Raw genomic sequence first — 144,179 nt, forward strand, 5'->3', positions numbered from 1 at the left:
AAGTACATCGCCTGGCTGTATTCACACGCACGCGCCATCACTTTGACTCATGCGGGTGTAAGGGAGGCTGACATGTGATTTGTTGGGATCACTGTATTATCTCTCAGGCTGTGCAGGGAGGCCTGTAGGCTAGATGTTGAGGGTCTTCCAAAACTAAGCCTCAAATCAAACACAGTAAATTAAGCTACGGCATATGCAACACATCATTTCAGTATTTATGTTTGCAGCCTCCAGCTCCGGTATCAAAAAGCCTCGGAGATGAGTGCAATAAATAGCCAGTTCGCAGAGGAGTTGGCAAGAGTTATTATGTTTATGATTCTGCACAAATAGTGTTGACAGATTCCTTTTGGTACAGAGATAGCTTCTGCACTCAAATCACAAGGAGAGCTAGACTTGGGAGGACTTGTCCCCAGCTGAAGTCTGTGTCATTAGGTGCCTGTAATTCCTTGCATGCTGTGTTTTAAACGCTGCATATAAAGGGGCTTTATACAGACAGTGATTTTGTGCTGCCCTCCTGAGATGGCAATCCTAGTGTTACCTCTTTGGCTGGTGTTGGATCATTACAATTAACTGATAATCGTTATTGGCTATTCAGCAGAATCCTAAATGTGTGTGATGTGCTGCGGTAACTGAAACATGCGGGGAGCATCCCATTAAATTTACAGTCTGAGGCTTTGGTACAAGTGCCATGGAATTGATGGGAAGTTTTTCCTTGATTTCAGTAGGAGCTGGATCTTGCCCAAACAGTGCAAAGCAGCCTCCCACGCTCCAGAACAAATACAGAGAGGCATATGGTTACTGTCAGGGGAACAGGTGGATATTCATATGGTTTGTAAAGGAGCTGGAGACAGCTTGTTGCATTTTGATAAGAAGGTTATTCCAGGCAGCTGGAATAGTGTGAAAACAGGGAGAAGTACAGCACGGGCAGCAGAGGCAGCAGAAACAGGCATGGGTGAGACTGGGCTGTGAAGGGGACAAACTTATGCAGAGCTTTGGAAATGAGGAGGAAATTATGTGAAAGAAGTGGAGGGGAAACTCTGCATGTTTGAGAGCAAAGGGCTTTGTGGTGGTTTTTGCCAGGGCTGGAGGTGTCTGTGGGGGATGGAGGGAATGGGATGGTCCATGGGTGGTTGCAGTGGGGACAGGGCAGTGTCCTCAGTGCAGGAGGCTGCACCATGGCTGCTGCTGAGATTTGCTCCCTTCCTCTCCCCTGCCAGGCATGTGGTTCCAGGGAAAAGCAGCCAGGATGGCCCCCCTCACCCAGGGCACGGTGCTGAGCGGTGGCAGGGGTAGCTGGGGTTGTCACACCCAAAGAAGCAGCCTAATGTGGCCCTGGGTTCACATTACTCGCACCTCTGGAGAGCAATAAATTAGTGGACCAGGGAAACTGCCTTGCTCACGCTGGGTTTGAAAACAGGAACCCCTTTCAGCCCCTGCCATTCAGCACAGCAGGGAACCAAAAGCTTCTGATAGCAGAGATGAGATGTGGCTTCAGTGGGGCAGAACTGGGCGCAGGGACTCGTTCCTGTGCACTTGTCCCCACCATGAAGTTGGTGTCTGCGGTCCTGCAGGCACAGAGCATGGTCAGGACGGCTCCCACTGAGCATATCCAGCTCTTTCTTCTGCCCTAGGCTTGGAATAATCTTTGTGTGTGCTGGGACTGGGTGGAGTGGGTTTGGATCAACTCAGGCTGGGAAACTGAGATAATCTTGAGAAATGAGCAAGTGCAGACATTTTTGTGCAGCAAACCTGAATATGGATTAGCCCATTGTGTTGTGGTGAGATACTGCAAATGCTCAAAACAAAGATTTATAAAGTGTTGTCATGCAGTAGATCAGAGATCTGCTAGAGATCTCATAAAGACTATTGCAAACTGTTCCATGTAGTAAACTACAGTGCATAACTTTATAATGGGAGCCATTGTATTTTTGCCATTTGCAAAATGAAGGCAATAAAATTTAATTAAAAAAAATGAAGAAGAATCTTGTGTCTATGAGAGAATTTTGTAACTGGAACTCCTTGTTTATACTTGCTCAGCAATTAAGCTTCTCTGATGCTAAAATAGGAATGTTAATAATTTGGAAATGCTAAATCAGCACTGTAGCAGTTATTCTTCTAAAGGATGTGTTTGGAAAGGTATTGAGAGAGATAACTGATCCTTGTTGCTGTTATTTTATTAATTTGGGAGTAGCTTGTAAGAGCCCTCTGGAGTATTTATCTGATATATTGGCCAACCCCAAGGAACTATTTCTGCGTGAACAAGGCCATGTTTCTCCCAGAGAAAGTGCTAACCAGTCACTCTTGTTAAAATAAGTGAAGAGAAAACCTAGCAAAGAATCCTTTCACAATCGTACCGAGGTGGCATCGAGGCATGTTAGTACGAAGATACTCTTCTGTGCTGAAAGAAAGGTTTGAATTGCTTATCTTTGAAACTAAATTTTCATTTTATTCTGAAACTTGAAGCTAAGAGCAAAGTGTAGAAGTGGATCAGCCAGTGGACTTTCAGCTGGTAGGAAATCCTTGCCTCTCTCTGTGAGGAAGACAGCAGTAGCAAAGCGAGCTGGCGAGCCCTGTGGCCAGCAGCCCGTGTTGCACTGCCAGCACATGCGTGGGGTCCCTGTCACCGGGCACTGCTTGTCACGAGTTCCTATGGGCACGGGAGAAGGGGCCTCAGCCTAGACGAGGCCAGCCACTCTTCCCAAAATCATAATAATTAACAACACGGGGCTTGAGCCAGCCTGGTATGTACCTGGGTTAGGCTGATCTGTGTTTGCTTGCCGTATTTACTCAGGCTTTTGGAGTTTCTGCGAGCCGGGCAGTGCTACACAATAGCTTGCATTACTTTTATTGCAAAAACACGCAAAACGCCGGGAAGCGAGCACCCGCCGCGGGAGGGACGCGGGCGCTGAGCGTGCAGCGTGAGCTCCCCCTGCCCGCGGCCGCCGGGAAGCCGCCCGCCCCCGCCTGCCCTCGCCCCTCGCCTGTCGCACGCCGCACGGCCTGCGGAGAGGTGCGCGTCGGTTCCGTGAGCCCCTTGAAGGTCCAGGAAACCCAGATCGCTCAAAGGAGACGGCAAGGGGCTGAGCACTGTCCTGGCAAAGTGCTCCCGCCCTCTCCCTTACCAGCAACAATACAGCCAGAAGGTAAAACTGGCATCTTGCACAATAAGCGGAGCGAAATATTTACCTAGGCACTGCATTTCAACGAGGTGAAAGGTTTGTGGGTTCCCATTTGAAGGTGAATGATGCCAGAGGCCAAAGCCACAGATCAGGAGGGGCTCCGTGATCCTCTCAGCTGGGAGGAGAGAAGAGGGCTGACAGAATATTCTCAACAGAAAAATCATATACCTATAGGGATAAAACCATAAGGTAGCTGGAGTGACAAGCAGCCTAATGGAGAGGACCAGATTGATGCCCTGAATGATGTGAGATAGTGTGTGTTAGATGCAAAGGTTAGGAAAAGGAATACTGCATCCGTATAAAATGTGATTAGTGAAATATGTTCTTTTTTTAAATTAAAGCAAGACCATTTATGGCATGGCTAGCTAAGTTATTGGTTCCGTAATTGGTTCTGACTGCCCTCTGTAAATGCAGGAGACCTGCTATATGCCAAATTCAGTGTAGGATTTCTGTGTGATATAATTGGCACACGCAGCTCCCATCCAGTTTCAAAGCACAGTAATAGTTTCCACTCCAGTGTTGTGTGTGGTATAGAAATGTCAGTGGAGTAGCTGGAAAATGTTCTTATAAGGAAAGTAACAAACACACTTGGCTAAAAACTGCCAGCTTGGTAGTGCTTATACAGGTCCTTCCCCAGTGGTTTGGGTACCTTCTGAGAGAAATCGTTGCTTTGGCCTTGTGCATCAAAGCAGAGAGCAGGTACCCCACACTCAGGCCGGAAGCCGAGGGGGTGTGAAGGCCATGGTCAGTGTGTGCACCTTCCACGTTCATGGGGTTTCGCTTCCTCAGAGCAGGGCTGACCCTGGACAGCTTGTTCATGCTCAGCTGCACAGCGCGGCGATGGGCACCCACCTGTCCCCCGTCCCCTCCGAGGGGTCTTGCACCACACTGGCAGCACGGTTTGGGGCAGCTTTATACTTGTACAACTTACAGAACCTGCTAGTGCACACAGACCCAGCTCAGATGACAGTTAAGGAGCTCAGTGAGCACTTTTTAAAGCAATTCCGACATGTTTGGTTTTTAAAAAGCGTTGCTGAGGCGCGGTGGGCAGTGCGGTGAAGCAGGAGAGGCCGGTATGGCTGGGGACCGGAGAGGTGCCTGGGGTGTTGGAGCTCTGCCGCTCCTTTTCTCGCTGGTAACACCTCATTCTGCCGTCTCTCGTTTTCTCTGCTTTTCCTCGAGAGCTCCTGGCTCTCGCAAAGCCCCAGCGCGCAGCCCACGCAAACCTCTCTCGGTCCCGGTCTCCTCCTGCGCCCCCTCCCGCCCGCTGTCCCCCCGTTGTGACCCGCGTGTTCCCTGCCGGCCGTTCCCCTCTCCGCCGGCAGGGGGCAGCGCGGCGCCGGGGCCGGGCCGCCGCGGGGATCGCCAGGTGCCCGGTGCTTTGCGGGGGAAAAAAAAAGGAATTCCAAGTAAATCCGAGGAGGAAAACTGGTATTGAGGGCAAAGCTCCCCAGGTTTTGTGCTCGCTGAGGGAAGGAGGAGGGCGCTGGGATTTTCCCGCGGGGGCTGGGAGCGCTCCTGGCTCTGGCAGGGGAGCTAATCACCCCTCTGTCTTCTCGCGGGTGCCTGGAGACCCCGGTGACAAGTGACACAACGCCGGACAGAGGGGCTGTGTGAGGAGCGGCGCTGGGACAGGCAGGTACCATGCTCCAGAACAAGGCTCACTGGATTCGAAGAGCCTTAAGGGAGCGTTTCTGTTGCAGCTATGCTTTTGACGGCAGCGAGTGCAAATAACCCGAACTGTCACAACCTCACTTTGTGAACAGGGTGAAATTATTCTGCTTCAGTAATGTCTCCGGGAGACGTGTTACCCGTGAGTTGCAGAAGTTACAGCTTTTTGCTTCTTTCACCCACGGTGGTTCCTTAGTGAATAGTGAGATGTTCATTCTGATGCCCCAGAAATGCTGTCTCTAATATTTAGGTCTAGCTCTGGCAATCCGAAGTAGCAGTTTTGCTTTTGAAAAGTTCGAGGGAACTAAAGACTTACACCATGGGGAAGATATTCAGATCACAACAACAGGAGATGTAAACATTTATTCCTGCTTGACTTTCTGAAACAAAAGCGAACATAAGGAGGAACAGGAGTGGGAGCTGTGTGAGGCGGTGTGATCCTCCCCTTCTTACTCAGCCCTCTGGGGCACTGCTTACCAGTTATTCTGTTGGTAATAACAAATAACAGCATCACTTGATTCTTCTCCAAGAATTTTGAAGTGATTGCAGTGGGATTACACATTGTCCCCGGGTTACAAACATCCCCACAGAAAAACAGGATTATGTGGTCGTCTCAGTTTAAGCCATTGGGAAGGACAGGCCTATAAGATGAAAGATACTTTTATTCCTGGAAATCAGGATTTCCTGAGCCAGGACTTAGCAGATTCTTCCACTGACGCTGGTGTAATCTGTCCCCACCCTGCAGTCCTGGCATGTGGGCTCGCTGGGCAGCGCGTGGGCTCTGCTGGGCCACCGCCACGTGCATGGGGCCACCAGTGCACCCCACGGCTGGTGCTCCCCATTCCCACTTGCAGTGGATGTCCACGTGAGTTGTTCCTTGGTATGCAGCACTGGGGCTTTGCACCGGCCTGCTCAGGGGAATAAAGCTGTAGAAAAACCAGGGCTAACCAATGCATTTTGCTTCTCCTGCCTCTGGTGTTGCTGGGGCCTCCAGCCGGAGGTTTGCAGCACTGTTGTGGGCATTTCTGCAGTGCTTTCCCAGCTGCCCCCAGCACCTCCATGCCCCGGTGTTAGTGCAGACAGGGGTTGGGAGAGGAAGGGCTGCTCTTCCCACAGGGCACACACTCAGACTGGACCCCTGTGTGTACCAGGTGTCCTGGTCTCAGCAAGTTCCTTTCCTGCTTTGTTTCTAAACCCCAGGAAAACCTTCCTCAGCACAATTTTTCCACCAGAGACACTTCTCTTTTCTTCTTTCACGAAAAAGCATCTGACACCAGCTACTTATTCGAGAAGGAGGGAATTCCCCAGAGATACCCACAATTATTGCTAAGCCCTGCTGTCCCCAGTCTCCCTGATTTTGTTCCCATCATACACATGGGCTGCCAGCAGCCAGAGGGGACCCTAATTCCCATCAAGGTGCTTCCACATTTGCTGCTTGGGTCTCTCCCATTTCTCAGCTTCCTTCCCTACTCTGCATCAACTCACAGCAGCCACAGTCTCCACATCTGAGGGTGGGGCTTTATTAGGGTTTAATTAGCTGTGATCTGGTCTTCATCAGAGACAGCCTGTGCTCTGAGCTTCTCAGAGCCACGAAAAGCCATCCCATGGTGTTAGAGATCATCTGTGGTCCTCACCTGGACAAGGATGTGTATGAGGTGCATAAAACTCATGTCTATGTTGGCACTTTTACGGAGGTAAGGTTGGTCCCTTCAGAGAATTTAAAACCACACTTAAAGTTTAATGATTTTTCCTCTTCTCAAGTCACGTGTGCTGCTGCTGTGTCTCTCCCGGCCCTGGGGCAGCAGGCACTGTTGCCCATCTCCAGGTAAAGTCACACTGACGAAACACAGTGTGATGGCTCAATCACAAAAGCAGCATTTAGCATCTTTTCCTGTTTTCTCTATGTCGTATAACATTGACCAAATGTTTTAATTGATACAGACTCTCGGGAGATCTAAATGAGCACAGCTCAGCTGATTCCTGGGTATTTGTTTCCTGGGAATCTGGAACTGTCTTAACTTCTTGTCTTCAGCACAGGGCTGCTAATTTTTTTTGTTGTTGTTGTTGAAGAATGTTGAAATATGCTATTGTTACTATTGATTTAATGTTATACATTTTGCAGGTTCTGCCTCAGAGGTTTTAATCTCAGGTTTGCCTGTTACTTTGACACATTTAGATAAATATTGTAACAGAGCCCTCATTTACTTTCTCATCACTGGGTCAATTGTATAATGACTGTAGAGAGCTCTACGTTGTGTATTAATATTTTTAATTCTTCTATACTAGAAAAGTTTATTATAACTAAAAGCAGGGAGTGTATTTTTCATTTGTAATTTGGATTTGTTTCATAGGCACAGCATACCAAAAATAGCACAGACAAAAACAGTTTGGCTACTTAAAAAATGCCATGAGAGATTAGCAAAGTACACATAGACACAAACCATATGCAGACAAGAAAGAAACAGGACAAGTTAAAACAGTTTTAGCAGGTAAGCACCCACACAGCAGCATGTGTCATATATCAAAGAGTCACAGACTGTAAAACAGCGTCCTGCAGTTTGCAGCAAGTAGAAAGACTCCCAATAAAAGCTGAAATCGTCCCTCTTCTTTGGTTTCACAAGCCATCCTGGATAACGATGGCAAAATTGAGTTGTAAGCATCAAAAGGAGAGTGGAGTCATCCTAAACCACATCTACAAGCTTCTCTGGGATCCAGGAGGCTGAGAGTATTGAGTGCTTGGCAAATGCGGGATTCCTGATCTGTCTTTGCGTCATGTATACAACTCATACAGATGCTATGAGGTAAAACCAGATAGCACGAGGGCAATTCTGCTTTCCTCTCAGTATCCATAATATAGGTAACACTCCGAATTCCTACTAAAAATACTAAATAATACTAAAAAAATAAGTCAATTGTTATTAATTGAAGCCAATTGATTAAAATCTGAGGAGAAAACTATAAACCCCCATTTTTTTGTATATACACACACTGTAGTAATATAATAGGAGAGGAGTGCTATTTGTATTTATGTATTTATATTGCTTCCAACTGTTTTGACTTGGTTTTGGGGTCTCTCACATTTTAATTTCCTGGAGTAGGTGGGCAGTAATGCTGGCAGGCAATTCCATACAGCTAGGAGGAATATGCAGTGCACTCTTTTATGGAGATATTTTGTGGAGATGTTCCTTGTCTGATGGGTTTCCCAAACTGAAATGAAGGTCACTGACTTCATGGGTGCAGGATGGTCTCCTCTTAGGGAGCGCATGGCTTTTGTTACCGTGTGAAATGCAAGGCACATCAAAACCTTGCACCTCCCCGGGTGCAACAAGAACTCTTTAAATGCAATTAGGACTTGGGTTACAGGCTGGTTTTGCCGTGTAATTATTGGTCTTACTGCAGCATTATCAAACCCAGATTTCCCCGCTGCTCTGGAGGATAATCCTTACCTGCGCCGAACGCAAGCCTGCTGCTCCGCCCTGAGCTCGGCCCTCTGCCTCCCACACCTGCGCCCTCAGCAGGGAAAGCGCAGGACTTTCCACCCCGGCTGGTGTTTGCAATATCTGTTGTTCACCGAATTATCTGCTTTGGTGAATACGTGGTGCGAGAATGGGCCGGGGCAAAGGAGGAGCCTTTCAGTTCAGCCGTTAACGAGGGATGAAGAATACTAGCAAAAATTAGCCAAAAATATTTGTGTTTCCTGCCAATCCCTCTCAGTGATTTCTTTCTTTTTCTTTCTTTTTTTCCCTCCAAGTTTCACACAAAGCTCCGTCCTTAGGATTAGCTGTCTACAGGCAGCTCTTTGTGTTCAGCTGAATTTAAGATTATGGCTGAGCCATAAAAGGGGAGAAAGGTGACACTGGAGAGTTTCTGTAGCAGTATATCTTGAAATATTCAGGGCCATGACATTTTTGTAGCTGGCAAATGCTGAGCGAGGCATATCTGGTCAACAGTGAGGCCCAAACCTGGTTAGATTTCACAGAAGAACCTGCTGTGGGTCTCAGGTTTGGGTGGCATCATACACACTTAAAGAGATCTTGCCGGTCAGATACTGAAATCTGTTTTCATTTGCTGCCGTTTGCAGTGAAAATGCTGTTTGATGAAAATGCTCTTGTTGTTAGACCTCGCAGGCTGGAGAGCAGGCAAACGGTGGAGGAAATGGGGGAAGGACCTCATGCCGATGAGGGCCAGATGGACAAACATTGCGCTGCTGTGGCATCAGGCTTGTCGTACATTCGTAGGCTTTTAAAATTCACTGTGAGGGAGTGGGAAGAGGATGTTCCCACTTGTTCTCCACTCTGGGACAGAGGAAGGTAAAGGATAGCCCTCTCTTCCTCCTGCTGAGGATGGGGAAATATTTGCCTGAGCCATCTGATGCTCTGCAGTGGATCCATGGCTCAGTACAAGGAGTCTGCGCTGCACAGGAATAAACTGATGCACCTTCTGCTCTGGTCTTGCCCTCTGAGGAGGGGAGAGGTATAAATGCAGCATTCCTCTGGTGCAGAACCCAGTCTCAAGTGTCCGGATGTAACTGTCAGCATACACGTCCAAAGAAATGTTTAATTTAGGTTAACAACACGCTCTTTTATGATGCACTGACCACTACTACTGTTTAGAGAAGGAATGGAAATGTTAAGCTACATAGGGTGCAGTGTGTAGTGGCTATCAAACTGCTATGGTTGTATGGAAGTTCATGGTTTTCCTAGAGCTGTACAGCTGAAGTTGGCACAGGTAAAGGTCCTTTTACGGAGAAGGCCTGTTACCCAAAAAGCAGGGCTGGAGTGAAGGGTGCTTCTTCCTGCAGGTTCCTGAACATTTACCTCTAGGCCTTCAACGTCAAGGCCTTTCTGTGGAGTGGAGGCTCCTACCCAGAGACTGCTTGGAGGGTTAAACAACGTGTAGGAGAACAAACCACTAAGGGGTTTTACACTGGTCTCCAAACAGACCTGAGCTGGTGATAGCTATGGAGTACTGGGATGTGCTTCGACTGAGGTGTAAGCACACATGCGTATGCGTGGAGGTGTAGGTACCTCAGTTAACTGTGTCTGAAAACGTTAATGGCTTGAGGCTGTGCAAACCCAAACAGCCTTATTCACGTTCCAGTTCATCACTGGAACAGTGTTAAGTCAACCACTAGCTACAGACACATGTCTAAGTCACTGATTTTGCATTCACAGACCTTGAGACAAGATTTTGGGGATTATTAACCTGACATGCTTACCACAGGCTTCCCCACTGGAATTCTTGTGTTAGAAATCATACTTATGCAAATGAGGCTTATATAGGCAATTAATTTTAATTCCAAATTTCAGATCTTTAGTGTTCAGATACAGGAAGGCAGCTTGAGATGTGGTTTCTCCCCATATTTAATGAGTGTTATTACGAGGAAATCTTCTACTTTGCCAGATACATGCAGTGATTCTTTAAAGGGCTTTGGATGTATTTAACAGGGTACTAGACCTCACCACAAATAGGAAGAGGAAAAAATTTATGAAGTCTAAGGCTTTGTCACCACGGTGACATCTATTTGAGTTTGGAAGCTGCATTACTTTGAGCTCACAAGTTTTTCTTTTCCTGTCATTAAAGTCACACTTCTTATCCTCTCAGTTACCTCCTCGTTCTCTTCCTACGCCATGAAGACTGCACTTAAAACCTAGATTTCCTTTCAGGGAACAAATACACAGGATAAATTACCTCCATCCGTATGGCCTCCAGCAAGCTGCCACTGGTTCAGTCCGTATCTAAGTGGACCTTACGTACGCATGCAAAGAGAAAAAATAGCCTCTCTTCTCCTGTGCCAAATAGTTTAACAGCTATGATCAGATATGTCCAAATGTGAGAGTTCTTTATCCATCCTTTAATAATCACAGAGCTGACCACATTCACCCCTCCAGTGACTCCACTGGATTTGGTGGAGTTTCACAGCAGAGACAAATTTGACCTAGTAAGTACATCAGTGGTCTTTTGGGTTTGCTTTACATAGCACGCAAAGAAGCTCTTCAAAGGTTTGTGGTACAACATAACCTTGACTTCAACTCTAGTTTTAATGGCTACTTGGAAGATGACAAAGACCACACTCTTTGGGAGACTGCCGTAGGGTGAGAAGCCTCAAAACCACATGGCCAAACCTAAGCACAAGTGAAGTCTATGCAGCCCACACAACTGCAGTGGCAGCTGTCAGAAGCATGCCGGAGAAAGCCATGTTCCTGGCTGACAACTGGAGGGTAGAGAGTCTGAAGCACAACTTAAAGCAAAAATGTTTCTTTGATGGATATCCAAAATTGATGACTGCTTCCTTTCAGGATGAGCATGCTGTGCCTAAGGAGATGCTGATCATCTCTTGAAACAACACTGCAATCAGCATGGATTGATGGTTTGACAGGAACTATGATCCATAAGCAACCGCACTTACAGCACCTGGTTTTGATGAATTTGGGTGTTTGTTTAACTTGTCAGAGGGAGAAGCTGAGCTGTGGTTGATGGGTAGAGCCAGGACCAGATTTAGCCATTCGCTAATGGTTTTCTGGCCACTGAGAAGCTTGCTTTTAACCAGCAGAAGTTCTGTCCTAGCACCTGATTGTAGAAGGAATTTTCTTCCTTGCACTGACCAGCATCACACCTCATCCCTCCCTGCCCCAGTCTGTGCTCACAATCAAGTTCACTCTCAGTAGCAAGTATTTTATTAAATTTGGCTGTGAGAATGTCACCAATTATGAAGGGAAAAGCAAGAGTGAAGGTTAGGGGGGAAAGGTGAAGGTTAAATTCAGACATTCATGGGTTTATGGGGCAGTTTGTCCTCAAATCAAAGCCAGGCATTCATGTTGAGCTGCGTAAACAGGAATAAACGCTCATGTGAAACTTGCTTAAGAAGCAAAAACCCATAAGAATGTTTGCCACAAAATATGTGCTTTCTTCTCCCTTCCCCTCCTTTTGGCCCCAAGAAAGGAGATTGCTCAGAGCATGCTGCTATCCTGGACAATGTGATACCTTTAAAGATAAAGATAAAAACATCCCTGCCAATAGACACACATTCATGCTGAGAAGGCTGCTGTGTGCTGCAGCCGCTGCCGTGAGCACAGCCTGCAAACTGGCTGGTGCAGGATCCCAGAGCAGAGGTGTGTGCCCAGTTCTGGAGCTAGGAGGACACATCCCCGTTCTTCTTGAGGCATCCAGTGATGTTTTTCCTCAGTATCACCCTCCGTAAAAGTTTTAAATCAAGGTAAAGTTTTAGGAAGGAATAAAAAAACTAGTGAGAACTTTTTTTTTAAGAAGCAAATTAACCTCAGATCCTCAGCTACCTTTTATTTACCAAACAGAAGAAGTTTCCCTGTGTGATACATTTCTTAAATTATAGGTTTCCCATTTCCTGGCATCCTAATAAAGTCTAGATGAATGATGAGAGAGTCTGCTGGGAGAATGAGTAAACATCTCCTACTGTCTGGAATGTAAGAGGACTACTGTCTTATCCTTTGTTACAGGTTGTTAAGATAAAATTACCCTATATATCAACAGCCCTGTCAATGAAATTAGAAAGGGCATTCTACCTCTAAGCTGCCTGGAGGGCTTGAGGAGGGAAGGCAGTTGCTTCTCTGTTTATTTTGGTTTTCCATTTGCTGTGAAAGAAAGAAAAAGGTTTTGGTTTGGGGTTTTTTGGCTTTGTTTTGTTTTTTAATGCAAATGAAAAAAAAAGGAGAAAAGCCAAGGAGGATGTGCAAGGCAAGTTCTGGATATCTCACTGGCTGTGCAAGCAGGAAAGAAATTGTGGCTTGGTGGAAATCCAGGATAGTTCATGCCCAAACTGCACTGGCAGCAAAGTTTGGGTGCTGAGAGACCCTGCAGCTGGAGATGTGGCCCCCCTGTGTAGGGCAGAGGCTGTGCATCCCTGAGCTAAGAGCACTTCATCTCTCCTGGGCTTTTTGTCCTCCAGCAAGCATGAGCTTTGAGCAACGCCTGCCTGGCAAGCGGTGTCCTTAGGGGCACTCGCCCACAGAGGATGCTGGTGGCACCCCCTGTGTGTTCCACCAACAGCACCCCTCTCATTCGGCTCTTGAAAATCCCGACGATCGAATGTGGTTAAACATAACCAGGGGGTTGAAAAGTTAAGAGGCCTTAGGAAGACAGAGGCGTATGTGCGTGACATATTCCCTGGAGCCTCATTCACATAGGAAGCGAAGCTGACAAGGAACAGTTTCCAGACAAGTGTCTTCTTTTCAATTATTTTCAATTCTCTTTAAATAGCAGAGGCTCCTGGGGTAATGTGTGCAGGCTCTGCTTGCTCTAATGAGTATTAGCTTGTGCAGGAGGTCCTGCCGGTGGTGAGCCAAGGGCACACAGCGCTGTCCTTCCCATTGTCTGTGTGACTGGGGAAGGAAAGGCAAATCCTGGCAGCCCCATTCACTCAGCAGCTGTCCCTGCTCCAGCCGTGGCCCCTCTGGTCCCAGGGAGGCTGGCTAGAGAGTAGGGAAGGGTGCAGACCAGCATCGAGCTGAAATGATGGGAGGTGAGGGTTGGCATCCTGGGAAAACCATGTACAATTTTGGGAAGATACAATCCAATCTGATTTCTAATTCAGCTCTGGGAAGTGACTACAGATTTGGTGTTTTCTCTAGATTTCCTCAAGACACCTCTCAACCTCAAGTTTTCCCCTGTTGTTTGCCCCATTTCTGTTTAAACCACTCTTTATCTGCTGCTGCAAATTTGTCAGCTACAGTCTTGGGAGCATCCTTTTGTATATCCCTGTAATCCACTGATGTGTCTCTGGAGTCTGTTTTTGTCAAATCTTAATGCTGCTGCAGGTTCACTGGTCTTTAGAGAGAAACCACTGGAGAAGATCTGCTTCTCCCAGGAAGTATTTTCTGGAAATGTGAGTGTAATGAGTGTACACTTGATTGCCAAAATACTAGAAAACAGTCTATATTATCTGCCTGTACTCAGGAGAAATCCAATGCTGACTTGTTTTCCTTGTAATTAGTCTGTATTGCCAAAGTAATAACCTGGTTTAGACTTGTTATAATAATTATATCTTCAGCTGCCACTACTCTTGAATCCTCTAGCCATGAGGGTGGGATCCAAAACTTAGCTTGCATTGCCTCTATTCCACACAAAATTAATTATTGCTCCGAACATCTCCCCCAGATGATCCCTGTGCTCCAGTAGATGATGGGCTGTGGTGGAGCTCAAGAGTTTCTCGTGGAGGGATGAGACTTTTACGCAAGTCAAAGATAGCCTCATCATTTCATGTCCTCTCTTGCATCCATGTCAGCTTCTGTTACAATCTCACTCCTTTGCCTTTTCTTTCTCTGTACCAAATACTTTGTTTTGCTTCTTTTTTTTTAAGTTGCTTTTTCCATTTTTGAAACTCAGACGTTTCACACTTAGAATATTTTTGTTTTGAAATCAGAAAAAAATGCAACTGAAAACAATACCAGAGAAAAGCTGGAAATAAAAAGCTGAACTTCGGTGAGAAATGCGCTTGGATTTGCAAAGCAATCCTCATTTTCCGCCATCATATCTTGTAGTGTGTCAGAAATTTTACATGTCACTCTCATGCACTTGTGTGTGTGTGTACATACATATACATGTGAGAATTTTCCCTGACAAGCTGTAGGGCTTTGCTACAGATTTTCCATCCCTAACCATGTCAAGAAGAAAATATCTTAATGCTCTATTCACAAAATGCTTTTGGTCTGTTTCCACTTGAATGTTATGCTTGTTTGCATGGGCAATTCACAGGGGAGTTCATAAAACCTCTTTTTGCCTGAATTTGTGAATGCCTGCATGGGCTTAAAATTACATTGGAAAAGGGACTGGTTTGGGATGCATACATTTTGCACATGTCCTTTAAATAACTCAGATATGTTTTAAAAAACATAGGGTGTTTTTCCTATGGACTGAAGGATGTGTTTGTACCACCTGCTAATTTCTTCAGCTCCAAAACAGCACGAAGTAAATAGTTGAGGTTTTTGCCAACTCAGTATTTCCAGCACTTGTATCTTCCCCTCAGAGACATCCCTCGTTAAAGGACAACCTCTTACTTTAATTCTTGCTGTTTAGTTCCAGCAGGAAACCCTTCTCCTGCCTCCATTCTCAGCCTAATGCTGTGATAATGGGGACAAAACTGCTTCTTGCAGTCCCGCTGCCCAGCCCCGTACCGCAGTGCCAACAGCAGCCGGCACAAAACGGATGTTTGTCTTTATGAAGCGTACACACACAATCTGCAACCTGAACTGTGTGCAGAAATGAATGGAAAAAGTACAACCTGACCGCAAAAGTATTATTTTATAAATAAGGTTCTTTAGTGGTAGTTAATTGGATGCACATTTTGCTAGATTCATGGAACATTGAAAACTATCATATCTGAATTGACGGACTGAGTTCATGTTACATCTCCAAATTACCAGTGACCATTTTGCCTTGCAACATCAGACCTTGGGTTCAGAAATCTAGCTCGAGGGCCTTTTTTAAGTACATGGCGCTTTTTTTTTTTTTTTTCTAATAGAGATTGATTTAGTGTATGTTTAATGGCCCCATAAATCACTCAACATGCCCAACTCGCATACAAATTCTGCCAAAAAAAAAAAGTTTTCAAGGAAGCAGATGCCTTGTTCTTGGAACCAATTTGCCTTGCTCTCTGCGTGTGCGTGAACCCACCGTTTCAAGATCCTCCTTATAAAAATGTTCTGCTCTCCCAGGTCTGAACATTGGTCATTTTCTCTGGGACTGCTTTCTTAACGATGCCAAGTTAAACTTGGGCGATTCCCCTGCTGTGCCCGTTCTGTTCGAATGCCTTTTAGATCAGCAATAAATAAATTCATTGTGCGTTTCAACAAGAAGAAAAAGGAAAAGCTGGAGTCGCATTGTGCTTGCTCTTGTGAAGATCTATTGTGTGCAAAGTAGTGTGCTATCAAATGGCGTAGGTCATTTTTCATTACCCCACTGAGGATGCAGCTCAAAGCAGAGGATTATAGAAACTCATTTCCTTTGGTTAAGGAAAAAAAAAAGAGTTAACATTCAATAAACTCAAGGGCTATGACGCAATGTGGCCCTCAGAACCTTCCGAGCGGAGCTGTTAATAGCTTCCTTTCCCAGGACGCGGGTTTGCCCCGTTCACTTATCGACTTTGATGCATTAGTAAAAGAAAATATCAACCCCTCATAACTCTCAGAAATGATACAATACATCACTTGAAAGTAAGCTAGGATCAACACATTGTTAACTGTTTGATCTCTCGAGTCAAAATTAATGATAGGTGTTTTGCACACAAAAAAAAAATGAATGTTAAAAGCCTATTTAAGCTAACTAAAGACATCCATACAACATCAGGGTTGAATTGGAGGTGATTTCCTGCAATGCAGCTGTTATAAGTTTATCAGTCTGCGGGTGGCAGTAACCAGTAATCATAACCAGATTGCAGAAGGGTGGGATGGAACTTATCTTTAAATAGAAGATCTAACTAACTAACTAACTAACTAAAGAAAGCTGGTTGAGAACTAAGTTCATGGTGTTATTCACTAGAACACCCAAGGGTCTGGGAGAAGCCAGTTTTCTGTATATTTTAAAGAAATGAAATTATTCTGAAGGTTTAACTGCTAGGCAGGGAGAAGCCAAGGTTCGTAATGATTAACAGCAGACCTCCTGCACTCTTGTACTCACAACATTTACACAATAATGATAGCTAATAAGAAATGGCATTAAGAAATGACTTCAGCTTTCTCTGCTGAGATGTTGCCATAGGCTGTTGATGAACTTTTAGCTCATTCTCTTGTGACACGGAAAGGAAAGATCTGAAATGTAGCATATATTTCAAGCATAAGAACGATTGAAAAAATTCCAAGAAATCTCTCTGAAGAGCCAAAGAGAAGTGTTGCGCTGCGAGACAATGTCTCTGGACAATTGCAGCCTGTTAGTTTTAATGCATCTCAAATTGCTTCCGTCTGCAGCTAATCTGACCACTGGAAACAGTCACTTTTGCAATGCCCTTTAATTTTTCTGATTTGCGTGTGGGCGGTATCTGTTGGTATTAATATGAATGTTTTCCGGATTGAATTAGAGAAAACAAGACAAGGTTTCAAAGTACAGTCAACTTTCTTTGAGAAACATGAGCTCAGGAGCATGTACGAGGCAGCGGCAAACCATGCGGATGATTTCGGTCCGTCCCAGATCGCTGTTGTGCAAACACGAGGAGGAGCGACAGGGAAGTCCTCCTGGATCCTCAGATCTCCCCAGCACCACTCGGCAGTCTCTTCAGCCCTCTTGTTCCTAATTTTTCCGAATACTCAGCCATTTCTGGGCACTGCTTCAGGCACTCCAGCTCAACCGGTTAGAGCTGTGCTTGTGACCCCAGTTCCGAACTCGCTGTCCCGTGCGGACCTGCTATTTTCTATGAATGAATGAATCTCCTAAACAGTTAAGGAGTGAACCAAAATCTTCTTCCATCCCCAAAGTCAGCTGAATACATGCTTCATTTTTAAACTGATACAAGTTTAAAATCGCTGCTGTCAGCCTCTTCCCATCAACAGATCCAGCTCCTGCCGTTTCTCTGCTCTCCCTGCTGCCAGCAACCACCGTGCCCTTGGCTTGGAGGAACTGTCTTATGCCTGCGCGTAACCCTGGTTTCTGGAAACCACGGGTCCGGAGAAGTTCAGATTTGCTTTTTTTTTATGGAGATCAGACTGAAAAATGGCAACTACATTTTAACAAAAAAATTCTGCAAGAAATGAGTATGTTTTTAAAAATTCATCACACAACTTACTTTCAAATTTTGACAAAAGTTTAAACCTAAAATAATTCTTCCCCACGTCTGACATCTGTAATTTATTTATACAACCCCCATTTTCATACAATTGTTTTCATCTCAGAGGTGTTTTTCAGTGGAGAAAAGGAAAATTATTGATAAAACTGAAAATGTGAAATATGTTTCAATGAAGACATTCAGCCATTTCCAGTTTTTTATTTTCTGAATCTTACTCAACAAAGCTCTTAATTATTTCTCCATAGCCATGGGATCAGATCACCCCTGTCTTCTCCCTAATGGGACTATAAAATCCTCAGCTGGCAGATCTGCCTGTAGGCCAGGCTGTGAGATGTGACACATCACAAATAGCTGGAGCGGGTAAATTTTCCATTCAATAAAACAGCAGAGAGAAAGCAATTTCATTGCCTATGTGAGGACAGGTGGATGGTGGCCAATCACTGTCCAGTTTTTGACTGGTTCTGTGTTTTCCCAGTAGTTATTGCTTTGGAAGTGACCCATCCCGGGCAGTCTGGTTACTGGACTGCAACAGCTGGACTGGGCAGGACCTATGGCCGCTCGATGCTTGCCCTCATGCCTCTCTGCTCACTGGGTGTGATTGCTCCTCGCCAGCCTCCTCAGCATAAACTTTGCCCTCCTGCTCACAGTGCCAGGGCTTTGCATCCTTCACAGTCCACCTGGCCATATCAGACCACATCCTTTAAAAATTCTGCCACATCTGCAAAATAAAAATTTTACAGGCAGGGAAACTGAGGCACTGATGAGTGATGCCTCATGCCCAGAGTTTTGCAGTGGATGGTGAGAAACGGGGATCAAGACTCCAGGTCAACTCCTTCCATATCACACTGAGTTACGTCTTGTTTAAGATACAGAAGGGAGTGTAGCAATTATCAAAGTTCAATATAGGAACTTTTTCTGTAGTAGGCTCTGAAATACTCTCGTGTTAATCATTTAAGATATAGTAAGGGCTGTGTTAAGACATTGGGTGGTTTAACGCAATCCTTAGTCTCACAAACTCGCTGTTAAAACACAGCCTTGCGAGAGCGTGGGAAGCACTGCCCATCGATTTCGACTGGCGGAAAATCTATACGCAGAAAACAGGGGAACTGGTAAACAACCAGTTAAGCACTTCAGCCTGCTGTCACCCTATCCCCATTGCATCACAAAGTGCTGGATGCTTAAATGTGGAACCCAGATGCAGAAACAACAAAGACCACATTAAAGTGATGCTAATCGTACGAGCTGTGGCTCTAGAGGAAGATGCGGAAGTGCTTGGGAGGCTGATACAGGACTGGGGGGAAGATAGCACAGCCTACGATTGCTTTTTCAAATAACGTGTGAGGGGAAACAGGTTTCTGTGCCTCTACCAAACCTCCTTATGTGCAGCCTTGGGCATCTGAGGCTGTGCGCGTACGCCCACGCACAAGGGCAGGGCTCCCAAGCCCTCTGCAGATGTGGGGCCCCCCGACCTTCTAGACAAGCTTGGGAGAGGACTATCCTGGGAGCAATCCTTATTATAAACCAGCCGTGGGATGTGGAAAATCTACCTTTTCTACACCTGGCTTTCCAGGGAACCAATGATTTCACAAGATACACCCCAGCTGCTCAGCTGGCCATGTGAAAGCAGCCCAGGCTCCCGCTCAGAGGGATGCCTGGCCCTCCTGCCTCTCATTGCCGGTGATGGGACAAGGCCTGGCTGCGAGAGCCCTGGGGAGAGGGAGGCAGGACAGAGACAGGTTCTTCCCGGTCCCCACAGCGATGTAGGGCAGAAAGTCCTTCCACCATGGGGCCAAGCATGCAGGTGGCTGCTTGTGGCCAGCAAAGGAGCCTGTGAAAGGCTGTGTAAGGACACAATGCAGTTAGGTGAAGGTGAACACCAGCATGCACCTAGTATATGGATGATTGCTTCATTAGTGAGCTCCTTGGGGTTGGAGCCTGTGAGAAGGGCAGATATAGGCTCCTCTGTACTTAAGCTATACCACCTGGGGGAGAGGACATGGTGCCTTGTGACTGAGAAAACCTGATGGGTAAATTATCACCAAATGAGGTGAAAATCACAAGCTCCCAGAAAGGACTGAGTTACAGGGCTTTGAACCAGTCCCTGAGAAGTTGAGTGGAGAGCTTGGTGCTGGAGGCCAGGTTAGAGAGTGGTGTTTGTCCTGAGGAGGTGAAAAGTTTTATGGTCTCTGGTGCTTCAGTGACTTCAAGAAGGTGTGAAGTCTCCTTTCCCTGGAAGGACAAAGTGCTGGTGCTACCTTGATGCTGCAGCCTGCTTCTCTTGAGAAGGCTCTGTGTGGGGGAAATGAAAAAGGTCACATCTGGTACTGGAGAGGTAAGCTTTATGTTTTGTAGTCCTGAATAAGATGATATCGTAGTTTGGAATGACTGAGGACTATGGCGTTGTGGTTGATGTGGGGGCATAGCTAGAAGCAGCGTCTGAAGGGGCCCAGTCTTGGGCGGAGCTGCCACCATGTGTGGGACACAGCAGGTGAACAGCCTGTTCCATCTTTACCTGTTGGTCTTCAGCTAGTCTGGTTACGAGTCTGGAAGCAGAGGTGTTGGGGTTGATCTGTGAAGCTTAAAATACTGTGTGAATCCTGTGAGAGGAGTTTCTATGCTGTGTTTTTAGAGTAATTTTATTTTAATTACTATTCAAGTGCTTGACTTACTCTAGCTTCACCTTTTTCTTGGTTGTGACCAGGGTTGGGGCTGGTTACGTACAGAGACAAGTCAGGCAGTTGCCTGGCTTGCTGTGGTTAGCAAAACCTCTCCGCTGGTATGTGTTTTGTGCCTTGTTGTGCTGCTGCCCTCTCTGCTCTATTCGCTGCCAGGGTTGAGTACAACATGTAGTAGAGAATGTTCCTGCAAGTTCTTCCCACCCTGCAGACAAAATAATCCTGAATTTTTGAATATTGCTGCTGTAGCACGAGCTTGTCCTTCAAGGAAGAGTGGGTGTTGCTTTATCCATGTAGGTGACCAAAAGCATCACTTGGAACAGGGGGTGCAGAAATAAGAGTAGGAAGCGATGCTGTGCCTTTGAAAGCTGCTTTGCAGCAGAGCTCAGCCCGCAGTTCTGGCTGGAGTGATACTGCTGGTCTGCACCCCAGCCCTGGGCGGGACGTGGTGAGCTTTATCCCGGAGCAAGCTGATTCCAGCTTTCTGAGTAATGCTGGCTCATTGGAATAGGCTCTCCTTTGATCTTGTAGACAGAAGTCCGCAACAGCTGCTCTGCAGTAGATAAGGACAGCCACTCTCCAGGCTGATGGCGTTTGGAGATTAGTTCTCAGGATGTTGTGCAATGAGGGAGCGCAGCCCACAAAGGCAGGATGGTCCTGTTGGTGTGCGCACCTGCACCTGGAACCGTGGGGCTGGGGGAGGAAGCTGTCTGCTTGTGTACTGGGGCTGTAGCACGCTAGGTGTCATGTAAATGGATGAGCTTCTGCATTGTCTCTCCCTTACGGAGACTGGGGAGAAATGCTTGCCTTGCCTGGGGCATGTACGCTGAATGTGGAAGTTGCTGTAAAGATTTTTTTTTTTTTTCCCCTTTTTAATGGAACTGACTTGATTACAAACAAGTTCTTAAAACTTGTTATTCCGAATAGCCTCACTAAAATGCCTCTGTGCATTACTTGACTTAAATGTTGCTTTGATCTTGCAAGAGAGAATGACAGCATTCACTCGAGATGAGTGGTTTTGGCAATGTTGATTTTTGGACTTCCTGTAGGGATCACAAAAACCCATCAGATATATGTATTTATGTATTTTCAGAAGGGAAATGGCTCTCCATTCCCCTCAAAGCTTTGGAGGGAATGAAAAATATATTCTCTATGGATGACCTCTGAGTGTGGTTACCATGAGTCCAAGCGTTGGTCCTTTCCAGGAATCCACTATATCTCTGGGCAAGCTGTCTAACAGAGTGAAGGGCACCTACTTAATGCCTGGAGCAGGGCTGGTGTGGTTTGTGTTGCCGTTTGGCCTTTGCATGTCACACCTTTCTTGGCACTCAGAGATGTTGTGAGCCGAGATTCCCCTAACAGAGATGCCAGCTCTCTAAATCCCAAGCAGGGCATGGATTTGGAGGCTGCCAGAAGTGTGGGTGAGACTGTGGAAATAACCTTTGCCTGTAGTCAAAGGTAGTCAGGAGCGGTGGTGGACATGACTTCACCGTGCCCACTGCTCAGCATGAGTAACCAGTTCCATGCATTTCCATGCCAACCATTAATTTCCAGATGCAATGACTAGCACGGTATTTTCCATTTCCAGGTCTTGTTTGTACTGGCATGATTTAAAATACTTTGTAATTACAGTGGTTCCTATAGTCAAACTGCTAAAGTGATGCATGGTGCTTGGAAGTTTCTTTAGCTAGCAATTTCGGTAATGACAGTAATTCAGATAATCTATCTTCATGGCCTTGTGGCTTTCAGAAGTATAGGGCTCTTCTTTCTCTTCTTCTTTTTTCTTTTTTTTTTTTTTTTTTTCCCCCCTATAATGCAGCTGTATCTATATATAACTCGGTGGATATCTAGTATTCTAATGTGTTGAAATAAACTCGACTGAGAAACTCCAGTCCCATTACCACAAAGTTTCTGGTGTTGCTCTTCACATTAATGTGATTGTGTAAATGGGGGAAGAAAATGGATGGGGCAGAGAGGGGAGCTTGGCAGGCTGCTGCGGGCACTGGCTGGCTGCATCACCAGGTGGCTTTGGGGGTTTCGGTGTTCTCCAGCAGTGTCCCTTCCTTAAGTTGTTGAGTGATTGTGAATATGCTGGACTTTCCCCTGAGCTAAGCGGACTGGATAGTGGTGAAAGAGGCCAGGGCACAGTGAGAAACCCATGGCGCTGGCACTGAGATGTGCATGGTGGGCTGTCCCCAGAGGAACGTGCTGGTGATGCCTGACCAAGCCCTGTGTTTCTCGTGTCTGCCCTCGAAGATGAGGGGACCTTAATGAGTACAACTTCAGCCAGCAGTTGAGCTTCATTTTGGCCAACAACCCACAGCACAATGAACAGTTTTGGCAGCCTAATGTGGCAACATCCTATTGAACAGGGAAAATCCTTTGGTTTTGGGAAGATGGCCGAATCCTAAAGCTGCTCTCGTTTGCTGGTTAAGCTTACTACCAACAGGGACACTCCTAAATTACTGTTGGGAGAAACTGGTCAGACAAATCAGAGGCAGACATCTCCCTCAGTGTGCAATTATATGTGGTGCTTGCTTTGAGAAGAGGCCAAAGCAAACGGGAAGCAGCAATTAAGGTAGGCCTCGTCAGTGAAGACCTGAAGTATAGGGCATAATGTTTATCAGTCGTCACTGCACAAAAAAGGTCTCTCCTTAATTTGACTGAAGAGGAAAGAACTGTAGCTCAGTATTTTTGTGCACTGATCAAGTAGCTGTCATTTTTTTTTTTCCAGAAGATTTTCATATGTAGAGGAGGGTGGGAGGGGCAGATGATGATTAAATACTTTATACTGTGTATACTATAATGCGAAAGCCTGCTCAGTCCTTGACCCAGAAAACTCTCCTGCAAGTGTGTGTGTGAGACCTTTGGCAAGCTGCTCATTCTTACCTTCCCTTCAGAGGCAGGGAATGGAGGTGGAAAGGTTCGCCATGCCTCTGTCCAATGAACTCATACATTTTCAAGTAGAGGCTGATAAAACTGGGGGATCCTGAGCCTGGAATGAGATCTTGAGGTTGCTACTGTCATACAGATTATAATAAACCAAAATCACCTTTTGGAAGTGTTAAGCAGTGGGAGCAGTAGGTGCAGTCTCTCTGGTGATTCTGTGACCACATAGCACAGTGAAGCTCACAGGAAAGAGCTGTTGAACACACAGCACGTCATGTCTGGGATGTGTTTGTGTCCGTAGTGTGTTTGGGAAGTCGTGTTTCCTGTAAAGCAATAAAACCTCATTAAAATCTAGCTGCATTCAGAATCTGTATGTAAACAGAGATTTGGATGTCAACAGTTTTCTCTGTGGTAACCTATGTATGGGGTTGTTTCTGCCACTTTCCAGAGATCTGAAAGCTAAAGCTAAATCAAATGAGGTATTGTTGTCACCTGGCTCCAGAACCAGGGAGCCTTTACAGGTGCATCAAAGCCCAGGTGGCAGCAGGACCAGTGAGGGACAAATTGTTTCTGTTTGTGATGCCTGTACATGTATGCAAGGAAGTGCTCTGGAAGGTGTTTTGGAGACATAACAAAAGAGATGTTGGGTATGTTCTGTCATTTTCTGTAAGTGTGTAACTTAAGGTTAGCACCATCAGCAGAAATACTCAATTTGATTCACAGAAATCTGTTGTCTGGCAAAAGGACAGTGTGCTTATTCATTTTGTGGTGATTTTTTTCCTCTCCTCTTTCCTTCTGCTACTTTATAGGCTTTGCTTGAAGCTACTGTAGGTTTTGAAGCCCTTTTCCAAACCTGGAGGAGGGTTTGACTCCCCACTTCTTAAGGCAGTAGTCAAGTTACTTTGGTTTTCTTAATTGTATATACACACATGTATGTAGTAGAAACATGTAAGCACACATACGTGTGTGGGTGCAAGGGTATCCAAAGCACAGCACTTGCCAAAGCAGGCTAAGAACTGGAAAAAAAAAATCAAGCAGTTCAGGAAGATGGCTTGAAATTAGTGGTGGAAAATAAACATCAGAAGGGTTGGAACTAGCTCATTTGCAAGTGCTAAAAGAACCATCTGTGCCTTCCCAGTGTTTGGTCCTCTTCTCTGCAGCCATCCAGTACAATCAATGGCTCCCCATCAGCCCGTCTTGGATGTCTCTCTCCTTGCTTGTGTCCAGTGGACCTCCATGCATCTGAAATACCTTCTCTTCTAAACAGCATCGCAAGTCTCATTCTCTAATAGCACAATGCTTGGTGCCATCAGTTTTATTAAGGGCCTTAGATGCTTGGTAGTCTGTAGTCAAGTTTACTGCTCTCCCCACCAATGGGAGAACTATATTGTGCTGCCATAAAGAAGCAGTGGGAACAGCAAAGCTCATTAATGCTTACTTTGTTAACAAGAAATAGGAAGTATTGCCCTCAGCCTTAGAGCCCTACTGGAAAAACAGTTCCCCTCATAATAAAGGAGGGATGCTCTGCAACCAGATGCAGGGTGCCTATGCTCATGTCTTTGTCTAGCAAGTGTTCCTGCTGTAGGGATATCAGTATCCCAAGTCTTTCTTGAAAGCATATAGCTTACACAGTTCTTTGGTCATTTACACTGAAGGATTTTAACTTGTCTCAGTGTATCTGCAGAAGAGGGATGTTGTGTCTTGGTTGCCATGTGGTAGGGAGCCACAGAATACCTGCACCATGTTCTTACAAACTGCTTATCAATCCTATGTTTGTTTGATGTGCCAAGGACTGACCTGGATAGTGACAATTCTGATGAGCTGTTTCAGCTCTCCATCTGCTGAGGATCTTTCAAGAGGAGGTAGGTGAATCATGGCCATGACACTCCCCTGGTCTTCTACTTCTTCTCATAAAGGGAAGGAGGACACATCTGAGAAGATACCAGAGTATGTCTGGCACGTGGTCTGGAAATGAAGCAAAAGCCACTCCAGTATCCTGCAGTGTCAGTGGAGATGTTTTTCTTTTCATTTTCTGAGAGGTGCTGCAGCAGAAAACCAGATCTGCTTCCTCAAAGACTCCCATCTGGAGAACATAATATTTGACTTGTGGGCTTAATTTGCTGTCAGTCTCCCACATCTCCCAGGAAGGAGTCTCCATCTCTTTTAACTTGAGGCTGTTACCTCTTGCCCAAACAATAGGTTTTCCAAGGCTTGTTCTTGAGCCAGATGAGAAACAGAAATAAATGAATGCAAAATACAATTTTCCTTTTTAACTAATACCAATAAAAAGGCTTTGAAGAGAGGATGCTTTGTAAGTGCTAATTAATAGGCTTGTCATTGCGACTCCACACTACCACTGCAGAGGAATCGGGCTGCAAAGTGCGGTGTGTTGCTGAAGACACACATCTCTCTGGTTGTGATGTTTTTTATTGGGCATCTTGTTGTCAGCTGCTACTAGAAGCAGGAAATCTCATAAAGCTAGGAAGACCAGATCCAGTCTGCCTTGAATTGGTTATGTTTTTCCCCCTACTCCTGTGGAGCTGGAGCTATTGATTTTGAGTAGAAGTCCCTCCAGCAGCTCTCGAAGGGAGCTGGCTGCCATTCCTGCCTAAAGACTGAAATGGTTGGAAGATTATGGCTGATGTGGTGGAGGCTGTGGTGGGGGTACCTCAATCTAGAGCCTAGACTTCATCCCCAAGCACACCAACCTCGTGGAAGTCCTTCACTACCTTGTTTCATCCTCCTCTGTGGAGGAAGTGGAAGAAACTGCAGGACTTTAGGGCCACGCTGTACTGTCTCTATCAAGTGTGGTCTAAGCACATCTCCACTGGTATGGACTATGAAGCGCTTTGTTTTTTCCTGCAAACCAAAAATACTAACTTTTTTTTTAGAATATCTGGAAATTAACAGTTACATGATCCACTGAAATTCATAACAAAGGACAAATTGAATCCTTCATGCTGTGTAACAGCCATAAATAAAGGCTTTATGGCTGAGAAGTTGTAGGCAATGTTCCAGCAAAATCGGATTTATTCCCTCCCCACCCCTGCAATATAAATCTCTGGAAATGGGGGTTCTGAGGGCTGTTCTGACACAACTTTAACTGCAGCTTCTTAAACCAGACTCCCTGCCAGTATTTATAGTTCATGTTCTGTGCGTGGTATGTGAGTGTGTAACTGCACCAGCTTTTACAGTTGATTTCTCAGTAGTCATGTGAAACCAAAACAACTGATGGGCTGAACTTGGAATCACTTGTGTGTTTCTCTAATTTAAAAAAAGAGAGGAGGAAAAAAAAAAAGTCTGCCTTCCTGTTAGGAAAAAAAGATCTCTTGATTAAAGTTGCTCTGAGTCAATGGTGGCCCAACCTCTGAGCGCAATGTTCCTTCTCACCAAAACCACTGGCTGGGTTTCCAGGGGAGCCCTGCAAGACAGATTTCAAAGTGAGTAGCTGCACTCTTGCTTCTCACAAATGCCTGACCCCACCTCTACTTGCTGTCCACTCTGAGATTTAGCCGTGAGGCTTCACGAAATAATGTCCTTGTAGTAATTAACCAAGTCCTAAAACTGCAGTCCATCCAGGTCATTCCCTGTTAAGGAAGAACAACTCAATTCAGTGGATTTAAGTGCTAGATTCTAGCTTCATGAACCAAATATTAGTTAGTAGAGGCAGTAGATAGATCACTGTGAGAAATTAATAAATTGGAAGTAAAACTTCTAATATGTCAGCTTTGGATCAGCCGAGTATGTTGGTTTGTGCTCCTTTCTTGTATGCTTAGTATTTAGTCAAAGATAGATGCTAAAATGAGAAATTTGTTCTCATTAAGCCATTGCCCAAATATTTATTTATTTATTTATTTATTTATTTAAAGTGGCTGGCTAGTCCTTCTGTCCAAGCCAGATAGATGTAGAGCCATCAACCTCTCCTCTCTTGTCTACAGCTTGTTATAAACACTGAGCAAACCAGCTTAAATTGTTGGGACCTGAGAAATGATATCTTTGAGCTCTGACCCTTCATAACCGAATCCAGACACTGAATGTCTCTGCTTCCACAAATTTTATACGAAGCACCTGACACAGCAGCGACAAATGGTGCGGGAATAAATCCAGCAGCCTGGAGCAGTTTGCCTTCATTAGCCGAGCCAAAGGTCACCTTGCTGGTGTCACCATGAGTGTCTGGCCACTACCACTACTCCTTCCTGCAATGGAAGGGAAGAAGGGGAGCCAGGTTGAAAGGCTCCCAGTGTCTCTGCGGGGCTTTTTATACCCCATAGCCACAGCGACATCCCAAATCTGAAAATTTAGCATAAACCTGAAGTCCTGGGTTTGAGCTACAGGTGCTGACGTGCACAACAGATCTGCTGAGGTCCTGGCATCCCCTCCTTTTCCTTAAGAGCTGCTTAAAATAAGGCCATTAGCCCGGAGTTATCAGCAGCACAGAGCTGCGAACTCTGGAATCACTTCAGCTTCCCATTCAGAAAGGGTAAGTGCATGTTTTTAATTACGGGCAAGGCCATGGACGTTGCAGTGAGTACCACCACTCGCCCCTCCCAATTCCAGACACAAACGCTCCATTCCCCAAATTACTGCTGACTGGCCTGGGATTGGGTTTTATTGCAGACAAGCAAGCCAGTTCTCTGGGGGTGAGGTTAATTCAAGCAGCCCCATGTAGAGCCTGATCCTGCCAACGGTGACGTGCTTAACCATGCCTGCGAACGTTAGTCAAGTGCAAAGCTGCCTTTGTAAGGGTTTGTGGGACCAAGGCTGCAGCCCCTTCTTCTCCCCTAGTTTCCCTGGTACTTTTCCCTGATGGGGAAAAAAAAAAAGTGAAGCCGATTAATCTAACCACGTCTTGTTCTGTTTTCCTTTTAAATATAAAACCAAACTCTAGCTGTTTAAAGATTGTACTGTCTTCATTTATGGAAAGAATTAAAACACCAGGATTTTATTAATTGGGGAAAACGGCAGATTTGTCTAAAGCGGCAAACCTCACAATATCAAAATAACTCTCAATACATTAAAATTTAAAAGTCTGCTCCTACTGCCTGGTCAGCAAACAGACCCTAGGAAAACCAGCGTGCACACTAGGAAACAAATCAGTGTGTTATCCAAAACTTCTGATCTTTCTTAGCTGCTGGTTCAGGAATACAAATTCTACTGCATTAAGCAGAAAAAGGGAATAGATATTTTTATTTAAAACAGAGTAACTCAAAGTGGCCCTAATAACCCATTTGTGTTGCTTTTTTACTTTGGTAATAAATGACTGCGGTATAAAGTGCTCCTAGTTTTTGCCTCAAGGTCTTGTCAATCATTACCTGATAAATAAAAACTTCAAACAGGCTCCTTTTAGCTTAATTGGGCAGGATTTCTCTCCAAAAGAATGACTGAATGCAGAGAATAATGTGTTTGTGGCAGCAATGGAAGTCGGCAAGCAGGGTGTTTGGATGGAAACATAGAGGATGCAAATTCTGAACTCAAAGGATGAGTCTTTTTGGTTTTACTTCTCCAGAAAGCGTTTGTTCCCCTCGCAGGCTGAGCTGAAAGGACTGAACAGAGCAGCAGAGGAAATCCTGCGGAGCTGTGCTTCTGCGAGCTCTGCTCTCCCTCTCTGGTTTTAGGCTTTACAGCTGACACTTCCATAAAAATCAGAAATCTTAAAATAAAGCTTACTTAAATAATTATCTTTTATTATATGAACACTGGCAGCAATGGAGGCAGTTTCCTGAGTCGGGACAGAAGGATCCAACTGTCAGTACTGGCACAGATCTAAAACAGCTCAATTAGGCAAACAGAACATCCTCAAAGCCTGGCCTGAAAGGAAGTTAAAATAACTGATCTATAAAATGTTTTAAATGTGCTTTAAAATGTCATTACACAGATAAATCTAGCCGTTTTCAAGCTGGTTCACTAGTTTTACAGCCCTGCCAGTTTATGGCAGCATACGGATTCGTGTCGAGGACTCCTCTTCCAGAACAGTAGACGAGGACACAAAGCCGCAGTAGCGCTGTGGACGGAGGGGAGGCTGCAGCCGGCTCGGGAACGGAGTTTTGGCTCCCGGGCTGGGAAAGCTGCTACGAGGCACATCCAGCAAGTTGTGTGTGTTTGTGGCAGAGCTGGAAACCAACCGGTATTTCATGATATAAGGCTGGACGTGTTGAAGTTAGTGGTAAAGCTTCTGTTGGCTGCAAGACTGGCACTGTAAAGCAGGATGATTTTTTCTGGTTTTGGCTTTTTTTTAAAAAAAAAAATTGTCCTCTTGCTGGAACTACCTCTGACTTACACTGGGTCTAAATCCAGGGAATTCGGACCATACGGAGAAATACCAGAGGATCTTCCTTCTCAAATTAGTCTAAGCATACAAAACCTGAGTTTAGGTCAATAAAGGTCTTTCCACTGATGCTTTGCTGGACTTTAGATCAGTGCACAAAGCAAATTTACTTATGAATTTGTAATCACTTGTAAGAGATGGTAGTTAACTCCAAAATGCTGATGATTTAATACTCTGGATCAGCAAATACATCTACATAAACTGGCACAACTCCGTTCACGGTTCAAAGTAAACAAGAACCCCAACATTGCTGTTATGCCCTGAAGATATAATGTTTAGTTAATACAGGGATTTAGACCATTATTTTTTTCAGCTGCCTCCATAGCAATGCGGTGTGGTATCCACAGTAGGAAACCTCATGCCAGCAGCATCTCTGAAATATGCTAAAACAATCTAAATTAGAAAATGTCAGCTTCTTGGCTGATGTTTCCTTGGAGTTTCTTTTTTCCTTTCTTGTGCCTCTATAATTTTATTGGGATGACTAAATCTCTGAACTATGTTAGCAGTAAACAGAACTAATTTACCCCCTGCTTCTTTGAAACAGCTGCTGACAGCTGCACTATAATTCAATCATGGATCTTTGCAGCGCAGTCTGCAAAACATATTCATATTTTTTTGTATTCTTCCCTCTCTGTTGTATTTGGACTGAACGAGTCACACCAAATAGCAACATGTGCTGATTTTGCCCATACATAGAGATTGATCTACATGAAAACAGAGGCTCGAGATGAAATATTGCCCAGTCAGAAACGTTTTTTGGATATAGGGAGAATAACCACACGGATACACAATGTCGTTGGGGTATCTTTTGTAAAGCTGCAATGTTTTATTTTACTAGTTTGTACAAAAGGCTTCTGACAACTGCTCTATGAAAAGAACCAGAAACGTGTATGCATTTTTGCCAACTGTTAATAAATATCTTCTTAAATAAGGAAACAAATGTGTTTAGGAACCGAGAATAGCTTTTCCTGGATGTGATTGAAAAGGAATTCAGAGATGGAAATAAATAATTCTTCTTCCGCTTGTGACAACTATTTACACAAAAATGTACAAACAGTGAAGCTGATGTTGAGCCTAGCAACAGAAATCCTGTTATTATGTTTAAAAAAAAAAACAAAAACAAAACAAAAAACCCAAACAAAACAGAAACAATCCCCACAAAATATTTAATATATGAATCCTATACAGCAAGATACTGTGGTCCAAGTTAAAAATGCAATACACCAATGCAGTGACCACCAACACTGAAACACCCGCAAGAAAAACTAATCCATGACTACTAAATAGTGGAAGTTCAGGCTTGATTAGCTTTTAACTTTCTAGGCAGCACCTTAACTTCCTTTAGGAGGTTGACAGAAGCACTGGTGTACATACGTATACGATGTCAGAAGACGCTTCCGATCTGTGATTTCAGTACCTCACTCCGAGATGCACCGAGGGCAGTTCTGACTGCAGGCTCCAGGGAGAAGATGGTCTTCAGCCGCTGTCCTGGAGTTTGGCTGGCTGTACCTACTCGGCCAAAGCCTCACCTTGGGGCAGTTCGGAAGCTTGCTGGAGTCACACCTGCAGAGTGTGTGTGCCACGGTGAGGCCGGTCCTGCAGATGTTTGAGTCACCTGGGTTGGAAGCTGGCACATCTGGCAATGTAGCAACTGCTCACCGAGGCCTCGGTCCAAAACCTGCCCCTGTCATGGAGACACTTCTACTTTCCCATAAGCCTACTCCTACACCAATTGACTTAAATAAGATTAGAATTAGACCATCAGAAAGAAGTTTCCAATTTATTTCATAGACAGTAATTTTTTTCTTCTTTTGCTTATTCTTTTTAAAGCGAGGCATCTGGTCTGGATTTGATCTGTGACTTAAAGGAAGAAGAGCAATGACTGATTTCCAGAATCAGGCAGTTGTGGTCATTTATCTTCTTTCTGTAATTCTCCTCTCAGGCAAGACATGGAGCCAAGTTCCCACTGTGGCTCCATCACCCTGTCCACTCGCCGCACACAGAGAACCATCTCCAGGGATTTATTATGTTCTGGACCCATCTGTTGGAGGTTTAGGTTTTTGAAGTTCGGAGATTTAGAGCTGCCTGTGCTGTGGACCTGGTGTTTTATTGGACAGAATTTTCTTTTTCATCTCTCTGGTGAAATGTATGCCAATTCTACTTTTGTAATCACAACGTATGCCAAAGTTTTGAATGTGTTTGTGATTGGTTACTGCTACTTTGTATTCTTATTCACAACAACTTTAATTGAGTTTTAATTACATAAGTGCAATGTTTGTGTAACCCGCAACTTTTAAAGAAGGAAAAAGAAAAGCCTTGAGGGGATATTTTCTTGCTCATGGTTCCAGCTTGTTGGTGTGGCTCTTGAAAGTGATTTATTTTTTAATTAATTAATTAATTTTTTTTTAAAGATTAAGCCAATAATAGAGCAGGGGTTTATCATAAACACTGACCCTGGGCGGCAGGGTTTCCTAGCTCGTTTCTAGCTGAGTCTGTGTGGTGGTGGGTGTACATCCCAGCTTACGGCACCTTCTGCGCCTGAGCCTCCATGTTTTCACAAAAGCATTGGAACTCGTTCTGTCAGTGAAGTCAATGGACACTTTCTAAACAGGAGCAGGGTCTTTAGCTGGCTTTCACAACTCCGTAACTGCGTAGCATACTCCAGCTAAACGTTTAGGTTTAATCCCCATTTCTTAACTTTTTCCTGCTTTCCTATTTCAAGTTCATAGCAAATTCAAATTCTTTCTGGTTGCTAGAGGAAATTTCCTTCCCTCTTGGATGAAAAAAGCATACCCAAAAAGTCTTGCTTTTTGGAATTATTTTCTTCAGTTCTTTTGCTTGCCAATTAGATTTTTTTTTTTTTTTTTTCTTTCTTAGACTGATCTGTCCTTTGAACTTGCATTAATCCAGATACAGCTTTTGCTACTGTAGTTTAAAACTGGAAGTTGCATGTAATTAATCTTCGCTTTTGCTTATGAAATTGAAGCAAACAGAGGGATGGAGGTGGTAATTCTCTAACAAAATACCTGTTCACTCCAGGTATATTTTGTTCACTTACTTTATTGCAAACTGAGTTACAGGAACTACACATGCTTATTAGTCACAGCACATTTTCACCTTGGATAGATTATTATTTTTTAACTCACAATCAACACTGGTGAGTTTGCAATCTTCAGAAAGACCCATTTGCAAAAGTATGTATTGTAGGAGCCAATTTTGTAGGCAGATTTGGTTTTAAATGGTTTCTCTTGCTTGTTTCAGTTTACAAGCTCATTGTCTGTAATAAACTCAAACAAAATGTGTTCAAATGCCACTTAAATCCAGAAACTGTTCCATTGTCTGAACTTTCAGAAGCCCAGTCCTAAAAACTGTTCGGGATTTTTTTTAAACCCATTGCTGGAGTGCTAATCTCTTCTCCTCCCCCACATCGCTGTAGAAAACCACTCTTTACAAATAACTTTTTTTTTTTTTTTTTTTTCTTTCTTACAAATCTAATGACAGCCACATGCTCGTACCACCATGTTCCTGTATTTTTTTAAGATAACATTGGAGCTGTCATCAAAGTAGAGCACTGAGATGGCATTGAGTTGTGTAGGAGCACAGCAGGGTTTCGGCACAGTCTCTGGGTTTATAAAGTGAACCTGGGGAATGAAAGTAGAGGCACGTTAAGATTTATTTTTCCCCTCTCCTCCCCACGTATTCTTCTTTCCCAGGCAACTTTGTGTCTGTCCCATACACTCGCTCAGACATATTTGGAACACCTGGCTTTGTGTACAAACATCTTGAGATGTCCCCTCCGTGTACGGGGGCTGAGGCACCCACCGAAGTCAGACCTAGTTGGAAATCTTTCAGTGAAGCAGGTTTTCATTAGAAAATTCCCATTTGTCAGAGCAGTCAGAATTCTGCAGAAGTGTACCAGTTACGATAAACTCTGTGGGACGTGCGGGCGAGGTTTTGTGAGAAATCCCATCAACCCTGGGCGGGGGCCCTGTCCCTGCAGCTAGCAGCACCGAGACCCAGCTGGCGCCAAGGGCTCTGGTCCCCTGTGCTCCCAGCTGTTGGAGGGGGAAGAAGCAAATAAAAAGCAATCTACCATGACAAAAACAGCCAGATATTTATTCCCTTGGAAACATAGATGCTTCTAGTTTCCCTAGTACTTTTTGCAACATCGTCCCTTAGATATGCAGAGGACACGGGATGTAGATGAAAAGGTGGAGCGAGCTCCTCGTGCCCTGCAGATGTGTGCAGGGGCCCTGGGTCGATAAACTGGAACGAGCTGGGTAGGCGAGGGTGCCCAGGGAGGTCAGCTGGGGGTGCTCCACAGCCAGGGTACTCAGGACCAGCGTGTCTCCTGGCCCATGCCGAGAGCACTGGTGCATTGGCTCTGGTGATGCAGCTGGGGCTGAGTGGCCCCCAGCCAACTGTCCCCGGGAGCATACACACTGTGTTGTGAGGACACGCCAGCTCGGGGCTCCCATCTGGACATCTTCACGCAATTTCATAAAACAAATATACCCACAGAGCAGCTGGGTGGTGTAATTTTGGGATTCACTGACCCCTTCCTCAGTTTGCTCCCAAATCTGCTTTTGGCAGCAGCATACAGTGGACCCTCGCAGAGTCTTTCCAAGAGACGCTGATGGTTGGTCTCACTTCCAGCTCTTTCTGTCCCGTGCAGTGGGACAGTACCACCATTAAGATGTGTATCATAGGGCTCTCTTAAACTGGAGAGAGCATGTCAACGCTTGCAGCAAGGCAGGGTAGTTCCTAGCCAACTATTAATTCAGGCCACTTGGCTAGACATGTTGAGCCAGACGCTGCAGGCATCTGGACGAGCTAATGCAGACCTTCCTTCCCTTGTTAGCTTAGAGATTTTTTTTTTTTTTTTTTTTTTGTGTATAAACTTACTTCTGAGTAGCACCTATCAGAAATCACTCTGTACAAGGAGCTACAGTGCACCTACCAGTGTCTGTACAATGGCATGATTTGTAGCATTCATGTATGAATTCAACGGGAAAGCACATTCTCCTTCACAGTAATACGCAGCATAGCCCTCTGGAGCGATGATCCAGTCCTTGGTTAAATTGGAGACGTTAGATTGTGGAGACAGACAAACGTACAGTGAAACAAAGTAGAACAGCATGTATATCTAACAATTCATACATCTACATACAATTTCAGTAGCCTGCCAAATAAAAATGTGGTACGCTGGCCTTTCTAATGCTTACACACCTCTAAATCAGCTGCTTTTCCTGGAGGGACGTATCCCACTTTGGAAACATGCTCGTAAGAGTCCTGAACTGCAGGGTTTAGTTTTTTTAACCCAGCTGTCCACAAGGACCACTTCAACCATCGCTGAAATGCAGGTACAAGCTTTCAGGAATAAAAATGCCTTTACCAGCATCTAAAAGAACTGACAGATGAAACTGGAGAGCCGTAAGCGCGTTCAGCACTGCCAGAGGAAATTCAGGGCCACAGTTTCTCAAAAAGACCTGAGTGTGTTGAGTTTCTAGCCAATATCACACTAAATATTTGTATACCCTAGCTTTGCTGAAGCACTTCTTAACCATACTAAAGGTAATATACTTTTTTTTTTTCCCCCTCAGGGATAAAAAAAAAAAAAAATCCAGTTATTGCCTTGATCTCGCTATTGCAGCTCAGTAAGTGATGTGCAAAGGCACGGCAGCTCACAGCCCGGTCGCTCGCAGCCCTTACCTGCCACCCCAGGTCCCTGAAGCTGACGTAGAGCTCGTGCTTCTTGCAGGCTTGGCGCTGGTCACTGCTGCTGTTCTCTGCAGAGGGGAAGGGGCCAGTGAGGCTGGGCTGCCCCAGCACCTACGGCCCTCAGCCATGCCGCGACAGGGACCGAGGTGTCAGTGCTCATCTGTTGCGCTTGTCGCTTTCTTTTGTTGTTTTGGGTTTTTTTTAACACAGTTGTAGTCATAAAATAATGGCTGGGTTCAATACATAAGAAATGCCCCTCTGGCTTTTTGTGCAAAGCCAAAGAATGCCTGGGAAAATAACTTTTTTTTTTTTTATTATTATTTTTCCCCTGGGCTTCCTGTGACCTCATATGGGCAAAAACCAGATCTCTCTGGTTACTGCCTCTTATATAAAAAGAGAACCTGTGAAAAGAGTGACAGGGAAAAGCACCCTTTACCTATTTTCTATATTCTTTAGTGTCTCCTTGTTACTGCTGATAGACCTTCAGGCCTACAAATGCAACATATGACACCAAGGCAATGTGAAATCTGTTCTGTCCAGTGCAGCTGGATCCAGATTACAGACTTCTTGCAATGGGTGACAATGCCAAAGAATAAAGCATGGGTCTGAATTGTGGATCTGAACAACCGTGACTATCAGTGCAGTTTTAAAGTTGTGTCTGTCCTGGATGTAGAGCCTGAGCTGGAGACCCGAGTAGAAGTACCACAAAATATTTTTTCAGCTCTTGGAAACTAACTCAACATGGGGTCCCCAGGCTGGAAGCAGGACACTGGTTACAGGGACTTTTCTAACCTATTTGCAGAAGTAAGAAATTCTTCTGTCCACTACTCATCCTTTAAAAATTGAATTGATATAGCAAACAGATGACGGAAATGCACGTTTAAATGCAGACTATCTATGCTTGGGGGACTGCAGAACGCAGAGCTCGGAAACATAAGCCATGGAAAACCATTTTAAGAGACTGTAGGATTTCAAGTGAGAGGCACAGAAATACGTACATCTGTGCAGGTCAGATAAGCCACACCTATCACCAGGGCTGCAGAAAAACATCATTAGTCCTACCACAGGAATGACCTGACTAAATGTAGGGAAGCTGCAACGAAACCGATGGCAGAGAGTTCTCCCACAGCCTTGCAGGGAGCCCCAAGCAACCCAAGGTGGAAGGCAGGTGCATAAGGTGATACTGTGCCCTACGCTGTCCTCTTCCTTCCACCTCTTCCAAGCTCTCCTTCCATGAGGAAGCTTGCAGAAATAGAGCTGGAATTTGCCACTGTCCCTGCACTGTGGTTCCTGCTGGGAAGGTCACCAAGGGCCCGTTATTCTGAGGTATCTTGTAATTAAGCCACGTCTTTATTTTAAATGCCTGACGGAGTTTTCTTCCATATTAGGAAGCACAGCTCCCCCCAGAATAGCTGCAGTTATCCTGAGCAACAAATGGGTTTTCCTCTTCTGTGCAAAACTTCTAGGACTATGAAACTTTTTGGGGGCTAAACTTAAAATCACAGACTCTGAAATCTACAGCATTTTGATTCAGATCCACTGAAATATGTTACTGTTTTGATCACTTACTCATTGGTTTAATGCAATTATCTTACATTTCAAAATGAGAATTTATTTCATGTGGGAGAAAAGGAGATTTTTCTGGTTAGGTGCCTTTTTAAAAAAAAAAATAGATGAAGAAATCCCTCAGTTTAACATTCTTTCAAAGAAACATTATTTTTCTAACTTTTCTGGAATAATTGCTAATCTGAAGTAGTTTCAAACCAGCAAGAGAATGCTAGTGGTAGATCAAAGAGACAACAAGCAGATTGAATATGGGAGAAACTACTCCCATGTGGTGTCAAGTTCATCGGAGCACTATCCCACACCCAGAAACACTGACCCCGCACTGTACCTGCGATGTTTGAGACCCGGAAGGCTTCCTGGTTCTTTGGCGTTTTTGATCGATTCTGGCTCCTTTGCTTCCCTCCTGTGGAGCGAATACTGCGGAGATGGACCTCGGTGGCTTTGAAGAAGGCTACCGTGAACGGCTGCTTGTTCTGCGGGCCGTGCCTTCCAATAAGACCCGCCAGTTTGGGATTGATGCTTTGCCCTTAATAGCAGAATGGACTGATAAGAGGGCTTGAAGTAACTTTTCATTTTCAGCAGACATAGTAAGGACAACAAGGAGCTATCTGGTTGGTAAGGGAGATTCCTAGGCATGTCTGCATGTGCTGATCCACCAAGAGCCTGGACTTAATCGGCAAAGCTGCTTCTAACACGAGCAGCTCAGCACAGCTAACTTCATTTTATATCTGCATGTAAAAGTTACATAAAATAGTCCTACATATAATTATTTTACCCTAAATCCGCTTAGCATTAACTTTTCTTGCATTCTTTAGAGGGGTTTCTTTAAGTTCACCAACCTATAATTTGAAGTGATCCTATAAAAGGAATCATAAAACTCAACCCATAGGAACACTAAATTCCCACTGGAAGGTTATTAACTTAAAATAAAAATGCCTTGTATGAAATGTTGACAGTGTTCCAGATACACTGTAGCTGCAAGAAACAAATAGTGCAGATGTTCAGAGACGTTTTGCTTATTGCTCTATCTCAGCACTACTGTACCCGATAACTCTGTTGGAAAACTGTTCATTACTGTTCGTGCTTCCTTCATCCTGGGCTTTTAAAATAATTTTATTTTTGATAACAGTAGTTTCTATGTAAAATTAAATCAATTCTTTACAAAAGCCACAAAGCAATTTAACGTTTCTCCCTGTTGCCTCCCAAGGGTGCCTGGGTGCCGTTGTGAAATGCAGGGGCGATAATTAGAATTATTCTGTTCCAAGCTACTGGGTACTGCTGCTAAGTCAAAGCTATGTTAGTCGCTTTTGTGATCCTTTTGCTAAGGACAGAGCTTGGGTCTTGTCAGCCACGGAGCAAATATGCCAGAGGACAGCTGATGCTTTCCTAGAGGAGCCCTGAAAGGCAGCCGTTCACTGACAAAAATTCCCTTACCATATCAGTTTCTGACTACTGTGTGGAAAGAAGCTGGTAACCTGAAGTAGTTCTAGATAATTCTGTAACTGCTGTTTTTAGGATGAGTAAAGTAAATGCCAAGGCTTATAAATTATTTGCCTTAGGGATTGTTTCCATCTTAGCTCTTGCGTGTGGCCAAGATTGATAAATGTGACAGACCAAGAAAAAAGGGGCTGTGGTCAAAGCTTGAGGCCAAGAAATGGACCAGCCTTGGTTGGAGTCCACTCTCTGTTTTTCTGTGCAGCCCAGCGAGTCCCAAGCTGCAGTCCATGGGATTTGCAGAGAGGACTGGTTTAAGAGGTGTTTTAATGGGAGCTTGGCAGCAGGAAGATTTCCCAGCGTGGCCAGGCCTTGCAAACTAGATAAATGAAAACTAATCTCAGGCAGGGCACCAGGAAAGCTTGGGCAAAAATAGCAAACGCAAAAACCCATGTACGTAGATTTATATGTGGACACACATCAACAACTTCTCCACCTTCTACTTAAGCTCCTTTCCGGAAACTTGTCCAAACAGTTTTCATTTTAGACATTTGAGGCTGAGCCCACAAAGTGCTTAAGCAAGTAGCTAATGCTAAATATATAAGTAGTTCCACTTGTGCTCAGGCTTTGCCAGATCCAAGCCTTATTTCCTGAAAACAAGCTCAGCTGCAGGAGTTGGAGCTCACTGAGTATTGCTCCTACGGCTTCTCCTGCCCCTTCAAAGAAGCCTTTCTGCTTCCCAAAGCTGCTTAAACTAGCAACTTCATCTACAGCTGTGGCTTGTCCAGTGTAAATGATTTTACCTTTACTGTCTCTAGAGAGCAGGTCAATGGTATGCAGGGAGGGGACCCAGCTTCACACTGAGGTGTTAATTCCTCATGTAACACCAACATGTCATGTTCAAGAGCACTATGATGGCAATGTTTCCTTAGGGGGGAAAAAGGCATGTAATGCTCTGTATGTGCAGTATTTCTTTTTAATAAAGATGGGGGGAAAATCCACTTTCTAACTTTCCTATACATCCAGAAAGCAAGGTTAAACCAAGGACAGACGTGCAGTCCCCGTTAGACAATGATAAACTTCTCCCAAAAGAACTAAAGCTCTGCTCTTGAACCAGAGGGCACGGCTTGATCTGCTTTTATGGACCTGCTTTCTTAATACTGTCAAAAATGGGATCTTGAGTAATAAACTAAGTAAACCGAAGTGGGCAGCTGCTGTTTCCACGTGCTGCTGCCGAGCACGGCACATCGGGTGCTGGGCTGAGAGCCCGCTGAAGGCTACTGAGTCACTGGAACATTGCTTTTGCTTGCTGCTTGAGCTGATCCCAGTTTTCTAAGAGTAAACAAATACCCTTTGATTCCACCCTAGTTATACACGTTGATAGACTTATTTGGCAAGACTATAAAGAAATACAAAGATCAGTTTAATTAATTTCTTTTGTATAATTTCATCTGGACAGTGCTTGTGATGTCAGAAGTTTTTCTTTTACACAGACTGTATTGGCTTCATGGTTAGAGTTCTCTATATGTAATGACAGATACAGAGTTGTTTTGTTTTTCTAATTCACTGAAAGCTTTGAGGGTTGTCCAAGCATATAGTGTTGCACCAAAATCCTGCTGTGTTTGCAGCAGATGATTTTCATATGAAGTTCAGGTGTAAAAGCAGCTTGCTTGTTAGCACACACAGTTGGTCTAAATCCAAAATGACACTTGGGGAGCAAGGAAGGACATGTCCTTGCCATTCAAAAGAGAAAGAAAAATTCACGTGTATGGTGGAGAAATGTGAGTGCAAAGGTGTGCTGCCAGCAGACTTGGTTATAGAAGACAAGCAGACAATCAGCTCCTGTATGTCTATATTTACTTTTTAAACAGTGAAGTTGGCTTTTCTAACTTTAATGACAGGCTGAGTAAAGTATTGTGTTAATCTATTTTAAGAAAGCAGCAAGTCACTTTGTGTATTATTTCAACCCTTTACAAACTCAGCTAGATTTTTCAGGAGTGTAAAAAGAAAACAGATTCCTAATTTTCATTGAGTTGAATAACCGATGAGAATGCACTTATCACTGAACCTGGGAATTTCTGTCTTTGAAAGCTCTCTCTGTGACAGATCCGGCTGAACGCTTTTACGGGTCCACTCCTGATTGCTGCAATAGAGCAGACAGTTACTGTAAGCTTGTGCAAAGCTGCAGCATTTCCTGGGATGCAGGATCCTGAAAAGTCTCCACTGAAATCTGTAACGCGTTCCTAAATCAGCTGCCTTCCTCCTCAATGCTGGAAAAAGGGATTGACTTGCTGTAAAATGACTAGGTGAGGATGGGGGAGGACCGAGCTACAAGACGACTTTATCAGTAGAAGAGTGAGTGTGATACTGTAGTACCCATAGTGTTTACAGATATTAAGCCCACTGTCAGCTCTCCCTTTCTGTGGATTCTGGGCTGGGTCTTGATGGTTTTCCTATACGTGAACCACAACTGCATGAATGTGCCATGACTGTGGACATAACTTCTGTATTTCTGAGTATTTCCTTTAGGAGGGAAACTGGAAACTAAAAACAAGGACAAGTGTTTGAAAATGAGTTAAGCTTGTCTTGGCTGTTAATTTGCCTTACTGTTTTAGCTTTAAGAGTTAAGATTAACTTGTAAATCAGGTTGAATTTGAATCTTTATAAAAGATGGCAAAAACCATCTGTCATTGGGGTGTGGAGTAGTAACTTCCATGGTGAAGCTCCTGCTTTGTATCTGTGTTTGGGTTTCTGCATTCACTGATCACTCAGAAAGGGCAGGTTAAAACAAACCCTGTGCTGTGCACCAATCTGCGCAGCTCTCCTGAGTAAAATCAGACTCTCCATAGGTTGCCTGTTTCAGAACTGCTTTGCACAGTCATTATGCAAAATAGTACTTACTGGAAACATTTAGAATCTTGCATAAAAACCAATAGCAAGTGATATCACAGATGTAAATCTGGAGAATGAAAGTATGTCCTTGGGTAACTACGTTCACGGTATTTATAATAGTCTTGAGCTAGGTTTTGCTTAACCTCTCCTGTGAGGTAGCCAGGCAGTGCCAGATGGTCGCAGGTCCTGGGAACCCCCTAGAAGATCCAGGGTACTTTGCTCTTCTTGCACAAGTCTCCAAGTGAACATTAGGAATCTTAACTTTAAGACAAAACAGCAGGACATTTTAGCTGAGACCTAGTTAGGAAAATTCCCTACCTGATTCTAAACACATCCTTTCTGGAGACGTTTCAGAGCCAGGTCTTCCCACCTATTCCCAAACCTCATGGGTTTGTACCATAAGCACGCTGCAGACCTTGGAGTCCAGACCAGACATGACTTGACTAGTCATTTCTACCGCCACAAAGGAAATTAAAATGGTTCCTAGCTGTTTTTTGAATTTGGAAGCCTTTTGTGCCAATTCACATCAGCCTTCTACATCACTCAGTTGTCTTTTTGCACAGAGCAAAATTTCTTCCTCTCTCCTTGACTGGATTGCACTACCTGCAAATCAGCCAGCAGCATTTACATACCTGGAAGGGGATGTGTACGTAGCTAACACTGAAATGACTCCAGACAGGTTACCAATCTGCTTAAGCACTTGAGTACATCCTCAACCTGAAATACGCCTCTGGTTTATCTTTTTTATTATTATTTGCATTTTAGGCAAATTCAGGAAAAATATGCTTAAGAAATCCTATTCAAAGGAAAGAGCGGTGAATACTTAAGGCTTCCCCTGGCTGGGAATCGTGTTGTTGACACAGAGACTCACTGATTGATGTTGGTGTCTGACACTCACCATCGATGCCTTCCACAGACAGCTGCAGGCCAAGATTGTGTTGGGGATTCACCACCCAGTGATTACTGGTTGCAGTAATGTCAAACACCAGCCACCCTTCTTCTGCGGCCCAGATTGTCCGAGAGTCGAGCAGGAACAAGTCTGAATCCCTGAAAAAAAAAGCAGCGTAATTCCCAGTTACCCAGGCTTTCCACTGGAGTCCATAGGCATTCACATACGTGGTTCGCCTTCCAGCAATAGGCAGGTGATTCCGGAGCTGTGCTGGCGTGCTTTCCCATCTAATCACCTTCAGATGAAGTGCTTTTCTTCCCTTTAAAAAAGGGAGGATGGGTTGAAGCAGAGTTGAGGTGGTTTTGGGTTACTTTACTGTTACAGTTAACCTTAGAGCTGCTGATGCAACTTCAGGAAAAAAAGGCTTGCCAGGCACAGATTTGCAAAATTATTGTTTGCATATGCAAACTTGGTAATTGGGCAGACAATGCTGCTCATTATCCTTTCCACACACAATTTCCTGACTTCTATGCATAATTGTAGCATTGGTGCAAGCCAGCTGGAACACTGGTGTGCATATATTAACATATGTAATGTTTTTTAAAATTTGTTCATCTGAGGTTACAGATGATGGATTGAGGCAGTAACCCTCTGCACAGTCACAGGTCTCCACTACTTTGGGTGGCAATTTTATTTCAATTCATTGCTTGAATTTTTTTAAAGGCCACTGCTGGGTTATTCCAGTTGAAGAACTAATACCAAAAAATGAGAAAGATCAGAAATAGAGAGGATTTCTTGCATTCGAAAAGGGTGAAATCATTCTGGATTTACAAAACATTTCCTGGCAAATTTCTGTAATTAAAACTTGAGAAAACACAGGTTCTGTACAGGAAGGAATCTTCTCTTATCAGAAATTAAGAAAGAGATAAAACTTGGGATGAAAAAAATGGACACTGGTGCGGTTCCTTTGTAAAAAACGACTTTACAAGAAGAACAAAGACAGACGGTGGAAGTGTCTAGACAAGTCCCGCAAGAGCTGCTTTTGTACTTACAGTGCACAAACACGATAACTTGTTTAAGTGTAATTATATCCTTTTGAATGAAGAAATGTCCTTGGAAAATCCTTTAATTATGTCCTCAAAGCTTAAAGAAGGCCTTACTAATTTTGTCACTATTGATTTGTCAATGCAAATAAATACACATAACTTAGTTTACACAGTGCCTCTTGTTTGCACGAAATATCAAGTGATCAAAAATAAATCTGAGAAGTGCTGTTGGCATAGAGGCTTTTGTCTCCTAGCTTTCAGCGATTCTTTCCCTGTGAGATACCAGGAAATTAGAGGCTTTTGTCCCACGCAGCTGACTCAAAACAGAAACGGAGTTTTATTGCAATGTTTTTACTATCTAGCTTTCCTTTCAACCTTTGTGGGCCGGGGCGTATAAGAGATGATGGCTTTCCTCCGTAAGCTAATGGATGTCACCGCCTCTGGCTCTGGGCTGGCTTATGTGAAATGAAACTTCTGAAATTAGCTCCTGCAGCGCACGTGAGCACATCGCCCAGCATGCGTGAAAGGAGGATTCTGTCGTTTCCTCACCGAGGCATGATGCTGTTAAGCTTTGGATACGACACGGCTGGATATGCAGATACAGCCAACGCTGCTGAGGGTGCAATTAGTGCTGCGTGCGGCAGCCCGAGGGAAAGCAGTGGCTTTCTGTGTCAGCTCAATTCAGAAAGAGGAGACAAGGTCTGATGCTTGCAAGAGATGTTTTGCAGGCGTGGGATTGTAACAACTGCAATTCCTCCCTTCACCCAGCACATCCCTGCCATGGAGGAAGGCACAGAAGGGGGAGTTTTGCTTGCTTTTAAGCAAAGCTTTGGTTTGTGGAAGAAGCCCCACATCAGAATTGAACTTGCTGCAGCACTTTGTTGCTAACACACGGGGGATCCTATGGGGGAGTATTTTGGTGATGTCTGGGCAGCCAAAGCGAGTGGCTCAGGAAGGGGCTGAGTGCAGCGACAGAGAGCCTCAACCCGGGCGTTGGGAGCTGCTCTCAGTCAGCTTTGCTGAGTGCACCTAGGACTGAAGATAAACACTACGGATAACCCCCTCCCTCCACATACACATTAGTTACAGGAATGCAAGATGCTTGAACTCTAACTGGGGGACAAATTTCCTGGGGTTTTATCCCCACCCAGAAGCGATGGCCCTGTTCCCACTGCATGACGCAGCCGCATGGACACCTCCCGCCCTTCTGTTTACAACACGCTGAACAAAACGCATCCCAGAGGAGCCGGGGACGAGGGAGTAGTACAGGCTGGCCTGTTCCGATGGCTGAGTCCAAGTTTCCAGGAGTAAAGGGTTTTTATATTCACATACTGCATCATTTAAGCATGGCCCCTGACTGGAACTCATGATTCACACAAGGTTTAGTTAATAGGGACTTGGCTTGCTTGGTTTTTCTCCCTTGTACTTTGCAGGTTGAAGATAATAGCAATAATGATAACTTTTTTTTTTGTTTTTAGCTACTGCTCAACTGCAGTGTTACTCAGAAAAACCAGCCTTTAAGCTTCCCATGCTGACATGATGCAATCAGGGTAACCAGACAACATGAGGCATCAAGTACCAGGGTGAGTCAGTCTGGGAAATTGTATAATGCGTTTGTTTTCCTGTAGTTACAGCAATGTGCAAACAATAGGCCTGGAGGGGAAGCCTGAAGTAAGGGAGATCAAAGGGACCCACTAAAGTGAAATGTCCTTCCCACACACACTTGGAACATATGGACCCAAAAAGGCCTTCTGTCAGATGCCCTCTGGAGAAGTTAAAGCACTCCTGGATTAGCAGTTTCCACTCTGGCCCACCAGCGGTGGCCGGGGATGGGATGCAAAACCTGACCAGTGTTGCAAGCAGAGGCTCCTGAGATCGTGGCGCCTGTTTCGATGAATAGAAACCTCTTGTTCTTTTAAAAAGAACAACCTCTCTTTAACTGAAATGCCCTGCTCTCCAAAGACTTATGGCAAACAGCATTAAATCACCAGCTAATAGACAACAAGCCCTTTAGACATCATTGTTGGACAAGACACAATAAACACGGCAAAGAGATGTTATTCTGCTTAGACTTAAACAAAATTTGCTCTGAGGGCTCCTGTCTAATGAGTTGTCATATGAGACAGTGCTAGTTAAGTATAACATGACTGGTTTAGGTTTGAGATAAAGATCTAAGCACAAAGGGAGAAGGTTTCTAGTGCACATCTCACCCTCTAGTACCTTCCCTACCAACTGCATGCATATGTAGAGCATTGCTGGAGCAGTGTGAATAATGGCTCTGCAACCAGGAGGCAGAAAAGCACTTTGCTTCCTTGGCCTTGCATTCAATCCCTTCATTTGAGAACTTCAGAGCATGTAAGAAACTGTACTGAACCTCCTACAAGACCAAGAGATAGGAGGAGGCATGTGATCCTCATTTTACAGAAAATTAAGCTGGGACATGGAAATGTTAATGTCTAGATTAGAGTTACATAAATGATGAAGTCTGGATCCAGACCACAAGTCTGTTTTGTTGAGACCACATCAAAATGGCTCAGTGTTCAAAGTACTTACATCGGTAGGAGTGTCAAAGCTTTGAGCAATGATAAAACTCAGGGCTTTCAGCTCAATTTTCTTAAGCATTGGACTGTCAATGGAGCCTAAGATGAGGACAGGAGGTTGGCACTTGTCTACTGATCGCTTTGGTAGTGTCTGGTGCTCGATGCCAGAAAAGAGAGGCACCTCCCATTAGCGCTCCCAAAAATTTGTCTACAGGTCATACAACTGCTGTGTGGTCTATGAAATTTCCTTAGTGAACTTGGTGTTTTCTGGACTCAAGGGGGAATAACAAGTATTGCAAAGCGAGGGTGGCTGAGGAGGACCCGTGTGAGGTCGTGTCTGGAAAGCTGCTGGCGTTATGCAGGTGGAAGGGCTGAGGCTGCCAAAGGGCTGTGTGTGACCGGGGATGTGGAGGGTGGGTGGCATGAGTGGGGTAAGAAAGGGAATCACAGGCGATTAGTGAAAGAGAAAAGGACTGGAAGAAGTGAGGCTTGTGGGAGCGAGTGGAGATGTAAGGGGAGACAAAATACAGCAAAGGCAAGTAAGAATATCCTGAAAGGAAACAGTGAGGAAGAGAGTTGCCACCTTGCAATGCAGTAATTCTAAGAAAAAGGATTAACAACCAAGAAGCTTCATGAAAATAGTATGTATGGACTCTTTGCCTTTTGCTGTGGTATTTTTTCAGCCTCTACGATGCACTTCTGTTTGTAGCCATAAACACTAGAAATGTATTTAAAAATCAGAAGTGCAGCATCACTCCTTATTACCTGCCTTGATGAGCTGGGGCATGAGAAAGAACATGGACTAACAAGAGAAACTCAGTGAAAATATGAGAGTTGGCAATTCTGCAATAGTAAGGGAGAATAGGAGGTGAAACTCTGCATTTACAAGCTGTAATGCTACAAGGTCTATACTGCTCTAGGGTAGCTCTCTTACCAAGCAGCACCTGCTTTTGTGTCTGTTTTCTTCGCTCCTTTCCCCATCCTCCTCATCAGCTCTGCTATTTCAAGCTGCTGGTTGACAAGTGGTAGTAAACACTAATGAGCACTTCCAAATGGGAGAAAAATAAACGGGAAGAAGGACAGGCAGCGGGAGAGATGATGACTCTTGGCAACTTCCATTACACCGCAAGGCAAGCTGATTTCTGTGATGTGCTGGCGCTCCGGGTTGTGAGCAGACCTGGAGCCCTGGCTCCCTGGCCGTGCCCTGGGAGCAGCTAGTCCAGGGCCGCTGCCAGCGGGCCCTACCGTGCCCAGCCCGCGTCCAGGTAACCCGCCAGCCCGAAGGGCTCACCGAGGCCGCCCAGCAGCTGCACCGCGCTCATCCCCACCTGCTAGTTTGAGGAATTACAGATCTAGCAGTGTTTTAAACAATAACCATACTATGACGCCTCGCAACAGGCTTTGAATTGCTTTACAAATACGGGTCAACCTTCCCGCTTCCACTTTAAAATGGGAAACACTTGAGGCACAGATACGTTAAATGTCTTGTTGGCTTGGCACGTAAACCACAGCCACCGCTATTCTAACCCTAAAGCGGCCGTTTGGGTCACGAGCACAGTGCAAGACAGCAAGTTTGCTGACAGGCAGCCCAAGGACGGAGCTGGCGTGGGGGGACAGGGGCAGTTTGCATCCAGGTTTGAGCAGGTGGAGGGAGGAGAAGGCAGAAAGGGCATCCTGGAAGGGTGAGAGGAGATCTGGGGTTGGAAGACATCTGTTTGGATTAAAAACCTGCAGTATCCAGATTCCAGTTTGCTTGGTGTCATTGCTTAAAGTTAGCTGCAGCTGTCCAAAGACAAGCTTAGGAAAATATTTTTCAGACTTTCCTACTCTGAGAGGGCCCCAGGATCTCCCTGGGCCTCTCCCTGGCACATCTGCAACACCCTCTGTACACAGACCTGGTGCAGCCCTCCTCCCACACCTTCCCATCCTCGCATGCCCGGAATCCCCTGCTATCCTTCCCTCTCCCTTCCCGCTGATAAAAACCCTCCCTGTGCCCCCGGGGAGGAGCCGCCGGCCAAACAGCGCCGGGGGTCTTCTCCAGGGGAAGGGATGGCCACAGCAGGAATAGTTTGCTGGAGGTGGTTTCCAAGGACTGGTCTGGAAACTGGGCTGTGCTGGTAGTGAAACAGATCTGCGTAAATTTTGTTGCATCTTGGGAGAAATTAAATTAATTTTAAAATTTCAGCAGATTCTTAATTCTGTTCCGTATGTTTCCAGCAGTTGTGTTCCCTTTCCTATATAATGTTTGAGAAGGGCAAGATCTGCGTTTCAAAGACTGATCAAAAGTGGCAATGGGAGTTTATTACAGAGATGCAACATGTTTCCTAAATATGAAGCCTCTTGTAAAAGCAGTGCTGAGAGAAATGAGGTTATATACATATCTCTGACACTCTATATGCAGCTGTTTCTATTCAGTGTTGAATCGCTGTTCGTTAGTGCATCACCTAGCTGAGCAAGAGCCCACTGGGGTATGCAAAATGCCTCCTGCAGCTACTCAAGTGCCTGTGAAGAGTTGTGCCTTGCTAAGTTAGTTCAAGATCTGTCAGAGGTTTTGCAGGCTGCAGTGGCTTTTAGGAACGGTCTGAAAGAGAGAACTAGATGCAGCTCTGTTCTTGGAGAGCTACAGGGTTTCCATGCTGAAGTTCCCTTGCTGCTTGCTAAGAGAGGAGTACAGTTATCAACTGACTTGCACATAAGTCACCAAAAAAAGCTATTGTCAGTACCTTTCTAGATGCTGTTAGCACTTTCAGATGCTGTCATGGCGCTGAGGCACATACCCTTCTTTGCTGCACCATCCCTAGAACACACTGGTACTTAAAAAAAGCTCCAGAAAGGCGGCACATCTGCTTTGCGGGCTGGGTGGGCCTAAGCCTTTCTTAGTTACTAGAATTACATGTTTCAACCCACAACATGGAAACAGGCTCCAGTGAATGGGAGAAAAGGGTCTGGAGAGGGGCTCAGGTTTGATCTGGGTGCAGCAGTGATGTAGTCTGAAGCACAAACTAAAGCGTTCCAGCTGCAAGTCAAACCCAGGAATGCATCGTGCAAGATCTTATTTTTCTGCAGGGCTGGTAATATGAGCATTCAAATCATTCACTGCCTTTGAAGCCTGTGAAATCCATAATGGCCGCAAAGTGAACATGTAGCAACTACATTTCAATTACCAAAGGCTGGTCAAGTACCTGGCTTTATTCTCTCCAGTAACAGAACTCCCATCGACTTCAAAGGGGTTGGAATTTACTCCACAGAGCAAGTGCCTGGGTCCAATGAAACTGGAGATGTAACTCTGGGATGAGGTATTTTAGCTTCTGAGGGTGCAGACAGATGCGCAGGATCAAGCTCTGATGTTGAGGGGAGCTATACAGTCTGCATTTTTTCTGCAGATTCAGGTTAACAAATTGAGGATGAGCCCCTGACTAGTAATCTGCCCCAAAACTGCATGGGTACTTCTTAGAAAATACACAAGTTTCTATCAGTTGCAATAGGAGTTAGGTATCCAACCTGCTTCACTGCTCTTAGAAATCACACTACATATCTGTGTGTCTCTTCAACACTTAAGTCCCTTTGAAATTCTTACTTTTGGCCATTGCTTACAACAACAGTGGAGAGTCTGAGGGTAATGGATATTTCTTTTGCAAAGTAGTTCACAAACTATTTCATTATTCCACTGTAGAAGTATCCAAGTTCATTTTCTCAGGCTCATATCCATAAGCTTTATTTTGATGTGTTCCCTGCGTAGGTGCCTGAGACAAATGACCTTCAACACCTTATAGTGAACCTTGTGCCCTGTGATGTGCACTTCTAGCCCTGGAATCTGCTTTGCTTTCCCGCAGCGCCCAGGAGGGAGGGGACGGAGGCTTGAGCAGCACTCAGCTCCCTGATGGCAGCCTTTAGCTCCCACAAGCAGGGTTTGTGACCACAAACAAGGACTTGATGTCCTGCTGCTCAGCACCCTTCTCAAGCCAGATGCTGGCTTTATAAAACGCTTTCCCAGGCTTTTGGGTGAGTGAACCATGAAGACGAAACAGAAGTTGGACATGAGTCACTGGACTTTAAGTTATGCAGACAAAAGCTTTGAGACATGTTATATTAGTCAAAACATCAACTGTTTTCACAGTGTTTATGATATTAGGAACATTTTTGTTCATGAATGTACTTGTTTGCTTAAAGTGAATAACTGATGCTTTGTGCCTAAAGAATGCTGCACATGCCTTTTTATAAGGGAGATGTTGCCAGCTTGAAAAACTTGCCTTGCAATGAATTTATAGATTTGAAAAGGTCAGAAAGAATGTTTGATCATTTAGTCTGGTTTCCTATAAACACCTGTAATAATATCTTCAGTTTGACAGAGATATAATTGCTATTAGTCAAAGTCCATAGTGCATAGTGGCATCCCGTCTGCTCCAAAGGATGGGGCTGGGCTCTAATTTTTACTTCCAGGGTTGTTGGGTGTCAATCTGCCCACGACTGAGCAAGGTGGATGGAGGAGATCTTCCACCCCGTGTTCAAATGTTGGTACTATCGAGGGCAGGATTTCAGAAATAGTCTGCTGTGAGTGCAGCTGTTTGTCTGGAAAGACCTATGCCTGTATTTTTTACTGACAATAAATTGCAGACAAGAGAGATGTTGCTGGTTAGATACTTGCCAACTTGTCTGAACTCGTAAAGCAAGTCACTAGTTGTTGAACTGTTTGTACTTATGGTTTATTTGAACTGAGGGCACACCATCACACCCTCGAAACTTGAGGCTCATCTGAGATTTAACTAAAAATCAGACCTTCAGCATATCTTCACCCTCAAAAAATCTCCAGCTGGCCTCAGCTTGGGCTTTCCAGCTGCGTCCCGTGCTCATTTTGTGGTCCTAGAAGCTGTCCTGATCTCTGCTGTGTTGCTGTGTTATGAAGGAGAGACAATGCTGTCACTGCCTCTGGGGAGCCTGGCACTGAGCTTCCATGCCTTGGTGCACCTCAACAGATGTACGTAGTGAGGAGGGGGCACAGGCCTGGAGAACACCTAGTGCTTCAGGTCCCGAAAGGCAATTCCAGTAATCTCCTGGGAGATCCCACTGCTCTTGTATCATCATAAGAGGACAGGGAGAGGGGAAAACCATTTGGGTTTTTGTTGGCCATTGTACCTGCCGTGCTCTACGGAGAGGAATCTACAAAATCAAACCCGAGCAAAGGTTTTCTTGCCTGTTGGGGGGGAGGGTTTGGCTTTGTTTTGCTCTTGTTGCTAACAACGTCTGATGGGTCTGACTTTCCAGCCTGCTCAGGATGAGACAAACAGCCAAGGAAGCATCAAAGTGAATGGGTGTTTTTTGATCAGCATTGGAGAGAGTTTGTTTTCTTTCTCCACTTGCCCAATGACACACTGACTTGGATGACTGGTCTGTGACAGAGCTGTTAGGAAAATGTCAGTGGAAAAATGCAGAAAAAGAGCAAATATTTTTACAAATGTTAGTGACAATATTTTTACCTTTGGTCAATCCAAACCAAGAGGAATATTTTTTTCAGGACAAAGTGTTCAAAAGTCACCACCGCCTGTGCCAAAATGTATGCAAAGGGTGAATATGCACCAACACTCATTAAAAATTGTTCCTGTGGTGAATATGATGCAGTAGAATTGCATCTAATCTTGTAGCTGGAACATCTGTATAATTAGCAAGATTCCTCACCTCTTCCAGTCAGTGGTTCATGTATATGCCTGCCCTTTCCATACATTTTTTCCTTTAGGAATAAGAATTTGTGAAGGAGACAGTTTGCAGAAACACTTGCTGCTCCACACGTAACTATCCCCCATGGGTACCTTGCAGCCCTCTCTGAACGTCGTTTTAACAAAACTGTGCATGTATCATCGTAGAATTAAGGTAATAGATGTCATCCTAACTCTGTCAGTAAGATTTCTAGTGGGGACCTATCTCCTCATAAGGATCTAAAGGAGAACTTCCCTGGCATCTGATGAGGAGGGACAATTACTCCAAGAACAGGTTTCTGGCAATTCCCTAATGCCCTGGCAAACTGCTGAGGGCCTCTTCATCCGCCAGCACATCTCTTGTTTCTGCTCTTCCCAAGAATGAAAAGTCATCCCTGCAGGCTTGTACCTAAATAATCTACTCAAGAAACACAGCAAAGGGAGGCTTCTGTCTCTGGAAGGGCCCAAGATGGAATAATCTTAAATGCTTATGGTAAGCAGGACATCTAATGGGTCCTGTGCGCATTTGTGGCTTTGTTGCCTTTTCCTCTAAGAAAGCCTGGTTAAAATGTATAGTTTGTATATTAGCATAATCACCAAACCCTGCAAATAATTGTGTGTGTGTGTAGAAATCACAATAGAACCATGAGTTTTAAGTCATAAAATTAGAATTTCAGATGTGGAAGAAAACACATCAGCAGTTAAGTACTTCTGCCATACAGCAAAGCCGGTAGAAATTCTCACCATTTAAAAATGTTGATAAGTTTTCCTGTCATATTTCAATTTTTTCTGCTTTTTTATTAGCTCTTGTAAAACTATAAAGCCAGAGCCCTGATTAAACTATTTTTTCTTACCCTTTTGGGCTCTTTTTAAATCCCTAGTGTTTCTCTTTTCATAAACCTAAATTAGGTCTGTAGTATTATTATGCCGTATTTAGTAGTCCTAAGTAACTTCTGGCTAGCATGTGACTGTAAATACTTTTCATGTAAATAAACGCAATCTCACTTTTGGTAGGATTTGTATGTAAAAGGAATATGTGCAAATGAAACTCAGTGCCTTTGATAAATGGTTTGGGATTGCTGATTAATTGGAACTAAAAACAGATGAGAAAATTGAACATATGTTCTTATTCAAGCTCCCTGGAGGATTTGTCAGGGAGCTTGGCATACATTAATAATTGCTTGGAATGGATTTAATAGCTCATCTTGTAGTTTTACACACACAAAACAATCAGTCAATATAAAAAGCATGGTGTCATCTGTCTCTGTTAATTAGGGATCTCGAACGCCTTCGGTAATAACGGCTAGTAATTAAGCTACAATTAGAAAGGAAGCATTCGGATGTGGTTTTGCCACCTCAGGATCCATAAGCAGCAGGAGGAAGAGGGTAGGTCTTCCAGAAATCTTGAAATACTCTGAGTTTATGGCCGTTTCCTGCACTAGCACACAGCCAGGCTGTTTGCTCCTCAGCTACTGCGTGCACGCAGGGACAAGAGTGACGGCGCTGGGGATGCTCCCTGGGGCATGCGGAGGCTCATGGGGCACCTTCACCCCGTGTCCTCAGTGGCTGAGCAGACAGGGCAGCTACATGCTCACTGCATTAGCACTGACCAACATTTCTCTGTACAGCCCTAATGCCTCAGCCCAGCTCTTCAGACACGTTTGCTGATGGCATTGGTACTTCTGAAAGTATTGGACATAACTCTTGGAAGGAATGTACTGTGCTTGTGCTTCCGTCGAGATTTCCCTGTGGGTCACTCACCTTCCCGGGTGCTCCTGGAGTACCTGGTAGACGCTAATCTGGAACGTTTCATTATCGAAGCGTTCGCGGATGTAATCCTTATATATCCTGAACTCAGCCGCCGTCACCGCTTCCCCCTCTGGGATTCTGGAGAGATCAAACCTGAACTCTCGGTAGTGGCAGCGCTGATGGTGAAACTCTCTGTCATGCTCCACTGAAACAGAAAAACAGCCTATTAGCCACCTGCTTTGTTCCCTTTCCCCTCGCCATCAAACAAGCTTGCGAGCTGCCACAACAGAAAAGGGCAAGAATATCTGATTGCAGCATCTCATGCTGTTGTTCGGTTCGTTAAAGCACGTATAAAATACATTACTGTATCTGGGCTATTATAAGCATGTATGTGTTTATCAGACTCTCTTTGAAACAGTTTTACAGCTGGCTGGTACAGGGTGTGGGTGACCATTGTGTTTTAATGATTTTTGGCAGCCTCATGCTTGACAAGTGACTCTGGATGTTTGCCACCGATAACGACCAAGCTGCTGTGGGAAGGAGCTGAAAGAAACAGATGGGGCTTTTCAGGAGCGCGGGTTCTTGGCCTGACTCTGCTTCTGAAAATTCCACACACACACATGCATACCCACACACATATATACACAAATTCCAGTCCTTGAGGCTTTTCATGCCAGTGACCCACATTCAGTGCCAGCTGAATTCATCACAAACTCGCAGCCCTGCTCCAAAGGGTAAAGGCTTTAATTTTAAAGCATCTTTAGTGATTGGGGCTGTGAAGCAAATGTTGAAAATGAGGACCTTCTTCCAACCCTGACCGTGAAATAACAAGAAGTGCCAGAGTCCTCTCAAGACAGCATTGGGATGGTGCATTATCTCACCGAGTGATGGGTCTGCCCATCTTCTGATGGACAGCTGATGGTCTTGTGTAACACTGCTTGTGGGTATTGAAGCTGAGGGTCAGTGATGTGAGGAAACAAAGATTTTGAGACTGTGCTCCAGCAAGGGAGAGGAGAGGTGTCGGTGCCCCAGCCCAGCACATGAAGTTGAAACGCCCTTCTTGGAACAAATTCCAAATTAAATAGACAAGTCGAACAAAGGAAAACGGGGAAACAGAGGTATAAGGGATGAACTGACTCGCCAGAGGTCACGCCACATGGCGTTTTAAGAGCTGAGGTTTGAACCAGGGACTTCCCGTATGTCCCAGTCCCGTTGTCTGTCCACTTGACCTCCCTGCAGCTTGACTGCACAATTCAAGTAGTTAGCTCTGAGATTTTCTTGGCAAAGAATGTGTGTCTTTCTACAGGCCTGATTCTCTTCTGGCAGCAGTAAATCCATTGTGTAAATCCATTGACTTAAATGGAATTACTCCTGCAAAAGAGGAGTTTCAAGCCCGAGTCTGGAAAGTGCTATTTAAATTTACAGCGCTGCACGGTACAAATGTACATCGGCACTCGCGAGGGCCTCCCCCGTGGCAGGGATGGAGCGTGGGGAGCCTGCGGGAACTGGGCTGTGTCCCAGCGCTCGCACGGAGCAGGTTCAGCGCTGCTTTGCTGGCCGAGATTCAGCAGCTGGCCACGGGCTCTTCCTCCTCTCGCGCATTGCTTCTGCAAGAAGTCCAGGGCTCACAGTTTGCCACTGTATGATTGCTGTTCAGGGAAATACTTCAGAGCTCTTACCAATGGCTGGGATTCATCTCAGAGGAGTTTTTTACATATGAAATCCCTAAACTTTCCGAGACAAAGGTGATTAAGTTCAGAAAATGGTTTTATAGGTTGGGAAGTCCTAGCATGTACTGAATGAACAAAGTTATAGTTGGAGCCTCAGGAAGGTCACTCAGTCTCTCATACTCTAAAGCTGGGGGTATATTGTGAATATTCACCAGTGTTTGTAAAACACTTGGCAGGCTAAAACTGCCCTATAAGTGCTAGTAACACCATTAAATGTGCCTCAGTCCCTCTCCTCCAAAGTATTCTCAGCAGAATATGATATAAGGAGTATGATTTCAGTCTCAAAGGAATTTGTCTACGCCTAAATTATAGAGAGGAGGAAAAAATATTTTAATACAGAATAGCTCCTTTAACCACAACTATAGAAGAATGAATATAATGTTGTGTGGTTTTAATTACATTATGGATAACATCACCAGCAGGGTGTATTGTAGAGAGGTCTAGCAGTAAGTTGTACGAGTATGATTTGCTTTCAAAGACACGGGAAATGCTGAATTTTCAAAGGAAGGTGGGTGCACCTTTTTGGTGTACATATGTGATGACAACCACATCGGCCAACACCGGTCTGTAGCTGCACTTCATACACAAAGTCCGACAACAAACACATGAAGATGAAACTTTTTTGGGTGCTGCTAGAGTTCACAATGATTCCTGCTGCAGAGCCCTAGAAAAAATGTGTCATATTAGTATGAAAAATTAATGGCCAGGGTCATAGAATAAAGAGGCCTGAAGTTTGAACTTTCCCATGCTTTGCAGATGTTTGGATATAGGGTTTTGGGCTGAGCCATCTTTAGTGTTAAAGCAAACATTCCTGTGGCTATAGTCATTAAGATCATGAAAATATGTGGATCTGTAACTGAAGAAAGAATCCCAAGAAACCCTTCAACTCAGTGTTTATTGTTTTTCCCCTTTTTCTTTGCACTCTGGACCTATCTGCTGACCCAGAAGTAACAAATCCTTTCAGAACTAATTTATGAGAAACACTGACCCTGAATCAACATCTGTTAGATGACTGCAGTAAATCTTATTACATAATTAAATACCAAAATCTATGTTAAAGTAACGTTAAGGGTCTGACTTGAACTCATAAAAGCAAGCCTCTTCATTATGAAGGCTGAAATCCTATCCTTAATTCATGCTGCTCCGCGTTGGTATTTTTTAACATATGGTACAGTGTATATGATCGTGCACTTTTTGCAGACCCCAGTAATACCTCGAGCACAACAGCACGAGGTAAGCAAGGGAGCACTCAAGAAGTCCCAGTTTCCTGGGTTTGATGGGTGTTAGTCAGACCTTTGACAATACTGCAACTGGGTCATTTCCAATTAATTACGTGAGGAGTTTAAACAGCAGGGTGGAGGGGAGTTGTTTAAAAAAAAAGGGGGGGGGGGGGGAAGCGATATTTTAAGTGTTCACCAAAACAGTCAAGCGAATTGCTACAGCTCTTTGAATACGACTGTAGTTTCTCCATTAGATCTATAAAATCCATGATCCCTACTGACACAAGGTACCATAATGAGGACCTTTTAGTAATTCTTGAAGGACTTAATATCAGCTGTTTGTCAGCCATTATGCATTAAATGCTCCCTTAAAAGTCATCAAGCAATATGAATATTTGCTGGGTATACTTAATAGCCCTTCTGCCCAAAGAACTTGAATTCATGTTTGTCCCAGGTTCATAGTTCTTGCAAATCACTACCCAAAGGCTTTTGGTGAATGTTTTAGCCAAGTTCCTAATTTCAAACATTGGAAATTCCAGGTCAGAAGCTGTCACAATTCAAATGCCTTGGCAAGGCAGCTGCTTGGAGAGGAAGCCAAAGCTCTGGATGTGCAATCAAAGGTTGTAAAATATGAAAAGGAAGAACACCCCTGAAAAATAATTCTGCTATGAAACAGACTGTGTGCCTTAGCTGTGGGAAAGCAGGGGATTTCCTCTCCTAATGAAACAATCCAAAGTCACTCACAGGTGATGCCTGTGTGAACGTGCACGTCTCCTCATTTCTAGAAGCGGTATCACATTTTGGAGGCACAACCACTGTGGACAAATTATGACCTAATTTAACACATGGCTGAAAATCTGCTGGCATAGTGAGTGTGGTGTATGTTAATTGTATGTCTGGTAGGTGAGGATCACCAGACACTCCCTTTGGCATAGTCCTTTGGGAAAGGAAAGGTCGAGACGATGGGACTTGAGAGCTGTAGCATGGAAGCAGACAACAGATTCATGAGAAAATAAGCAAGACACCAAAAAGTGTGGAGGACAATTAAGGTGATCCAACTAAAACAAGCACATATCTTAGGTTAGTTGTTACCAGTAAATTTGCCACACCTCTGTTGCAAATAGGCAAGTAAGCTCAGCATCTTTGAAAGTCTGGCCTTGACTATCTGTCTGCAATCTGCCTGCTGCACAGGCTGCACCGTCTATCTGATAGAGATAGGGCTCCGATCTCTCTGAAGTCTTTTGTCTCTCCAAACCTCTCTCTGTTGTGGCATTGTGGTGATGCAAGAGGAGGCAGGACGGCATAGTTGTGCAACAACAGGGATGGTTAAAAGAAAACACGATGGATACATGTGCTCAGGTGTGAAGTAGCCAGGTATCAGATCCAAAAATATGGGAAAGCTGCAGATAAAATGTCAACAAATCCCTGGTGCTTGTTTTGACATGTCCTAAAGTGTGCTCTTTTCAGATACAAAACTTGAAAACATTAAGATGCAGGGATGAAAAAGTGTAGTTACAGCTATAACTCATGGCAATAGAGTTGAAACCAGTACCAAAAAAGTAACGTTGGACAGAAAGTCATGTGATCCTGGTTTAACGCTCCAGGGTACCCAAACTTCTAAAGCAAATGACACATCAGCATAAAACTGGGAGACTTGAACTGATCCCATGTTTGGTCATTTTCACAACAAAGTATGTTGAGATGAGAAATAAGAGCCTCGACTATTTTAAGCTACTCGGTAAATCACTACTGGTAAGTGAAAAGCCAACCTGAGCTTCTGTAAACACTGGTTGGACCGCTGGTTTTGTCATACGGATTGATGGCAGGCAAGGAGGATACATGACAGCACAGATTACGTTGAGACACAGCTTGCAGTAGTTACAATGTCTCTCTACACGTACCAAAGAGACCGCATCGTTTTAGCCTTAGTACCGAGCACAGCAGCACAATGTCAATCACCGACTCCATGTGTCAAGCAAAGAACCCATGAATTACAGCAGTAATTTTCCAAGAATGACTAAGTTAAAAATAATTATTATAGAAGCGTTAAAGAGCAAATCCAAACCCCAGGGAAGTCAATAGAAATATTTCCAGTAATTTCAATGTATTTCATGGGAGGCCTTACTTTTGCCAATCTACCTACCTAAGTATTTTTACGCTCTTGTTTGCTGAAGATGTAAAAAATCTCTTTTTCACAAGCAAAGTAAAAACCCGATGAATAGATTCTGTGCTCAGGCTGCCAAACTGGGAAAGCTTTGGTAATTCCATACCTCCTCCCCCCTGGTATGCTTGGGTGATCCACTTGGAATACATTTTCAATATTTAAGTAAGTAAAAACTTAAATTTTCCTGTTAACACTTTCACCTGATAACAGGTTAATTATCTTTATAAGGCACTTTAAGAGTAGTTGTCTTATTTATTGTAGTGCTCACAACAATCACAGTGCTACTTGTTTCCCATTTACAATTAAAAAAGCACCAAAAGGAATGTGCAGTAGGGTGTCTGTAACTTCTTTACTCCCAAAAAAGGCCAGAAGGGATTTGTAAAGGACTTTAATCTCAACTAGATTAAAGGTCCTGAATTCCTGAGACTGAAAGATAAGTTAAAGGAAAATGGATTCCAAAAGACAACACCCCCTTGCCTCAGCCTCTCGGCCAGGCGGGAAACTTGGCTGCAGAGCCATCTGCAGTTGCCTGCGAAACCTCTCAGAAATTTGGATGCCAAAAAAAAATCTGCCACACTCTGGCATCAAGGTCTATCAGGTTTTCAGAGTCTACCTGTGCTTGCCTGGCCCCAGAGATTGAAAAAGTCCTGTAGGTGAGCTTAGTAGGTAGGAAAGCCTTTCTCTCCTTTCCCTCTGATAGCTGCAGAGCCACAGAACATAAGCGCTATTTCTTCAGAGACGGCTGAGGGCCGGCTGGCTTGTCCGGAGAGCTTGTGGATTTTAGCCTTCGTGTTTTCATGCAAGGGCAAACTATACTTTGACTTACACCGTTTTCATCCAGCAGTGCAAAATCTTGCTTGAATTTTCCAAGAAAATTTATCTTTAATTCCCTCCATCACCAACCCTTGAGCTCCAAGCCAAAACTTCAGAAACTGTCTTGCATTGTTTCTGTGCAGAGCACAGGATTCCTAGAAACCAGCTGCTCTGGGACCACCAGCGCAGCCTGGGGTCCACGAGCATTTTTACCCGGCGTACATTACTGCTTTCAAAGGGACGGTCCACTGCTTCACCCTGCCGTCTCCCGTGGGAAACGGACTCAACTGGAAACTACTTTTCCCTTCCCCAGATGAGTTTTCAGGTGGATCCCGTCCTCACCCGGCTCAGCGTGGTGCCCCAAGAGCAGCGGCAGCAGGAGAGGGACCGAGGACCTCCCAGTGCAGTGGGAGGGACGGCAGGGCCACCCATTGGACTCTGGGCTTGCAGTGGTTGTGAAACTGCGCTGTAAATTATCAGGACGCCAAGTCTGAGACCTCTTGATGGGATTCTAATTAACAGGCATTAAATGTTCCCTCTATAAATTGCACTTCTTTGTCTCTAAATTGGTGGATAAAACTGTGTCACTTATGAAATATAGGCCTTTTCTCCCTATGTTACTGAGGTTCAAGAAGGAGGAAACCAATTAGGGGAAGGATCCAGCGGTTTCCGCAGCTGAAAGAGCCTACTGGGCTCAGCAGGATTCCCGATTGAGCAAGAAGTGCAAGGTCAGTCGTTACATTTTTCTGAGGAAAAGGGGGAGTATAATAAAGATTGCCATAATGTCATGCCAGGCCACCGTCTGCTAAGGCACATTTTCCCCCTTCATTGTGCTTGACAGCAAGAGTTACAGGGGCAGTGGCAGTAAATTCATAATGGCAAGAATTTGGGAATGTGAAGTTCTGTGATTGGTTTTCATTTTCTTCATCCTCTCGGCTTCAAGATTTACATGCTGCACTACATGCTGCCTACACTTAGGCAGCTAAAGCAGCAGTTAAAGAAATATTTGAAGAAGTAGTTAAAGAATATAAATTGGGAGTTCCATAAATGGAGTAGAGCAAATGTCCTGGGCTGTGTGATGGGATTTTTTTTTTTTTTTTTTTAATGAGTGATAAAACCAGATTTAGAGGCTTTTTTTTACATTGGACAGTTGCAGCTCTCCAGCTCATCTAAAAGCTACTGCAGGTTTTTGGAGAAACCAAAGGAAAAACAAATGCACCCTTGATTTTGGTCTGAGAGATAAGCTCACTAGAAAAACAGCCTGTGGTTTTTCTATAACTCATTAATGCATCCCATTGCCAGGGCCTGCCACCATCCTGCCCTTCAAAAATCACAGACTGTCCTTCAGCCACAGGCCCAGGATCCCCAGGCAGTCAGGGGGTCTGGGCTCATCTCCCAAAGCCCTGTCCTGATGGTCTGGTCCCCGTCTGCCCTTTGCCAAAGGGGCTGCTCTCAGCCAAGGCAGCGTTCAGCAGAAGGGAACCTGCACTCAGATGCTTGGTGCTCAGGTACCCATTTTACAGCCAGGCAAAGGGAGGTGAAGGTGATAAGCTGTTTCTCGTGTGGTAAATTCAGTGTGTGGCAGGGCAAAGTCCTACCCCGTCCACGGGTGGAAAGCAAGACTAATGCATTGATTTCAGATGAGATGAAAACCAGGCTCCATAAATCCTGATCCCCAACCCCAGAGGTTGGAAACAAGGGGGTTTGAAATTCTTCAGTGCTCACTCTGCAAAGCAATCTGGGGTAAGCATTTTTGCTTCGAAAGCAGGGGGGAAAAAAAAGTCCTCTGGAGTTAATATTCTTCCTTTAGCCATCACTTCATTTTTTCAGCTTTCAGCATGAAGGTGGTGTTGCCAGTAAGACCACCTAGCCACAAACCCAGCAGGGAGCTTCCAAAATTCTTCTAAACACTGACTCCTTGTTATAAATTGAAAAGTGGTAATAGCAACAGTGCATATCACATCTGTGCCAGGCTCTGGGCCTGGGAAGGAGCACTCTCCCTACTGCTGAACACAACTTGGAAAGATCCTTTCAGTCCACACATGTATCAGCATTAGCCATTTCTTTGTCAACAAATCCCTTAATACGTACCCTTTCTATCATGTACAGATGTCCAAAAAATAATGGAATACTGTACTACAAGATTAAACACTTTAATGTCAGCATATGTGTTGCATGACTCTGAACAATGGTATCATTGTGCGTGTACAAACAGCGGGCTGAGGGAAGATGGGTTTAATTATCTCTGAGGCAGCAGCAAGTTCTTCCTGACTAAGTTGAACTTCAGCTAGCAAGGACTGCTCATGGTAGAAATTGGTATTTCCCTCACAAAATGCCTGGGTCCTTTCTGATGTTCTCCCAGGGTTGGGGTTAGTGCTGTACCCACCCGAGGCTTTGGAGAGCGATGCGGAACCACCTGCTTCCCTGGGAACCGTACCGCCAAGGAACGTGGTGAGGGGCGAGAGGATGCTGCGAGTCACCACATCCTCTCGCCCCATGTGTCACCCAGGAGACTTTGAAGTTAAAATTCCTTGGGATGGGAGATGGCAAAGGGGAAACATAATAATTGGGAGGGAAAGGACAGAGAGAAGTGTGTGTTCTGCCTTCTGCATTTAGAGATATTCCTCTGCTGGGATTTCTTTGCAGGCACTTTAAGGCTGGATGGTAAAACTATTTCTCCTTAAAGAACACGCATGAAGTATCTGGGCAGGTTATGCACACGTAATCCATTTTCTTTTCCAAGTGTGCCCTGATCGGTACCTGTTCATGCTGTGGTTTTTCTGCTGAAATCAGAGCCAGACTAGATGAAAGGTATTGTGAAAAATTTACACGTGGGACTGCTCTGTGAACATGAAACTCTCCTAATAGTAAACAGACTGACCATGGTGTGAATCCTGATGCTGAGTTTGCAGTGTCTGTATGTGTATCTGGGGAAAGCAAAGTTAAATAAGCAGGGGAGAGTTGTGTTTCTTCAGAATACCTTATTCACAGCCTTAGCACGTGAAGCACAGCAGCACATAGTGCTGCAATCCATCTGCAGCTGCTGTAATGCACTTTGGATTGCTGCCGGATTTGAGGTGTGTGAGGGAATGGAGAAACGGGGGGTGACGGGAGAAAGAAATAAATGGGAGTTCCTGAAGTTGTTCCTTTAGACAGATTCCCTCTATTTCTACCTTCACCTTCCAGGAATCCAATATAAGGAAACCTCCTGCAGGGCCTCCCTCATCAACCTCTCAAATTTTGTTCCTCTTCCCCCCTTCTCTGGGAAGGGGGCACACAGGGCAGTGCTGACCTGGGGATCTGCCCCCACCAGCTCTCCCCTTCCCAGCACCTTGGGGGTGGCATTTTCCCAGAGAGACAAGCTGGGGACTGTGGTGATACTGCAAAACGGGGCTCCTCCTATGTCCTCGCACCCGGCCAGCATTGTGGCCATCACAAAATGTCTCAGGCTCTCATGCTGTGACCGGGAGCAGGGTTAACTGACACCGGTATTTACCCTCAACAGACTGCACCACTGATGGATTGGGGCTGTAGCATCTCTCTGTGTGTCTGAATGCACCTGGACAGCAGCTCTGAGCTAGGACTCCTGCAGGGACCGCGGGCTGCACAGGGCGGGCGAAGGCAGCTGCAAAGCTTCCTGCCCACCAAGGCAACCTTAGCTTTTCTCTGCACCCTCCTCTAGAAATGTCCCTGTAGTCAAACTGAGCAGTGAGCCTCTGACAGGCAGAAGCTCATCAGCACCGCTGCTTTCTCTTCTCTGTCTGCGCTGTAACGCATAGCATGGAATAAATAACACAGCCTAAGAGCAGAGGCGTGCTGCTGTCTCATACATCCCCTAAACCCCACATCCTCTGGATGCAGCTGTGGGAGGTACATGAAGATGCAGGAATACATTTACCTTTTCCTTCTTTGAACAGAGATGACTGCTACATTTTGTAATTCAGGGCACAGCAAGGCTGCTCTCCCAGTGCTGTGAAATCAGTGAGCGGTATCTGGTGAGGCCGACTTCATGGGGAAGCTGTGCCAGCGTTAGGTGTGAATGCCAAGTCACACATTTTGCCAGTGCATCCAGGGGTCAAGGAGATAGTGGCAGCCTGGGGAGGAGGGGGAGGAATCACGGATGAGGGTCTGGATGGTGGAGATGGAGGTGTGAGCCAGAGCAGAGAAAAGGGTAGGACTGGTCTGGAGGAGACAGCAGGGTGATGGGTGTCTCAAGGGGGAGGAGGTCGCAGAGCACAAAGAGGGAGAAAAGTTAGTGACAATATGGTTCATTGAGAAAAATAATCCCCCAGTCCAGCCAGCAGACAAATGGGGCCCAAGGTGCTTCCTGCAACCTGCTCTGAGACTGGAGGCCTCTCAAAAAATCACTGATGCAAAAACCAGCAGTCTGCCCTCTCTGCTTGTACACACAGCGTTGAGGAAATAGAAATGCATCCCCAGGCCTAAGGAAGGAGAGACAAGTGGCTGAACAGATACGGTCAGAAGTAACGTGTATTCAGCCAGGGAAGATAAGAGGCAGCATGGGAGACTGCTACAGGGAAACCTAACACGGGCTACTTGGGATGAAATGCAAGTTTTGGAATAAAAAAATCCAGGTCATTCTTGAAATCTTCCAAGTGTGAAACAGTTCTTCTACAGCTCGGACCAAATTTCACATCAGGGGAAGGAAAGAAAGTTTCCCTGCAGTGTTTCCAGCCAGCTCTAACCTAACCTCAGGTAAAGGAAGGCAGCCCACGGTGACTGGAGGGTGCTCATCCTCGGAAGGTAAGGGAGCAGCACTGCAAGCTTCCCTGCTCTTCTGAGGGTGTCGTGTCAAATGTATTTGATAAATTAGATACTGTTCATAATAAACAGCCTGAGTCAGTAATCTTGGGAAGGTCACTGCCCAAGTATCTGTGATGTGTTTATACAAAACGGACAGAAATGGCTCAGTGTACCCCCAATGCCCTGGAGAGCGTGTTCACCCACCGTTTGCAAAGCCAGACTCCTCGGCGTTACACTGGGCCAGTGCAGAGGATATTGCTTACTGTTAGCAGGCAACTAATAATTGCCTATTAGTTTCAATTTTTTTTCCAAATCTTGCTTCCAGAGCATAAAGAACTTTATGAAAGTTGTGTTCATCAACTGATGCTTTTCAAGCTTATATGCTGCTAATTATCTTCCACTACATGATTTTTTCAAGTTGCCTCCTGTTCCTTATTACTATTGGTGTATTACTGTATAGCATAAAGTTACTTAATACAGCAAAAGATTCAACAACATTTGCAAAACTGATACAGAAAGAAGGACTGGATTCTGGGCTGGTACAGCTGGTTTGAGGTATTTTAGAAGTAAATGAAATCAAATGAGAATTTATAATCCTTCCTGAGGTCTGGATTCCATCAGACTAAACTCATTAGGCATTAAGGTGCAGGTGCAGCTAAATAAAGGATTGTTCTGCTTTCCTTAATACCATAGATTCACATCTTGAGTTCAAAATAAAAGTCTTTTAAAAGCACATGTATATATTATGCATCTACTGGCAACACTTGAAAGAGAAAGTTCAGCTGATGGAATCTTCAAATGTCTCATTTTTGTCAAAGGAATGTGCCCGTTTCTGCACCGGCCAGGCTAAGGGACACAAGTGGAGAAGTGACTGCGCTCATTCATTTCATTTGCATTAGACTTCCTTTCATCTACTGAACAGCTGCCCAAATAAATAACATAAATCTAATTAATCCTCCTTTAATATTGTATTGCCACAACAACACCAGCATCCCCCCCTGATATTCCAGAGTCTGGGTCTACACCTGCATAGGCTTCCTGGGAACATGGTGGAAGTTGCAGGGAATCTAGTCTTTTTTGTGGTTTACTGTGATAAAAGGAAAATAATTCAAGAACCAGTTTTCCAGGTTTAAAACCATATGACTTGCTGGCTTTCTCAGCTGAAATCCCGGATTCTGGTTTTGTTGAGAAAGTAGTTTGTGGGATATTACAAAATAACCAGTCGATATCAGACATGTGGCTATCAGATAGGAATCTCAGCCTTTGATTGTAATCAGCAAAATTTCAACTTGGAATGTACACACTCCGCGCTGTGCCGTAAGACTGCAATCGGCTGGACATTTTGAGCTTGTCTGTGCAATAACAAACATCTGCACCATTCCCGGTCAGGCAAGCACTGGGAGATTAGGGGGTAACGAACTATTCAGGGGAAAGGTCCACCTGCCCCCGAGGGGGGATCCCTGCAAGAGCTGAGCTCTTGTCTTGCATCCTAACTCTTATATCTACTGCATGTTTTTCAGGTGTTCTGTATGTGGGAGGTCTGGTGATATTAACACAGTTTGTAAGGCAGGATTATTACACAGAAATATAGTGTTTGGAGGGATGGCAGGAAACATTTTGGAAAATAATGATTAGAGACCTCAACTGCTGCTTTAAAAGATACTCCAGAGCGCCCTTTCTCATGGAAGCGGGACTTTGTGACCTATTTCACATTTTTCTTTGAGATCATCGTGTTTCCTGCATGCTGCCAAGATAGCTGAGATCAGGTGTGGTACGGAACATAGTGCCTGGGTTTGAGACACGGGAACCAGAGAGCAGGTCATCGCCCAGCAATGATCGCCCCTGCCAGCCACGGCACATCCGCTCACTGTATTCTTGCCTGTGGTAGGACTCGTAGCTTATGCAAATGATCTTTTTGCTTTCTAGGAAAGTCTGCTCTGCACATTATTTTTATTGAGAAACAAGCAGGGAACTGTCTATTATTTTAATAATTTGGTGTATGGGCCTGAAAACTGAATATTAAAGATCCGTAAGTTGATGACAACAACATATATTTCTGTTGGTAGATGTAAAATGTTAGTGTCTGGGAGTGATGACAAATTTAAACTATTATTCCAGAAATGTCCTCAGGAAGACACATAGATATATGCATATATAGAGTGTGTATGTGTGTCCCTTTACACTTTAAATGTTGGTGGCCAATGCCCCAAGCATAACAGCATCTGAAGGTTAGGAGATTTATTTTCAATTTAACTCCCTCCCACGATCTCGATTTTACAAGAGGGAATTTTTTTTGGTACGAGATAAGCCCATCGGTGACATCAGCAGCACCTAGCCCTGCATACCACACAGCAGCTCGCGGAGCGCAGGCCTGGATTCCTGACACCGAGCCTCTCGGTAGGGCTGGGCCATCCAGGCCTCCTGAGTCAGCCCCTAACAACAGCATTTTCTGTTTTGTTTTGTTTTTTGTCTGTGTCTTCAAACACAATTTTGCAATTGCAGTTCTCGGGTAAAAGATCAGCTGTTGTAATACACCCTCATGTCCCCGCATCGGTTTGGTATGAATGAAGGGAACGCAGGTCATGTCCTGTTGCGTGCAACTGTTAAAATAGCACAGAAATGAGAGTATGGTGCTTATGAAAGTGTCCCTCAAGGAGCGGGAACATAGATCATTCTTCTCCAGCTCAGTCACTCACCTACCAGTCACTGCTCTCGGTCGCTGGACTACAACTGCCGACGTGGGGAGGAAAGGCTTTCAGCATATTAGACACACTGACTTAGATTTTTCCCCTACTCTGTAATATTTTCAGTGAAACAGCTCTCACAGTTCTGGACTAATGAGCAAAATGACAGTTACTGTTTTCAAAAAAAATATTTGAAGTTTGCTTGAATGCATTTCTGCATCATTCTGGATTCTTTCATGTATTTCTGTATTCCCTCTGTCAGGTTTTAATGTAGCGTAACGGTCAGAGATTTCTGTGTGTATTGAGTCTAATATTCTTGTAATTTGATTATAATGCATGCCACTGAGTTGTAGGAACTGTTGTACTCAGAGGTCAAAGTTGTGTTCACACCAATGAGAGAAGTTTTGCACCACGTGTCTGATTAGCTGCTCCTTTTCACCTGTCTCGGGAGACAAATGACTCATCACATAGTGCTGAAATATCTTCATCTTCTGATTTGGGCCAAGATTTAAAAGAGTGGTTACTCAAAAGCTTCTTTTTGAGTTGAAGAGAAAGATCTGTGCTGAATGATTCTTTTTCAGCTCTGCTCTTCTGCAGTTTATTACAAGTATATTTGTGTAATTAGGGAGCCCAGTAGTAATGTTGTTAAAATACAAGTGGGCACATTTATTGTTTCCTCCAAAAGGAAACAACCAATCTCCAGCAGTTCTGGTTTTTCCCTGTCTCAACTGACCATTTACTGCTTTATGTAGCTAGCAGATTGTGAGGAGAAAGTTCCTTCTTTTTTTTTCCTATTTCTTTTTGTTAAAAAGAAAAACAAATTTCCCTCCCTTCCCTTAACAAATGCTGGATATTTTAAGGATATGGTCAGAAAGGGGAACTTAAACTCAGCATGAGGTTTATAGTGCCATACAAGCTTCAGGAGAAGTGATGTGCAGTACTCTTTATTAACATCTAAGAAGTCCCCGTGGGATTATAATTACTGCACAGTAATAAACAAATAAAAGTAGCAAGATTAAAATGTTCAGAATATGTTTAGTGATAGAAGCAATTACATTTTAGCCTTGAGGAGCAGCTTGCCAGTATCGAGCATGCAGGTAGGACAGATATGATTAGGAATTGATTCCTGTGAGAGGTGAATGATTGTCATTTGTGGCACTATAGATACTCGGCTGAGGTAAATAAATGGTTGTTAAAATATTGATACAAAAGTATTTGAACACTACTAAATTGTAAGCACCAGACTTCAGAATTTATTTATTACAGTGATTTTTTTACTTCCATTTAAATGATAAACCTGAGCTTGCTTTCCTGCGGGGTGCCGAAGGACTCGTTAAAGTCAGCGGGTGTCTCAGGTACACGAGCAGTGAAACACTACCAGCCCTGGTCCTAATCCTTACTCCGTAAGAAACTTGTCTCTCCATCGGAATTGTAACTCCCAACTACTGATGCTGTATTATTTTATGAGCATTTTTTAGTAGTTCTCCCAGGGTTCTTCTGGTCTCTTTTTAAAAGTTTTACTGCCACTGTGCTGCGGGAAGAACAATTGGTAAGAAATCAGAGGACCGAGGCAGCCCCACCGGTGCCAAGGGAACGAGGTGGCTGAAGGCAGGGTTTGGCCCGGTGGCTGCAGGAACAGAGTCAGAGTTTGACCTGATTTACAGCCCCCAAAACTTGGTGCAGACCCCGCGCCAGCCCCTCAGATGGTGTCTGACCTCACTGCTGGGGTGGCCTTGTGCCAGGCTGCTGCAGCTGAGGCTGCGGCCTGGAGAGCTCGGAGCGTTTGCGCGGAGGTGTAATTCAGACCAGCATCGCGCACTGGGAGGCTGCAGCCTCACGAGAGGAAACTTTTTGCTCATTTGAAAGGTGGTTACGCACAACAGACCAAACTTCAAAACCTGATGTGCTGTGAGATTATCGGCCTGATCGGCACGATAGTGTTCCCTCCTCACAGAGAGCTAAGAAGGCACTTGCTCGTTTTAATTATTATTTAGAGGGAAGCGGTACCTTCCCTCTCCCTCGCCCTTTTTTTTTTTTTGTTTTTTTTTAAGTAAGGTAGCTTTTAAGAGCTTGCCATGAAGATCTAAGTTAAAGGATTTTCTCTGCTACAAAGCCTGCATAGTTTCCCAGGCCAGGTGGACCCGATAGCACTGACTGAATGCTGAAAAATCTCATCCCCACCCTTCAGGCACTTTAATTGTAAGCCTTTCCAGATACACTGGATAAACACTGTCAAAATGAACCTGAAAGGGTTGTTGTTGTTGGTTTAGCCCTTAAATAATTATGAGTTTGTCTGTCTAATTACAAGATAATCTTGTTTAAACTTGGATGGCTATTTGCAGTATCTTTTAAATGAGGTGGAATCAGAAACAGCCAAAAACTTAAAATTTACCATTTTCTACTTTAAGGCAAGGAAAAAAAAATTTTACTGCTGTAAAATTTTATTCAACCTGGCAACAAAAGCGTCTAACTTGGAAGCTACTGCAGTAGGATAAAGATGATAAAGAATAGCGTGTGACCTCCGAGATGCAACAGAAACTTAATACTCTACGGATAAAATTTTTCAAACAGTTTAGAAATAGTTTAAGGTAATTTACGGGAAGACTTGAGTGACAAAGCACATTACTTGAAGTGCCTTTCCTTCACTAGGCACTTTCTAAATTCTTTCTCTTTCATTTCTTTACTCTCAGGAGACTTTTAAATCCAGTGAACCAAAACAACACTTTGTTTGTTGGTACAGCGCGGGGCTGGCACAGATGGCAGACATTGCACCTGTTCCAATAAAACGGGAAAGCTGAGAGATAAACCATAGCACTCATTAAGAGGAATCTACTGAAACATGAACAATTTGTATTTTGAATATCCTCCAGGAATAAAAGGAGAAATACATAAACAGACCTTGTTTTCACCATCACCAGTTTAAAATACATTTGTGTAAAGGGAATTTCACATTTTTTTCATGTACAAAGACAGTACATACCACTAAAGAAACTACGATTATGCTTGGATTTCTTTAAGAAAGCAAATGATTTTATCTAGCTACTCTTATTCTTTTAAAGAAAAAATGTCTGTTGGCAGTTTTAATCAAATCAGTTCATCCCCCTATTCTTTAGTTGTGGCAGCTTTTTCTACTTTTATATTTTCTCATGCTGAGTAACATCACATTCTTACAATCTATCTCATACTGATCAGAATAGCAACATAAAAGTCCTTCTGCTCATCTGTTAAGAAATAACTAAAATTGTGGGAGGTGGGGGGAGCCATAGAACTGTTTGGATAGTTAGCAACAAAATTCACTGCAAAACAGTTTTTCTAGGCAGAAGGAATATGCTATGTAATATCTGAGAGATTATTTAAAAATCTTAAATGAGAAGAAATATTAAGTAACAGCTACTCAAAGGATAAATTTCTTCCAACATCTGCCTTGATCATCAGTGGCTGTGCTGTTCAACATCCCATATATCTCTATTTCTCTCACACATACACACATAAGCATTAAATACAAAATGTCATGAAAATTCCTAAGTATCATTTAATGTTGGCAGCCCTGCACTGTAAAGTCATTTATATAAAACTGTGGTTGGCAGCTCTCACTCTTCCATGGGAACAAATTAACATTGGCATTCCAAACACAGGAAAGTAAGGAAATTAGAAACACAGTTTATATTTGGCCAGTGCTTTGAAATACTGTACCATGCTACTGATGTCAATTAATGAAAAGCAGAATTTTGCGGAGAGGGTCTGGTTTTCAAACACATTAACACACGTTAAACATGTTTGCACAGGAACTAGATTGTAAGCATCTTGGTTCCAAAACAATAAAGCAATTACACTAAAACTTGTAGTCTCAAAGTTGCCATTAATTCAATCCACTCAATCTGGATCGCTAGAGGATTTTCACTGACTTCAAGATGTAGACACAAACGTTTAAAAGAACGTGCATGGTACAGTATCGTGGGGCTTGCTCATATGAGCTTGCGCCCAAGATCCCCTTATGTTACCTCCTGTAAATCAGGTAAATATATGTAAAATAATGGAACTGTACAACATACACTTAAATAAAGGGAGGGTCTCAGCAAACTTGGTAGTTTTCATCAACAAAATAAGGATTTCCGAAAGGATACTTGAATTGGAATCGGTTCAAACTTTGCTACCTGTAACTTTCATAGCAAAGATGTTTACTGACAAAATCTTAAACGCTTCTGTACATATGTACACTAAAAACATCTAGATGGCAATTTATCTCCTGGCACAACTCCACTGACTTCAGTGGAATTACTCCAGCACGGAATTTGGCCCTGCAGTCTTTACAACACACTGTTTATTTGTACTGTGATTCAGATATTTTGATACTAGGAATCTTTCATCACTGAAGTTTCTCCATATGAAATATGTCTTGTATTAAGAAATATCAGTTTCACGTTTTTGTCAAACATTATTTGTTAAATTCTGCTTGTTGCAAATGGGAATTCAGCTGCAGTTCAACAACATGGATTGGGCTAATAATGATAAGCAGTGACTAATAGGAGCTAGTTCATGTTTTGATTGTTTGCAGCAAAGGAAGCCTCCCTCAAAAACTATTTCAAGATTAGGAGAGAAAACTGTTTGAAGCTCTAGCAGAAACTACTGCACGCTCGTTATTTCAGCACAGGGGCATTTCTTCGGCCCAATTCCTTTCCCAACTGTGCTAGTTTAAATCAAGAGGGAGTTTCTGGGAATTACTTCGGACGTATAGTTGTATAAATGAGACCATAGGGCCAGCTTTTGTAGAAATTTGACAATTTACACCAATGAAGACCTAGCCAAGAATTTTCTCTTGGGTTTTCATTTTCCAAACATATGCATGTGGAGGACTTCATCCATGTGATTAGTCCTCGTGAGTAGTCCCATTTACTTCAAACAGTTGTAGAATGAAAATCTTCATCTTGAAACTAATTTAAACAGCTCACTCATTTCTTTAGAGGTTACTTCCCTTTAGAGAAGAAATATTTACATATAATAGCATATTCTATTTATATATATAATATATATTGTTAATTCACATATTTTGATGCAGGTCCCAGAAAGGAGGACTGTACCACTAGAAAAGGCTTAAAATATTGTGGTCTCTTAATGCTGTGTATCAACAGGTAGTCTCTTTATCTGGCCTGCTATCAAAATTTGCTTACTTGTGTTCCCGCTCAGATGACTTCATCCATCATTGCAACTTCTCCCTCGTATTCATCAAGTTAGAACAATTTAGATGCGTGAAACTAAGTGTGTTATCATTTTAACCACAAATTAACAGTTTGCATATAAATATTAGCATTTCCTCACTCGGTCCAAGGATAGAAGCCATAATTGCACTAACAGTATATTTGATTTAAACTAATTAAAAACAGAGGCTCTAGCAATTTAATATATTGATTTTACCAGTGGGACTTAAATCTTTTATAATAAGTGCGCACAGCTGCACCACTCACCCACCGCCACTTTCAAACCTAATCCCTGCATTCCTCCTGACAATAACATGACAGGATCCACACATCCCAGTATTAGCCTTAACCCCGGTGACACTGCCAGAATGTATTAAACTAAAACATCGCAGTGTCCTATTTAAAAGGAGCCTGTCAACAGCCCTGACGAGGCTTTAATAGTTATAATCTTTTTTTTTAATTAATGTTTCCAACCACTTGTGTAACCTTCTCTCACACATCTCTTCCCCCCCAAACCCGGAGATGTTTCGAGCTTATTTACAGACAAAAACGTAACGCCTGGTTTCGCGCGGTCTGCTCAGAGGCCATTAAACCTCTGTTGCAAAAGGAGCGACGGGGGGATGCACGCATACGCACACAAGCAAATCCGCTGGTGAGCAGAGCTCTGGCGGGAGCAGGCCCTGTACGCTTCACTTGTGCCTAACTCCCGTTACAAGCATCACAAGGTCTGGCCATCAAGGCTTGTCTCCTTCAAAGCACTTTACAAGCCGCTGTGTTTTGGCTTTTAAACCACAGTTCCCGGCCGGGGGCTTCACCTCCCCAGGACAGCCTGTGTGGGAACGGAGGAGAGCCCCTGTCCCTGGGATAAATCCACCGCAGAGGCATGCGAGTGGATGGGGACAATTTCCATGTCCTTTTTACTTCGCGTGAGGACATCTGTCCTCAGCTGCTCCATTCTCTGCTACCACCGCACCCGTACAGCAGAGGCAAATTGTTTGTCCTGTTCTGCCATTTTGCACCTGAAAGTTGGAAAATTAATTAACTTCTCTCTAGAACAGGTCTGTACATTCAAAGTATTACCCGCCGGTAATTACTCGCTGCATGGTCAGCGTACCTCCCACCTTTAGTTTGCTGCGAGCTCTCTACCTTAGCTAATCTCATACCACCATGTGTTGCATATATCCATACTGTTCAAAACAATTACAGGATGTACCTGTTCAGGCACTAGGTGGAGGAGAAATTAAAAAAAAAAAACCAAACAAAAAAAAACGAGGGCTTGGCCTAATGTATGGACAAGCCATGTGATCGTGACCAGGCATCCAGGGCTAACATTTAATCTGCTTTGTTTCAAGTGGGAAATATGTGAAGATCAAATAAGTTCAAATCCAGGTCAAATATCCTTGAAAATCTTTGATTTATATAAGCAGGAAAATGAGGTTTAAAAGAAGTGATTATGAAAGGGTTACTAAAAACACAGCTGTACGTGTACTCTTATATCTGAGGCTCTCCAAAGAAAAACTGTGTGACATCTATATTAACCTTTGGCTGTACACCAATGAAGGCCTGTAGTGAGCTGGAATGCAAGGCAGCCCCTTCCAAATTTTAACACAAGCCAGGTTACAGCTGCAAATGCCTGCAGCCCGTGCTCACTTTATAAAGTATTCCCCGAAGGAAATTTTTTAACTGTTATAGAATCTTTTTCTAATACCCTACAGTGTTAAAGCCTGTTATTAAAGGGCAGAGAGATGGTTCCCTATGCCAAACACTTGTCAACAAAAAGGATAGCCAGATGGTACGAAATAAAAGGAAACTTGGGGGCTCTTCAGCTTCTTGATTTACATTAACAAAAGCCACTTTCATGTGCTCCTTCCAAGAATGACTAATTCACCCCCCCCCTTATTTTTTGCCAGGATTAAACAATGTTGTTCATTTTATAATCAACCACGAGACAAATTAACAAATTGCGTATCACTTGTGCCGACTCTTTTAAAAAATATGCTAAACAAGTCTGTTTACCAAGGCAAGATTAACCACATGAGGACAACTCAATTATTTTTAGAAGAGAAGGTCTAAGTAATCTAGAGGATGTTTACTCTTTAGTTGCTGTTTATAAACTTGAAACTAAACTCGTGCAACAAATGCTTTGCGTTTTTTCAGTTCCTAAAATGGATCAGTTTGTAAACTGTACTTGGACAGGACCTGAAACAAAATTCCAAACCCTGAAATTACAGTAATAAATTTTATGAAATTAGCCAGTAATTAACTGACTAACTTAGTCAGACCACTGTGGCTAAATTCTCTTTTAATTTACATGTAACTTCATTCTTGACACAAATCCATTCCCCATCCATCTTAGCACAGGTGTAAGCAAAGACAAAATGTAGCCTGTGAATTAACTGGTTATAAATCTAAATCTAATTAATTGTCAAGATTTTACAGTAACATTACATGCTTAGTACAAAGCTCCCTGCAAAATAACCCTGAAATGGAGCACCTGTATTCTGGTTCCTCCCTACCAATACTCAGTATAAATTCTCTGGAATAAATATACACAGTATCTCCATAGAAATCAAGTGTGCGGGGGTTTTGTTGTTGTTTTCTTTTTTACTATGTAGCCCAGAAAATTTTGCAATGTAAATATTTTTTTATATATTTTTTCCTCTGAAGTTGTATGACTAGATAAATGACGAATAAGAATAAAGCAAAAAAAGTGTATTTGTAGATCAGCATTTGGAAGCCTGGAAGAGCATGTTTTATTTATTCAAATATAAAAGTATTATTTCTTTAGTCACTTTTACTTCCTCCATTCTAAGATGAGACTTTATTATGCTGTGACACTTCCTCATTGTGATGGCTCTGGTACAGTAATAAAAGCCTACCTGTGAAATGCAATGCTCACAGAGTATCTCTTACAAAACTAGGACACAGTTTACTACAGTCTGCCTTTAGCAATTCAGCTCTGCTTTAAAAGGGATCATTGTAGAACGTCTCAAAAAAAACATCAGTTCTACAATAGATGTTCTAATTTTCCCTGAACGTCATAGAAAACTGTACGTCTCAAAGCAGGTGTTGTATTTGACTATATACGGGAGCGAGCGGCTGGTATAATTCATTAAAACGTCCATAAACAAGCCGGTCTTTGTCCTACAAAGATGAAAGACCGATGACTATAATGGGATGAAAGGTGTGCACAGGGATGAAGAAAGCTATTATAGATCTGTGTCCTTTTTAAACTCGTCCTGGCATGCACTGTTGACAAGGGAACAAAACAGAACAGATAAACCTCCAAGATGTGCCTTGCTGGTAGTAATTCCACCTGTCCTTCTTAAAACTACTGGATTTTGCCTGCGCTCTTACTCCTCTCTGACCATGCTGACAGCAATTAAATAAAATGACAATTAAGTATTTTGCAGAAAAAGAACACTTTTGGGTTTCTAAGCAGACTACAAAACCCAGCAGGTCGAAATGAATGAATGCATCCACTGTAGTTATCACATCGCATTGGGACAGCGATTATTGATTACGTACAGTTTATACAGGTATAGCCTGCTCTATAAAAAGTTCTCACTTAAACACAGACTTATCTAAAGTGTAATTTTTATTTTGCAGCCTATGGACCGATTCCATTCATTTGTATTCAAAATAACTGGGGACCTGAATATTCATTCCTGTCATGTAAAATTGCCGTGGGCTGCGAAGGTGCCTTTTCCTTGCGTAGGAAGCGCGGGACGGGAGTGCCGCAGTTTCACGGATAAAAGTTACGCAGTAAATAACTTACACCTGAGGAGCAGAGCTGTCTCCCCAGAGCTAAACTCCCTTCCATTAGGAACTTACTTGTTTCATCAAGGTTCCCTCCCCTCTACCGAAATGGAAACAGAAGTGTGAATTTCGCTATCGTTATTTCAACATCCTTTGTCTTCTTTTCGGGACTCTCCCTGCGCTCGGTTGTATGTGGTGTGGGACCCAAGAAGCACAGAAAGCAATGTTAGCAAGATCACCCTTATCACTAAAGTCAAATATTTGACCACCATTGCTACTTCTGGCTGCACAAATATTTGATTGTAAATGTATCATTGCTGATCGGCTTAAGTATCTAGCAAGCAATTAGACAAACACTGTAATTCCAAATGGAAAGCACCAGCGCTCTCAAAGAGCGCAGCCCCCAGGCCAGATGTAATTCAGAGCCTCCCGCTGTGAAGCTTGTGGTAGTTAATAAGGAGGTGCAGCTCATGCAAACTAGAGATCTCCCACAGCGTCCCGTGTCTCCCTATCATGCAAGAATTGTGCCAGGACGGCTACCGTGTCTAATAATTATTAACGTGTGTCACAGAGCCTTTACAGCTACTGATCTTTTTCAGTTAAAGCACTGGGATTAGAGAGGTGGTGATTCAGGTGGTGATTTAATCTTTGTTGCCTCTGAAGTTCCAGACAGTGGAAGTGTCCAGAACAGTGACATCCATAAATGTGTTAATGGGTTTACTGGCAATGGGGCTGTCTGTAACCCCTAGCCGGTTACGTGCCAGAGGTGGGCTCCTCTCGCGCTTTGCGTGTCCCTTCGTTTGGGACAAAGTTTGAGTCGGTCTTGTTTGGGAAATACTATTCCGATTCTCTCTTGCACTTGCAGCCACCCAATCTGTACGCGTGGTGGTTTCAGAGCTGCACATGATGAGGTCTAAAAACGGGTAGAGTGAACCAGGTCTGTAATTATATATTTTAAATAGAACGCTCATCCCGACAACGTTTTACTCAAATCCGGCCCAGTCAGTCCATGCGGGTGTGCAATCTACAGCAAACAAATGGAAATCAGATTGGGCCGTGGCATCCAATTAGAGAGGCCTAGCGAGCCGCATACAAAGCATGCCAACTTTCGTATCATTTGCATAAACCCATCCACATGTGCTTGTGAAAAGAGGCGGTTAGCTGCATAAACCGGGGTCAACAGAAAAAGCTGCAGGAGTAAATAAGGATTTACTGTGGGATCCCTCTCGAGCCGTTAGGGAAACATGTGCGAGCAGCTCGGCCCCTTTGGCCGAGGGAGCACGGTGCTGGGATGCCGCAGGGAACTCATCCCCGGCGGTTCTGCATCCCGCACGAGTGCTGGGAGCCGTGCTGGGACACGCCGTCCCGCCTGGGTTTCGTGTCTTCTTTGGCAGTGCGGGACGCGGAACAGATCTGATAATCATCCTGTTCAACTCCTACCTGCAAATCCCATTTCTGAGGTGCGGCAAGGAACTCTCAAAGGGAGAAGACGACAAAGAACGCAGGGTGTTGGCGTGCAGGGCGGAGCGTGGCGAGGGCTTGTGGCTGTCCAAACGCTGCGATGGAAAGTCAGAGCCCTCTCCACGCTGCTGCCATTTAACCATCGCCTCAGCCACCTTTCCAAGGGCCACTACCTCGCCCTTCCTCACCCAAGTGGGCTGCCACCCATCCGATCCGCTGCAGACGCAGCTCCCGACCAAGGCCACCTGTGCCACCAGCCCTCTGCCCTCCCCTCGGTGGCCAGGGCCCCACTCCAGCCTTTCCCACCCGCCATCGTCCCCTTGCCCGGGCGCCCCGGGGCCTCTTCCAGCACTCACCCAAGTTAACGAAGCTCATGACCATGTCAGCCTCGGTGAGGAAGTTGCTGTCCTGCAGGCTGGCCAGCGGCGGCCCCTGGGTGCTGAAGATGGGCTTGTAGGGGTAGGAGAAGCCCTCGCCCTCCTCGGCGGCGGCCCCCGCCGCCCCCTCCTCCACGGACATGGCATTGTAGAGGTCCAGCATGAACATGGGGGCCGAGTTGTGCTTGCCGTGGAGGTGGGGCCGCGGGCGGTGCGGCAGGCCGAGGATGGAGAGGATCTCCCGCTGCATCTCGCGGCGCTCGGGGCCGCGCAGCCGCCGGTGGATGAAGCTGGAGTGCACCTCGTTGTCCACCGTGAAGTCGGCGAGGACGCAGCGCAGCCAGAGGGCGGGGGCGGCGGCGCCCAGCACCAGGAGCCAGGAGGCGGGCTGCCCGCGCCCCGCCGCCGGCATCGCGGCGCGGCGGCGGCGGGGGCTGCGGAGGGGCGGCGCGGGGGGCGCGGGGCTGCCCCGCCGCGGGACGCGCCCCGCCGGCATGCGCGGAGCGGAGAGGCGCGGAGAAGCGCGGAGCGGGAGAGAGGCACGGCGCGGCCCCGCGCTCACTGCGGCGGCGGGCAGCCCCCGCCGAGGCGCCGCAGCCCGCTCATGGCTCTGCCCGGCGGCCCCGGCCCATGGACGGAGCGGGGAGCGGCGGCCCCAGGCGCTTCCCCCGGCGGCGGCGGCAGCGGGAGCGGCGCGCTCTGCCCGCGTCCCGCACGCCGCGGCGGAGCCGTGTGCGCAGCGCTGCCCGGCGGAGAGGCAGCGGGAGGCTGTCTCTGGTGGGAGGAGCAGGCTGGAAAACCCAGGCGCTCTCGCTCGCCCGCTCCAAACCGCCTGGGAGAGAAAAATCCCTGGGACTGCCTAGAGGAGGAACGTCTGATCAGGTTGCTTTGCAGGATGTTTGCGGAGGCTGCTGGCTTGGGGGAGAGGGTGAGCCGGTCCCGAGCGCTTCAATTAGCCTGGACGTAGTGAAGGAGCATGCACCCTAGGAGGGAGGGCGGTTTATGTAGAAGGAGGGGAGTTTGTAGATGCGAGTGCATCGTCCGTCTGCACAAACGCGCACACAGGCGTGCTTTTTCCTTCCCTTCCTCCTCTTTTTTTTTTTTTTTTTTTTAAGAAGTACACATGGGGAGAAACTGTCCAGGACAAAACCAACAGCACGGAATTATTGAAAATGTGATGATTATATATTCACACACGTAAGCACGTATGTCTGTATGCGTAGAGCCCCAGGTCACTTTTTCCTGCTGGCAGGAGCAAGAGTTGATGGAGAAGCATTAGAAATCCAAAGGGGCAGTTATCATGTGAGAGTTGTAAAACCAGCAACGTTTCCTTGGATTGGAACCGTCAACCTGTGCACACGGGTGGTTTATGCCATTACATTGTTCTGCTCCCTCGCCTTCCCCTTCCGTTCTCTGCTACGTGCCTTTGCGGAACACTGTCCTGAGATGGATTGGCAACTTTTTAGAACAGTGACTTTTTTTTAACTCAGTGAGTGTAACATCTACAGTCATGGAGCCACAGTCCTGATTAGTCCAGGTAGATGTCTACTGCAACCCTACATCATCGTAATAACAGTCTCCGATAACAAATTTAGACTACTGCTTCCCAAATCTTACTTGGAAAGCAAGGGAAAGGCAGGATGGAACAGTTTATCTGGGTCACTGAATCCATCCCGAGGTGATTTCACAAGCTACATATATATATGCTAAGTTTATGCTGATATTAAGATTCATTCCTTAGGCAAAGGAGGAAGAAGAGGAGCAGGGGATAAAAGAGGTCAGCGCTGTTTTTTTGATAGACTGTTCATCTGAATGTTTCAGAGGAGCAACATCCAGTAGTATCCAGATCCTGTGTGTGTTCCGGAAACTAATATTCAGCACTTCTCTTAGCTCCTTGTGTTTAAAATCCTAGTAACTAGTCAAAAAAGCTGCATGGGAAACACGTTGAGTGATTTAATGTGTTTGTATGCATGCATGTGCACCTTGTAATAACAAGGAAATGCAGGCATCACATCAAAATGACTCACAGAGCTATTGAAGTAGTGGTGGAACCAGCGTTGAACTCCTAGCTCAGTCCTGACACATGTTTAGGAATGGCTCAAGCTCTAGGAAGGAGGGTGGGGGGAGAGAGGGGGCTCAAACATCACCTCTGTAGCTGCCTTCCCATTGCTCCCCACTAATGAAAACACCAGTACCTAAGCAGCTGCACTTTGGATGCCCAGTTAAGATCAACCTCTCTAGCATCTTTTGTACTTCCTGAGGAGCAGCACTAAACTGCTCTTAACCGGGCAGGTATTTGCCTAAATTTCTTTCTTGCTGTGGGTGTAGTTTCTAGATGAATTTAAGCTGATCTAAAGCCAGGCTCCTCCTGAGAAAGATGGTTTTTTTCCTCATCCCACCCCAGCCTGGACCTTCAGCTGTGCAGCCCCACCCGTCTCCAATGTCTGTACTAACACACACGTCCATACACAGGTCAGGAAGCTGATTCCTTTTATAAAACTAATCTTTTTTTTTAACCATTTATGTATTTGGTCTTGCTGAATTAACTTTCTGCTGGATCAGCTCCGTGTCCTGACTGACTACATATTGTGCTGGAACCAGGGAGGCCACAGGAATGCACAGCCAGGGGCAAGGAGAGGTGTCTGGGCTGGGCTGCCTCAGGTTGGCTTAAACTGGTGGTGGAAGGGCAGACGAATGATTCAGTGTCCCTCTGCTCTTCCTTTCAGCTGCAGATAACTTGATTTCACTTTCTTTTTTGTTCCTTTTATGCAATTAGTTTTTCCCACGTTTTGAGTGTTGGCCTTTCATCAAGCAGCAGCAGGGCAAGGAGACTTGCTTTTGCCATGGACAACGACATTAAAAAAACCTGTGAGGATGGAACAGTGGAATGGAGAGCAGGTGCCTGTACTCCCTGAATTACGTACACCTGAATTGCTTGTAGCTCATATTTAAAAACTGACTAAGTTTCAGGTTGGTGTCCTGCTTTGGAATGCTATTGCTCTTTGACAGAAAAAAAAGAAAAAGATAGTTTGGGAGATTTGGATCTTGACTCGCTAACGTCCTAGGTAACTTCTATTGAAGTGGTATGTGTCATTGAAGAAACAGCAGATGAAGATAAGTAAACCTTGAAACCTATTGATTTGACAAACTTCTTGAAAGAGTGATGTTTGAATCTATTTCGTTCTTGTGCTGTCTGTTTAAGTGGTCTGGATTTGGCCAAGTTTAGATAGACCCTGATTTAAAGCAGGATGCACTCTTTAAAGAGGGGGCAATGCTCAACTGTATCCTGTGCTTTCATAGGAATAGTTGTGAGAGTTTAATCTTTTATAGCAGCATTTTATGCAAACCTGTTGCACCAGGTATAGCATTAAATGAATGCATGATAGTTTGCACTGGGGGTACTGGTTGCATGTATTCTTAAAACAGCATAGCAAAAGCACTCTAGGAGTGTGATGAGAAAGGGAATCTGTTAAATAATAATTTTTTTAAATGCAAGGTCCTCGGCTCTTGCCTTCAGCTTGCTTTGGGACACGACAAAGAGCAGCACTTATTCTGCTGCATACAATAAAGGAGGATGCAGCTCAAACTGCGATGGTTCAGCCCTCAGATCTGAGCTTGAATTTCAAATACCTTTCAAACAGGAAGGGTACAAGCTGGATTGCCTTTCTCATGGGCAACGTCTTTCTCTTCCCTCCTTTCTTGCCTCCTGTGGAAACCCCATCCTGCTTCCTGTAGGATCAGTTCCACACAGGTTGCTGAAATATTGGCACCCTCGTGTCATTGTCTTTTTCCTCCTCCTTCCTGGATCAATTAAGAAACCAGTTTTTCCTCTTACTCTTTTTTGCTTCTCTTGTCTGTCCTCCTCTTCTTGAGAAGGAAAACTAAATGCTTATGATGAAGTAATCCCTGTTTGTTGGCACTTGCTGCTTCAGATAATTTCTATAAAAACAAACTCCCAGTGTTTCTGAGGTTCTGCGCAAGCCACATTACCAATTGAGTAACTTTTTGATCTCTTTGAGCTTTGCATGTACGCTCTTATCTGATTTTTGTACCAACTACTGCCATTGTTTCTGTTTGTGTGGAAGTCAGTATAGTTGGAAGCATGTATTTAGGAAATAAAGGGTCTGTTTTTAAAACAAGAAATGGACGAAAATGTGCAGGTTTGTGCTTGGTGAGTTTGTGTGTGCTGCTGTCATCATTGTGTATGCGTGTTAGGCATACACCAGAGGCAGAATTTGGCTATTTGCATTCAGTTTTAACAAATGGGCAGTAAAAAGTGTGGGTTCTGCTCACAAACTCATGTCATGACTTTTTAAAAATCAGACACAAAGCATTTTTTCCTCTTTTCTGCTGAATCAGTTTCAAGCTCCTTGCCTTCCTACTTTGATGTCCTCTTTTTAACTTTAACCATGTTTCTTTTCCATTCTGTTTTGCATCTTCTCTCATTTGTCTTGAACAAAGTGCAAGTCCTAAATTATAGCAAACTTTTTTCTTCTTCCAAATATTCCCACGAAAATAGCATGTGTTTGGGGAATTTTGAACTGTTCCTCTGGGCCCTGTGCATGCAAAACACTTATATAACAAAAATAATAGCATTATTATTTGTGTAAGAATGCATAATTAGCTTGCATAATTAATTACGCTATATTGGATCATTCTTATCAAAAGTTTCTATTCATCTCTTCAGCATTATTACTGAGAATATCTTCACCAACATGAAAGTAATCGCATTATGGATAAGCCATTATATTAACTCTAATCCAGGAATTTGGACAGATCTGGGTTGAACTGTGCTGGGTTGAACTGTACTGATTATGTTATAAAAATTAAGTATTGATTCTCATTCCTGCTGATCAGAGGAGAGTCGGAAATGAAATCTGTGTTTTGGGGTATGAAAGGGTGTTATTGCTTCTGGAGATGCTAGTGATAACTAAATTAGAAAATGATCTTTGCATTTATGAAATGGGACTACAGTGCTGAATGTAATGTTCATCAACTGAGTAAGGTGGACAAAGTTCAGCCCTTCACAGCTCAGCACTTTAAAGGACTTCACTTTGTAAAACTGGATCTCCATGGGGATTCTTTTATTATTATTTACTCCAGAGAACATTAGAAATGAGTTCATAACATTGAAACATTTGTAGTATTATATTTATCATACATCTATAGACAGCCTGAATATACGCCTATGTTATATTTTCTGTATATGTTTGTGTATTTTATGAGCAGGTGTCTGTGTGCATACACCAGTGTACTTCAGTAATGTCTTTAAACTTTGTGTAAGTAATATATTCTGTAGCACAGATACATTCATATGAATATTGTTTAACACAGAACCACTTTTAGGTCCGTATGTTGCCAAAGCAGCCCAAACAAAACTGAATTTAATTTTGTACTATTAAATTATTTTGCGCACACTCGGCATAAATCCGGGCATTTCCCTCATTGATAACATTGTAATCTGAATACCTGAAATCTTAGGCTTATATTTGTGAAAAACTATGCTGAGAACACACTCGTACGTCACTGTTAGGAGCGGGCTTAAGCCATGCTGCAGCACCTTGGAAACGTGCCTCTGAAAGTCTGCTCAGTTGTAACGTTTTCTTACAATAAATTGCGATCTTTGCTTCTGTAGTCCATCATCAGACTTTCAGGATTCTTCTTATTAACATATATTTCTGTCTTCTAGAGTATTTTTTAGTTTTCTGCTGTTGGTGTTCACTAAAGGTAGAGATGTTCAATACTTTTATGCTCAGCCATGTACAAAAAGCATATAAAACCATTCATTGTTTTCAAAGGGAACAACGATAACTGATTCTGACCTGCAAAATACAATAGGACAAATTTGGATGGCTTTACTTTTTCTCTCCAGGCAGGTGCAGATTAATACCTCAAAAGAACCATTATTTTGTGCCTTTATTCCAGTATGTACATAAATGCTTGCATAACCCTTGCACAGCTGCTCTACAAACTACTCATGCCACAAGTATTAGTAATCCTAACAGGGGAGGTTGCATGGAAAACTGGGGTGTGTATGCTAAACCATATGTACCGTGCCCCTGAATCATAAAACGTCTGCGGCTGGAGCAGGGAGATCTTTGGAGACTGTGGGTTTTACAGGTCTGTAGGAAGCAGGGTTTTATACAACAGCTGCACCCCGCGGTTTCTCTCCTGTGGAGGCTTATCTTGCGCATTCAGATAAGCAGGAAACAGAATTTGCTCCAACATTATTTTAATGTGGTCTCAGCTTCTGCTTTTATTTATATTTCATTTCCATAGGAACAATTATTTTAACAGTTTATTTTAAATACGCATTAGAGCCACTCAAATCAGAAGTTCTGAGCTGCCAATTTCCAGCTGCATGGGGCTGCAGAGATACAACGTGCACTTTTTGTCTCTGGTTCTGCCTCTAAAACAACTTTCTTTATATCTGTGATGATTTATAGCAGTGTTTCTGAACTGGTGTGAAGCAAGATGGAAGCTGGAGATTCATTTGATTCTCTAAAGCCCTGGCCACAAGAATCCCTTCCCGAGTTGCGCAGAGCCGGAAGGTTTGGCCCCAGTTCTCCGCAGTCTGAGGAACCTTCCAGCTCCCGGCCGGACCGAGGGAGGAGGTTTGCCACATCGCAAGTGGTTGTGTGAAGCAATCTCCCGGAGCTTTCGCAGCAGAAAACCATTAATCAGAAGTTTATGCTGGAGGATTTTTAAGTAACATGAAGGGCCCGTTTCCTCTGCCGGTGTAAATTGGCATAGCAGCATGTGAGCAGACAGCGGTACGCTTGTTTTCGCCAGCCGGGGAACTAACTGCGGGCTGTCCCGTGACTGTGGATGGATGGAGTGGTTGGTGTTGCTGCTGCTCTTTTTGGGGAGGATACTTCAGTTGTAAGTGCAACGCTGGAAGAGTTTATCTTTCTGAGGCTGGCACTTCTAAGTTTCCAGTCAGAAAACTTCTGCTTCCTACATAGCGCTCAGCGTGCGCTGAGTTGGCTTTGTAAAGTGCATCTTTTCAGCATCCATCCAAAGCCTTTTCTGCAGTTGTCTGAGCCCCATAGGCAAATATATACTGTTAGACTATTAAGATAATTTTTCAGTTAAGACATTGTCAAACTGCAAGCGGGACAATAGAAACAAACCCCCTTTTGTTCTGACTAAACTGTTCCTAATGACCCCCTCTATAAACAGTGGCACCAGCGGAGGTCTCGACAAGGCTCCTCATTGAGACCCCTTTCAAAAGGAGAAGCAGAGCAGAACATGGGGCAGAAACTCTCAGAGTTGCTGCACTTTACTCTGCTTTGGTGGTCTGACCACAAGAGAGAATCTGTTGTTTTTGTTGTTCAAGGCACCCAAAAAGCATAATTTAAAAGCATGAATTTTCACAATTAGCATCCTATAAAGAGTTCTAAATATTTGGATTGTTGGCAGAAGAGCAGAAGGAAGCAGTTTGTTTGTTTGTTTGTTTACTTAAATAAAGGGGCTATAAAATAGACTCTTATGAGTTCCATATAAAAGCTTAATTTTTTTTTTTTAGGAGATTAATTGTTATCTGTTAAGCTCATATGAAAATAAAAATTGAAAGTCCAAAGAAGTTAAGGTATTTGCATTCCAGTAAGATCCCTGAGTTTGTTTTGGGTGTAAAAATAATCTTTGTGAATAATATGTGTTTATTAGGAGCAGGGGAAAGGTTTCAGTTGTTTCGTTTCCAGAGAAATTGGAGATGTGGTGACAAAGTGAAACCACTAAGGACCAAACTCCCGTTCTTCCAGGTGAGTTGACTGTAGGATGCTCTGTACAGACACGTGTAGCATAGACAGTCTCTCTTCACGCAGTGGAGGGTTATGGAGATTATGAATCACTTCCTAATTATTTGTGTCCCTATTTCTGTGTTCTGAATACATCAGAAGAATAGCATAGAAGACCTTCCACCTAAGCAAAAACCTATTTATGGAGCGTCTTCATTGTCTGTAACTGGGAAGCAATGATAGGTCAGGCAGCAAATAATTTGGATCCTTTGGGAATTACACTGACTACATTTGCAAATATAAATGCCAGTTTCTTCTGAAAGAAGCTGGAGTTTGTGTTCTAGCATCTGATTTACTAGAGATATTTCTAACTTAAAGCATGGGCTACAGCGTCATTTGGAAACAGATAGGAAGAGATGATGGAAGGAGAAGAGAGAAGAACATCCACTAAGACAGGAACCACATATTGTGAGTAGAGGCTAAATCATGGAGAAAAGTAACTCCTACAATATCTGGAACACCTTCAAACCTCCTTGATGTAATGGGTCTGAGTGCGGTCTGCCATTCGTGTGGAGTGCTCGGCAGTTCCTGTCTTTGGGCTTTTGTTTTTTTATTGCGGATAGTGTCCACACTTTTCCTTCATAGGAAAGTGGGATGGAAGGTTTCAGTCTGTCTTGGAAAAAGGAAGGATTTGGGTAAGTGCAGGATAAAGGTCTAGTGCCCTGTGACAGGATACTGGGAGAAAGAGAAACGTCAAAGAAATCTTTAAGAGATTTCCAGTAGAAACAAAAGAATCTTTGTGAAAGATACAGTTAGCAAGTCTAATGGAAGGAATGGGGACGTAAAATGAATTGAGAGGATTTGCAAGTTGTTTCTAAGCCTTGAGGCAAGAACAAAAAGCTGAGCATTTACTGTTTACTATATTTGGTATGTATGGAAGAGCAGTCTGGACATTAAGGGAGCTAATAAAATGCAGAGCCTAATTCGTCTCCTTACTGCAAGCTGTGGAAGCTGTGGTGTTGTGCTAGGGACAGAGAAAATGCTTCTGTCAGAGGACAGTTCTGAGGAAGAGCAGCTGAGACTTGACCTGGCCTTTTGTGAAAACGACTGTTTTCATGGCAGTGTAGCTGAGGTCCATAAGCACATGCCAATGTTTTCCATGAACGCAATTTTATTTTTGTTATTGTATGCACGTAAGCATTGTACAGAGTGCTGTAGATCTAGTTTTCAGGTTTAAATATAGTAACTGTATAATGTGATAAGATGAAGGTACAGTATTAATTTTGTCACATCTTTCCTCAAAAATCCACATTTGAGGATTGTTTTCACTGAAATTTCTGAAAAAAAAAAATAAAAAAGACTGTGACTGTATCTGACTAAAATTTGCTGCCTTGGAGGCTTTGATTGAGAAGTCCTGGTGGATAAGCTGAAAAAACACCTTGTTTTCTGATTTTTTTTCTACGGAAGTTTATGGGAATTAATTTACCAGAATAAATGAACAAATGGATTTTGGTGTTTAATGCTACATAAACCAAATTTTATATAATATTTTGAGTAGAAACTCTCCTGTTCAGAAGTCATATTAGAGATGTGATAACTGTTAATAATGAAGAAAACAGTGTCAAAGAGGATATTTTTTTTCTAGTTTTCATATGGTTACGTTAGGATAAAGATGAGGAAAAAGTAACAATGTGAACTTTATATTAACTTTGACTAATGTAAAATTGCTTTCTCTTGAAAGTGATGAATCTGGTTACACATGAATCTCCTAAGCCAAAGTATTATTTTTCTTGTCTTTCAAACAATCCTGTGGTTCTCTTAGATTTTAAGAATGTTAGTAGTTATTTAGTTAATTATCACAGTGCAAATAAAAGCTTATTGCAAGCTTTGAACCTATACTAACACAGTAGGACACAGTTGTACTGGTGTAAAGCAGTGATCTTTAAAATTTTCTGATTTGCAGACTTTGGTGGCAGCCAATCCTTTATGTCATATCAAAGCAATCTATCTTATTTACCTTTTTGGATCCCTGTAAAAGCAGCTCATGGGCCCCAAGTGCTTTTGAAGCACACTTTAAATTATATAGGACAATACAGAATACACAAATCAAATTAATTTTCCCTATGCAAGAGCTAAATGTCTCTCACTCATCTAAAGGCCAGCAACTTGGATCAAGTTGTAAGAGAAAAAATGAATTGAAGAGTTAAGGGTGGTGCACTGAGAATTAGAGTTGTCCAGAAACAAAAACAAAAAAAAAACCCTAGTATATAAAAAAATTAACGGTTTTGACATTTGTTTTAGATTTGTCACAGAATGATTTAAAAAACAAAACATGAATAGAAAGAATGAGACATCCCAGAATAGGCAACATCCAGTGGCTAGGGTATTTACTTGGGCCGTATCCAAGTAGTGCTTTATGGGATTTGGAGCAGACATTTGACATAATGTTTTCAACATTATTTTTGTCAGACTCAAATTTGGGCTCTGAAGTGGGTTGAAACAGAGCTTACTTGGAGTCCTGTACCTCATAGGTGAGACTTAGTCACCAGGCTGTTTCATCACTCAGTCTCTCTTGGCCTAGGGAGTTTTATTTTTGTTTTTTTAAACACAGTAAAGTAGCTGTATGGAAAATAGATGGACAATTATCTTGTTGCATTTGGTAGGATGCTATCCTATATTTGGGTATTTTCCTGACTTTGGGAGTGAATAAAGTAACATCCACATTTCTACTCCATTCTCATTCAGAACAGATTTTTCTCATGGAAATACCTGAACCTATCTGGCTATATTTCCATGGAAGTCAATATATTCCTTTTAAAAACTTATATTTGACAAGTTGGCATTTTCTGATGACAAAAAGCACTCTATCAAAAAATTCCCAACCAGCTTTTCTGAGCTGAGATCTGCCTCTGTATTGTGCAAACGTGAGGCGTTTACCTTCAGTATTTTTGTAGATTTAAGAAGAGATCACAGGTGAAATGTGGTCTGGGATGCTAAAAACTGCATGTGTAAATTTGTGGGAACTTCATAAGGCTGTGCAGGAAAAAAAAGTATACAAAGCTGTTGATGACTGTCTCTCAGGTAATACTGAAATTAGGTTAAATTTGCTGTGTCGGGGAAAAAGATCAGAAAATTTATTGGGTTGAAATTTCAGCTCTCCTCCTTTGCTTTGCAAACATGGATCTTTCATCCTCGTTCCCAATCCCACTCTGAATCTCAGGCTCCACTGGACACACGCGTTCAGCTTCTCTTTCTGGTTCAGCCTGTGCTCCTGCCAGCCTCCCACTATTCCGTATTCCTTCCTCCCTGCTGCCTGGCTTACACCCAGGCCTGATCCTACCACAAATGCACCTCCCTAAGGCTGTGCATCCTTGGGCGTTAATGACTAAGAATTGAGACTCGCAAGTGTCCCAGGGGAATCTAGAGGTGTATGGAGAGATGGAGAGCCCAGCGTTTCAACAGCATGCCATCTCTGTGCCTCAGCACTCTCAATTCATTCATCAGCATAGTTAATTTTAAAGATGTTTACCATTTCTGCAACTGGTTATTGGAAAGCTGGTTACTGGATTAATGGCCCTACTTGAGAACAGTTGTCCCATTAATGTAGATGAAGTCACTCCAGTTCAGCATACCTTGTAATAAAGCATTGGTACGGATTATGTATGCAGTCAATGCCTTCTTTCCTTAGAAGAACAAAATGGAAATATATTTTGCATCAGAAATTAAATGTGGCTTGCCCAGTTCCCCAAGCAGTTAAATGACATTGAAAAACATTGGGAGTAGCTGTGTTTGATGTCACACGTGCCTCTCGGCTCCATTCCCATGTACACATTCAGTATCTGTAATATTGCACTTTTAACATTAATTTCTGAATACATGAAGTGTCTTGAAGAGAACATGAATGCCATGCAGAGACAGCAGAGCTATCTAAGTCACCTCCAGCCCAGGATTTGGTATACCTGTGCTAATTCACCTACCGAGAAATGAAATAGGCTAATTACCTCCCGAGAAGCAGAATTTATTAGCTCTGGTGCAAGTTCCCTGTTCTGCTCCTAGAAGCTGGTCTGGCTCGTTTTGGGCTAACACGGGCAGTCTGAACAGGTGCTGTGCACACTTCCTGTAATTTAGGAAGCACTGGGTGATGCTCTACTTTAGATGAAATATATAAACAAGATCCTACTGACTTCTGGTCAGCAGAGATCCTATCACACCTTAGTCTGGTTCCCTAGGGAAACTACTTGCACAATCTTATTTGTCTGACCCAGTTTCCAATGTGCTGACACATTTGTCACAGGTTACATAGATGTTTCGGAGATTCTACATCCTTACCAGTTTTGCAAGAATTAGTACCTAAGTAGATGAAGGAATGCTTATTAATGCTCCCATTGAGGAATAAGGAAGAATTCAGCAATTATTCATTGTGTTTGACAACAGCAAGCCATTCGACGGTTTTGCACATTGCTCTGATATTCTGTGGTGAAAACATTGCTTTATTGAGCTGCCAAATCAAAAACAGTCAAGGGATGGCTAGAGATGCTGAGGCATGCTGGGGTGTGCTCCCCAGAAGAAGTGATACCGTGTGTTCTTGTGGGGGGCGAGGGGCTGGGGGGTGGAGGGGGCTGGAGGCATTGCCCTGTGACATGGCAGAGGTTCCAGAGAGAGGGAACATAAATCTGTACAGAACCAAGCTTCATTAGTTCCACTTTTCAGGGAATAATTTGTTAGGAAAATATTGAGGTTTTAATTTTGGTATTTTGGATACATCTATACGCTGATTTAACCCTTCTACAATTCATGTCTCGGTTGTAGCTGGTATACCGCCTTGCTGTGACACAGCAGGAATCTGCTGTTATTTGACCTGAAAAAGATCATTATACTAGCTTTATTTGGTGTGCGTTTAATAAAGTTGTAGCTGTTGTGACCATAACTCATGACTCCCGTGTCACTCTGCAGCGGTGTAACCAGCGGTTCAGCATTCCAGTACCAGCAGTTCAAAGGGAGGTGCGGGGGACTCCAGCGTGTCCCAGAGCACTCTGACTTTTATTGCTCCTCCTCCCGCACCCCTCTGCTGGGAAGATACATTCTCTAGCTGGAGGAGCGAGAAGTACAAAGCATCCTTAGACCTTGTAGTGCAAAATGTAAAAAGTGATGTTATCGGCAGAAAGTGGACTTTAGATTCTATCAGCGCACATTTAGCATAAAGCATTTCCTATGGTAATGCCTCTCACTTTCCCAGACTTTTAAAGGCTCCGAGTGGCACACAGGCTGCAGAGCTCTTTGTAATGCTAATGAATCATCTTAATGGACTGTTTTAGCAGAAACATTCATCACCTTTTGTACCACAATGATTTTTTTTGTTATACTTAAATGGTTAAGTAGGCAATAAATGCCTATCAGACCAACCACTACGGTCTAGTAATCCATCTCGCTATAAATCACCAGTGGATTATTATTGTCCTGTTTAATTAACACTCTTAAGGGATTCTGTCGTTGGATAGACTTTCACCTTGCGCTAAGCAGGCATTAACATTTGAAATAAGAAAAAGTGTGGTTATGTGAAAAGTGTTAATCAGGGTGACCTGGAACTGGTAGCGGTGTATGGGTGAACTATGTGCGTGTGGCCATGCCTGCGCGTCCGCGGCTGGTGGGTCCTCGCATCCCTTTTCAGTGGAAGACCTATGGAATACTTGTTCAACTCATAGGGAGTGATGGTTTCAGTATCATTGGTATTAGGTCTTAAAGATATTTGGCTACGTTTGGTTGTAAGTCGCAGCTTTAAAGATTTTAATTCCAGGAGTCAGGGAGGTGATGGTTTTTGTGAGTGTCCACAAGTGTAACGTGGGTTTGCTTGTGGTCTAATTCAGTCTGAAGTGTTTGTAGAGGACTGGATCAAACCCTTTTATTTTTCTGCCACAAAAGGTGAGAGGGGAAGTCTGATCCTGTTGCTCCTCTATGAACTCTTTTCAGCCTTCCCAGCCAGAAAGAGTAAGCTAAGCAGCACGCGTTCCTGGGAAAGGCAGGGGGGTTTGGAGGCTTAGATGCTCTTTGCAGAACAATCCCTGCAGTTCTTTTGCAAACAAAATTCCCACACTGGGACAGAAGCTCGACACAGGATCATTCTCCATATACAAACATTTTTGTACGTAGTACGGCTCAATGCTATTTTTTTTTTCTCTTGGCAGAATATAAAGATGGCAGCTTTTTTTTTTTTCCTCCTCTAATACAGTTTAATACATTTACTAGTAATTTCCTCATCTTTTGTCGAGCGAGAAAGACATTTGAAAAAGGCTCTTGTTACGGCAGTGTTTCCCATCCATGAAATCTTATCCTGCTTTCTTTGATTTTGTTACATGCGTAATACTAGTAGTGCACTTACCAACTGTGCATTCTATGGATACCAACGCAAACAGCAGCTATGTGAGATAACCAGGTGCTCAATTTCCATTTTACAGACCGAACACCTTACATGTAAGTCTTCAGAGATTTTCTGAGTTCTTTAAGAGTCACAACTAGTAGCATGGCTCAAGAGACCCTGTTTCTTGCCTGCACATAAACTTGGTATGCACATCCCTTTCCTCTTGGCATTTCTGTTAAATTATTTCCTAGTATGGACTCCTGCAAATTAGAGAACAAATAAAACTGCTAAGTGGAACGCAAACACACTAGATCTTTTCAATTAAGAGACTGAATCTCTTAGTATAAATTCATTTCCTGAAACAAAACTCCAATTATGTAAGATTAATTCTTTCCTCTAAGATTGCATGGATTTATTGACTAACAAAATCTTCTGTTGCGTAAATGGAAATGTGCTATTTAATGTAGTCTGCTGATTAGAGACAAAAAACATAGCATTAGCATTTTCACTGAGTATTTTTATTTCAGTTGCACACTAATCTGCCAGTTTTTTATTCTATTTGTAACTGAAAAGGTGTGAAATTGTTCACTACTGAACATGTGGGAAATAGCACAAAACACTAAAGTAGTTTGAACAAGGTGAGAAATTAAACTAGGCTCATAAAGAGTATGTTGTTATTGCATGAAGAACTGCAGTGACAGAAGATAAGAATTTCTTATGTGCAGCCACTGTTGTGAGGTATGTGTGCATTGATCATACAATAGTTTTTTCAAATCATTTAACAGAGATGCACAAACCCCAAACAGTTTCAAGCGTAGGCATGTCCTGAGAAGAATCTCCTTCATTCCCTCTAGACACACCCTGCTAATTAAATCCATTATTGCCTAGCAGTAAGCCCCAGGCTTCAATCTTTTCTAGAGCACTGTTACTATCCAACATTTTAGCTCATACAGTGGGCAGCCAAGATTTCGTGTCTATGCATATAGTAGGACTCCTAGCCAATATTTCCTACAGTTTCCTCCTCTCCATCCCAATCTGGATATATAATGTTATGGGTTTTCTTTTTTGCTAGGTAAAACTTCAACATTCCTTTCAGATTACTTTCTTATATCCTAATGCAATAACCTGTACGAGGGTGGCAAGTTAAAGTCTAATAAAATCAGGACTCTCTGCTCTATATAGCTGGTTGTCCATGAGAAACTGCAGCAAGGATGGGTATTGAATGACTTCTATAGTCCAGCCAGGTCTTATCAGAACAGGTCATCAACCTGTAGCCTGCCCAAACCTGTTCCACTGCTTCTCCATTGATTAAATATCTGGAGGCATTTACCTGTATATCAAATTCTCCATAATCTATTTTATCTTAATCACACCCAAGTTTTTTTTTCAAGCTAGGGCAAAAAAGTTCCCTCCAGTGGTGAGAAAAGATAGTATATCTCCTTAATGTACTTCTGTACGTTGAATTTCCTTGGAGCCAAGCTATGATCTCAGTACCCCATGGGCTGAAATATCAGTGGGATGACTGTAGGGTTTATAAGGGATGTAAAACCTGCCTATGTACACCCAAATGTTAAGGAATTTAAAAGCTGATTTTTTTTTTATTTGATTGCAGAGCTGACATGTATGGGGGGAGGAAGGAATAGAGGGACTGTGTAGCTTCCAGCCAAGTTCAGATGGCTGAAGTTCCTTCTGAATCTTGATACCTGTATCATCCAAAACAAAGCAGAGGGTCTTGCCTGGAATTGTCTCCTGTTCCTGTCATTTTGGGATTTCCACTCTTCTTCCTATGTGTTTGTTCCCAGCCTATTTTCCTGCTCTTACTCTCTGCCCCAGGTATCATCCTGCAAACATCCTGAGTACTGTGTTCTCTTCTCCTTGGTTCAGGCTCCTAAGTGGTTCTGTCTTTGCTTTTTCCCACTGTCCTATGCACCCTTTTTTTTTTTTCTTTTTTTCTTTTTTTCTTCTTCCCTAGTCTGTGACAATAGCAGTTAGGGGAAGCAGTGTGGGAATATGTTAAAAAATCTGAAAAAAAACCCTCAACAAACAAAACAACTGAGTGGCATGGGAAAAGTGAACATAGGCTGATGGTTCCACATAGGAAGGGGCATCATAACTAACTAGCAGATGGCAGGTTCAAGGAGATGCATCATGAGAGTGAGTTAGTTCATCTGTGGAACTCCCTATCACTGGACATTTTGTATGTTGAAAATGTGCATGTGCAAATCCGTGGAGGAAAAATTCCATGCATACAAAGACACCACCTCTGGTTCCAGATGTCCTTGAGTCATAAACAGAAGGAGACTGGGAGAGTATGCTGGGAAAGCATCACTGGACACTTTTCTTATACTCTTCTCATGATGTCCAGTATTGCCTGCTGCCAGAAGCAGAATATTAGGCTAGGTGGACTTTGGATTAACAAGTATAATGTGTCTTATGCTTTTTATTAAGAATAGAAGGCAGGAGGCAATTTAGCCCTTGGTTGTCAAACAGGACTACAAAGTGTTGTGGTGTTTGCTCTCCTCCTACTTTTCCATGTCTTAAACCAACCTAAGGAAGCTTGGTAGGTTATTCTTATATTTTGTTGCCAACTGCTCTAAAAAGTTCATACAAAAGCTCATCTCATCAAGGAAATATAGGTGACGATTCATGAATCCTTTCAGCAGTATGTTGAAGCACAGAGACATTATTAAATCAAACTGATTAATTCAGTGTAATGGGGGTGAACACTCAGGGATGACTTTAAAAAAAAGTTTCAACCCTAGTTATGCTTATGATAAAGCATAAATCAATATTTATGTACCTCCAGTCATTAACTTTACCATTGCAAATGTTCTGTAGAGACAGCAATTAAATGAGCAGAAAGCCTTGGTTTGACTGTATGCGAGTCCATGCCTCAGGTTTTAACATTGTAGAGATAATTATGTCACCCAGTGTGTAAATATTTTGTGTTTCTTGAATAAAAGAGTCTGTATTGAAAATATTAACCACTGGTCTGTGGAAACTGAAAAGATGCAAAGGAAAGGAAAGCAATTTTCTCTCTGGGTACTGAAAAGCTGAATGGTTGAAACTGGGTTTGGGAAGCACTAAAACTGGTGTAAGCCATCTGATAAGTGCTAGTAGACTTAAAATCCCAAGGGAAAGGTAATAAATTGTTGGTGTCACAAAGTGCCTTAAATAGAATATCTGCAGTATAAATGATCAGAATTAACCCCTTTGCTTTAGCACACATGTTCCAATGTGGTGGTCTAAACAGATGATTAGATAAATACCACAGCTGATGTAATAAATACCTAAAAGCCCCTGTAATAAAAACAAGAAATAACCTGTCTTGATTATTCAAGTAACTACTGCTAGTTGATTAACATGCTCGTATTGTTTGGGCCAATGGATTTTTGCAGTGTTCTTTCAGTAGTTTTTATTTTCTTTCCAGCTTTTTTCTTTGTCCCATTGGCCAAAGTGATGCAATGGTGCCCACATTCAATGAATTCATTACGAAAAGCTAATTTTTTATTCAAGGAGATGATAGTCAACATTGCATTGAAAATTAAGCACTTCTGGTTTTCACTTGTACAAAAATAACTCATTCCTCACAAAAAAAAATGGCATTCTGTCAACTACTAATTGCATACAAAGATTTTTAAACAAAAATGCAGCATATAGGTAACATACGTAACATACATATGTGATAAAATATGTGTAGTAGTGTAATATGTGTAATATTGAAGGTAGGAGATATCTGAAACAGTAAAAACCAGAGGATGGCAATTTTTTATTTTATATTAGGTTTTTCAATTGTGGTCATACTGGGGTGTTGTTTTTGTAGTTGTTGAGGGTTTTTTTTTTGTTTTGTTTTTAAATGAATGCCTGAAAAATTAACAACATTTTTTCCGAATTTTCAACGGAACCTCCCACGCTGTAATTTATGGCCATTGCTCTTGTTCTGTCATATGACACTACCTACCAAGAAGAACTTGGCTATCATCTCTGTAACTACCATTCAGGCAGAGATCAGTCCTTGTTTTCGCCAGGATAAGCAAGCCCAGCACCTTCAGGTGTGACATCTTCCCCAGCTATTAGCAAAGCCATACTTTTCCATTATACTTGGCTTTAGAGAGGTTGACTTCTGTGCAGGATGCTCCAGTGACAGAAGCCCCATCTCTCTATTACCACATAGACAGGGGCACGGCTAGACAAAAAAAGGAGACTATGGCAGGTTTTTCCATGGATGAATAAGTTCTGCATCTGTACCCTGGGGACTGTACATAGTTGGTATAAATCAATGCAAATGCCCTATTACTAATCTTGCCAGTAATGATGTGAGAATGAATGGAGTACACAGATGAACTTTACATATCGTTAGGACCAATCTGCCTCACTGCATTTATAGGCAAGGCCCTTACCTAGGAAGTCAGTTGGCAAAACTTAGTTTTTTCTTTTTAAAATTATGATAGAAATACGCATTTGTGCTGCACAGCAATGTTTCTTAAATATCAAGGCCATTTGGGGATTTGACAATTATGAAAACTTGAAAACAGTTATTGATAATCGTGTCTCAAACACTCAGCAGAAAGTATTTTTATTACAGTGTGTTAGTGTGACTGACCTCAGTGTATCATTTAATATATTTATTACAAGTGGGCCGTACAAAACACTGAAACATATAACTTCAAAGTAGAAGTTTGCTTTCAGTTTAACTCTCCATCAGAAGACTGAATGTAACATAGAAATGTGTACACAGAATGTACACATAGAATGTAACATAGAAAAAAAAAATCAAGACTCTGTAATTGTTACCTCTTAATAGTAGAAAGCTAGCATGAATAAGGATGACTATATATTCTGCAAGAACTTACCTTGTTTATTTTATTAAATGAGAAGTTTTCCACTATGATTGGAAATCAGTTTGAATCTTTATAAATATTAGCTTTTGCATCATGTAAATTATTGTTTGTTGGTTTGTTTTGGTTTGGGTTTTTTTTTAATTCTACATTATCTGTGACTAAATAGATATTATATGAGTACAGTGACCCCTTTGGTTTGTGTTCTGTTGTTTTTCCCTCCGCACAAGGAGAATAAGTACAATATGAATGCAAAATAAGTTCCTGAGAGATGCACACTGCTGAAATCAAAAGATGGGCACACAGTGTTATGAAAACCTTTCAGTCAGTCATCTTTCTGACCTCTGGTCTCTGAGTTCGAAGGCTATGCTCTAGTTTTTCAAAATATATTCCAATAGAAAAAGAAAAAAAAGTTTTATTCCATAATTGCACCTGTTTGCTTAACTGAATTCTCCTATTTTGGCCTTTATCCTGTTTCTTCCAGTTCTAGCCTGAGAGACGTCTAGTTTGGCTTTCCAGCTTCTATTTATCATTTTCTCCCTGCTAGCCACTCTTTTGGTTCTTTCCAGTGTAACTGTGACATGAAAGGGTTTAGGTAATAATCTGGTAATGGATTGCTGCACCAGAATGAAACCTCATTTCTTTTTTCCCAGGACTCCCTGGGAATCCTTTTGCCACAGCCTTTTTCTCCCCGAGGAGATTATACGAAATTGTTCTTGTGGCCATTCATTCTGTCAGTATGAGCGGACAATCCAATTTCCATCGGTTCCCGTGGGTAGAGCTGTGATTCCCAGAAAACATACCATCAGCACAGCGCTTCTTAGAACCATTCGAATTACTTCCAAATGCCAAGCCAGAAGTGCCTGTATTTCAGTAGCATGTCAGTAATCCCAATACACACACAAATCTGTAGAGGTTTGGATCCTTCCAGGCAACTGATACAGTGTAATTGTCTTCCTCCTATTAATTATTCAAATTACCATGTTGTTGCTAATATATTTCTGTGAATCTGAGTGGTTATTTCCCTGTGGCGTTTTTTTTTTTTTTGTTTGTTGGCAAAAATGTCTTTATATAAAGTTTTGCCTTTCTCTGTCAGAATGTGTATATGAATATATGTATGAATATTTTCGATTGTAAATCTTTATAATCAAGAGTCCTTGAAAAACTATAGAAAGATAAAAATATTTTTAAAGTATTCAAGAGGAAACATTTTGTTTTTCTTACTATTCTTCTTACATGTCACAATATAATTTGTTTGGCGAATGCAATTTTCTGGAAGTAAGTCTACATTTCAGCAAATGTAATCTCTATAGAATAAGCATGTTCTAAAGGAATTTGCTAATTTTAATGGAATAATTTAAAAAATATTTTAAGTCAAAATGAAGATTTTGATGTATTTGCCATCATAATATGGTTGAAATATCTAGAAAATCAATTTACTTAAAACTTAAAGGAACAGTTCTCTCCTACTTGAATCTGTAAGAGAGAAGAGCCAGTATAGTGTAATAGCAGCTGTTCAGCAACACCTATTATTTGCTTACATTACATCACGAATATGAGGTACCCTGTCGTTAAAATGAGAGTTAGGAATTGGCTCTCCTGATTTGCTTCTTAGCATTCTATAATTTTGCTGAGGATATGAGCTCATCCAGCTCTCCACACCAAATAAGAGTCTGGATTGGTTGATGAGCATGTTATTTCTTTCTGATGAAGTATCATACTGTATTAAATTGTTGAAAGAAAACCTTGATCTTAATTTATAGAGAAAGCTTTAAATATTGTTTTCTTAGAACTAATGGATGGACGGAATGGATGAATCTTCAGCAACGCCATTTCTACACCAGTTATTTTTTATTTCTTTTCCTTGACATGTTAGGGTGTCGGTCTTGCATTCCTGGCACTCAAAACTCCTTGTGAGTGGATCCAAACATGGAAGCCTTCCAGCACAATGCATGAGAGACCCTTTAAAATTACAGAGTAGAGGACATGCAGGAAAATATTGAAGTAATAAATTAACACTACATCAGGTTTTTGGAAAGGAACTGTCTCTCTGGTAACGTGTTAGACCCACCTGTCATCCACCTGTGCCTAAGGCACAAATAGGAGTTCTTAACCTAGAAAAGGTTCTGCTGACAGCAAGTGGCTATTAATTGTTTATTTATTGGTTATTAAAATTAATGTGCTAACACCAAAAAAGCTTGACTTTTGCAGAGGCATGGAACTATTGTATATTTCTTTCTAACAACGTGTATGATGTTATCAGAAGGCTGATGACTGAGATGTGAGATTCGTCAATCAGAGACTACAGCAAGTAATATTTCAATAATACTTTTGCACTGACTTAATTAGATATGGGTTTATTAAAATGATTTAGTTAAGCTGATGCAACATCCTGTAATGGACGTAGCCTTGCAGATGCAGAGATGTTCTTAGCATGTAAGTAATTATAGTAAATTATGATAATATATCTTATATTAGTAAATTAAATACAGAGTCCTAATCAATTGCATCACAACCTAATTGAAAGTTCCCTTTCTACTTTACCATTTTGCCACATGTTATATATCAGACAAAAAGTATTCTTCCGTACAATCCAAGCTTTTTTCTTACTACAGATATGCATGGACACTGTGCATTTGTCTGTTTGGGAAAAGTGACCGGAATAGCTATTTCTGAATAAAGTATCCATAATAGCTCCCTGTATGGATATTCTAGTCTGGAAAAGTCATGGGTCAGACAGTAAGTCGTTGCAGAATAGCTTATTCTGCAATAGCAATTCCAGTCAATTTTTCGGAGTAGAAAAGCCCTTAGTTCACAGCTCCAAACTCCTGTTTGTGCCAGAAGATTTTGTCTTTAGAGAATAGTGTAAATTTGTCCAATTCAATTCTTTAAGGCCCAAATTCAGCACTGAATTGCCTTTGGAATTCAGGAAGAATTCCTGGGAGAGCTTTCTATTATAGAAGTTTGTATTTATGTGCACAGACTCCATAGTTTTATTAACCAAGCATTTAATTAACACCTTCTTGTAGCTGTGAGCTGTATGCATTTTTGGCTGTGAGACATCCTTGTGATTCTTCTGGTCCAGTACCTTCTAGAGCCCAGTCCTAAACCAGCAGACAGAAAGTTGCCTGGAAGAAGATCCATCAAGCCAAACTCAAGATGGTTGGTAGCTTTTGTTGCCAACAGCAGTGAAGCAAGGCAAAACAGAGCAAAACGTCACACCTTCCTCCGTGCCCAGATACAGAAGATGGTTTTACAGCAGTGACATCCAGCTGACACATTTGAGTTTGCTCTGAGTACAGAGAAAAGAGTGGTCTATAAATACATAGAAAGACTTTGAAAAATGCTTGAATGGACTAAAAAGGTATCCTGGAATGGCAGCGTGGAGAAGTCTTTGCTGAAGGCCAGTTAACAATCTCACTACATCCAGAACTGCTTATACAACAATTTGGTAAGACAAGTTCTGGGCTGGGTTCATGTTTACACGAAGACAAGATAAGACATTGATGCTATTTTTTTTTGTTTGATATATTTTTTTACTGAGCCTTAGGACCCTCAAAAGCAAAGGTTGCCATTTATCCAAAATTACATCACGGTGCCCCTGGCATTTTTGTGGTGTGGACCAATTAACATTAGTAGCTTAATTAAAATCACCAAATGCATTTTAAAGGATGACATAAAGTTGATCTAAGCTTCCAAAAATGAAGTCTGTTAATCAACTGCCCCACCCATTCCGTTATTTATATGGCCCACAGAACTCAGTGTTAGAATAGACTCCTATGACATCCTCTTACTTCATTTTCCCCAGGCATTATTCAATAGTTAATAACAAAGGTCTAAAGTCCATCCTGAGTTTTACCTGTTGGCATAAACCTGGGGCCGTGACAGCACTGGTGTAGCATTCATATAAATGAAAGAACAGATTTTGACTCAAGTATTTTTAATGTACAGCAGCTGGCATTTTTGGATTTAAGGAGCAAAATCACACCTGAGTTTTTATGCTTTCCAGGATTTTGCCAACAGAAGGAAAACAGAAAATAAACAAGAGATTTTACCTTTTGAAAGCGAAGAAATGGTGCAGCTGTTTCCAAGACTGCTATGTTCAAGCTATCACATGAACATGGAATAGAAGACATTCTTGCTTTCCTGTCATGTTTTAGCACAAATGTCTTCCATTTGTTTATTTCAACATATTTTCCCTTTAACACATTTTTTTTGAGTCAGAATTTTTCCTCATAACATGTTTATTCAATGTTCAGTTAAAACCAGATTTGGATTTTTACAAGTATATTTTTACAAATCAATTCATCAAATATTATTACTGCTCCTATGGTATGGCACGTAGCACCTGAGAACTCACCACTGTTGACAGGTGGGTTTGGTCAGATTCTTACCATACAAACAGTAAGAGCAGCTGATTTCTGGGAGTTGCCAGAGAGAGTGGAGGGAATTGGCGGTAACTCACCCATAGTCCCCTAACCTTAATGTTTATTTAGCTGCTATATAAGCTCTTCAGCCCAGACTTTAATTTGATTCCCACTCCTAGCAATGAAAAATGCGGTAATGGGTAAATGATAGGCGTTTGTCTCTCTTAGAAATAGATGGGCATTAGGTGCAGAGAGTGGCACCACGATCTCTTCTATTATTCAGCTGCCATGCCATTTTGATACAGAAGACAGCAGAGAGAGTTTAACATTTTGTCTGTAATTTAGACAGTTATAGTTGTTATTTGTATGGAAGAGACCTGTAGGTTCTTCAATAGCAAGACAATCTCTTTAGCAGTCACTTACACTCAGTACAAGAAAGACATGGACCACTTGGAGCAGGTCCAGCAGGTCCAGAGGAGGCCAGAAGATGATCAGAGGCCTGGAGCACCTCTCCTGTGAGGACAGGCTGAGAGAGTTGGGGCTGTTCAGCTGAGAAGAGGAGGCTCCGGGGAGACCTTTAGAGTGGCCTTCCAGTACCTAAAGAGGCTGATAGGAAAGATGGGGAGAAACTTTTTAGTAGGGCCTGTAGCAATAGGACAAGGGGTAATGGCTTTAAACTAAAAGGACATGGTTTTGTAGGCATGGTGGTGTTAGGCTGATGGTTGGCCTTGATGATCTTGGAGGTCTCTTCCAACCTTAAGATTCTATGATTAAAAGGCCTGAGTGAAAGACTGGATTTCACATGCTGTTTGACATTAATTGAAAATAAGCATATCAGGTCCACTGGTGTGCCTACCAGTCTATTAAAAGAATTAAGGACAGGCCATTTGGTGAGAAATACTTACCATAGCAACCATGAAACCTTAATGTAAGAGACTCACTACATATAAAAAGAGGAAAAATCTTTGATAAGCTATGCAGTGAAGAAAAGGAAAAAGCATCCGTACGCTTTTATCTGTTTTATATATTATTTGTTCTACTGATGCAGTTATTTATATATGAGAAATCAGTAACAAGCACTTAAAATCTTGGCACTAAGATAAATGCACATTTTTGTTCTGTAGAGCTCTTTCATTGTGTAGTATGAGGTGATAGCATGAGTTTTTGATCCAGATAGGTTTTTCTTCAGCAGTTACAGACAGACTTTGAAATTGGCATCAGACAGCTCATACAGACTATTTCATAGCATAGCTTCCTCCAAAAGTACACTGATAAGAGCCTGTGTTTACGATAGGAGACGATCTGAAGGGAACTTTTTGGTAACAGGCTATCTTCTAAAGCAAACACTTCTGAAAGTGTTTCATTACCTGTCATACTTGTTTTATCAAGGATTAGTGAAATCATAGTGTTAAATTTAACAGCTTCAAAGTAGTAATTTTCTTTTCTCTGCCATCTGTGGTGCCCTCTACTGCACATTTTGTAGAAGCAAGACAAATGTTGAGATAACTGCATTGGTTACACTGCTTTTTTTCACATTTTTCTCTCCATCTTAACATTTAATAATGGTTCATTATTTGTTTTCCTAATAATTTTCCTTCTAGTATATACACAAAAAATGCAGTCAGTATTTGCAATGAAAGTTCTTTTCCTTTTTTTGTTTGTTTGTTTGTGGGGGTTTTTTGCAAGCAGTGTTTAGAAAGGCAAAATAAATAAATAAATAAAGTGGGCTTTAGGAAATTAACCTGCTAGTTTGTGTATTGATTGTAGTTCATGTACTGGTCATATCCTGGATACTAGTTTATGTGTTTATATGTATGTATATATATTTACATATTTGTGTGCCATATTAAGGTTGAAGCATGGAAATTTTTTGTTTTGTTGCTTGTTTTTCAATCTCTGTTTTGTTAACTTGGGTTTAAGCATTGAATATTTTGGTTGTGCTTTTTTATAGTTGCTGTTTGCTGCTGTGAAGAAGAGACAAGTCATTAAATCAGCTTCTCACAAGTTGATGTATATAGTTGTGTTTGCAATCTGTTGCTAGGGGCATGGTATAGTTTTGTCAGTTCTATATCAAACAAAAATCTGTTGATTTTGATGTTGAATTGTTGGAAAGAGCTACAAAGTTTTTACATAAATATTTCCAGAGTGATCTCAAGGTACCCAAAGGCCAAAGACTTAAGATGAAAGATCTGAGAATTTGAATTTATTAATTCTGCTTTCTTTTACTTACCTCTGTTAATTGAAGCACCTTGTGTTTATATCATCATAGCCTGAGGTTTTCCTTGAATAAATCAATGCATGAATTTTTTTAATTACCTACCCAAGCTGGATTTAGACTGCTTACTCTTACAAGTACGGAAGAAGAAAGGTTCAGGGGTAGTAGCTAATGGAACAGCAGGAGAAATGAGCTGCCTCCAACGTTTTAAACACTACATCATCTAATTTGCTAACAGCAAGTCTAAGCATCGCAGCATTTGAAATGCTGTTGGCAGCAAGCTGAATACAGCACAGCTTCCAATTTTACTGAATGCTGTACATAAAAGAAGATGTTATCAACAGCGGGCTTTAAAAAATTTCCTCCAGAAAGGACAAGCCTTTAAGGTATTTGTCTCCTAAGTAACTGCTGACACTCTCACACTCTCTGAATGACCACTATCGGACAGTCAATGGTGATGGTGTAGTGAGGAGTAGAAAATACACTTCGGCATATCATAACTGCAAAGGTAAGAGCAGTTTGAAATCCTAGGATTCGCTTTTTTTTTTCACCGTCGAGCTGCCAGTGAAGGAAACTGATACCCACCGAAGAATCCAAGTTCTTCTCGGGGAGAGCATGGGGCTGCAGAGGGGCTGTTTCAGCAATGAAGAGGAACTGGCCGCACACTGGTGCACACTTCTGAAGTATCACATTTTATTTTTAAAATTACAAAGAGTTTCAACTTTCTGAAGTGAAAGAGAAGACTGGAGTCTTCCTTTTAGGAAAAGGCAAACACCTAAAAACAAGAGGTACGAAATACAGCAATGTGAGAATCGCATGTGAGGTTGCTTTTCAGATTTGCAGTCTGTCTCAGGCCAAGTATCAGCCATTTTGAAGTGACGCCCTCTGACCGAGGATGCCACGTGATTCATAAAAGTCGTGGTTCAGCCATCAGCCTTACAAAATTTACTACTTTTTTTTTCTTAAATCTTGGCTTCCTTGGAAGCTAGTGATTCATAACTTTTAGAATTGGGAGTTCATTGTTTGTCAGAACAGAAGTTTTTAACAGTGTATTGAGAAAGATTTGAAAACGTATCCCAGCTCTGTTCTAAAACTTCTGAATGCTAAAGGCAAATTATAAAAATAGTATTAAATATCTAATCTCAATAGAAATTGCATTCCATTTTGGGGGAGGAAGCTGATTTTTCAACACTTGGAGTTGCACTGTATTTTTCAGCTTTTTTTGGCTTTACATTTGGCCACTTTGGTCGAATTTATTCCACTGACCCCAAGATCTGAGTGCTGTGAAGTTTGTGCTTAAATCCCTGTTCACGTACAGCAGCTCCAGAGACAGTTTTGGAGTTCCGTTCCCAGCGGAGCACATGGTCAGTCAGGCAGGGCAGGAGAATGTCCCTGACAGGGTGGGTGGGGCCATCTCCTGTCTGTTAGCAAGAGCGGGAAAAGCCATTGGTCAGTCAGGAAGAGCGGGAAAGGCCCTCGGTCAGTCAGGAAGGGCAGGGCCAGCTCCTGTTCGTTAGAAAGGGCGGGAAAAGCCCTCAGTCAGTAAGGGCGGGAAAATGTTGACTTTGGTTTCTACAGAAATTTTCTGTTTTTTCTCTCTGGCCCTGTTTTGACCTAAGAGCATGAGTTTTAAGTCCAGCATGCAGAACAGCCTTTTCTATTTTCTTTGGTAATCTCTTTTTCCTCTTTTTAACATGGCTTCGTCCCTTCCAGAGAAGTTGGATTGGTGTGCACCAGCCTTCATGGAGGACCACAGTGTGTATTCCACTGAAGTGCCAGCTGGGAACAAGGCGAGCTTCAGGGGAACAAGTCTATCTGGTCACGAGAGCCAGGTCTCTAGGTAAAAGATGTGAAAAATAGCACCCGTACTCTCCTTTTGTGGTAATACTTAAGTAGGTAGTGCACCATTGCACCTCACGGGCTTGTGCAAAAGTGAAAAACATACTCCACTGCAAGAACACGGGGGCGAAGAGGCTCTCACACTGCAAATTTCGGCAGAGGTCTGTTCCCTCAGACCTCTCCAAAAAGCCTGTAGGTGCAGACGAATACAGAAAACCGTGACAAAACAAAACATACTGATTTTCACTAACAAAAAACTCCAATTATTTTTTTTAAAGACTCTTTCTGTATACAGTATATCAGCCTCAGAGGCTAGAACAGACTGGGAACATCTTAGAAGTATTTTAAAAGGATAATAATAATAATGATGATGATGATGATGATGACTTGGAGAGTCTTTGTGGCAGGGTGTGGGAACCGCATGGCTTTAGCAACCTACAGTTCTGGGTTTTGCTGTGTGTTGGTTTATTACATTGCAAGTTTTTATTTGTAGCTGTTTCTCTTGTGTATTTTTATTGTTTGCTTGCTAAAGGTGCTATATTATTAATCTTTAATGCTATTAATGTTGAAGATCATTTCTTGTGCTATACAGAAACAAGTATCTACTCATGCTGCAATGTATTAGAAATGATCAGGCAAACCCTGTGAGATACAGTGCCTACCCGTTCTCTGCTCAGATTTCACTGTTAACTAAACCAGAATGAATTTTAAGTAGGCATCCTTGGCCAGAACTGCATGTTTGCTTATTAAAATTGAGTTAATCTTTGCAAAAGGAGGCAGAATATCAGCAGGGGGTACACAGAGAATTGCTGTCCTCTTCCTCCTGTTTTGCCACATTTACAACTTCTGTTAGCCAATAAATCAGAAAATTGAGACTGGAACAGAAGCCTGGACTTTCAAATTCTGCAGCAAACTTTGAAGTACACCTGGAATATTAAGACAGAACCAAATAAATAAGTAAAATATTTGAGTATCAAAGCAATGATGTGGTTTAGATTACCTATCTACCTACCTTTTATTCTTCTGCCCATACATATTTTTATTGTCTTCACCGCTCTAATTTTTGTTATGTTGGGGGCATGCACCACAGTCAGCTTTGCTTCCCTATTTTACTCTTATCATTTGCTGCGTTACGCAATTAGCTCACCAGCCAACCATTTCCTTTGTGCTTAATAGAATTTCTATTTTGGATACGGCAGTGAGATGTAGGATTTTAAGTAGGAGGAAGAGACTGTGAGTCTGAAAGTTAGGGAATGTTGGACGTGATTATGAAACAATTATACAGTAGCAAATGAATTTACATATTGGCTGCATGACCTGGCCTTCTTGTATTATCAGCACTGCAAATGCTTCACTGTTTCACCTTTACAAAGCCATTAGTCTCTCTATGTCCAAGAATATTCATCTGAAAAACAGAAAAAAATCTTGCATTGTGTTTGTTGAATAGTTTAATGTTTTGGGACAAAAGCGTTAACAATACTAGGTTTTTTTTTAGTAGGATTTTTTTTTATACAGGTACTATTGCAAATAACATTTTAAAGTAAAGGGTTAATACTTTCCAGAAATTGCTTTCAAAATATTATAATCTATTTTCATCAGAATGAGGAGTAAGTGGAAGCTGAGTTACAAAATGGAAGAAACATGTTCAGCTGATAGAAGAGAGCTTTCATGAGATTTCATTATTGTTTACAGAGACTCATAGCTAGGTTTTAAAAATCATTCTTGCTCATTTTGTAACAGTGGGATAATTCATTTTGAGTGGTGTGCACTGTTATTGACTCATCTTTTCTTAGTATGTTACTTAATGACAAAATTGGACTTTACTGATAAAACTTTTGAGCTAAAGTAAGTTTTGTCTATTTTAATTCCTACCTAAACTTACGATGGTGTATAGTACACTTGCAATTTTATGGACAGCTGAAATGCTGGAGTCAGATTCCTTATGAAAATAAAAAGCATCTGTCATAACACTCAGTCCAGCCTACAGTTACGCTGTAAGGGATCTGCTGCAAGGTTACTTTGTCTTTTATGTGAAAGATAAAGATTTTATTCTTTTCACAGTGCATCTGTTGAGACTAAGCTTTCATATAATTAGAACCCTTAACAGTTTGTTCAGGGCAGCAGATCAAAAGGTTAACGTGCAATGGTACAACAGGAAGTAATTGTACTCTTGCATATTTTTTAAATTTACAACATTTAAAAACAATTTAGCCCAAATCATAGCCAAAGCCAATATTACATCATTTATAGTAAAACATTAATCATTAGTCGCAAACCAGCCAGTTGGTCTAAAAGTTCAGCTGATGAAAAATTTGATGGTTTCAGAATTGAATAGAAATGTACTTTTAATTGTATCCTCAGTCGTGCATATGGACAGGGAAGTTAAAGATTTTAGGGAAACTGGGCAAAACAAAAGAGTTCTTCCACATTTTTGAAACAAATATATCCTTGAAGAAGTTTTGGATTACGTGCTTTTTGTAGGAGTGGGGCTAGATGATAAAAACTCAAAGTAGAACTAGAGTTTATCACATGAACTGTATCACTGATTTTCTTTGTTTCAGTTCTGAAGTTCTTGAAGCAATAGAAAACATTATTGAAGATGTATTTAAAAGTTTGGCTGAAAAAAAAGCACCTGTTCTCACACTGGCTAACAGATCAGATTGGAGGAACATAGAGTAAGTATTATATATTTTAAAGTTCTGCCTTCTATTAATATAAATGCCATAAATATAAATTTTATTATGTAACTTCCAGAAAAGTTAATCGTACATAATTCTATAAGAATCAATAAATAATTTGACTTCTTAAAAAGTAGTGGACAAATAAAAAGTAATGTTTAGTAACCACACTGCATGAACAAGCATCATGTATTAAGTGACAGCAGACCATAGGATAAAGGGGCATGTAAAACTACTGTAATAGGGGTTAGGAAGGAAAGGGAGGTCCTATAAACAATCATTTTCTGGAAGCAGTAGAAACCAGAAATGGTAAGTCGTGTTAGAGTGAAAAAATCTGGTTTAGGCTGGAAACAATTACTAGCAATTTCATCCTCCAGTGCCTTTTCTGAGCTTCCTCTTTTCTTTTTCTCTGCTTTTCCCCATGGTATCTTACTTCTTAAAATGATAGTGAGAAGTTTTGGTTCTTTGGGAAGGATGCATCTCAACCTCTTCCTGTTTGACTTCTTGCCTCCATGTTGTGTTCTAAGTTCATTACCAGCCAAATAAAGCAAGCCAACTTTCTAATATGTTATCTAAATTTCAGATCTTATGCCAGCTTATCTAAAGAGGATCAGAGAAAAAGCAACGTGTCCTCCTTTATAACACACTTTGTGATTTGTAGAAGTTGCTTGTGCAGCAGTATTTTTCCCAAGGAGCTAATTTAAACTGAAAATACCTGAAACTAAGAGATTGTTTTCTATAACACAGAAGCAAAAGGCTAAAGGAAGACACAAATCTATTTCTTGCCCTGTAATAGCTTTGGACATCAGTGGGTTAAAGGATATTTAGACTGATAAGATTGCAGAGGTGCTTGTAAGTGGCCACATTACAAGCATTTGAGGTTGAGAAAGCATAGCAAACCTTCCACGCATTACGCTTTGGTGGAATACTCATTTAATGAGAACAATAAATTTCTGTCAATCAAAAAACCTGAGGGGCCTGAAGGTAATTAGTTAACTGAAAGGCTTGTATGTTCCAGGGAATTTAATGCTTTGTGTCTTGATAGTTTGACAAAAATGTTTCACTCATATGACCATAAAATTAAAATACTGTAACAAAGTTTTGCAATTTTTGGCAATCTTTGCAGAAATGGCATTCCAGGCTAGAAAAACAAATGTGAGCTGTTATTTGCCATCAGAACACATAGGAGGAAAAACGTTCAAATTAAAACAAGTTAACATCACAATATGTTAAAAATAAGACTCATCAATCACATTTGAAAAAAGCTGAACTATTATTTATAGTGAAGAAATGTAGTCTCAGATACGCATTTCTGTTGAATCGTGACCTGTATCCCACTTTAATACAGCCATTTCAGCAGATTAAAATAAAAAAGAGAATGCCAAAATATAATATGAATGGAAGAAAATATAGTCAGTGGGACATTTTTTTCTTTTTTTCTTTTTTAGGCAGCCTTTTCATACCTAATCTACACAGCTGGAATCTGCTGGGCAGGAACTAGTAGAACAAGAAAATTATTTCATTTTTGTAATATTCCTTAGAAACATGTAGATGCCCAGAGAGGTATTTGCCTGAGAATGATGTCAATCTGTGAGAATGCCAGGCCCTAAAGCAGTACAATCGGTTTCCATTGTCCAGTGGGATCTTTGCAGGGGGGAAAAAAAAAAAAAAAAAAAAGATTTCCCATTAGCGGAAAGAAGATTTTATACAAAACTAGTCTGCTGGGGTAAATACAATCCTAGGAAGAACTGCTGGATGTCCAGTCTAATGCCAGTTTGTCGTTGCCTTTATGAAATATCTATGGGAGCCACATTTATCAGGTCCTTCAGCACCGTTTTCTGAAAGGAGCATTCCTTACTTAACCTGAGAGAGCAATCCAGCAAAGTTTTGATTACTGTTTTCCTCCCGTGCAGTTACAATGTAAGGAGCATGCAAAGGAAACGCACAAATATCTCCTAAATGTTGCAGCACGAAGGCAAGCAAGTTACTTTAAAGCTGGCAGGCAGATGCTCCCTGTGCTGTTACTGCTGTCACTTTACATACGTGCACCGTGGTGTGTTCTGCCACCCGAAGGATGCACGGAGCAAAACCTTTGACAAAGAAACTTAGAAACATTTTGTGGTTTTAGATAAAATTATGGCCATTTTACCGCCAATACTTTTTAAAGGCAAATGCAAAGCTCTGAAGTGAAAAAGAATGCTTTAAAGACAGGATTGCCGTGTCATGTAAGGCACTAAAATAATTTAAAGTAAAATAATTCAGTGTCATTAAGAAAATAACTGATTCTTTTGGCGAAATGTGCATCTTCAAACAAAAAAAAATGGTGAAACATGAAATGGTGCAGCTCATTTAGATGAAATAACTGTTTAGAGAATAGGATGGACCACATTTTTTTCCCAAAAGTTAATAATGGAACATAATTGAGTTATCCTGATAATAATTTAAGGGCATATATCAGATAATATTATTATAATATGAAATAATAACACTTTTTCATACCATATATGTCAGAAAGTCACTGTGCTAGACTTGATTTATATTTTTCCTGTTTCGGTTATTCCTTTGTTTTCATGCTAAATAATTATTTATGCTAATATATTAACAGTTATAAGCATGTATAAAATAATTTTCTTGTTTCTACTTTTGCCTCGAAATATGTATTTTAGGCTTTAATTCAGTCGTGAAGTATTTTCTTGAGAAACTTCCATGTTTTTTCAAGCCAACGATCAGACGGAGGGCAGTTCAGTAATGTTGCTAATGGGTGCTTTTGGCAGATGATGACTGCCGCCTGCCTTTTTCCTTCAGCCACTCCAGCTCCGCTCAAGGTGATGGCTGCTGTACTGAGTCTGAAAATAGCACTAGCATAGTTGATTATAGGAAAGGGGTCTGAGTCTGAATTACCTTGCAGAGAACAATTTACATATACTCAATAAGTTTACAGTTTTATTGTATTTGTTTGCAATGTCCCAGATTTAAAGATTCCGTAGGGCTACAGATGATACCACGTTGTACTACACAACAAATAAGAAGTGACTGCCCTAGATCAGCACCAAAATTTGGTAAGTTAAAAAAGCCCAAAACCAGAGTGCTTGTTTTTTCTTGTATTTTGGTTCAAAATTTTGTGAAAAAAAAAAAAAAAAAATTACGCACTGTGATTTAGAAGTGTGTGGCTAATATAACCTGATATTATGACCAGTCCTTCAGTTTTTATCTTCTCCGTTAAATTATAGTGAGTGACAGTGAAATTAACACAGCCTTTTTATAGTTTCTACCCTCCCTGAATGAATATAAGCTGAAGGAATACTAGAAATGTCTTAATGTAAAAAAACATCACCCTTCTTCAAAAAGCTAGCTAGCAAAGGAATCTTGGAATATGGACAATACACTAATTTATTTTTCTAACATTGTCATTTAATTTCTTGGCCTGGACAGCAAGGCATACTTTCCCTCACTTAAGTCCATCATATTTTTTCTAATTATGCTAGAAATTATTGAGTCTATTGATTAGTCTCTCTGTATTTTCACAGCACAATAAAATATATGTCTCAAAGTTTTATTTTGTGAGACACAAATATAGGTCAATATAAAGACAAATTATTGTATATGCATTTCTGAAAATTGATATTTTTTTAAATGTATCTTTTCAGCCCTGATTCTCAAAATATTATCTATGATCTACAAAATGGTGCAGAGCAATACTTATGCAACTAAAAGGTAACATACTACATTTCTGTAATTTCAAATAAAGTTGTATTTTGAGAATGTTATCATGAAAAACAGCCTGTAGGATGCAAACCAGTAGGACAGTGGATTCCTGTGTATGAAATGCTTTGGGTTGATATGATTAACCATGCCCCCTATAAAATTCTCAGGAGCCTACAGCTGTTTCAGTATTATAATTACAAATGCAATATTTTGTCTTGATAGAGATATATATTATTCGGATACACTACTGTTTGGTAGCCAAACTGTTGTGGACAGTATCATCAATGACATTTCTTGCATGCTTAAGATACCTCGGAGAAGTCTACATATAGTAAGTAGCTTATTATGAATCTTTTTATCATTATTTCTAAATAGTGTAGATTGAACTGAAAGCTGAAATACAAATACAAGTTATCAATAGGAAATACATAGTTAAAATAAAAAGTGCCATTTGTGCCAATGAAACCTAATTATGTCTTATCATAGCCCTTTCTTTCTTCTGAGAAAATTCATAGAGTTTGCTTACTCCAAAGAGTTTGGGACAAACTGCCAGCTAAAATCACATGGCCTTTTGCTATTGTCGAGTGGAGGCAGTGCTTAAACTTTTAGCAATTTGTACTCAAATGATTTGCTAACTTGAGGGTTAAATGAAAATTTAAAGTAAGTCAGAGATATAGCAACATATCAAATTTGCTTGTATCTTATGCTTTACAAGAATTCCTTTGTTTCTATAAATGCAGTTAACACAATTTATTGTAAATATGCCTTTATATCCATAACAACAACAACATTGCTTAGTGTTTAAAAGCTTGATAGCAGCCAGTAAATGCTTATTACCAGTCAGAATTCTTTTCAGAAGTTTATTTTCTTGCTTGTGCAATATAGTAAAATAACAGCATTTAACTTCCACTGTATGCAACTTACTATTTTTTTCAGCTGTCTACATCTAAAGGTTTTGTTGCTGGTAATTTAAGTTATACTGAGGAAGATGGTACAAAAGTGAATTGTACCTGCGGTGCAACAGTATGTATTATAAATCACTAACAGTAATTCATAGCATCTACCTTTGCTTGATGTCCTGCACTTCACAGAATGATAGGATCATAGAATGGTTTGGGTTGGAAGAGACCTTAAAGATCACCTACTTCCAACCCCCGTGTCACAGGCAGGGACAGCTTCTGCTAGACTAGGTCACTCAAAGCCCCATCCAACCTGGCCTTGAACACATACATTTATTACACAGACCTGTGCTCGTGGCAAATTGAGACGTTACAACCTGGATAAAAAAAGAGAGATAAAAAGTATTGCCAACTGAATTGCAATTCCGAAGCTCAGCTGTACACTCACAAGGAGTATATCCTTTGGATATGGTTTTTAGCACTGCCTTCTACCATGAGAGTCTTGAAACCTAATTATGGTTTATCATAGCCCTTTCTTTCTTCTGAGAAAATTCATAGAGTTTGCTTACTCCAAAGAGTTTGGGACAAACTGCCAGCTAAAATCACAGATATGTTCCGTATCTTAGGCATGATATTACAATGTTCTGTCAAATAAGTGCTCTGAATCAAAGAATCCTGAGCACTCTGAACATACTTCATTTCTGTCACAACAGATTGATTTCTGGCAGAGTAGGAAAACAAGTCTTACAGCAGGAGTTGACATATTCATATGATCCTCTGTGAGCTGCTTCTACCACACTGGGCAGGCTCCACTAATAGCAACAGCATGGATGAGAGACTGAGCTGAGCCTCTATAATTATAAATCTCTTTCTGGACCTAAATTATGTTCTCATTTACAGAAGTTTAATGATGATAAGAGTTAACTCCATAAGAGTTGATATTGTCTTCATGTGCCCAGCACTGTACAACAATATATCAGGCTGTTCAGCCTCAGGATTATAATTTATAGAGGAATTACAGACATTAGAAGGGCTTGTATTGTCAACTAATTTTGTCAAATACGGCACTGAGCTAAAGAGAAGTTTATATCCATGGTTTCATAAGAGTCAAGAGCCAAAAGTGGTTTGAGGAGATCAGCTTCAACTGATCTAGTCCTGCAAGATTTTCTGTAGCTGAGTAGAATTTGAAAGCAGGAATAGAACTGAGATTTGCTGACTGTTATAGTGATTTATTGGAGTGTTCATTGTAAGTCTAAATCCATAATTTCAAAATGGAACAATAATCTTACTGCCTACTATACTTTGTTTTTAAGCAGAGCATAAGGACGCCTGTTATTAATGCTCTTCTGCAGCTCTTCATATTTTTATTTGTTGAGTCGTTCCACACTGGCACCGGAAGTGATTTAGTAGTCAGAAGTAAAAACAGACCACACACTTCAATATATACATACTTTTTTGCCAAGTTCTTCCTCCAGCTCCTGTTTTCTCATCCATATGCTTGCCAGATTAAGACAATCCTAATTTGAGAAGTAAAGTAAACATTACTATGTCTTAAAATTGTTACTAGAAAATAGTTATAAAATCAGGTTATAGGTTAATAAAAGAAAGGATTTAATGGTCTTCCAAAAAGAATACTTAAATGTTTTAAGCCTGTATTAAATCTTCACACCAAGGTGATTTTTTTTTTTCTGGCTAAGACAGATAAAAAATTAATCAGGACATCGTTATCTCTGTAATACCCACATGATGAACAATCTTCTGTGACAGTAGCACAAATGATTTTGAAAAGCATCTTGTTAAAACAGGAAGACTCCTGCCCAATAGAGCAGGACATGAATGGTTGAATACACTTATAAAGAGGTGAAAATGTCAGGATTGATCTTGTATATAGAAGGAGAACAGTTGCTTCAGGATGTAATTGTGCCCTTCATTACCTAATGTTGTTATTTTAAAATATATCATTCTCTCTGTTTAAAATTATTAATCTCGTTTTTGTTGTTTTAGGCAGTTACTGTGCCGTCTAATGTTCAAGGAATTAAAAGTATCCTTTGAGCAAGAACTCTCGTTGTAGACTGAAAAAATAGAGTAAAAACAAAGAATATTCCAAGTTAAACAATGTTTTGGTATTTTTTTCTTTGCTTGTTGGCTCTGAAATTGAGTCATGAACACTGCTTTTGGCTCCAGAACAGCTATTTTAGAGCATTTAGGTTTAATTGATTGGTGTGATGGATTGTTTTACATGCAGCTAGCCTTAACAGAAAAGATTTAATCTCACATGCCAAATTTGTGTTAATTGTAGAAAAAGATGCAACTTTTCAGAGACTCCTGGATGATGACTTCTGCAATAAACTGTCCCCATGTATAATGATTACGGTATGCATCTTATACTTCATATCGTCTAGCTAGACATAAGAACTTAAATGACACTTTAGCATTGTAGTAGTGCTCAAACTTGGTCAAAAAACCACACAAAATTAATGTGGAACATATCTAATGTTGGGGTTTTTTTTAATTTTATTATCCTGGTAGAAAGACAAAATACACATTCTAAAGACTTATTTCCTGCAAACATCTTAGAGCTTGGTAGCTTATCAACTTCATGTGCTGCTGCAAAGTAGCTGCCCCACCCAGTCTCAGAAAGGCTTAACTGTTGAGTAACCTTTTGTCTTTCAGGATCCTAGGTTTAGCAAACCCAAATGAAACAGAATTGGTTGATTTTGAATTGTACTGAAAGAATCAGTACAATCTGGAGCCTGGAGAATTAACAGGAATGTGCAAATGGAATATGCTGCCTACTTGTTCTGGGACAAGTTTGGCCCACAATGAGGAAAAAACATATCCCCATACCCAAGAGAGATAAGCATTTATACCATGCAGTATACTATCCAGTTATAGTCAGTCCTAGCAAGAACTTGGTTTATATTTTTTTTTCTCAAAAATATATATGGTACTAAGTGCCATAAGGCCAAACAAGTGGCCTTTTCACACCAGCTTATTACAGATACCAGGCTACATCAACTCTCAGACCTTACAAATAACTCCTTAAATAGAGGAATGTATAATACTTCTACGGTGCCTGTAATCCAGGACATCTGCTGTGCTGCGCCCAGCCTGTTCCTCCTTCCCTCCTCACAGAGCCAAAATAGGAGCATGCAACTTTCCCTGCAAAATAGCTGCCGGAGAAATGTTTCTGCCAACATTTTGTTTGTTTGCTTGCTTTTAAATGACAAATGTAAACACATATGTAGCCAGATGTTGTTTTAATTAAATTTAAACTGTCTGCTTTTATTTCATTTCCTTAGGGAAGAGGCATACCAGATCTTAATACACGACTTTTGGTCAGAAAGCTGTGGGATACTTTTCAAATTCCTGTTTTCACCCTTATGGATGCAGATCCACACGGTAAATCTGTAGAGGTTCAATGACATAAAAAAAAAGCAAAACTTTATTTAGAATGTCACTTATATGGGAAGATGCTTAGAGCATAGGGATCCAACACCATCAGAAGGTTTCTGATTTATGCAGAATGTATCTGGGAGTATGGAAGGAGTTTAACTGAAACATCAGGACTGGCCCACCAGTAACCATCCCTTTGAATATACCCTTACCCTCTGTGATGATTTGTTGTGCTTTGAGGTACTAGTAATAATCTTACCTTGGACTAAAAAAGAAAAACATTTTTTATACAATTCGTAGCTCAGAATAGAGCTAGATTTTTAAAGTACCTGCAGGCCTAAAAATGAGGATAAGAAAAATGGAATTTTATGATCCATTGCATGATTCCACTGATTTTAATGGGAGTTAGGCACTTGACTACTTCTAAAATGCTCAGGAGATCCTAGTGATATCTTTACAGAGTTCAATACTGTTGAAAATGTTGCTCTGTCAAGAATTTCAGCTGTTGGCTCTTCTATTCCTTTTGTAAAATAAAAGGAAATAACAGGAACTGTTGTAAATGTTGCTCAGTTTGGTATAAAACAAATTTTTTAACTATGTTATGAACCTTAGGCCAGACAGACATGAAGAAAATAGTATGTTTGAGTAAAGCAAGTCTTTTATTGGTTTTAAAGTAGTTCACATACAGAATCCATTACGTTAATAATTCAGCGCTCATGTTGATGGTTTACAGTAGTGAAAGCTAGAAACTCTAAGTCTGATGCCAGCAGCAATAAAATTAATGCTAAGACAAGTCCATCACATTCTGGATGTGCTATTTTGTTCCATCAGTGGCAAATCTGACACTTCCCTCATTTCGGGAGGGATTCTGTGTATGTGAGTGCGTATGCCTTAGTTTGAATTCAGAATCTGAATTCACATACACAAAATGTAGAAAATTTCTTACATATCTACACTGATACCGCCTGAAATTAGGGAGATTACTGCAAAATGAGAAGCAGCTGCTCAAAGCAGTAGTATTAAGAGATATAGATTACACAGGATAAAGAAAGATAATTTTGTGACAGATGTTGGACAATGTGTAAAAGAGCTGATTATCCCTGGTTTTGAAATTACTGTGCACAGGCCGCATTAAATAGTTAACTATATAAAAGTGAAGTATTATGCTCAAATTATTATTATTATTATCCTGATTATTTTAACATACTCTAAAAATAATTGCAAACCTCACTAATCATAAAGCTATAATTTATGCCATTAAATTGAATTCTCAATGTAGTTTTCTTAAATATGCCCAGTGTGCAAATAAACAGACACTTGATATTTGGTATTTTGCAACCTAGGTATAGAAATAATGTGCGTCTACAAATATGGATCTGTGGTGAGTATCATTTTTCCACTTCAAATATATTGTTTTGTAGCCCAGCCTTGAAGCTGGAATGTATGAAATGTTACAGCCTTTGTTAGGATGGTTGCTGCCTTTTATAATTTTTTTTTCTAACACAAAGATGGAGTTTTTAGGCCTTGTGTATATGCAGAAATTGCTTCTTCCTGCAACGAAAAGAAACTGGATAACAATGTCAGGTGTTTAATTTAACTATATTTCAGTTTTTCCCTGCTGCACAGGCAGTTTTCAAGAAGTCCAAATAGAAAAGTGTTCTCCATTTTGCTTTGTTTCTGCCTTAGAAGAGAAATGAAGGCTGGAGGGACCTTGGGAGGAGGAGGACGTAACTTGTGAGATGGGTGACTCTCCACAAAATCATGTTATGTTGGTAAAGATTTTGGTTTGGGGTGAGAATTTGCTTATGGATACAGGTGTTATTGTGGAACATTATGGCTGAGGAGGCAAAGGGAACAAGATGGGATCACTATATCACACTGCTGAAAGACAAGGTACAGGAAGACAATATAGAAGGCAAGGGAGACTAAGGTGAAGGCAGAGGGCAGGAGCAGATAGGTGAACTGTTCAGTAGAGCAATGGAGAAAGACCATCCAAAGTGGAAAAAAAAAACAAACCAAACCAACAAACCAAAATCCAAACTTCAGAAAACTGTCAGACATCAATGATGTCAGAGTTCAAATATATGTCATAACATAAGCCTCAGGGACATTCGGGGAGACAGAGTTACCAAGTTTTCAGGTAAGCTGTCATGCTTTCACCTCTCCTACAACGATGTGTAAATTGATAAAACACCATCTTCCAGGATTAAACTAAATTGTCAGATTCCTTTGAAAGTTTATTTTGTTCAATTACAGAACAACAGGTGTATCAAATGAAACTGGAATGCCACGTTCATTAAAAACAACGGAAGTATTCCTTTATACAATATGTAATTTAACTGTGATAATTTGCTGTAGGGTGCTGTAGATGACAAAAGTTTTCATGGATTCTAAAAGCAACCTGACAAAATCAAGTATTACACCACCATCACCACCACTTCTGGCTCAGAAAGTTGGAGTCACAAACCCTTGGGAGCAGGGGGAGTATTCCGAGAAGTATCATTAATTGCTTATTTGTTTTTACACTTTTCCCTAAGATATTTACTGTAGCCATGCTAACGGACCAGATGAACCTTTGTTTGATCTGCTTTTATATGATGTGGTACTTTCCAGCAGAAAATACCAGAAATTTCCGGATTTGATTGTCATTGCTCCTCCTGGCTTTTTTTTTTTTTTTTTTTTTTTTTTTTTTTTTTTTTTTTTTTTTTGAGGGGGGGAGGTGGTAGTCAGGCTCATAAGGACTGTAAAAAACAAACCCAAACTATCCAGACTAGAGCAGCCTCAATTGAACTAGTTTAGAATCTGTCATAAGCTGAAGGGTGCAAGTCTTAGTGAAGGAACGGTTTCCGGCAAGGGGATACGGTAAGCTTCAGTTGCACTATTTTCTCCTATGACCTTGGAAGGCATATATCTCAAATAATTTAAACTAAAACTCACTGAATGTTACAGTTGACCTTTCTTATTTTAGTCAATGTCTTTTGAGGCCCATCATCTCACCGTTCCATCTATAAAGTGGCTCGGTCTCCTTCCATCTGATCTTAAGAGGTTAGTTATTTCCCCAAAAGAAACAGAAGTATTCTTCTGTTTCACAGACAGGAAATACAATCTGACTTAATGCACAAAAAGACAACTGACATTTAAATCCATTATTCTTTTCATATATTATTTTGGCTTAATATAAAGAAAGACAATGGGATAAATATTTTTTAAGTATATGAGAAAATTTAACAACTTGATTTTCTTTTCAGATTAAATATACACAAAGATGTCCTGATTCCATTTACAAAGCAAGACCAAAATAAGTTAGAAAGTATACAAAAGAGACCTTACATTGCTTGTCAGCCAATGTGGAAAAAAGAAGTATGTATAAACCTATGGTTTCCTTTTTCTTACTCCCCACAGGACAAATCCTGTCGTCTGCAATCCTGTTCCTCTTTATGATGACAAACTCTTAGTATAACAGAACCAGTAAGGTTTTGCAGCCCTAACAGAAGGCAAGATTGAGAAAGCCCATGCCCACTGTTTCTCTGAAGCAGAGGGCCTCAGTGGCTCACAGACCAGAACTGGCAGCATTTTAAGCTTTCCTACCATTTTTCATTTGATGATCATATGCTGTACATGGGATTTTACTCCTTTCCTAAATATTAGAGAATATATTGTGTTTTTACAAGTAGGGGAATGCTTACAGCACGCGCTTACTCGTATTAGACCTCTGATCTCGCCTGTAGCTTTTAAACCATGTATCTCAATTCAGGCATATATTGCGTGAAATGGTTAGAAAGGAAGAAAGGGTATTGTGTGCCTTCTCCTTCCTGTTTATACTCATCTTACAAATTGTGTTAGTGTGAGGTACGCTCTAGAGAACACATGAACATACAGTAAAATGAATCTCAGCTCAGTGACAGGGATTTTACAGCACGTTTTCCAGTAATGCTAACTTTACATGCGCATCCAACAACTGCAATTCTTATTTAAATAATTACCTAACCCAGGATCAGGCTGTTACAGCATCACACATTAATTTGTTCTTTTTTTTTTTTTTTAGCTGGAAATTATGGCAGCATCTAAACTGAAGGCTGAAATTCAAGTTTTAACTTCTCTTTCATCAGATTACCTTTCCAGAGTCTATTTACCAAACAAACTGCAATTTGGTGGATGGCTATGAATGCTTGTTTGCAAATGAAATGTTTTTCTTGATATTGATTTATTTTGTTGACTGCTCTTAGAAAAAAATGCAGAGAGATGCTTCTTGTTAGGTTTCTTTATCACTGTATCTAGATTATTGTTATCTCTTTTTTTCCTCTTTCAAACCGTAAGAGAAATTACAATTCTTTTACAGAATACTGCTGCTTCCATTCTGTGGCTTCTGCACTGTCACAATGCCAAATGCAACAGTACATACATAAAAAGATAATGAGATATGTTCTTTCTGGCCAGAAAATGTTAGGTTCAAAAATGTATCAAGTAATTGCTTTGCCTTTTGTCCTAAAGCACAAGATGATGCCGTACCAACCTTTTTGGTTTTTTAAGAGAGTAAAAGATTTGTTAAAAACTTACTGCACATGCCTCCTTTTGGAAATTATTTTAAGTACATCTTTGTGGCATTTTGTGTTTGCTGTAAATTGAGACTGAAAAGCCAGAGATAATTCTTCATTACTGGATATCTTAAGTAGCTATAAATGTTCCAGCAACCAAATCACTGTTTCTTTTCAACGAACAAGTAAGCAAGCAGATGTAACTGATTAAGAATGTAATAAACAATTCTGTTAATGATGCACATCATAACAGAATCCCTTGTTCATATTCTTTATTCAGTTGGCTCTGAAACAGTAGAAAGGAGCAGGAAACTGCAGTGATTAAAGTGTATGTTGTGGTTTCGCCCCAGCTGGCAACTAAGTACCACGCTGCTGCTCACTCACGCCTCCCCCTCCCTTTGGGATAGGGAGGAGAATCGGGAAAAAGAAAGGCAAAACTCATGGGCTGGGATAAAAACAGTAATGGGACATCAAAGGAGGAAAAAACAAGAAAAAAAAAAAAACAGTAACATGAATAGAATATAAGAAGTGCCATGATTCACAGTGGCCTAGAACCTCCTGCCCAGCCTGCTCCCGAGCGGTCTCCCCTTGAGTACTGAGCATGACGTCATATGGTACGGAACATGCCGTACGGCGTTTGGGTCAGCTGTCCTGGCTGTGTCCCCTCCCAGCTTCTTGTGAAAATTACCTCGATCCCAGCCAGAACCGGGACAGCGTACCATAAATTTGATGAGAGGAAAACAAACTGATTGCATAGAAAATATTTCCAAAATTGATCTACACAGTCATCAGCGTGGATCTTACAGATAATATTTTCAGTAGCCTTACATAGTTGAGTTTGTTTTTACTACTGTGCCACCAGTATTAAAAGAATTAAAATCCCTTTTTATTTACTGCACAGGAGTGGTGTTACTATTTACTAGTAATTCCTGGTGCCCAGGCGCACAAACAGTCTAGATCCAGAACGAGCACAGGGCTGTTCCACCAGCAGCGTGATGGCAGCGGGGTGTTACCGGGGGAAGGTCAGGCCAAAACACAGAACTGTGTCCTGCGCGCAGAACTTTTCCGAACAGAGCTCAGAAGCAGCGAGCTGTTCTGCGCCTGGCCTTAAGGAAGGGTTGATTGTTATGTGAGGGAGCTTCCAAAACACTTGGAGCAGTATTCTGCCAAAGGTTAACTCTGTTTAGATTTGGACAGGTGAAGTTTCCGCACGCTGCAGTCCCCAAAGGGAGGTGGATGTGCTCTGACCCCCTGACCACTCCAACTCCCTCGGCGCCGCAGAACAGCGCCTCATTTGCAATGTCTGTGGCGGTGCCGCAAACATCACGGCTCAGCTGGCCCCGTTCCTCATGGCGCAGGGGCAGAAAAAGCCACTAATTATTCTTCTCCTCCTTCTTTAGCGGCAGCGCCACGAACCACCCCACCGCGCGGAGGCGAAGCGAGCCGAGTAACAGCGCGGCCCAGGCCCCGCCCCCTGCACTCGGCCCCTTCCCGCCCCGCCTGGCCAGGGCGCAGGCGCCGCCACCGCCCACGGCGCCTGCGCAGAGAGGCGCGGCCTGCACCCGCGCTGCCACCGCGCTGCTTGCTGGGCCGCGTCGCTGGAGGCAACGGGCCGGAGCGGGGCCGCCGTGCGGGTGAGTGAGGGCCGGCGCCGGGCCCCGTGCTCCCGGGCGGCCCCGCCACGGCCTGCGGGCGCCCTCGGCCCCGCTGCAAAGGCCACCGCGAACGGCCGTTGCCCGCGGCGGCCAGTTCTGCCGGCAGGGAAGCGGGACCCCCGCGAAATGGCGCGTCCTCGGCTGCCGGGCACCCTCCGTGCCCCACCGGGAGGGTGATGGGCAGAGACGGGAGGCTGGGGCGTGTGCGGGAGAGGGAGCGCCTCCAGCGCGGGCAGTGCCGGGCTCCCGCAGCCCGGCGGTGTCGGGAAGGGTTGGGGAGCGGGGGGGGCGGGTCAGCTCTCGCCGGCTGACGGCCGGAGAGGGGCCCCTGACAGCGGCGGCAGGGAGGCCGACCGGGAGATGTGAGGGATCCAACTGCGACGAGAAGTGAGATTTTATTTATTTTTTTTTTAAATTTCATCTGTTTTTGTATCCCTGGATGCATTCTAGTCAAGATGAGGAGTGTGCTGGTGTGGTGGCTGCGGTGAGAGATCCTGGGGATGCTTGAGGGCCTTGCAGGTCTCAGTAAGCCTTTTCCTTGTTTGCAGGGCAAAAATGAGTCTGTTTGGATCAACGTCAGGGTTTGGTACTGGAGGTACCGGCATGTTTGGCAGTACGACTGCAGATAACCATAATCCAATGAAGGTATGTGCGTTAGCCTCCATGGGAACCCCTGTTCTTCTGCTGTCTTTTAATGTGTCACGGCAGTACATCCTTATATACATAACTATAATTCATCTTACAGAAGTAACAGGTTCTCAGTGCAGTTTTCACGTGTGGCTAATTTTACTTTGTCTTCTGTGCTTTATAGGATATTGAAGTAACATCTCCACCTGATGACAGCATATCTTGTTTAGCATTTAGTCCGCCAACGTTGCCGGGTAATTTCCTCATTGCAGGATCATGGGCAAATGATGTAAGTATGCACAATCAGACCTACAGATGAATAAAGTGGGTGCGTCAGTGCCTAAACTGCAAAATATGGTCCTGAAAACTTGTGCCAGGATACCTGAAAATCTTCAGTTTTGCAGAAGTGCAAAATTTGTGTCTGGTCCCAAGGCACTAAGTTTGACATAGCTGAGCTGCTTCAACTCAGAAATTCAGTTGTGATCTTCAGATAAGTCATTCTTCTGCCTATGTGTTTTAAGCTTCAGCTCAGAATATGTAGTCAGTGTTTTCCCTGTTAGATTTTTATTATTTTGATTTTTCTTTTTCCTACTTGTTTGGTTTTTAGCTTCATTTTTTTACACAGTTAGGCTGACATACTTATGGTTTGCCCAGTGAAAGGACTATGAACCCAATGATAAATCGTCCAGTTTGACAGCGTGGTCTCAAAAAGATTAAGTTCCTTCAACTTTATTTAAGTTTGTTTGGATTGAAGGGTGAGATCCCAAACTGACACAAACAGGGAGGGGATGACAATCGTGAGCACATTTTTTACCTGTTCTGTTTGATCTGTTGGCTGATGGTTAAGGGTTCTCCAGGAGAGCACTGGGAGGTGTTATGTGATCGTAAGGTACTTTGAGGTGGGGTTGAGTTGTGGCTGTACAGATAAAAGGAACATAATCAGAAAAAATAAGGTTTCACTAGTTCTGAAAAAAGCTTGGTGTTTATAATCATAATTTTCATTGATTAAACTAAGGCTGAGATCTTCAAGAAGAGAAGTCTTTGAAGTTCCTAGTGTTACTATTTTGTGTCTGTACACACTTCTCCTGTTACAGGTTCGCTGCTGGGAAGTTCAAGATAATGGACAGACAATTCCGAAGGCTCAGCAGATGCACACAGGGCCTGTACTAGATGGCTGCTGGAGTGATGTATGTTCCTGTTTAAAAATAAATAAACAATTTTTACCAAAACCCTAAGTAAATTGGCATGTGGTTTCCAGACAGACACAAGTGGCACAGGTAGATGCAGCCCATGATTATTGTATAGATTTATGTTACTGTAAATACGTGCTAAGCCTGTCCTAAAAGAATAGACTGACATGAGCATAAGGAGGGTAAAAGTGAGTTTAAAAGTAAGAATGTATTTAAAGCTAGATGATAGCTAGCACAGTTATGTTTCTTGGTTTAAAAGAAAATTTAGAGAGGGCCTTGAATGGAGAACCTGACTATAAAATGATGCTGTATTTTAAGCTGAGTTTCCATTGTATGTTGTTTGTATTTTGCAATATATAATGTGGTTTTCTGTAAGATTTTGCCAGGCACATAGAATTCTATAAAAACATATTTATAGCAATAGTGCACAATCTTTGAAATCAGCTATTCGTTATTTGCCTAGCAAAATATTTAAAGGCTGTTACCAGTACTAAGTGTTTGCATAATGTTTCAAAGTACAGGGGAGGGAAAAAAGCAGAGGCAAAATGAACTGTGGGATTTTTTTTTTCTCCTTTTAAAGAAATTTCTGACTAAATACTGAGTATTTTTGTTCAGTGTATTTGAGCAAATAATTTTGTGTCTTCATACCTAATCTTTGTTACTAATGGAAGTATAAGGAAACAGTGATGGGCAAGCCTAGAGAAATGTCTGTTTTGATGGCATCCCTAAATGCACCACCATAACATACAGTCGTAAATAAATTTCCATTTTCATGCTTCTTCTTTGTCCTGCAGTCCCTGTGTATGTTACATTAATGTTATGCTATTACTAGAATAAGATTTGACAGTTTTCTAATAGATACTGCATGATAGAGCTGTTTAATTTCTTAGCCTTTTTCTTATTTTTTTAGGATGGGAGTAAAGTATTTACTGCTTCCTGTGATAAAACTGCCAAAATGTGGGATCTCAACAGCAATCAAGCTATTCAGATTGCACAAGTAAGTAAGCAAGCCTCAAGCTATTTTCTATTTTTATTAAAAGCTACCTTTATTAGCAAATTTAGTTAATGTTTAGCGCTTCTGAAGTAGATATTGCTGTATGAAGAAGAGGTTGTAGGGTGCATTTTATATTTTTGTGATACTGAAATGTGCATTAATAGGGCGACTTGCAATCAAAGTGATTTGAATAACCCGTGTAACTGTTTCCTCTCTTTTACTTGAGAGCACTCTTTCCATTACTGCAGTGATCTCACTGAGTCACCATGCTGCATTACAGGGGAAAAGTTTTTAAGGAATCATTGACTTCACTTTTACAAATACCAACTTTCCACTGCAGCAGTAATGGGGATCGCAGTTTACATTCTCAATTTAGAATTGATTGTCTGTCCATAGAATACCCAGTTATGGTGACTAAAATGAGTTACCGGTTAGATAATTTAAGAAGAGAGTTAGTCCTCTTAATGATTGCTTCTAATGTCTTACTTGAGGTGATAAAATTCAGATTCTCAGCCTTGATTTAGAAATCTTGTTGGGGTAATTAACATAAGCCTTTCTTCTGTAGCTGTTGTCAGAAGAAGCTGGGGTTTGCATTAGTTTAATGTAGTACGTTACATTACAAAGTGTTGATTTTTAGCATGATGGATAATATCCTTTATAAATAAAAAGAAAGCCTTGCTGTTCATAATTTGTATTTCTGCTGTGACCATCTTCCTATATGGGGTGACTTGATTGTAGTTCTTTGTGTAAGGAGCCTTTTTTTTTTTTTTCTTATGTAGGTGATTTTACAGCACTAAACACCACAGTAAGGTCATGACCAACCTTTACACTAACTGCTGTGACTAAAATAATGAATCACTTTTCTTGAATGGATAAAAAGTGTAAATAAAAAATATGGGGAGCATAAACAAGAAGCATGGAGTGCTATCTTAGTAAAATATATGTGTTTGTTCTTTTTTTTCTTCAGCATGATGCTCCTGTGAAGACTATCCATTGGATTAAAGCACCAAATTATAGTTGTGTGATGACAGGAAGCTGGGATAAAACTTTGAAGGTATGATAAAGAATAAAGAAGTGTGCTAGTAATCTGTGTATGAAAATATTTATGTGAAGTTTTATTTTATTTAAGTTTTATTAAACACTCGTACAAAAAAAAAACAGATTAATGAAATAGCCTCACTTCACAGAGAGTTGCAGTATTCTGACTATAGACAAGAATGAAACAAGTTGGCATCAATTGCATTCTCTTTAGTAAAGTAATTTAAATGGTGCACCCTAGGTGCTGAGCATAAACATGTTCATTTTTCTGTTTCTGTCAGTTCTGGGATACCCGTTCACCAACACCTATGATGACATTGCAGCTCCCTGAAAGATGTTACTGTGCAGATGTGGTAAGCTATGATACACTGTCAACTGGTGTCGGCTAGATGACTGGCATATGAATAAGTTGGCAGTCTTTGAGGCTTCTGTAGGTTAGTACTAAATACCAGCTCTTAGTATTCGATCTCTCTCTGATTTTAGCAGTGAAACCTACATTGATCTTCCTGATCAGGCTCTGGAAAATAGGTATTTGCATCATACAAAATATGCTTAATATTTTTTTAACATCACAAAACCAAAACAGCACTAGGACTGACCTGTAGTTATTTCTGGATGCGTTTGTATACCACTATTGCAATTCATATTGCAAGAGTCAGCTAATAATTAGAAGATTTTTGGTATGTTTAATTTCTCAATGGCAGGGAAGAACTGATTTGTTTTGTTTGAAGATGTGTCTACAAATGAACTTTGTTCTTTCTCTTCCCCTTTCCCTCCCTCCCTTCAGAAAACAGTCTAATTCCTTTAAATTCTTCAGGGATTTCTGCGAAATAAATAGAATTTTCTGCCACTATTAACACAAGTGTCTCTCTTCCAACCTATTTTACAACCTTATCCAGGTTCATCCTATGGCTGCTGTGGCCACTGCAGAAAGGGGTTTGATAGTTTATCAGTTGGAGAATCAACCTTCTGAATTCAGAAGAATAGAATCTCCTCTTAAACACCAGGTGAATGATTATACTTGTCACAACCTTATTTATACAGATTGTTGAAATTCTGGGCTTGCCCTTTTTTTTGGAAAAAACAAACAGTGATTCAAAACTGAAGTACTTTATTTTGGTATGACACATGTTTTAGTTTGCTGTTGATCTAATGCTTATCCTCATAAGGATTTAGAGATGTAAATACTGTGGCCCAAGTTCTCAATAGAATTTGACCTATCTCTTGATCTTGTTTGGCTTTTTTGCTTTACTTTGCATTGGTGTATGTGATGTTTTGTGTTTCCATGGAAAGTGAGCAGCGTTCAGAAAACCTGGCCCTCAGGCCTCTGTCTAAAATCCTCTGTATCTTTCTCAAATTTAGCATCGCTGTGTTGCTATTTTTAAAGACAAAGTGAACAAACCTACTGGATTTGCCCTTGGAAGTATTGAAGGAAGAGTAGCTATTCATTATATCAACCCCCCAAATCCGTAAGTACTATTTAATAAAACATCCTGTCTTTATTGCTCAGTTTACAACGAGGAAAGTAAAAAGACTTTTTTTTCTCCCTAGTGCAAAAGATAATTTCACTTTTAAATGTCACCGCTCCAATGGAACAAACACATCAGCACCTCAGGATATCTATGCTGTAAGTATGCAGCGTGTACTGCTAGATCATTTATACGGGGCAGTATATACTCTTAATGTAAAATTGGCTAAGAATTGTTTGTTCTCCTTGACCTTTATCTTGCCTGAAGTTATCTCAGACATAAGTTTAAAGACCAGTCATAATCATACATTAAAAGGAAAGGCAAATTTTTGTATTTACCTTAAAACAAGCACCAGATCAAGCATTCATTAAATGATCTTAGTGAAGACAACACTTGTTACTTTTGCTGATATTGAAGCAATACTTAATGTATTTGTATAATGGGATTACGCGTTGAATTTCTAGGTACTACAAAAAGGTGGTGCTTTCCTTGTTGCTTCACCTGGATTTTTTGAGGGTTTTTTTTTTTGAGAAATTTTTTCCTGTGTATTTACTCTCTCAGGTTTCAGCATATGTGTTGTGAGTGTTCCCGTGTGTGGTGTTTTACATAGTACATATGATTTTGCAGGTAAATGGGATCGCTTTTCACCCTGTGCATGGTACTCTTGCAACAGTAGGATCTGATGGTAGATTCAGCTTTTGGGATAAAGATGCACGTACGAAGCTAAAAACATCAGAACAACTTGACCAGCCGATATCTGCTTGTTGTTTCAACCATAATGGCAATATATTTGCATATGCTTCCAGTTATGATTGGTCAAAGGTAAGAAGGGTTTAGACTGATATTCATACTTGCAGTTGACAACCAACACTGTCTTTTCCACATGAGGCTTTCGCGGCTCTTTATAAAGAGTAGCTGAGTCTAATTTCACAAGCATGCAAGAGAAGTTCCAATGGTTGTTTTAGACATCTAATGAAATTTAACACTGAAGTAGTGCGTTGTTTGGTTTTTAGCCTCAGTTGGAGAAGATTGCTAAACAATGCTATTTTGCAAGTGTGGATGATCAAAATGTAAAGTACATGATTTAGAAGTTATTCTGGTTGCTCACACACATTCTGCTCTCGGGAGTGTCATGGGGCAATGTGGCACCTTCACAGGTTCCCACGAGTCTCTTTGAAATGCACATCTCTACTTCTGCAGGTTCTCTTTAACTCTAAAAAAAAAAAAAGCTGTGACTGTGGTTGTAAACACTCAAACCAGTGTTTGAATGCCATGTACTGAATTCCAGTACCATTCAGTGCAGCTTGCTGGTGGCACTTATTTATATATTTCTGTTCCAAACTTGACTCCACAATAAATCATGTAGATGCAAGAGAATCACAACAAACAATACGTGGAGAATCAGTACTTCTTAAAGTTTAAGAAGGGGGTAGCAAGGATGAAATGTGACTGATCTTAATGGAATGGCAACTTCCATTAAAAGTATTGCTTTCCTGTTAAAAGTAGTGCTTTTAAATTTGAGGATAAAATTCCTTGTGGTTTTGACTAAAATGAATGCAGAAATCACACAGATGGACTCGATTGTGTGCCGCAAAGAGAGCAAAATTTGAGTTGGTAATTTTCAAGTTGTGCATTGGACTTTAATAGCTTTATTGACGTTTACTCTCCCTGATTTGAATACTTGTGTATTGAGTGACAAATGTCTATGCAAATAATGTCAATATGCAAAATAGTGTATTTGCATCTGCAGTTGGGGAACAGAGGTATTTTTGCAGTTGCCTGTAGAACTTGGGCTTCACTTTGGAAAACATAAGCTTATTTAATTTAAAAGATAGAAAATAGAAAGTGAAACTGGATGGCCATTAAAGTTCTAGTTTCTTCTCTTCCAGAATGACATTTAAAAAGAAATAATATTGAGCTCCTATCCTGTATCAGTAAAGTAGAGCTTAGATATGTGGAGGGTTTTATGCCTTAAAAATGGATAAGTGTTCCTTAAATTTTACTTTATATGCACAGTTCTTGTAATTGCTTGTTTTAGTAAGCTGTTTCTAATCCACCAGTCTTTTCTAATATCTGGTCTTAAAGGCTTTAAGATTAAATCATGGTAAAACAAACTCATTAAATATTCATATTCTCACACTTTAAGGTGATATTGCTGATATTTCTTCTTTGAAGAGAGTAAATACAGATGATTTTTCTTTTTAGGGTCATGAATTTTATAATCCACAAAAGAAAAACTACATTTTTCTGCGAAATGCAGCAGAAGAGTTAAAGCCTAGGAATAAGAAGTAGTGATTATGAGTCTGACTTGTGTTACTCTACTGTTTTTCTGCCATTCCTGCCTCTACTCCACTGCTCTTCAGCCATTTGTGCCCTGTTGCACCACGGTTCAGTCAACTTTGGATCGCTAACATTTAGCAGGAACTGTAAAAATTACATTAAATGTATTCTGACTTGCTGGATAAAATTTTTTCGAATTAGATATTCCAATGTGTGTAAGAAAGAGAGGCTAGTATTCGTGACTTAACCACTGTCTGTTCCACAGCAATAATGAGATTGCAGCAAAATCTAAATCTGGGTTAGATATTCCTGCTTAGAAGTGCAACCATTTGTATCTATGGATTTATTTTATTAGTACTACATTAAAATATGTTAATTATAATAGTTCTGAAGAAGTTGTATAAATACTGTATTTTTTGTAAGTACTTGAAGAATTGCAAGTAATTCTTCTTAAAGGAGGCTTGTTATTACTTATTATTCTGGGGTTCTTTTATTGCTTTCTGGTTTTTAAAATTGTAATATTGTCTACTGTATGCCAGGAAGAAACGCTTTGCAAATTGTTTTCCCTCATTTTTTGGATGAATTTGGTAGGTATGTAAGTGGCCAACAGCAGTGACAGAAACTCGAGACAGAAGATGGGCACAGTGCAAATTCTACTTCATTTTTTTTCTTAGACTCCAGCAATGGATACGACTTTTGAGCCAACAATACTCGTGCTTACTCTAGTCCAAAGGAGAAGTTGTCAGTTGTGCCAAGTGATTTACAATTCAGTAATACAAGCAAACCATTAAAGGGTTTGTTCATGACCAAACTGATGTATGCAAAATGCTCGTGGCCTAACCTGCTTTAAAACTGACACCTTTTAGAGTTAGAAGTTGGTTCTTTTACATCTCTCGTAACATGTTTTTGCCCCTTAACAGGGGTTTCTGGACTGAAAAAAATGTACTCATTTTTGTATTAAGTAGAAAATAGTGCTGGTGAGTTTCATCCTGATCAAAAATGCTGTGAAACAAAACAAGTGAGTCTCTTTCTGACTTGAATCTACCACTGTTTACTTGTAACTAGCCAATTGTATACATGCCAAAGTTTTCTTTTTAGAAGTGAATGCTTATTATTCCTGTTTAAATATTGTTTGTTTGATAATGACTAAATAAAAATGGGGGGGCGCATGTATAGAAGTATCTGTCACATTGTACAAATTCTCTGTAAAACTATATGTTGTAACACTTATGGTTATGGATTCATGCTACATTTAAAATAAAATTTTTACTAAATGCTTTTTTATATTCAAAAGTTCTATTATAATAACATGGGGGAGGAGATGTGCTTCACTTAGAAGATATGCGTTTTCTGGAAGTACTTTTCTTCCAGTTGCTTGTGCAGGAAATCTAAAGCTATTTCATTATGAATTATTCCTGTGGTTTTGTGTCAAAGAATTAAGAGGACTAGTGTGAAAGGCTTTTTGTTTTATGAGAATGAATCGAGTTCCTTGCTATCTCAACAGCCAAACACCTGACAATTTGTCTTCGGTTCAAATGAATCATACTGTCTTCAAACTCTGTAGTCTACTGGTCCTTCAACTTCAGACTCCTCTCTTTACAGCATTCATCAGTTTTTGTTGGGTGTGCATTTATTCTTGTATAGTTGAGGAAAGTCCATGAAATATACTCTGCTGTTGTTTAGAGATGCTCTTTTCTGGGATTTATTTCTTGTGTTAGTTTTTTTTTTTTTTTTTTACTGCTGCTTCTGTTTTGTATGGTTTTAGATTTCACATTCATGGACTATTTGTTTTCTTTAAGATAGGAAAGAGTTCCCAGCAGTTACATCAATAGTTGGTCACTTGCTCAAACATTTGTTTTTGTTGAATTTTATTTTAAAGGTTGTGATTGTTATGCTGTAGTTTCTGGTTGTTAGCACATTTTTCCAGTCTTCCCAGGCAAATGAATGCCACCAAGCAAATGTACGCTCAAGGTTAAGTGTATGTGATCATTGATGGGAAAAAAAAAAAAAATACTGTAATCTGTGTGCAGAACTCCCACTGGGAAGAATGGAATGTATCATCTGTTTCTTGTTTAAAAAAAAAAAATCTGTGTCTTTGTTTAAATACTTAACAATGTGAATGAGTGATGAGAAAATAGATTCACTCTAGTTCAGCAGGTACGTTTCTGCTGGATCCAATGGACTTGCACCTGCTTAAGTGGATGCTAAGTTTGGCCAAAATATATTTTCATTATTAAGTCAGCACTGGTAAGTCTCTCGTTTGGTCGTACAGTCCTGTGTTAATATGTCGAGTCCTTATTGTCCTGTTGGAATCAGTCTCTTTTTATCTGTCAGCGAGGTTTCAGAATTATTTAGTCATCACATTAATTGTTCATTAATCAGACTAATTTTAGAAGGGCGTGTTTTCCATTGCATTGCTGTGCGCGTTAGGTATATTGGGAGGACAGAGTCGAACTTTGAACTGGTTTGTTTTCCATTACCCAAGTTAAGAGAATGCATTGGCAATTTACTGCTCCATGGAATTATTGCGAGGTTCTCTTGTATAGTGCACACAGCTGTATCCCTTCAAGCATCAAAAGTGTAGTGAGAGATTATTCACACACAAATAAGTGTTAGTGCACGTTCTGGAAATGTATTAACTTGCTATTCTATGACAGTTACCTGTCCAAAAAAAAAATGAAGTCGAATGTAAGATTCTAATGTGTACCTAAAGCTGACCACAGGAATGACAGATTTATAAAATAACTTATTTTCATTAATTTTTTGTAAGTTTGTTGTCAGTGTTTGTTTTTTATTGCAGAAAAATAATATCTCGCAAAAAGAGCAACTCGGCCCCTCTCCAAAATGGGGACATTTTCTAAACATTTTCAGATAAGCTGTCTTAGCTATCGTTCTGCTAGTCTTGCATGTCAGTGGTCTTGCTTGTTGGTTTGATAAAGTGTATTTCAGAAGACTAAGCAATTGACAGAAAACTTGTCTGCTCTCACAAATGAAAGCAAGACATGTTTGCACAGTGGCAAGCAGCTGAGCAGAGTATCTTAACTTAGCATCTGTCAGATGAAATGCAACACTGAATTGGTGAGTACTCCAGCCTAGCTCCTAGGCTAGGAAAACGGGTTAGAGTCATTCCCAGAGAAGTATGGATTTGGGATAGAGATGGGGTTAGGTGTGTGTGGGAAATGTCAATCAAACTATTGCTGAGGCCTCGTTTAATATCGTCGTGCTGTTTGCAGACAAGGTGTTTGGGCAACTGTCCACTACAAGGAATTGTGTCAAACCAGTCTCAGAAGGTTTACATTGTCTGGTCTTTGAAATTATAAAGCCATTTATTTTTCATTTGCTTTTCTGCTGTTGCTGTTTGTAGAGATGAACCAGGGCAAAATGAAATATTAAGGTTTATGCTGTTCTGTTTTTACGTCTCCAGATTCGCTAGCCAAGTGTCAGGTGCAGTCTGAGGTAAGACTAACTTGTATAACATTTCCCCTAGGTCTCACCTCAGCTTACTAGCCAGGTGAGAATCATCATCTATTGCTACAACACAAAATAGTGAACGGAACAAATCCAGAATAAAAACAATTCCATAACAAAGTTTTCTACGCTAGCAGTTGCCGTGTGCACATCAAAACGCTCTTGATGTGCGGTTTAAAGCTGCTGCTGTACGTCTCCTGCGGTGCCAGGAGATGGCAGCATTGGTGGCTGCTTTGCAAAGCTTTCCCAGCAGCACGGACTGCTGCACACTTTGCTCGGATGAAGCTCTGTGGAGCTTGCGGTGCTGCGCAGAGCTACGCGTGTGCTAGAATACAAGATGCAGTTATCTGTAATATTAAGCTATCCCAAAATACTCAGAGAATGGATGAAGATACATACAAGATGGAAATACTTGTTTTACAGGAGTGTACGTGGTACCTATCCGTAACTGTAAAACAAGACCTTTTTAGAACAAACTGGGATGCTCTTAGCTGCTCAGAGAGACGTCTGTATGGCTGCCTGAGCTTTGGGGATCTAGGTAGCATGTCTGGGTACTGGATATTTTAAAGAGTTTAAAATTAGGTGAGGGTGGAGCTGAGTGAGTTAGTATGTGAGCTGACTATTGGCTACCGGCATTCTAATTAACTTCCCTTTCTAAGACAAATCTTAATAACGTAGACTAGTTGGGAGACTGTAGGTTTAAAACTGGTAGGCAGCTCTAGGGTTTTTTTTTTTAAACTGGATTTCTTGAAGGAAGAAAGAAAAAAGCCAATAAAAATACTTCACTAAAAACCAAACAGGTAAGCTCAGTGATAAGCTACTTAAAAACAAGGGCAGCTTCTTCCAAAAATTTGAAACTCAATGTCTTTTTTAATTTTCATTTTGAAAGCTGGGAAATCCTCCAGATAATGAAAGGGAGAAATAATCTTCAATGATAAGATTTGAATATGTTTTTAAATTGCTTATTTGCCCCATGTAGCTATTTTGTCCCTGGGACACTTGTGACCAGTAGCCCCTGCTCCCAACCCCTGGTAATATGGTCAGCATAACTAACGGCATTTTATAAGGCAAGCAGCCGTTCTCTGTGACCGAGCGGGTCATGCATTGGTTCCCTTTCCCTCCTTATCAGGCCCTGAAGGTCCTGTGAACCAAGCAGACAAACCAACCAGATTTCTTCTTCACCTCCTTTCCAGTCTCAAGATTGCTGGGTGCCGGGCTGATTACTCCCTTCCTTGCTGGCCTTGAAGGTCAAGGTGTTGTTGATGACCCTGCCTCAGAACAGGGAAGTGGAACAGCACACAGAGCACTGTCTATAAAATTGAGCAGTTAGCCCGAAGTGGAGAACTTGGACCTAAACTGCTGCTGGACAGTGAGAGCTGTGACCTGGTGGCCAGGGATTCCTCCTTCCTCATCTGCCTCCTCCAAGGATTGAGTGAGTGACTCGTATTCTTTTATAAGATTTTAAAGTCTTTAGCATTGGGTGACCGGCATAGTTTAAAAGAAAAAAAAAAAAAAAGTCATATCTGCATTGATAGAATGTGGCTTTGCACACCTCAGGCTGTGTGTTGGAGATGTTAGAACTGTGTACAGCTCATGTTCAAACAGCTGAAAGCCATCTTGCTCAGGTAAGCTCAGGTTTACATACAGGCAGTAGAGACCATCCTACTGCTCTCGGCAATCGGACGGCCATTTTAGTGTGGAAAATGCTACTGTTCTTCCCTTGCCAGGCCAGAGTAAACGGAGTAACACCAGCTGGCTGGCTGTGATGGTTTCAGCAGACAGATGCTGGTACTTCCATTGTGCGGTATGTCCTGTGTACACATGGAGCAGCCTGTGTTCCTAAGAATCTGCAGCAGGAAACAAGCTCATGAGAATACAGCCGCTGGAGTGGCACGCTGGGATATCACAACCACAGGCGTTACGAATTAAAAGCGGCAGTGATCTGTCTGCACTAGCCCCGCGTGGGTCCCTCTGACGCAGCAGCAGAGGCTAGCGCAGCACAGGGCTGGAGTCAGGCTTAGAGATCTGTTTCAGTTTGATCAGGCTCATTCCTCAAATGCAAAGCAAGCCTCTCTTTATTTGTACCATTTGCCTGATCCTGAAATGAGGATGGTGCTACGTGAGGTAAAAGGACTTCGCACTGTTCTAGGGCTTGCTTGGGAGGTAATACGAGACGAGGCAGTATCACAAAGGGGACCATGTGCCTCTGGAACGCTTTTGCATTGACAGAGCAATTCCAAATGTTTGTGTTGCATCAGTTCTGCAAATACTTTTTGTTATAGTGCATAAAAGATATAGTACCTGTCAACATTAGCTTTGTAAAGAGAGACCGTTTTCTTCTGTTGACTAATTATCCAGTGAATATATTCAGTTTGAAGAGACACTTCAATAATTTAGCAGGCATGTGCCAGGTAATATAGGAGCTTTTGTCTTACCAGTGGCATAGATCTTCAATCATGTGTAACTCAATCTCTGGCTTTATGCATTCAAGGAAGTGTTTCGTATAGCTCCTGTATCAAGTGCCACTGAGAAGCAGGCCTAGATAAAAGATTAGGGTAATGCTCTTAATTGTGAATAGAGAAAGTTTACCCTTTGCTGACCAGTGTATCTTTTGCAGGCGATAACTTCTTTATACATTTGAGGTATGTATATGCTGAGATCCAATATTGAGTTTGTTGTAGTAATAGAAAAATGCTGGAAAGTGCCTGTTAAATACCCAGGTCAGTTAAGTCTCTCCTTCTTACTTTATGGTGTATTAACAAATGCTTTGTGGTGTGATACTGAATGCTTTCTGTCATTAACGTTTCTTAACTGCAAATCATTGGTAGTGCTGCATTCTTTGGTTTGTTGGACCAGGTAAGGAGAATGATAATGCTCAGTTCCTGGGAACGCTATGAAGCAAAACTCAAGTAACGGATTTTCTTCAGACCCTCCCAAGGTATTTAATCACAGTTGTGACATCTCCCAAAAAGTTTTAAGTTCAAATGTTCTTTTCTGAGCCACCGTCAACTGAATCAGTTGTCTTTCTCTGCTAGTCTACAATACCACAACTCATCTACAACAAAGGGAGATACAGTGCAGTAGCTCTAACTATTCTGAAATTACTAAAACCAGCATTAAAATACAATCTTTTTTTTTCCTTTGGAAGGGCAGCTGTCTGCCTTGCTCCTGCTGTAACACGGAATGGGATTTATATGGACTCAAAAGGACAGATATCACTTACGGACAGGTAATTGCTTTCTGCAGACATCTGACTCTTTTCCTTGGAGGTCTCCATTTTCTACGTAATGTTCATTCATGGTCTAAAGCAGCAGGGTTGCAGACAGTAATTGGTTGCTTAAGCATTAATGTTTAATTTGTGGAACAGTACCTATATATTTGTAAAGAACAACTTCTAGGTCTCTTGAATGTTGTCAGACTTCAAACATCAGTGTGTAGCATTTCAGAAACACATTCGGCTTTTCACAAAAACACACAAAGATGGGAAATGTCTATTAAAAGAGAACAGCTTAGCAAAACCTTTTTCATTGAAACCTTCTCCTGTCGCGCTTTTGTTCAACCATAGGCTGTGCAATGCAGTTTGAGTAACTTTGTAATGCTGACCTATGTCTTTCACAGTGGCTTAGGTCATCCAATTCATCATCTGAGCACCTTTCTTTGGTGGCCCTCCCAGCAGCAGTGAGGAAATGAAAAAGAAGGTGATTGAATTCTCCAAACTATTCTATGGCTTGGCCCAGGGAAAATTCCCCAATACTGGCTTTCCTATCACGGAGTCATCTGAGAACCTACTTGCTACTATCTTGTTCTCACTAGGCCTCCTTATCTTCATGGACAGTGCTGTCAAAGCTGCCCTTCTGGTAAGGAAACAAGAGTTGTTTTTTCCTCTTGTAGGCTGATGAACGTGTCCTTTGAGGTAAGACTGGCCTTGGCACGCCCAGGCTGGCAAAAGGAAAACAGTTCTCCAAGACGCAGAATGGATTTCCTGATTTAGTACCAATCCATATGCTTCATTCACGAGCTTAACTTTACTTCAGAAATACAAATCGACTGATCTATCAACCTTCTTCTGTCTTTCTGAGAATGCATTTAATACCTCTTTATTGCCTTATGCTCTTCTCTATGTTCTTATCCACTAACAAAAAGCACGATGTAGTAACTGGTCTGTGTGATTTAGCAGGAAACGGCCTGCCTATGTTTCAGTTGTCATGTTCGGCTGATGTCATTGTCCTGCTGCAATGCTGGGGACATTCCGTTGCTGGCAACTGCCTGTTGAGCTCTTGATGGCTTTTCCTCATCAGCAATGATGGCGATGCTCCAGCCAGTTGGATGTGGGTAAGGATCTGGACGGCATCACCTAAGCGAGCTTTGACTCTTGCAGTCCGTGACTGTGCTGCCCTTCTGTGGCAGGGTGGTAACTGAGGTTTTTTTGTAAAAGGCACGTTTTAGGCCTTTTGAGATCATGTAGAAGTGAGAATCATCCTGCCCAGATTTCAGTGCAGGTAACTGTGTTTTTCTTTTTAAATACCTCTCCAGGCTCCATGGATATGGCTTTTGTATCCAGTGCTGATATGTTGTTTGATGTCTTGACAGTTCAATTGTGTTCATGTCCTGTTCAGAGCCACTGCAACAAATCTTTGCTGCCGTGTGTTTGAAGAGAGTAGACATGGTAACTAGAGTTTCTCTACGAGTTTCTGCCTAAACCTTCTCGCCTGGGGGAAGTTGGGTAGAAAGGGCCCACCTACCGATATGTTCCAGCTCTGAATTCACTTTTCTTTAGCTGTTAAGAACATCCCTCTTGACCATACAACTGTGCTGTATGTCCCAGAGCTGAGATATCCTGTTTAATGTCCTTCTGTGTCCTGGCCATTCCCTCATTGGAGTGGGTGCACAGTTCCTGCGCGGTTTGTGCTACCAGCATCATGTGCAATCCCACGAAAAGGTCATGAGACGTGGCCCTGGCAGCTCAGCCAGATTGTTAGGAAACTTCTGGCGTTTTCTTTACTTTTTTTTTTTAATCAGAAAATGCCACTGAGTTTTAACGTAATAGCTCAACTAAAATTTGGGAAAAAAACCAACCAAAAAGCTGTTTCAAAATGCCTGAAATTTTCTGTTTGCTGCCTTTAAAGAACACAAAATGATTTCTTGCTAATTTTAAAATGTAGTTTATGGTTTTCAAAATGCTAACAAAAGTATGCAGTTACAATTAATATTTTCCCAAAGTACAACATAAAATTGAAATAGTGAAAACATTTCTTAAACTATTTTGAGATGAAAGCTTTGCAGTTTAACTTGAATATAAAGATTTTCCTAAAAAAAAAACTGTTTCAGGGAGGAAAACCCTTTTGTTCAATAATTGCGTCACAGCCTGAGAGAGCTGGGACAATATTTCCATTAAAAAAGAGCCAGAATTTCTGTACAGAAAACTTTTTTTCTGTACAGAAATTCAGGAAAGGAACAATATCTTCATTGAAGGTTGTGTTTAGCAGATGATGACTAGTAGTTTCATCTCTTTATCTGTCTTTCCCTTCTCCCCATACCCCGCCCTGCCCTTCAGATTTGGGGATGCCTGAGCCTATTCCTGAAGAGAGTCTCCCTCCATGGCATCACCAAAGGTAAACTTGAGGCAGTGTTTTGGCCTACGCATTAAAGGTTTCTCTGATGTCATCTAGTGCTGTCAATAGTAGGAAAATGGACCTCTCTACCTTACAGCTTCTGTTCACCATTACTTACTATCAATGGAGGAACTGTGGTAGAAAATCTGGATATAATCTTCTGGTCCAGGTACAGACACAAGCTGTTTGCTTTGTCCTGTTCCTTTTCTGTTTCTAACCTTTATCATCTCTTTCCTGTCTTCTCCTACAAAGTAAAGAAGAAACTGAAATCAGCTGGTGAAGAGTTTCATGGATTTGTTGCATAATTTAGTTGCAATATGAACATCAGAGTACTTTTCATTGGTTTATTCACTAACAGGGCAAAGAGCAATCATCCCCACGGTCACAGGAAAGGCAAGGGTTACTACTGCTCTAGGCCAAGACATTACAATACTGGTGATGACAAAACTATTTAGTTTGATGCCAACAATGCCAGAAAACAAGTTGCCATCCTAATCAAAGGCAGTATTTTCCTCACTCAGAAAGCCAGCCCAGCTACCTGCTGTCAGACTGGGACAATCCCCAGTTGGCAGACTCGACCAGATCTTCTGCATCCTCAGTGCGTTGTCATTCCAGCTCCCCAGCGTGCTCTGCCAAGACTGGGTACAGCCTGGTGGACTGGGACGTTTACAGACAACTCCCAGAAGGCTACCTGTGATAAACCACACATTGTCGATCACGGAAGAGAAATTCCCCAAGAGTAACCAGCACCGATTTGCTGATACCAGCACTGGTAAATGTGGGTTTCATCACTTAAGGTGCACTGCAGCACATGTTCACCGCTAGCCCAGGGAAGCACCTTCCCTTGCTGACCCCGTTGTTCCTGGCCCCAAGCAGGTGATTCATTCTTACCCCATGACATGCCGTGATGTGTATGCTCAGTACAAGAGCACAGGGAAGAAAAAGTGCCAAGCTCCTGTGTTGCAGCTGAGCCTAGTCTCTGAGAAACATATAGGAAGCAGCAATGGTGGTGGTGTGAGCTGCACGGAGTTACTGCCACAACGCATCTCCTGGTAGATGGGAGCAGAGGAAGCTCTGGCAGTGGCAGCACCAGCAGTAACAATTGAAAGTGGTTTGCCATCCAGTGGGCTTTGATTGTCCTAACATTGTCCATTGGTCCTGGGAAGTGCAGGACCAGAGGAGAGGGGAAAGAAATAGCAAGCTCTGGCACGTACCATCAATAAAGAGCAAAGCACAACATTCCTGAATAGAGCAGTTGTTCTTGCTGGTAGTTGCAGGTGTATAAGCAATAGGATGGCACAGCCTCTTAGTTTCATTGGCCGTTATTCCTCTTACGCCTATATTTTCATCCAGACTTATATCCAAGGCTTGCACTGCAGCTCTGCCTTTCTGTGGCAAGATCCTCCACGCAGTTATGAGCTCTGCAGTTTCTCTCCCTAGCCTCTGTTTTATTGTTAGGGAATCTTGCTAGCCACTGTCATGATCCAGTTTATCCTTAGTCTTGGCACAGACACAACTTTCATTTTGCGAAGGGATATCAAGTGTGGGAGGGCAGGAAAGTTTGGAGAAGTAGAACTAGTCTTTTAATGACCTTTCATTTCACCGCGCTCTCTCTAAAACCTGTTTGTGGTCCAGTCAGGTGTCCCATTTGTTGTTTCTCTCAATCGCAGCGTTACCAATGTCCATATCCGTGTGGCATGATATTATGTTCTTTGATTGCAGGTTACTTGCATCATTAAAACAGATCATTCTGTGACCGCTAGAGCTGATGGTCTGCTTCTGTGTAACTAGCGTAGCCAGCAAAGGAAATAGAGTTTACTCAGCATCCTCAGTTCTGAAATATTTCAGAAGAGGAAACGGTCCTATTGGAAGATTCCTGCTGAAGCAAAAGCGTGTTCAAAAAAGGAGTCCTGATTAGGCATCAAAGCAGAAAATCTGAGACAAAGGGCCCAGATGCAGAATTTCCTGCTATAACCTAAACCAAATGCGACTGTATGCAGGTCCCCTGAAGATCTCCCAGTTACGCTACTGCTCACAGCCTAGCTGGTGGCCAGCATCCAGACTGAGCATTAGTAAAACTAACAAACCAAACAGTTCCCACAGTAAGTCCCTTGCTCTCCAGCTAACTTATTTAACTGCGGAGCTTCTGAGAGGGATGTTTCATCTACTGTTGTTGCAATAACCAGTAAGCGAGTATCCATGACAAAACCCAAGGGCACTGCCCTACAGCAATGAAGTCTTGGCTGAGCAGCAGCAGAAGCTGAAAAAGGTCAGAGCTCCACAGGAACCCTGCTCCCTTTTAAAAATAAAGCCCATCAGTTTCGTAAGAAATGAGGGAGGTTCTTCAATGGCTTTCAGATCAGACCTAGGATGTCTCAACACAATTCTCCCAGAGATACCAGGGGAAGAAAGGGAAATGCTCAGACAAGTACAAAAGGAGAGCTCCACAGAGCTTCACTGCGTTCATTCCACCCCTCCCTGCCAAGGGAGGGACAAGAACAGAAAAGACTTTGCAGCTTTGCAGAGGGCAAGGAACGGCGCTAGCTTTTCCCCTGCAATGAACTTGCTACTCTTTCCCCATCTCTGTCCTGTTCTTGTGCTCCCAGATGCACAACTTCCTCTGCCGTAATTTGTTTTTCTTCCTTCAGAGAGGGACCGTGGCTACATGGTTCTGTACCTGGCTGGTCTTGCAGTGGTGCCTTCTCTAAGATTTTCAACAGGCTCCAGGACATTTGGTTTGGTGATCTGCAGCTGCTCCATTTCATGTCTTGGATAATGCTGCTGAAGTCCACCAGAAGGAGCCTTTGTGTATCAGCCTTGCACAAGCCTTGAGGAACACAGTAACATGTAAGTAAAAAGCCAGCCAGTTCTCTTAACTATGTTGAATTACCATAAAATGAATCTTCCCAATCAGTATGAGAATAGGATGCTCTGGATTTGCAATACAAATCCTATACATTAATATGGATGGTTGTGCACTGCTGCTGAAGATGACTTTTCTCCGAGCCTCCTCGGAGCCTACTCCAGTATAATTTAATAAATACAAAGAACTAAATTCAGCCCTACAGTAGCACATATCAGATCTGTGTTCCCCTTTTTGCTTGGAATCTGCTTGCAGATTGGTGCTAAATGTTGTATTCCCCAAGGCAGCTTCATACCTTCAGATATGCCTAGCTCTGCAGGAGCTCTCTTTGACCAGAGAAACTTGAAACGTACTCTTCTCAGGTGCTCTTATCGTAGTAAAAATGTAGGAAGGTGTCAGCAAACTAGCTCTGCCAAGCTCCTGCAGTTTTGATCTGGTGGTTGGATTTAATCTGTTGGTGTTTTGGGGGGCGATGACTGCTTATCCCAAGAATGAGGGAAAAGGTGTCAAAAAAAAAAGTTAACTCACACGAAATTACTCTTACTTGCTTTCTCCTCTCTTTCCCGTTGTGTTTGTGGTAACAGCTTATTAGACCCTGTGTTTATAATAGCTGTATGATGAGACAGGAAATTTCGTTTCCCGTCTTGCTTTCCAGGGTGTGGCAAAACAAATGCACGCTGCCCCCGCCACGCCAGCCACGCTGTGGGGTTTGCAGTGTTCGCTGAGCACAGGTTTAGCTCTAATTTCTTCCTTGTTCTGTTCTGCCTGTGAGAGAACTTCCGTTCCTGCCTCTAGGAAAGAAGAGGAACTGGGATTCCACCTTGGAGAGCTGTGGGGCTCGTGTTTGAAGGGGAGAAAAGGACGTGACCTTTCTCTTCCCAGCGTAAGCATCAAGAACTGAGGTACTTCTGGTAGCTTTTGAGAACTCTCTGGGCCTTGCCTTCCTTGCAGAGGAGCCAGAGTCTATTTGGATGATTTGAATCTTTGCCATCATTTGGAGCAGAATGAAGCTCTGTAAAAGGACAGCAACTGAATGCCAACTGGGTTGTCATTCGCTCGGGCGGCCCAGGAAGCAGCTGATGTGCAGTTTGTGGTGGAAATCATGCAGACAGAAAGGGGCATGACTCAGTGGTGGAGAGGCCCCAGCCTCCCGCTGTATTCCGACCCCAAAGGTGGATTCTGGGCTTGCTGCTGGGATGGGCCGGGGACAGCTAGTGGCTGCGCGTACACACGCTGCGTAAAACAGAGAGGCTCCAGGGATTCCCACGTGACTGTTCCTTTTGCAGAAGGCTGTTAATGTTGCGGTGATGTTGGGTGCTGCTGGCCCAGCTCCAGCTCCATCCTTTTTTTTACAGAAATCAATGGAAACATGTCCTAGTCTTGAAGTCTGGTGCTTTCAGAATGGAAAGCTTAATGGCTTTTTTTTCTTTCTCCCCTCTTTCTTTTATGAAGCATAGGGTGTTTAGAACTATGGAAGCAGTGCAAGAAAAATATTAATGAATAACTATGGAGCGCAGACATTAATGCATTCCTTTCTCTTGAAATAACTGGCTTTTCTCTGTGGGCTCTGTAAAAGAAAAATGTCTGCGGAGTCTGAACCTGCTGTATAGAAGCCAAAGTAGATGGTGATTTAGAACTTCACTGGCGTTTTTGCTAAAATGTTACCTCTGCATTTATCATCTGGCAAAAAAAAAAAATCTTCTCTCTTTCTCTGCCAAATGATAACCCTCTAGAGGTAAGATAAACCTAAGGCACAGGGGCAGTTCTTGAGGTTCTGACTGATTAATTTCTGGCTGGTGGAAACTGTGAATGAAAAATGTTTTCTAGGACCTCCTTCCCCCACCTCAGGCTCTAACCCATGCTGGGGGGGAGGAATAAAAGCATTGCAAGCACTCCATGATTGGATTGGATTTTGAGGCACCATGTAGCTTTTCTGATTTTGTTTTCCTGCAGTTATGAATGGAGAGTTACATGAATTGAATAGGGAGCTGCACTACAGTAACTATACCCCAGCTTTAAATGCCAGCTTTCCCAGGTCAGAGCTGAAAACTGCAGTGGCATTGTATGAGCTTGGATGAGCTCCCCATCCTGAGAGGGACCGAAATGCAGGAGCGAGGAGCCCCATTGCTGATCACCAGTGGAAGCGGAACAATGCATCGCTGTCCCACAGAGGCAGTGTGCACAGACAGCTGTGTCCAGCAGCGAAGCAGGGTGCTTGGGAACCTGCTTAAGAAGGACACTTTTGGAGTTCAGTTCAGTGTTAAACCTCCTGCTTGGCCTGGTTTAGGGCCATCCCTTCCTCCTCCCTTGGCTCCCTACCCGCCTTTGCCACCCAGCGTGCCATAAAGGCTGGCAAACTGCGTGATGGCTTTGTCCCTGTGTCCGAACCTGCCAGGGATTAAACGCTGGCGGTTGAGATTATTGTGCAACTGAAAAGAGGGAAGGGGGGGTGAGAAAAATCCCTCTTTCGAGGCGGTTTTCTTTGGCGGGCTCCTGCAGCAGCAGTCCCCTCGCCCTCCCCACCCCCGCGGGGTTTGTGGCTGCTCCCCGGGAGCCGCCGGGACTTGTAGTCCGGGCCGGGCTCAGCCTGCGGGGCTGGCCGCAGGGCACCCCGTCTTCCCCGGGTGGAGCGCGGGGGGGTCTGCAGGGCCCAGCGGAGGTCCCGCTGCCCGCCGGGGCCGCTCCGCCTGTGGGACAAGACGGCCGCAGTTCAAGGCAGCTCCGCTGCCGGGCCGAGGCGGGGGACAGCCCCCGGGGCCTGCGGCCGCGGGGGGACCGGGCCCCGAGCCCCCAGGGCCGGGCCGCGGCGGGTGGCGGGGCGGGCGCGGTGCCGGACTACGCGCCCCGAGCGCCCCTGCGCGGCGGCGGCGGGGCGGGGCGGGGCGGGCGCGGCCCTACAAAGGCGGCGGCGGCGGCGGGCGGCCGCTACTCACCGGCACCGGCGGGAGCGTGCGGGGTCGCCCGCGCTGCCGGGACAAAGCGCGGCCATGAGCCGGCTGTAGGCCCCCCGGGAGCCAGCCGCCGCTCCGCTCCCTTCGGTCGGAGCGGGGAAGGGGGGAGGCGTTGTTCTCGTCGCCGGCGACGCGGGGTGGATGCCGGCTGGGGCCGGCCGCGCCCGGCACCATGCACACCGTGCAGAAGGACACCACCTTCACCAAGATCTTCGTCGGGGGGCTGCCCTACCACACCACCGACTCCTCCCTCAGGAAGTACTTCGAGGTCTTCGGGGACATCGA

The 144,179-nt window shown here is 42.3% G+C and overlaps 4 protein-coding genes across 4 annotated transcripts in view; 3 read left to right on the top strand and 1 right to left on the bottom strand.

Annotated features, from left to right (window-relative positions):
* Positions 1–30,282: 30,282 nt before the first annotated feature.
* Positions 30,283–77,878, bottom strand: BMP7 (bone morphogenetic protein 7). Its single transcript, XM_086760900.1, has 7 exons — positions 77,161–77,878; positions 53,027–53,219; positions 41,999–42,147; positions 37,103–37,300; positions 35,200–35,276; positions 34,448–34,558; positions 30,283–33,128 (listed from the first exon to the last, which is right to left on the bottom strand). Exons 1-7 carry the CDS (start codon positions 77,675–77,677, stop codon positions 32,979–32,981), a joined length of 1,395 nt encoding a protein of 464 aa, XP_086617026.1. The 5' UTR covers positions 77,678–77,878; the 3' UTR covers positions 30,283–32,978.
* Positions 77,879–104,389: 26,511 nt separating this feature from the next.
* Positions 104,390–119,377, top strand: SPO11 (SPO11 initiator of meiotic double strand breaks). The gene is made up of 13 exons (XM_086760874.1): positions 104,390–104,535; positions 107,096–107,209; positions 110,183–110,271; positions 110,860–110,926; positions 111,140–111,248; positions 111,854–111,940; positions 113,821–113,857; positions 114,080–114,189; positions 115,119–115,218; positions 116,556–116,593; positions 118,181–118,257; positions 118,461–118,572; positions 119,258–119,377. The coding sequence occupies exons 1-13, from the start codon at positions 104,390–104,392 to the stop codon at positions 119,375–119,377; spliced, it is 1,206 nt and encodes a 401-aa protein (XP_086617000.1).
* Positions 119,378–121,297: 1,920 nt separating this feature from the next.
* On the top strand, positions 121,298–130,286 carry RAE1 (ribonucleic acid export 1). Its single transcript, XM_086760880.1, has 12 exons — positions 121,298–121,381; positions 121,951–122,047; positions 122,214–122,318; positions 123,124–123,216; positions 124,130–124,216; positions 125,181–125,267; positions 125,533–125,604; positions 126,151–126,258; positions 126,614–126,720; positions 126,803–126,878; positions 127,348–127,542; positions 128,926–130,286. Exons 2-12 carry the CDS (start codon positions 121,958–121,960, stop codon positions 129,010–129,012), a joined length of 1,107 nt encoding a protein of 368 aa, XP_086617006.1. The 5' UTR covers positions 121,298–121,381; positions 121,951–121,957; the 3' UTR covers positions 129,013–130,286.
* Positions 130,287–143,861: 13,575 nt separating this feature from the next.
* RBM38 (RNA binding motif protein 38) overlaps positions 143,862–144,179 on the top strand; it is a 15,358-nt gene continuing 15,040 nt past the window's right edge. The window contains exon 1 of the mRNA XM_086760538.1: positions 143,862–144,179. This exon is cut by the window's right edge and continues 55 nt beyond it. Coding sequence (XP_086616664.1) covers positions 144,067–144,179 — 113 coding nt within the window. The 5' untranslated portion in view covers positions 143,862–144,066.

This window comes from Chlamydotis macqueenii, chromosome 16 (assembly GCF_036417535.1).
Source record: "Chlamydotis macqueenii isolate bChlMac1 chromosome 16, bChlMac1.mat, whole genome shotgun sequence".
In the NCBI taxonomy this organism is placed as follows: Eukaryota; Metazoa; Chordata; class Aves; order Otidiformes; family Otididae; genus Chlamydotis; species Chlamydotis macqueenii.

Coding starts and splice junctions, on each gene's coding strand:
- RAE1 (XM_086760880.1), top strand. CDS start 121,958: ATGAGTCTGTTTGGATCAACGTCAGGGTTTGGTACTGGAGGTACCGGC. Junction 126,879..127,347: donor CACCTCAGGATATCTATGCT/GTAAGTATGCAG, acceptor ATGATTTTGCAG/GTAAATGGGATCGCTTTTCA. Junction 127,543..128,925: donor CCAGTTATGATTGGTCAAAG/GTAAGAAGGGTT, acceptor TTTTCTTTTTAG/GGTCATGAATTTTATAATCC.
- SPO11 (XM_086760874.1), top strand. CDS start 104,390: ATGGCTTCGTCCCTTCCAGAGAAGTTGGATTGGTGTGCACCAGCCTTC. Junction 114,190..115,118: donor CCCCATGTATAATGATTACG/GTATGCATCTTA, acceptor TCATTTCCTTAG/GGAAGAGGCATACCAGATCT. Junction 118,573..119,257: donor AGCCAATGTGGAAAAAAGAA/GTATGTATAAAC, acceptor TTTTTTTTTTAG/CTGGAAATTATGGCAGCATC.
- BMP7 (XM_086760900.1), bottom strand. CDS start 77,677: ATGCCGGCGGGGCGCGTCCCGCGGCGGGGCAGCCCCGCGCCCCCCGCG. Junction 37,301..41,998: donor GTCTGTGGAAGGCATCGATG/GTGAGTGTCAGA, acceptor TCTGCTATTAAG/GGCAAAGCATCAATCCCAAA. Junction 35,277..37,102: donor CCGGGTCTCAAACATCGCAG/GTACAGTGCGGG, acceptor TCCCCTCTGCAG/AGAACAGCAGCAGTGACCAG.